This window comes from Carassius gibelio, chromosome B17 (assembly GCF_023724105.1).
Source record: "Carassius gibelio isolate Cgi1373 ecotype wild population from Czech Republic chromosome B17, carGib1.2-hapl.c, whole genome shotgun sequence".
Taxonomy (NCBI): Eukaryota; Metazoa; Chordata; class Actinopteri; order Cypriniformes; family Cyprinidae; genus Carassius; species Carassius gibelio.
In genome coordinates this window covers 12,427,778-12,571,956 of record NC_068412.1, presented here as the reverse complement: position 1 = coordinate 12,571,956, position 144,179 = coordinate 12,427,778, and the positions used below count along the sequence as shown (strand labels likewise).

Sequence of the window (144,179 nt, the reverse complement as noted above, 5' to 3'; positions counted from 1 at the left end):
TTGTATGATGTGATTAGTGGAGTCACTCTCAGGATGCAATGGCATTTGCCAACTTTGTCTTGACACAGTGCTGATAACTTTGTCTCTACTTTAAAACTTATTTTAATGTGTTTACCTTTAAAAATTGCCTATTTGCATATCCTCATTTATCACCAATAGATTTTAATACATTTTATTTACAAAAAAAAGTAATTCTTCCAAAAATATATTGAAATTAATATATTTTATTATTATTATTTTTAAACATAATTTTCTGTTTACCCCATTTATGCTGACATTTTCCCATTTTATGGTCCAGACAAAGGCCTTATACATTATTATACTCATCTTTTTCATCCTTTTCGCCAGCACTTAACCAACTAATACTAGCACTTTTCCTTTTCTTGTCTTTCACATAAAAAAAAAAAAAAAATGCTATGCGTTCGGTACTAGACTAACTGAGACTTGTCATGGCACTTGTATACTGTTGTTGTTCTCTTGTTGACATGACTGCTTCTATTGTTCTCATTTGTAAGTCGCTTTGGATAAAAGCGTCTGCTAAATGATTAAATGTAAATGTAAATGTAATTAGATTAATTCTTTATGGTAGAAATCCATGCAAAGACCATTAAGCCACTATTCCTGTATTATATTATTATTATTATTAGTATTACTATTATTAATATATAATTTTTGTCTTTTTAGTGTAGGCTACTGAATTTTGAAGGTATAGCAGATTTACTACAAACATTTTTTAAAAGAGAAATACAATTTTTGGCAATATAATGATCTTAAATGTTAAATATTATAAAGCACACTGAAACTATATGTTATAAAAAAAATATTATTCATACATAAAAAATGCATATACCTATCTATTCAAAGGTTAATTTCAGTCTTTAATTTCAAAAATACTGAAATTAAAGTGATTCCTGCATTGCTTTCACAATCGGCTCATTTTATATTTATATTTATTTCGGTATACTGTAAAAAGCCCTTTAAAGTAAACCAAAATTAGCCCTTCACAACTGAAATATACCAAAATACTACAATAGAATCCACTTTTGAGACCAAAGGCAGTGTGCAAAGTTAACCGGATACGTTTTCCTGTTTAAGCACACTGTAAAAAAAAAACATGAAAAAAAACGAGCAAATGCATGGCAGCACAGGGTGCCAAACGTTTGCCATTAATGAAAATAACGGTAAAACCTCATGAACTGAAGTAACATGCTTACACAGCAACAGGAAAAAAGAACATTGACCATACAGTACTATAAAATGTTTAAAACGTAATCTGAAATAACATATTTTGTCTGTATAATTGCAAATACATGCATAGACCATTAAATGTAATGGCATTATTTGACTGTAAGTTCACGTAACATGTTTAAACCCTTATTTAATAAAACATGTTTTAACTGTAAATGTAAAAACTTGGTGTAGCAGTTGTTTAACTAAACATGATTTGAATGTAGATATAAATGACATGTTGACAACATTACTTTATAAAGCATGTTTTGACTGTAAACTGAAATCATGTTTTGATCATTATTTAACAGTTTGACTGTAAATTGAAATAACATGTGTTGACCGTTATTTGAAAAAATGAACTGTGATGGACCATAATTTTGAAAGGGATGTACAGCATTTTGATTTTGATTATGGCTCACAGATAATTTTATATGTAGTTCATGAAATGTATGTTATATGTCACAAAAAGTAATTAGAGAAAATAATTTGTATTTTTCCCTCTTTATTTTCTTCTGTTACAGTAGTTTCCATTGTAAATAACAACAATATTAAAAACTTTAAACAGTGCTACAGTACCATCATCTGAACATCGCTTATATGCTTAAAATACAACATTGACAATTCAAATTAATTTCATCATTGCATCTTCCACAAACTACAATTCGAACAGAACAATGGTCTCCAATTCAATCTCCATGTTGATGCCTTTAAAAAATAAGAGAGAAAATGGTTATATATCATACATCACATATCTATATTCATTATCATGTATGATCATGTTACTCTTTTTATATGTTCTTGAGTTTCGTACATAAAAAAAAATATTGTTTTTTTACTTCAAAAATGTTTTTGTTCATTAAATATGTAATGCACATTTTATGATGGTCCATGACACCTTACTTCTTCAGACAGTTTAGTGATGTGACCTCACCCACTGACAAGGCCAAGGGTGCACTGCAACAGCAGAAACAACGTAAATACAGTAACACTTGTTGATTACAATTTTATATTTAAAATTACATGCCAGCATATTTACCCAGTATGATGACCTCACAATGTCGCAGGAAATTTCCCCTTTTGCTTTCTATGGTAGACAATTTTTGGTGTGCGTTTCTGCACCGTTTTGACCTTTCTTGTTAAGTCCCGCCTTACGCACGCCATTGGTCAAACTGCTTCTCAATCATTGGCCTCGGCCCAACGGCATCAGCCAAGAGACAAAGCAGCAGCCTGTTAACTGCAGGTGGCACATCATGGCTCCAAAACAGCGTACAAATACCTCAAGGAAAAAATCTCTGTGTTTTTGTTTTGGTCGGGAAACGTGCTCATTGACATGGCAAATAAGCTAAAACACGGAGCGGAGTTGGGTTCGCTGGAATATTTACAGGCGTCAGTTTGTTTTCAAAAATCGTAAGTGACTTTGTTAAGTAGCTTTGTGAGTAAACGTGACCGTTTAGGCAACATATTCTGCTGTATGCATGCAATATATAACAGAATGTCAACAAAACAATCATGGACCTCGATGTCGAGTGGTGAATGGTAAGTGTTAAAAAAATCTGTTGACGTATTATCCAACGTAATTTAAAAGTTAATTGGCAACAGGTGAATACAATTACAATGGCTAATCACATACGTTTTGAAATCTTATTCTTAATGTTTGACGCAAGTTGCATTAAAAAGTATAAATAGGTTTCAGAATTGTGTTGTTGTTTTAGAACGTTGCTTTCACGATCATTTAAGAGCACTTATATGCATGGACAACGGATTTCATCTTATGAGGTGTGTTACCTTTAACCATATGGATGATGATGTATTTGTGCAAATTTTGTGATTGCTCTCTGAAGACAGTTAAGGGATATGTTAATCATCAAATCGTACACAGACATGAAGCAAATGCTCAGTTTCCATGTTGCTTCCCAGAATGCAAATGTAAATTCTCAAAATACAATGCTCTCAAAGCTCATGTTTATCGCCATCACAAAAGACCACATACTCATTTTGATGATTCGACGGGCACGTTTGTTTGCAACAATACAGACTGTCAACAACAATTTACAGACATGAACAATGTCCTTTCTCATCTCAGGTCACATTTAGCCAAGGGAGAGGTGGTGTGTTGTCCTTTTGAAAAATGTGACAAAAAATTCAGTTTAAGATCAAGTTTCACTGCCCATGTTTCACGAAAGCACAGGACTTCTACATTTGCACAATTACGGATTATAGATACTTTATCTGAGCAACCTTCTTCAGCATTTTTTGATGTTACTGAGGATGAGGTTGATGAAAGTGAATTCACAGACTCCCTGACGAAATGTAACGCAAAGTCATTGTACATGAAAAATCTCTGCCTGTTTTATATGCAGCTACAAGCAAAATACCTGGTGCCATCGTCAACCATTCAGATGATTGTGGAGGAATTCAGTGGTTTAAATTATATCTGTTATCAGTACACACAGAAGATGTTCAGGGAAATACTCAAGTCAAAAACGGCCCTCTCACAATGTGAGATTGAATCTGTGGTGCAGACTTTGCAAGGCCAAGATTTACATTCAGCTTGTAATTCATTACTTTCCACAGAATACCAAAGAAGACAGTATTATCAGAAAAATGTTTCGTACGTGCATCCACAAAGTATGTGTCTTGGTCGTGATGAGAACCGAAACCAACGTTATGCACAGTATATTCCATTGAAGAACACTTTAAAAACCATGTTAATAGACCCAGTGGTGTGGGAGCAGTGTGCCAGACATCAGCATGTACACTCTTCTGTGTTCTCTGACATCTGTGATGGCTCTGTATTCAAATCCAATGACTTGTTTAAGCAGCCTGAGATTACACTCCAACTTATCTTGTACCAGGATGCCTTTGAGATTGTGAATCCCCTTGGGTCAGCTAAAAAAAGACACAAAATGATTGGAGTGTATTTTACACTTGGCAACTTTGAGCCATTTTACAGATCATGCATTGATAACATTCAGTTATCACTTTTGTGTTATGAGAGAGACTTTAACTATTTTGGTCAAACCAAGATTTTTGCTAAGTTGTTGGCAGATGTCAAAGAACTTGAAGAGCATGGATTTGTGACATCTTCAGGTGACATAGTACGTGCAACAATAGTGGCTATTATCGGTGATAATTTGGGGTCCCACTGCATCGGTGGGTACTCACAGAACTTCAGTACTGCCAAGCATTGCTGTAGGTATTGCTTGGTATCTCGCAGTGAACTTCAGAATGTGTGTGTAGACTTTCCCAATCGCACAGTTGAGTCCTATAAGGCGGCAGTGGAAACTCTAAGGACGACCGAAGAAAATGTTGTTAATGGGTTGAAGTTTGACTCCATTTTCAACTCTCTCAAGTATTTTCATGTTGCTCAGCCTGGCCTTCCCCCATGCCTTGGGCACGATTTGTTTGAAGGCGTTGTAGTTATTGATCTTGGCATTTTCTTGGAATACTTTGTAAAACGGAAGTGGTTTTCATATACACAGCTGAACAGGAGACTTGCACAATTCAAATATGTGGGTTCTGATGCTGGTTCTGCCCCCTCCCAGATATGTGAAAAAGGCAGAAAGTTAGGTGGTCAAGCAGCTGAGAACTGGTGTCTCCTCAGATTTCTTCCTGTCATAATTGGAGACCGAGTAGAGTCACAAGACCCTGTATGGCAACTGACTGTTAAGTTGAAAGAACTGGTTGAGCTAGTGTGTGCTCCCAAGATTACCACAGCACAGATTGCATATCTCAATGTCTTAATACCAGAATATCTGGAAACAAGAAAGGAGCTGTTTCCTGGTGAAAATTTGAAACCAAAACATCATTACATGCTTCACTATACATCACTCATTTTAAGTCTTGGACCTTTAATTCGTTTGTGGTCATTGAGATTTGAAAGCAAACATTCCTACTTCAAAAGAAGTGTGAGAAGAACACAGAACTTCAAAAATGTATGCAAGACATTGTCACACAACCATCAACTTCTTCAAGCATATCTTCACTCACGGTCCTTTTTTTCACCAAAGCTTAAAAGTGTTGACTTGGCCACATACTCTCCTCATTTGTACAGTGATGCTGTGTGCAAAGCTGTTGAGACAAGCTTGCTTAATGAACCAGACTTTGTTTCCACACGTGTAGAATACAAGGGTACCCTGTACAGGAAAGGAAACTTAATTTGCCTTAAATGTGAAGAGGAGTATTCTATTTTACAGTTTGGACAGATTGAGCTGATTTTCGTGAAAGATGATGAGGTGACTTTCCTTGTGACTCCCCGCCCCTCAGTGTATTTGCATGATTATGGACTTTATGAGATTTTGTCTGCGACAAAGGAATTAATTTGTGTAAAAGCTGAGGAATGTCTGGATTATTATCCCTTAAATGAGTACAGTTTTATGGGACTGAAGGTCATTACTCTGAAGCACAGCGTTGTTCATCTGTAAAAAGGATAAACCGTCCTCTCCCAACAGAAATGGATGCATTGTTGACTTTTATTGAGAATGTGTTCCCAAACCCTATAACTTCAAAGCTAGCCATAGAGGGTTTGAACAGCCTAGGTGTGGAGACCATAGATGACCTACAGTTTTTGAAAGATGATGATCTAGGTGGCTTTCTGAGACCGATTGAAGCAAGAAAACTAATAGCTCAAATCCCAAGTAAGTTTTCAAATCAATGGTTGTTTTTACATATACACTAGTCAACATTTGAAGCGGATCAAAAAGTTCATTAAGTTCACAAGAACAGGTATTGGTTTTAAGACAACTATTATGAAAGGTTTGATCCACTTGAAATGTTGACTTGTGTACATGCATATAATTAGATGAAACAACACCCCAGTCTCTTTCATTCTGTACTTTGTTAGCTGTACTCTTTACTTGTATTACAGTATGTCAATGTGTTTCTTGTTTCTGCAGTATGGTTTTTAATGCAGTTTTTTGTTTATGCCATGTAGATATTGCCTCCACTCTGCAAAACACTGCCAATGATTTGTCTGCTGAATACAATTCTAATGCATCAGGTTCACCTGCTCCTGGATGCTCAGTTTCACCATCCAGCGGAAGTGGAAGACGTGAGTAAAACGCTGATACAACCCACAAAGCCCCATGCCATCTCTGTTTGTCCGTTATTAAACTTCAATAAATCTGCAGCTTGGGAATAGGCAATTTTGCCAAAAAATTACAGCTGCATGAAAAGTGTTTATCCTGTAACCTGTGGACATTGGCTTATCTTCTAGGTGACAGTAGCTGTGAAACTTCGTTTTATGACCATGACTGGCATTATAGTTTTGATGTTCCATGGCAAAAAATGCCAGCAAGTTTTATGGGAAAGTTGCAAAATGGCGAAAGGCCAAGTTGCTCTGAGAGAAGACAGTTGGTCCGCATTGTTGCTTCTGAGATCCTGGAAGTCAGCAAATGTCCAGCAAAAAAACATGTCTCAGAAATAGCCCGACAAATGGTGATTGCATACCCAAAGTCTTTCAGAGATGAGATTAATTCCCAGGTTGTAGGAAGTGGATATGATTCTCTCCTCAAACAACTGGTGTGTAGAATTGACAATTTGAAAAGAGCAAAAGCTATTAGTATACCACTTTGTGGTACTCTAGAAGTATCAACAAAGAAACGAAAATTGTTATATGGTTGTATAAATTCTGATCCACAACTGCTAGTTGGAGAAACATCCGAATTGCAGCAGGAAAAGAAAGAGAAGTTGGTAGTAATGTTTCAAAATAATGAAAGTGATGTAAAGACAATCTATGACTTAATGACTTCTACATACACCCCTCAAAGAAACAGCATCCAATCTGGAAAGGAAACCAAAGATTTACTTGATGAGTGGCCATATCTTTTTCAGCCAGCAGGAATGAAAGCACACTTTAAAGAGCTCACTGGCATTGACATAAACAACAGCTTTGAAGAATCTGCTTCCAGTAAGTTCAGAAGAATATTGGACTACTTTCAATTTCAGTGCACAGAAAGAGCAAGCAGAGCAGGGAGAATCCTCACAAAGTATAGAGCTGGAGGGGATCATGTTTGTGGGGCCGTGATGTTGCTGCTAACCCATTTCAAAAATGACCAAGACCACTTTCTTGTGATGGTAGAAGACACCTCTGTTCCAAGTGATATATGCTCAGAACAGCTTCCAGCAACACCATGTATAGTAGTGTGTGGTGGGTATTATTTACTATGATCTTGCAACACAATAATTCCTGGTTTTGGGTGATCAGAACTCACATTCTGTTAAATATTATGTCTTACTGATTTTGCGTTTGTTCAAAGGAGAGAACCCACTGACAGCCAGTGTGTACATGGTAGCAGTAGACCAGATGATTGTAAATGACCATCTCTTGAGTTTTACAGAAGCCCTGTATCTGATCTTCTCTCTTTACTATATATTGAACATCAGTTACCCTGTAGAACTGGGAGCCACACTAGAATTCTTGCAAAGGTATTTCATAGACTGCATTCCTTTGGTTAAGAAGCATACAACAATTATTTAAGGATATTGTTTGTGTTGTGTTTTAAAGGTGCATCTTTAGGATAAATCCTCATAAAGGTACCAAGGTGGAAAAGAGAGAGAAAAAGAGAGCGTACTCTGTCAACCCCAGAGTATTGAGTCTGACATCAAAAATTGCTGCATTTGATTGGGGAGAGTAACAGGTATAGAAGCTCTGTTGTCTTGTATAGTAGTGGTAGACTACATCTTCTGTGTTTATCATTCATCGATGATAAAGTGGACCAAAGGACAATCATTTTTAGAATTAACTCCAATAAATGTGATTTAATTGTCTGTGGCCAAAACTGAGAGTATTTGGTTAAGGCTTGTTGCTGTCTCTGCTCTTCTTTTGGTTTGGGTTTTAATTGTAACTGTTTGTGTCCCCACAGATGTGGTCTTTCAGAAGATTGACATTTCGCTGAAGAACAGGACAGACCGACTTTTTGTACTTCAGTGCAGCGCTTTGTTGCTTAAATCATTTTTATTACCTTGTGACGTGATTAGGATTTAGTTTAAATTTATTTATTTATTTGATTGGGACAGTGCATGTTAATGAACAAACATGGAATACATGCATGTAAACATGCTGGATTGTAGCCAAAGGCTAATTTCCATCCGTAGTCCCACGGGCTAAAATCACACTGGTCACAAAACATTACATAATAAAATTTACATCTACAGTTAGTACATCGTTTATCAATAAATTAGCTAAAGCCCCATATACAATATTCACATAATACTTGAAAATTCATTCAACTTCAAAATTATCAGAATCCAGGCCCAGTGTTTTTGTTTCTTTTAAACTGAACACATTTGTGTTCTGAAACCTGCTTTATCCATTTTCTCCATGTGACATGTTCAGGATTATCAGAATTAATGTCGATTTTTTTTTTTTTTTTTTTTTTTTTTTTTTAAATTGAACAAATTTGTTTTCTAAAACATGACTTTTGCTGGGAAGTGTTTTTCCATTGTTTGATCTTGAAGGTTTGCTATATAATAAAAAGCTGAAGTTGTTTACAGCAATACTCTGGCTACCATAATTTATTGTATAACATTTTAGAAAAATTTGTGTTTCAAGAGTATTTTTAATTAGTTTTTAGCATTACTTCTGTCACACAGTATACAAAGATGTCCCTCTACATTTGGTTTAAATAAATAAATGCACTAGAAAAAGATTATGGCATGAAAACATGTAAGCCCAGATTTGCTAACTATTTGTGGCAGTGCACACTTTCTGAATGTGTCAGGGTTTTCAGAAGACATGATAGAAAGGCATGTACAGTGATTATTGCATCTTTATTGGATATGCATTTGTAGGAAATTTCCTTTATGAAAGCGTCCCTTAACCCTTTTTGTGCCTGACCTGGCAGTAATGGTTGCTAATTGCACTTATTTTTTATTTGGTCATTATGGAAGGGAGCTGCTGCAATTCTGTTCTTGCACATTGATAGTTTACTCGTAGAAAACATTCAAATTCATCCTGAAGTTAGTTGTATTTTCTCTGCCAAAAACAATATTAGCACATTTTAAGTTAAGATGCTTGCTATTTACCTTTAATGTGATAAAACTGAAAATCTGTCTTGTACTCTCAGGTTGTATAACTTTCTTTGTGGTTCGCAGAACAAATTAATTTATTTTGACTAATGTACACCGAGGAAGTTTAAGAACCACTGGCTTATAGATTTGGCTTTTTTGTGATAAAAAAAAAAAGCCATTTATTTGCAATGAAAATTTAGAAAATGTTTGAAAAGTGGAAATAAAGTGCTTTATTAAGAGAAGAGTGTTTATTAAAAATAAAGTATTAATTGGGTAGGCTTAGGGGTCGGTGTAGAAGGGCTTTTATTCTCACAACAATGTAGCATCCATTTAACAATTTTAATAAATATAATCATTTGCACTCTGATAATTATTGGATCCTGTTAATCTACAAAAATAGTAAGGTGCAACTATCTGTCGATATAGATAGCATCTACTTACTATTTACACTTACTGCAAATTTGATAATTATATTTATTAAATGAAAATTATTTACACCTAATGTAAATAGCATTACGTAAAAATTAATTGGGTTGTAGCTCGTTGTCTAGGTGACTGTGATTTTAAATAGGTGTCGTTTGTGTTTTAACGTTTAGCTCAAGAATAGGGAAGTTCGAATAGCCTATGTGAATATTACCAACTTCACTAAACTCCTTCTTGAGTTAAGAACTGACCACATTTCTTTATATTTGAGTCCAAGTTCAAACACTATGAAACGCTCCATTAACGTATACGGAGCTCTGAAACACTGCCAGCGGGACATTAAACAGGAAGGGTCTGTCCGAGCTCAAAACAGGTTTTACGTGGGAACGCTAAGTTTCTCGGGGGAAGGCAAAAGATTTGCAAAAAAATGTCCACCACCACGTCCCTTTGAGGGCTCCGTAGTAAATAACATCTACTTCTGGTTATTTCGGATTTTGATATGGAATTCATGACAATTAGCTTACCTTAACAATAAATGGTTTTCCAAAAGTGGTGTAACAAGTGGGTTGGACAGGAGTGTGTGTTTGGATGGGGATACCAATAAGTGAAACGCATACTCGAAATGTGACCTCTTTAACCCATCCCAGTGAGTGGTGAGCACACACAGTGCAGGGAGCAATTAGGATAAATCGCAACACGCTGGCCGTGAGACTCGAACCGGCAACTCTTGGGTTACAAGCCCGACTCTCTAACCACTAAGCTACAACTGACCCCACAGTAATAAAATGCTCTAACAGCCACAAGAGAAAACTGATGCCTTTCACCATTAACCACAGCGGCAAAAACACACTGGTTTTATAAACAACACACGAACATTAACAAACGAACGATATGTATGATATGCATAACAACAATAGTAGGCTAAATGCTGACTATAAATCAAGGAAACAACATCACGAATGGATCACCAATAAAGTTTAGAAAAGATGCGCAATTTAACCTAATGTCTTCAGTGGCACGGGCTCTAATGTGGAAGCCTCGTTTATTTGATGCTTGTTTCAAAGTCCTTGGTTCGAATCTGTATTTTATACCTTTTGGTATCACAAATCACATCGAAAAGGCATTTATTTTCAACAAAAATGAAGTAGAAATAAAGTGTCTAACGAGTGTTTAATAAAACACTTTATACTATTATTGCATCCTGTTAATGTACACAATTACTGAGATGCAAACAGAATCTGCCAAAATATAGAATATAGCATCTAATTACTATTTACACTTATTGCAAACTTTCGTGACATTTACATGATGTAAATAGAATATATAGATATTTGTTTTTAATGTAAATCACAACTGTTGCTTTTTGCACTTAGTGCATAGTCACTGCCTAATTCAACTGGGAAAATGTAGGCTATATTTGGTGTTAATGTATGCATTTTTAGTGGAATTTCACCGTTCTGATGAAAATGAGAAATGACTGTGAAATTCTACTGGGTTTCTCTGTAAAACTAAATTTTTTTCAACTCTGACCAAAACATATACAGGAATGTTTTTTTAAGGACATGTCAGGATAACAATAGACAACAATTACTGTTATTTAAAGGAAAATGTAATTTTTTTGCAGTAACAAATTTAAATAGTTAAAAAACAGGGAAAATGTATGTTAGATGTAAAAGTTAGCATTTTTATGGAATTTCACAGTTCTGGTCAAAATGTCATAATACTGTTAAATTCTACCGTTTTTTTCTGTAAAAATACATTTATTTTTTACAGTGCAGTCTGAATTTGGTTTGTTTGAGGATATGAACATACACAACCATACAAACATACATCCAATTTTAAAGCAATGTTAAATAATTGCAACAATGTCAAACAAGGGCAAATTTCACCTTGGCTGTTTGGAGACATTATTTCCATTTGCTCATGCTGTGCGGAGGTGCAGCACAGATTCATTAGAAACTCAATGTTCTTTATTTCTCCAGTTTATTCCCATCAGCTACCAAGAGCGACACCACACGCTCGCGCACGCCCTCGTCGCGCATCTCCACGGCAACTCGCAGCCAGGTTAAATCAGTTGTGAGTCTCACTGGGAGAACATACATTATCTCAAATAATTCCTCCCAAATAAAAAGCTTTTTTGTTTCACCATGACAGGCACAGAATGGGAGGGAAGCACTCCATTTGCGAGTATCAAATAATGGGAGCAAAATAAAGCTTGATGAACTGATAAATATGGTTTGGCCTCTGGAGAACGGTCTACATTTGGATGCTTCCTGGATTTCTCATGTTTGCATAATGACTTGAAAAATAAAAATTCCATGTAACCTGGCCACAGAGTGTCGGAGCCGGGTTGGTTAAAAGCACAGAGGAAGGAAATGTTAACCCGAAAGGAGGTAGGAAAGAGGCTTCACTTGTCTAGAATACTCAAACACTTGGGCTGTCAAGCTTTCTTGTTTATGTTTGATGGTATCAAAAGACCAAAACGTGCAGAGCGGATGTGTGTCTGCATTCCATGTACCAGAGTAGGAGAATGAGAGAGCGCGAATGTGATAAAACACAGAGGAGAGGAAAAAGAGCCAGGGGGATGCCTTATGGGGTGTGTTTTAAAAAAAAACGAAAACTCTGGTTTTACTTTGAAGCATAATTGGCCACTTCGCTACAGATGCAACAACTGAGGGTCCCTTTGCTGTTCTCTAAGCCTGCAGAAGACTGAAGATCAAAGAAGATGTGATGGACATCCTCCCCATGGAGATGGAGCGTGTGTGTGTGTGTGTGTGTGTGCTGCATGGGTATATATCACCATCTGTAGAATATGAAAACACAGTGCATGTGTGCGAATCTACAGATTAGAGAATTTTTACTGCTAAATCATAAATGGATAAGATGTGAACACATGCTAAATCATCTACAACAATTATAACCATTTGTTTAATTGAAAATTCTCTATTAGATCATTTTAAATTGATTGCTTTTGTTAATGTTTATTTATGGAGACACTAGATAATTTGAAGAACATGTTGGAACAGAATCTGTAAGTTGAGTTCAAATGCTCTTTTTATTTTTGTAAAATGAATTAATGAAAAACAATAAATATATTTATTTATAAATATATACTATACAATTAAAATATTTTTTTTAAGTAGTAGTGTTAATTTAGTAATGAAGCAGCAACATATGATAGATAAGATGGAACGAGAAAGGCTATTAATAATCTTTCATTACGCAAAAGTATTATGATTTGAAAGGCTCATTACAGAGCTGCATAAAGCACTTTATGCACATCCCGTGCGCAGAATGATGCGCTTGAAGCAACAAGGAGCATGCAGCGCTCCACATAGAAAAGTTCAAAGCACATGGGAAGAGATATTGATGCGTAGTGTATTAAATCTTTGTGATAGTTTGGGTTTTAAATTTCAGTTACTGTGCAGGTGAAGAAAAATTCATAATGCCCTCTACTCCAGTGTAAAGATCTAACGGATATCCGGTAGAAAAGTAACATAATTTAGAAACAGCACTAAACTACAGCAAGATAAAGTCATTTTATGAAAAACCATTGATCTTTATCTACAGATCAAGTGTAATAATAGGAACATAGAATCATCTCTGAGAGAGTTTCATCGTCTTGACTGTCATTACCAAATGCAACAAGGATTGAATGCCGAATGGAGGATGACAGACAGCCACAGCGGAGAGAAGATTTTATGTGAACTTGACTTAAATTATCTGTACCTCACATTAAACTATGGAATGTTCTCAGAACACCTCAAATATAGTGCAGAAAAACTGATATCTGAACCGATATCTGATCCGACAGAAGATGCCAGTATTGGAGTGATGCTGATACTGAAAATCCTCTAGTGGCAAACACCCATAAAACATTAGCAACTGCATAGCAATGCCCTAAAACTCTCAACACTGTAGCAATGCCTTGGCAACACCTATCAAAACCATACCAACTGGAGAGCAATGTCTGAAAAAAACTGTGAACACCTTAACAACACCCTAGCAACCACTGAGTAAATTCATTAGCAACACCCTGGCGACCACATAGCAACATGCTAATGCATTTGGAACACCTTTAACGACACCATGTTAACCACATAGCATTGCACTAAAATTTAGAACACCAGAAAACAATCGACAAAACCCCTAGCAACAACACTGTGCTTAAACACTTAGAATACCTTAGCAACGCCTAAGCACCATAGAAACCACATGGCAATGCACTAAAACTAAGAACACCACAGAGATGCCCTTGAAACAATCGACAAAACCTTAACTACAACATAACATGCCTAAAACACTCAAAACGCCTTAGTAACACCCTGGAAACGACACAAAACACCACAGAAACCACATGGCAATGCACTGAAACTTAGAAAACAAACATGCCCTGAAAACAATCAAGCAAAACCCTAGCAGTGACATAGCAACATGCTAAAACATTTAGATCACCATAGCAAAGCCCTGGAAACTGCTTATAACACCCTAGCGACTGCATATAAATGTGCATAAGGTACTAAAACCTCTTAGCAACACCCGGGCAATCACTTATAAGACTGTAACAACTGCATGCTAAGACTAAAAACAGCTTAGCAATGCCCAGCAATGCACTCAAACTAAGAACACTCAGAATACCTTAGCAAGACCCTAGCAACTACTCAGAACATCTTAGAAACCACATACCAATACACTAAAACTCAGAAAACTGTAGCAACACCTTGGCAACAACCATCAAAACCATAGCAACTGCATCGCAAAGTCTGAAAGCCCAGGAACACATATCAACAGCATGCTAAGAACACATTCTGAACATCTTAGCCACACATTGTGGTGAATTATGTGGCAAGCAGCACATTTTCTTCATCTTCTTATCTTTCACCCACTCCCTTTGCTCATCCTTCTCATAAGTCTGAGACTCTCATAACTTGTGTGAGTGAGTGAGTGAGAGGGAGGGAAAGAGAGAGATGACATGTTGAGGGATAATTGGAGTCACACAGAGATACAGTGTTCATAATTACAGTGCTTACCTCAGTACAGCAGGTTGCTCTCACACTTTCTCAGTAATACAATAATAAAGATCAGAGTGGTGTTTTCACAGGCCGAGGCTCATTGTGGGTTATGAGACCTGCACTTGTAACCCAACTATATCTCGTGACCGCACAAGTATATTGCACTTTAAATTGAGGCGCAGCTGTAAATCTGGACATAAGAGCAAGCAATCAGACTAGTGAGGTTAGGTGCTTTTCACAGCTCAGAGATCACAACATGGGTCTTACTCTGATCTACCACTCTGTTCATTTATGTTTTCTCACCCCTCAAGCAGTTCCTGTACCTCACAAGCATTGTTACCAGCTAAGCCTCCTCCTCTTCTCCATCATTTTTTCTCTCAAATTTCAGCCTCCTATTCAGGGTTGTTATAGTTAACTAAATGTAAACCCATTAAAAAAGATAATTATATATATATAATATATATAACTTTAAAGTTAGATAATATATAAAACAAAATAAAAAAACTAAATAGATTTTATTTTAGCTAGTTGTTAAGATAATAATTCTAACTGTCATTTAACTTAAACTTGATGTACTAAAATAACTAAAACTGACATAAAAAATTTATAATAATGATAAATATACGTGTGTGTGTGTGTGTGTGTGTGTGTGTGGAGTACATTTATGTAAAAAAACTTTTACATAAAATGAAAATGAAAACGGGAAACATAAAAACACAAATTAATACAACATATTATTATGATACTCATTTATACTAAAAATAAATGTTTAAATGTTTGTCAGATTAAGCACACATTGAGCTCAACGGGTTTACATGGGTTTCTGATCCCTGTTATAAAGCACTAGATGTTTCTTAAAGATATAGTCCACCCTTAAAAAACAAATTCTGTCATCAATTATTCACTCTCATGTCATTACAAACCTGTATGAATTTCTTTCTTCTATGGAAATATATATATATATATATATTTTTTTTTAAATGTTGGTAGCCAACATTTGGGTTTCACCCATTGACTTCCAAAGTTTGGACACAAAATTCAGAAGTCAATCCGACCTGAATTAGTTTTTGGTATTTTGAACAGAAGGTTGAAGTCAGAACTGTTTGATTACCAACATTCTTCAAAATATCTTCTTTTTGTGTTCAACAGAAGAAGGAAATTCATACTGATTTGGAACGACATTATATAACTGATATATACATACTTAAATGTAGATGCACTAATTTGACATAAAACCATCAGAGATCTGAATTAATCCTAATGGACTTAAGTCATTCAAGGATGGTTAATCATCTCACTTATATCTGGATCTGAATATATATATATATATATATATATATATATATATATATATATATATATATATATATATATATATATATATATATATATATATATATATATATATATATATATATAAAAATTAGGTCATGCAGTTCTTGTTTTATGATTGTGGCACCGTCTCCACTGCTATATGCCAAAATGGTGGCCAAAGCAGAACAAATAAGTGAAGATGTAACCGACTGGCATGAACAGGTATTCTAGAGTCATAACCTTCCAGCGCAACACCTTTCATCAGCTCGCTGCTGCCATCTACTGGCTAATTATATTGCTTATATCAGTGTGGCACTGCAAAACAACGAGCCTGAAGGAGTGTGATGGTGAGCACAGCACAATTCAGTGATGTGTGGACCTTCTGTGTCAACAGTATTTCAGTAAACACATCTTGTCAAGAGAGAGCATGAACGTTTTTATCATTTAAGCCTTCCACATATTAGCATCCATAATTCTGTGAATGTCATGTTACAATGTATTTGTGTATAATGTAAAACCTTTTTATCTGTGGATCATATTTTGTTCTTGTCCCAATAACAAAATGATATTTTCTCAGCACTTCTTCATATAACACCAGTCACCATTTTGCACAGTTGCTTGCCTGATAGTTTTATTTTGTTCTGTTGTGACAAGAGCCACTGTCTAAAAAGACCTCAACACTATGTTATAAAGCCTCAATTAGTCATGATAATAGGATGACAGTTTTGCACTCTGGAAGGGTAATGGCTTGTTTTAATTGTGCATTTGCATGAGTGCGCTCTGCGTGGAGGTGAGGGGTGGGCCTCATATGAGAAACATTTACTCAGCGCTTGATTACAAAGAATAGACACACTTAATTGTTGAGAATTGAATAATGAGCCTTTATTCTATTTACTGGATTATGGAGCCTTTTAGCGGTCCCCTGCTGATAATTTCAGAGGACGCTCAGGTCACACAGTATTGTCTTGTTGGGAGGTGAGGTGAGCAGGTCTTTGGAGATGAGCAATATTAATGAGCTGGATGCCTTCGTAATAAGCAGAAACTGAACCAAGACTAAAAGTTATAGAGTAAAAAAAACAAACAAAACAAAACTAAACCGAAAACACCCAGTGACAGTGAAAACATAAATAACAAGTAAAATAAAAAATCCATACCTATGAATAAAGTAAAGGTTTGAGTAAAACCAGATAAGGTAATGATTCAGAAAATACCATTTAAAATTTTACACAGTGTGATTAGGGTGCTGTTTTTCTTCTTCTTCTTCTTTAATTCTCAAGAAATACAAAACTCAAAAGGAATTTTTGAGTTAAATGCCGGTGGATTGCATGGTGAGGCATTTATCTGAACATTTTCACTGGTTATGTAGTTGCTGTGCATTTTACTTCTGGCTTGATTAAAATTACTATCATTGTGTCAAAGCGTGTACAGTATGAAAATAATGAATTGTTAGTGTGAAGATGTGTGACGACAGCCACCGGCTCCATCCAAAGCCCTTCCCCCCTTTATCTTCTGCTGCTCAGACAAATCAATGCCGAAATGAATTCTGATTAACTTAAAGCTCACTTTTTTGCGGTCAGAGCAATGTCCAGCGATGGATGTTTGTCTCGCTGGCTGTAACTCATTTGAAATCCAATTACAACAAAACCGTAGTGGAAAGACGCTAAGCTGAAACACTCTAAGATGAAAAATGAATCTGTAGAACGTTAGGTCTGCTAGAGCTGTTTGGCGAGGCCGGCCGATACTCGAGCACAATCTCGGTTAGGTCATACTCGCTGGAAATGCACATTACGCTGACATTAGCATAAATGGGTTATCGATTCTCATTGAAGTTAACCTTCAGTTCTGTCCTGTGGAATTAGGGCCGGAGAGCTTGTGTAGGTGTGCGCATGCGAGCGAGGGACAGTAATGAAGATGTGACCTTTCGGGTTGATCCCTCCTGCCCCCGACGACCCTCACCTCTACAAGTGCACCCCTGTGTCACAGTGTCATCCGCTCCATTTCCAGACATGTAGCTTTCTTTCACGAGCTGTCAGCGAACAGCCTTCTCAAGTTCTACACAGGAATTTTTGAAAGCCTGTCTTAAAGGCATGAGTCGATGTCTTTCCCATCATGGAGTGATGGAAGAGGGGAAAAAAGTGAGTGATGGGTTGGGGAGGGGGACATGCAGCGGAGATTGACCAACGAGGAGAGGAGATCAGTAAATAACAGTCACCCCAGGGGCCGTGTCTGGGGTGCCTTCTCATCTGGCCCCCAGTCAATTTAATTTAAATGTAAATTTCAGGGATGCGTGGCGTTAAAAGGCTTATATTAGCAAAAAGGGAAAAGTTAATGAATGTATTTCAATCTCTGTAACCACACAGCCTTGCTCATTTACCTCCCGGAATATATGAGCGGTGCTGCTCGAAATTGGGACCGGGGTAATATATGTGCTCTCCAACAACCCACTTAAACCAGCCTTCACAATCCCCTATCCAGTCCACCATCTCTGGTTATGCAGAGACCGTGTTTGAGTTTTACTGTATTTTAAAGAGATGATGCTATAACAGCGACATTTTTTAAAATTAAACCTTAAAGATATGTCCAGGTCGGAAACCCAAGACCAAAAGATAAAATAATTGAATCTACTATTTGTATAGGATTTGTTTGTTGATTTATTTATTTTAGTGCTGGGCAACAATTAATCATGATTAATCGCATTCAAAATAAAAGTTTTTGTTTATGTAATATGTGTGTACTGTGTATAATGATTATGTGTATACAAATACACAAACATGTATTTATATATGTAAAAAAATATGTTTATATATATATATATATATATATATATTTATATATATAAATGATATGAATATAACATTGTTTATAATATGTTATATACGACTCACATAAGATTTATATGCAGTACCGGTCAAAAATTCATGAAGGATCATGCTGTGAAGACTGGAGCAAATGCTGCTGAAAATTCATCTTTGCCAGCACAAAATATATTAAAATAAAGAAAATAGTTATTTTGAATTGTAATAATATTTCACAATATTACCGTTTTTACTGCATTTTTATGAAATAAATGCAGCCTTGTTTTTTTTATTAAACTGCTTCACATATATTTAAATGATATATATATATATATATATATATATATATATATATATATATATATATATATATATATATATATATATATATACAGTATAAAATATTACAGTAACGAGAATGAGACAATTTCGACATCTGAGCTGTTGAGCTGTTGAACAGTATGGTTATGCTGCTACACCAGCTAAACCAGCACTAACCAGCCCGGACCAGCAAGAAAATTCATGCAAGAGAGGCAGGAGGATGCTGAAAAGACACTGGTGAGGAAGACAGCGAGATTGAGAGGATGGGGGAGGTGAGAGAACAGACTAGCAGAGCAGTCTTAGGAACAGGGTTCACAGGCTAGTGCCTACTTGGAATTCTGGTTGGTTAAAATTCTGCCTGCATACAATATGTGTGAATTGGAGAGCAGTCTCATCTAAGAGTGCTAAGGCTTTCCTCACAGAGTGCCAACAGCAGGAAATGTTCACGTCAGCTGCAGTGAGAGGCCTTCCTGTGTTATTGCAATACACACACATTCAGTAAAGCAGAGGACAGTCAGACATAGACACTGAAAAGATACTGTCAAAGAGTTATGGAGTAATAGCTAAAATCCGTCAAATTCTAATTATTCTGCTCTTCTCTGGCTTGAACTAAAACTCCAATAGTGATGTCAGAGAAAAAAAAGCACCTATATACTGTACTATATACAGTTTTTTTTTTTTTTTTAAGAATAAGATTTAATATTTGTATTATATTTAATTTATTTCAATGTTTTTAATGAAGGTCACTTTAAAACTTTCTTGGAAAACTTTTTCACCCGAACTTTATCAATTACTTTTACTACTTTTAAATGCCTTTTATCTGTAGATTTATTGTTTTATACTGTACTTGTCCCATACTTCCTATCTTTAAAAATTATACAGAAAACTATAACAAGCTTAAATTATGTTAGTTAAACGAATGAAATAATAATAAAAAAACTATCGCAGTATTTATGTGAAACATATTTATATCAGAATTTCTGTATACTGTTATAGATTTTATTCATATTTTGAATACATTTTTATCTTTATATTTTCTGTTTTCATTTTCATTTTGGTTGAAGGTTAATTAATTTAGTTGTGTGTGTCTGTATAGTTTTTATTCATTTTTATTTTCAGTTTTAGTTCTTTTAGAACATCAACATAGACTAAATAAAAATGAGAAAATTAGCCTTGGCAACAAGCTGAAATGTAAAGTTTTTTTCAAATTATTTTATTTTGGTTCATTTTGGTTAAAGTTGGGGTATGTATATTTCCGCCCGGTGGACGGCGACGGCTCCTCCAGTTTTGGGCAGCCGGCAGGAGTCCCCCGTTCCCTGCTCCTCCCCGTTCCGGTGGATGGCAGCAGGCTCCGGCCCCCTGGCAAACGGCGCAGACTCCTCCGTTCCCTCACGGACGGCAGCCGCCCCTCCATGTCCCCGGCAACTCGCTCCATCCCACCGCCTCGAGCGTCCATGGCGGCACACTTCATCGCCAGCTCGAGGGCACAGCGGATTCACCACAGCGGTGAGGGATCTTCAGCAGCGCGTCCCTCCTTCTCCCGGGCTTCGGCACCACTGTAATGATAAAATCTCCATACTCTTCGGGAAGAAGGAGGCGGACAATCCAATAACATTTTAATAATTCAAAATAAACACAAAACAGCGCACCAGCCCCTCACGGACGACTGGTGCGCATAAATAAAAACCAAAACATAAAATATTGCCCAGGCCTGGTCCTCTCTCTCGTCCTTCACTATCGTAGCTCCAGTTTTATATCCTTCCATCTCCTCTGTGGGACTCAAGACCGGTGGTGGGGCGCAGGTGTAGCTCATCTCCAATCACTACACCTGGCCTCACTCCTCCTTCCCACATCTCTCGGCCCCGCCCCACTCGTCACAAATATATGCTGGCTTTTGCTTGAATATGCTCTTGTGCCATGTTTGCTTGTTTGTTCATCTGCAAACGTATTGTTGTTCCCTTCAGCTTTGATAAAGACACATTCATTTCCACACACTATAAACCTGGAGCATCTTAACTTCCTCCACTGTCTATTTCAAGCGTCAGCTCCCAAAGTGTGTCCAAAAAGTAAGACAATATACTTAAAGCTGCAGCTGGTAACTTTTGAGGCTCTAGCGGTCAATAAACAGAACTGCTTGCTTCTTGCGGAAGAACATCGTAGCCGGAACTACTTCTCCCTGTTTAAGTCTATGAAGAATCACAAAGGTACTGGGTTACTCCGCCGCGGTACCTACCCGAAGGAATCTAAAATAATCAGAATATGAACACTTATTATAGGTGCACCCTAGTGATTAAGGACAAGCTATAAACATGGTTTGGAAAATGGATTCATGGTGTACTTGCTTATTATATACATTTTTCTACATTTTGAACACAAACAAAGTTACGGACCGCAGCTCTGATTGGTTGTTTCTTACCGGGAGCGGATGGATTTCTGCAAATGGCAATAGGACCACTGGGAGGAGCCAGAGGAGCTTGATTTTTTTCACAGATTATCTGTCTCATATTCTACTGTCAGGACATAATGACAGGTTTAACAAATATGTAAAAAATATATTTTTACAAAAGTTACCTGCTGCATCTTTAATACAGATACAGTAGACTCCACTATAATAGTTGCCTGGGTTGCATATGTATGTGAGTAACGGAGCTACTAAAAAAGTTTTATATACACAGTTTTAAAACAACCGGAGCTGACCAAAGTGCTTTACAACACTATACCAACAATAGGCAAATTAAAACTTTAAAATTACACATTAAGTATAGCCTACACAGAATATACACAAGCTGAAAAACTGTGTGGCGTTCCTGAGAACAATGTCAAAGACAGTTTGTCATGGGATATCGAACAGCAATGAAAATAAATAGGTCTTTAGAGTGGATTAAAAGCAGACAAGGTTGGGGCAGTTCTGATTTGAGAGTTTTGGGCTGACAACAGAAAAGGCACGGTCAACTCTTGTTTTTAGTCTTGTCCTAGGAACATGCAGCAAGTCAGAATTAGTAGATCTGAGCGATCTTGACAAAGTATGAGGCTGTAAAAACTTGATTGAGTACAGTGGGGCCAGATTGTGAAGAGATTTGGAAACAAATAATAGAATTTCAAAATCAGTTCTGTCCTTGACTGGAAGCCAATGAGGTGAGATTAAAACCGGTGTAATAGTCTCATATTTGCACTTTCCGTTAAGAAACCAAGACTAACTGCAGACGAGAAACTGAGGAACACCAACAGAGAATTATCTATTTTTAATTCCAGAAATGTTTAAATGTCATTTCACTCGGTGTCAGTTTCACCACAAAATGCTACTGAGCACAATTCATTTGAGAGTGTGCAAGCCCCTATACAGCCAATAGTGTTTGCATTTCATTTATATATTTTAGAGATGGAAGGATGGATTGTGATTTCTATGCTGGGTATTTTTGTGCTCTGCCAGCAGAAAACAGCCGCTCATTTTGTTGGGCTTGATCTTGTTGCCAATTAAGAATGCTTAAATAACGACCTGAAGAGAGCTGTTGTCCTCCTAGGAGGCCTGTGCTGACTTGCTGACTTTTCACTCAACTCCAGTAAAGTCTGACGTCCTGCATGGGGTTACATGGTGAGCCCTGATCTAGATTTAGCTGTGCTTGGCTGAAAATCTCTCGATGATCCTTGCAACAGCAGAAAATGGTTACTTCTAATAACACCACAGCAAACATTCATGTCTATTAATGGACAAGACACAAGCTTCCCCACAGCTTTCACTGGTACTGTATTTCCCATAATGCTCTTGTGCACGTTAATAAAGCTGAAGTGCTTCTACCGGAGCTGTGCACCTCAGTGCCGGAACTAAGCTTGTGATTCTGTGATGCAATAAAGTGTGTAATTAATTTCTGATACCGGTACCAACTCCCCCGGATTTGTCCCGCACTGATACTCCAATAATATTATCACTAAACATCAACCCTTAAAGGAATATTCCAGGCTCAGTACTTGTTAATCACAATCCACAGCATTTGTGAAATGAAGTTACCATAAAAGTTGATTTTGTCTTGTGTCTTTTTTTCTCTCTCTGTGCATACAGTGGAAGTAAACTGGGACAGTTTTAGGATTTGAAATATATTTGAAAAATTAAATAAATAATAATAATAATAAAAACACATCCAATTTTTATTAAAAAGCTGGCAGCTGGTTGAAAGAAATTCACTATAAAAATACTGTCACAGCTTATAATCATGTGTTTCATTGAGTGATATAATGTTAATACCTGTACATCTATTACTTGAACTAAAATCTCCCTTTTACCTTGACTTTTTCTTTGACCATTTGCAGTAATGCTGAATATCGCTGAAATTCCTAAATTAATAGGCAGGCTAAATGGGAGACTCATGGTGAAATATGTGAGCTATCACTGAAACTTTCAAAATGCCAAAGGCCACAGAAAAATTTATTCTTTTGTTGTAAATCTTTGCAGCTGGGCATATTGTTGGGATACTTCTTATATTGCCCCTTCAAGCTCAAACAAACTAGAAGAAAAATATATGATAGCACTTTTTCCTACATACTTTACAGCGGACTCATAAAAAATCACCCAAATTATTCTCATTAATAAACCATTTTTATTATATAAATCAGTCAGTTATTTCTATCTTTTGCTCTAGTGTGTCCATAGGAAATATTAGTTTACATTTGTGGCACTGGCAACGTCTCCAAGATGCTTCAGAAAATCATTTTTTAGCTGGTGAAAATACCAGTGTTCTAATCATTTTGGCCACCACTGTAGTTTGAAAAAATAAAATAAAATAAAATTTAATAAGTTATATAATCGGAATAAGATGTGTCTTTTGGTAAATGTGACACATAAATATGATATCATTTTGTTCCCTATGTTAGAATTAAATTATCTGTTGACAATAGTAAAATCTCATGTGTAAACATTAGTTAATGGATTAGTTAATATGAACGAACGAACAAATATTTTATAGCATGTATCAACCGTTAATATTATTTAATAAGACAATACAGTTATTCATTTGTTGTTCATGTTGCATTTACTAAAGTTAACAGTTAGCCTACTGCTTTTAGTTGTGAAAATATTGCCTTATAGTAAATGAACAAATTTTACATTAACTAAGATTAATAAATGTTATAGAAGTATTGATAGTTTATTAACAAATTTACCAAATTTTTAAAACGACTTGTGGGGGGTGATAGAGGATGAAATAGCCTACAATTTTTAGAATTTAAAACTGCACTATATACATTGACAAACACATGAAATAAATAAATACATAATTTTAAATGACACAAATAACATCATCTGAATCTGCTGCTTGTTTAACTGGATTGTAATTTCATGGATTTACACTGCAAACAATTGTAGATAACCACTTATTAGACTCCCAGTTTCCACTGCACATTCATGGAAGAGGAAAACACTTGTTGTAGTGCATCAAAAGCCTGTCATTTCTTGTACATTTAGAGATTTGCAAGTAAACAGTATATTCTTGCCAATGTTGGGAAGGTTACTTTGAAAATGTTATAGGTTACAAGTTTCCCTATTTCAAATTAATAGGTAATGTAACTATTTCAATGAATTTATTATTAAGGCAATGTAACAGAATTCATGTGAATACTTTTTGATTACTTTTCTAAATTTCCAATGTTTTCAAGTCCTAATCATTTTTAAACATGTAAACCAGGCAGGGTTAACCTTACAGTAGCACTAAACACTGATTACTCTCAGACTTAAAATTTTAATCACTTTAATTGATAATAATTTAATTTAAAAGCACAGCCACCACAAAATCAGACTTTAGCACTTCTTTTTCCTTTGAGATCATTCTGAGGTAGGCTACACATTTAATATCATAACGAGAAATAGTTATGATACTTATTTGCATAGTTGACAGGAAACACTGGCATCTAACAATGCCTTGGTGGTAAAACAATTAATCTAAAAAAATAAAGCATATAAATAATCCCAATTAAAACAGTTTTTAAATAAGCATGTGTGTCCTATTGTGTGTCCTAAACCACTGAAACATTGGTGTCTCTTATTGCAATTTATAAAATATTTACACATAACTAGTTATTACCCAAAACCGACCAACATTATTCCCAAGCTTTGTCAAATCTCCAGGGCTTGTGATCAGGGTTCGTTTGCTCTCGCCTGACTCCTCCCCCGAGTTCGATGCGCTCGTCTCTCGGCTCTGCTCAGGCTTGTCAGTGCGGGCGAGAGCGCTGCTAAACATGGCGTCGGACGGGATGATTTTAACCAACCACGACCACCAAATCCGAGTTGGAATATTGACAGGTAAATACGAAATGACAATAGCTCATTTTACACCTTGTCGCTCGTGCTGGTCTGTGCGTTCGTGCTGTCGCCCGCTGCTGTTTGTCGTGCCGGTGGTGATTCCTATCTGAGCGAGTTCTGCCCGTCTATCGCTCGCGTTCCTCGACTCATTCGCAAAAGCTGTGTGTTTATTTATCTGCATGTTCTAATATTCATTTCTACATCTATGCGATAATGTATCCGGCTCTATGAGATCTGCCTTTGGTCTGTCATGCAGCACAGCTCAGTGTCAAGACAACAGTTTGTGTGATGAATTATTCATAGATTGTACGCAAGACATCCACATACCATACAGCAGAACGTTGGAAAACCCTCTTATATCTGTGAATGAACTCTCTGATCGCTGCCATGTGTCTGTTTATTGTTATATTAACCTGTGTGGTGGTTGAATAGTGCTGCTATGTAGATAAGTGTTGGTATCTGGAGTTGGTCACGCAGTGTTTTTTTCTTTTTTTTTTCTCATGGATTTCTGCACAGCAGCATCTCAGCTTCGGGTTTGCATTGAGGCTGTATTTATACACATGCATGCTAATATATTAATATATACAGCGTCTCGTGCAATAGACACATCCACTCAGGAATGCACATTAAACACGACTTTCAGGGTTAGCAATAATGCTTTCACTATGCACGCGATTAAGTGGTGTTCTCGTGCATGCGTTTGAATCGTCTTCATTGATCGCATCCCAATTTTGGCTAAAAACGGGAGTGAAGCAGCCGCCTTCTTGTTAAATATCGCTGCCGTAGCTTCCTCTCGGGAACAGGGGGAATGGGTGATGAATAGCGATGTCCGATTCGTGAACGAGTCAGATCTTTATAATGAATCTGTTCACGACTGGAGGAAGAAACTCTTCGTTTATGAGTCAGATTGGTCGAATGTCAGTCTGAGTGATTCTGACTCATTAACTCATCGATTCGAGAACCGTTTTTCGAACATGTCTCACTCTAAATAATATGCAGAGTTCCATAAAAAGGGTTAACCTAGAACTTAATTATGTGACAGTTGTATCAACAAGCATGAATGTTTGGTCGCATTAGCAACATTATGACAAAATGTGTCAATAGTTTAGCAGTGAGTTGCTCATCGTTGCTAATTTGTTTGACAAAGTTGAACCTGCTTCGAAATGAGTGTAGGGACATTTTTTTTTCGCTAAATTTACTCATTTTCTTGAATTTTGCCCTGGCAAGTTTGATGATTAAAAAATAAATAAATAAAACAGCCTATATAAAAACACGCAACAACTTTTACATTGGTTTTGTAAATGTTAGTGATCATTTATGATCTGAATGATAACTACTACAAATGGAAGCAGGGCACATTAAATTACAATAGTAAACTTTATTAACAAAGTTTACTTTGAAAAGCTTCATAAACCGCATTATGTGCCTTCAACTGGTTTTATTGGAAGGTTTTAGAGCATGTAATATACCACAACCGGATGTCAGGGATCACGTCGTGATGACATAAAAGAATCACTCAATCGTTTTTTTTAATTGGTTCTTTGCTTAAATGTAAATTAATCAGACTTGCCATCACAAGTGATGAAATGCATACACTGACTGAATGCAAATGTCAGTGACTTTGCAGTGTGTCACATATTCATGACATTCCTCTTGGTGTGTTTCCGTGAGCCTATTCCATGAGCACAAGCCTCAGAGATGCTTGTCGCGAGGGGGAATGGCATAAAACATTGTGGGAATCCCCCTCCCCCCACCACACACATACACACCCCTGTATAAGCATGACTGCTGACCAAGGGTGCTGTCCACTGTTTTTGGTTCTGAAAAGCCAACAGACTCATATTTGTGCTTTCCTCAGCTTTGTGGAGCCGTAACGGAAATATATTTGAAGAAAATGAGAGGGAATTTCACGAGGACATTATACACACCCCTCCTTTTTTTTTTCTCTTATACTAACATCAGCTGATCTAGTCCATCATTAGTCGCAGTCACGCCTAGCCCTTCTAGGAGATTGGTTAGCATGCCTGCACTGTGTAGGGGCATTTCGTGGAAGCTCACGCTTATTGATGAGGAACTCTGTGTGTGTTGAAGTGTGTGTGTGTAAAGGTATGACCAAGCACATAGAACTATGGAACGCGCATACTTAATCTTGAGCAAGTGACACATTGTAGTTTCTAGACAGTTGTGCATTGACAAGCAAAAACCTTTTGACCTCTTGTTTATAATGTTGTAAAGTAGTGAAATGGAAACACAGCAGGGGCTATCAAAAGTGGCTTAGTCTAAAAATAGGTCTCTAAAATGTTTAAACTATGCATTAAAATTGCACACAAATAGAATTTAAATTAGAAAGGATTGATTTTGTGCTATTCAAAGTTGATTTGTTTTGGTGTGTATTTTTTGGGTAGCAGGCGAGACTGAGTCTGCATGCTCTGCAGATTTCCGAGTGGTTTCCAGGCAAATGTTATCATTGTTCCAAGTGCTGTCTGGTATTAGAAATGTTTAACACATAACATTTATAGCCTGGGACATTTAGGGGGAAATATTGAATGAGTATAGAAGACAAATACAGAAATCTCTGGAGTCTCAAGGTTGTGGTTGAATGCTGAGCTTAGAGGCTTTAATTTTTGGAAGGGTGTTGATTTAGTTTTTTCATAGAATAGTAAAATATTTATGTATCCTACAAACCACCTCTGGAAGGGGATTGTGATATTGAACTGAATTTGTTGTGCTGTTAGTGCCATATATTTACTTCATTCATCAGGTTTGCTCAACCAAACATTTTTTTTTCCTTCTGAATCCTTGAGCTGTAGTTGCATGCTATGGAGGGTCAGAATCATTTATCGCTAAGTCGTTGGTTCCTCTTTGATATCTGATACATGAAATGACACATAGAGAAAAAGTGCAAGCTTTTAGATCGTTTTCTCTCCAGCTCTCATCTTTCCATTCAAAGGTGCCAGCATCAGAGTTACATTCACGGCTGTGGATGCTGTCAGGGCTTGTCTCTGAGGTGTTCAGAGCAATCCTCCTGGTGGGCAGGGCTCCTCCTTCTGAACAGCTGTCGTGCTTCAATGAATAAACTGAAGTCAGGTACATGATTTACCCAAACGAAAGGAAAAATAATTAAAAAAATTTCACCTCATGTCATGTGCAGGGATTAGGGCTGCACGATAAATCGAAATTAAATCGAAATCATGATTAAAACAGAAGCTGTGATTGTCATGCATATATTTCAGTGAAGCACGACTCTGTGATGAGTAGTACATCTCCGTCCAAAGGCCGTAGGGCGTTCTTGCACTGAAACCCAAAATACACTTTGCAGAAGAAACCTAGGAAATCCCTATAGCAGTTGCTGCATAAACAGAAGGTTTAAATGCTTTTAATTGATCCAGCGTGATTAATAAACAAATGACTACAGCAATATATGGTTTATCTGAGTTCTTATTATTATAATTTTCATTATAATAAAGTATAGTGGTTGACTGATATTGTTTTTTTGACAGCCGATGCTCATGCCGATATCATGGAAAGCACGGGGCCCAAAGCCGATATAATAATTAAAAAAAGTAAAACCAGGCTAACACTCATTTAACATACAGCACACAGTGTACATGACCTGAATATGACAGTGGGCAAATGCATAAAGCGCAGCATTATTTGAAATCAGAAATTTAAAGTTTAAAGCATTCAATTAACATGGACCAACCATCACACAGTGAATACACGTTCATTCATACTGGATACAAATTCACACTTCACAAGATCTCCCAGCTGGATTCTACTAAGTTTGCAAGGTTTGTGGATTAGCCATTCGAAGATTTGTTTAAACTATATAAATGCTTATTTGCTTAATGCTGACGGCAAATGAGAAAGTATTCAAATATTTTCCTTTCTTTTACTAATAATATAAAAGCAATAGTTATAATACTTTGTGTATATATTTTAATTTTGTTAAAATGTTTTATATGATTATTAGTAGGGATGGGTACCGAAACCCGGTATTAAAAAGGGCCCCGGGGCTAAATTATGAAAGACTGTAGTATCAGTAAAATCTGACGGCATCGGTTCTGCTTTCTGTACAGGAGGAGAAAACATTAATGTACTATGTATTTTTGCTTAATAATGTTATTGTGCACATTTTATCTCACCAAACATTTCTAATGTGCGATCATATTAAGATGTTTGTCTGTGAGATCTGCGATATCTCTCATGCACGCAGCCGAGGCTGTCTGTCAGTCACACACACACACACACACCACAACGAGCGCTGCACACGCATAACAGTACTCATAACTCCCGCTTAATAATAAAGAGTGACGATGGCGAAGAGATTTGCTTAATAATGTTATTGTGCACATTCTATCTTACCAAAAATGTATAATTTGCGATATTATTATTAAGACGTTTGTCTGTGAAATCTGTGAGAAATCTCTCATGGGCACCGCGGAGGCTGTCTGTCAGTCACACACACACAACAATAATTTTTGCATGTAAGGGCGGAAACACAAGCAATCTGTCAAAGCATCTTTCAAAAGTACATTATGTGCAGACAGAGAAATGCAAAGTTTTCGACTGCCTAACACAACACAAAGTAACACAACACAAAGTAGCGATAAGAATACCATTAAAGTACCGGACCGTTAAGCAGTACCGGTAAGAGTAGTAATACCGTTAAAACCTTAACGATACCCATCCCTAATTATTAGACAGGCTTCTATCAGTATTAGACAGACCTGTTAACAAAGTGTTAGTGCCACCTTCTCATTATATTAATGGGTATTATATGCTGCATTACTTTGTGAAGGGTTAATCCCTATGCACTCATTCCTTTGAGAAATGAGGTATGTAAAAACTATACCTTATAGCAAATTTTTGTGTCATCTTCCCGAGCCAATTAAGGAGGTGCTATCATTGCACATCTAAACCTCTGCGAAGAATCATGGGAGCAAAGTCTCCATCAGTTGAACCCTTTGACATTATTTTAAAGGAAGCTTTGAAGTGGGCAATTTTGACCACAGGTTTGGAATGACCCTTCAATATGGCGGCCATGATTGTTTTCACTCCAAAGTACACATTCCAAGGGTTTCCATTTGGAACACAGTGATAGAGTGATGCAGGAATTAGTTCCTACAACCAGAAATTCAAGTTTTTGAACTTTCCATTCTGTTATCCCAAAGTTAATGGATTTTTGGTTAAATGGCTGAAATAAGGACATGATTTATTTGAGCTTTTACATGTTTTGAAAAAGCTGGTTGCTGACAATTGGTTACATGGGACTGCAAAGGTTGTCTGGGACATTAAATGACACCATGACAAACCCTGACAAAACTCATCTACTCACTAGTCTGCTTTTACAGCTCTTTACATTTATACTTGTGCTCTTGCAAACTATTCCAACTCTTTAGACTAGTTTTAAATGAAGATTCAAAGAGTTGCCAGAAGCTTAGTGGTAGTGACGTTTAAGTCATATGTCGATTGTGTAGATCTTAATAGCATGATTTTAACGTTTACTACTGCTGATTGCATTTAGGCTTCGAAATTTGTGTTCATTTTTGAAGATTAGCCTATCTTGATCTCATAAACTTCTTATTTTCTACTGTTGTCCATATTCTAATAGAACAAATCCTTTTGGCTTTTGAAGGAACCAAGTTGATGCTAATTTCCAGGTTGGCCTACAAAAATACATCATCGCTGCATTCCAATTTATTATAACAAGCACTCTATCATAGCAATCCATTAAATTCTCTAATCGTTGCATTGAATTTCTACATCCTGGTCACCTGTGAGCTGCTCTGTCCACTTGAGATCCACCTTCAGATGTAGTTGCTCATTGCCATTGTGGTGTCAAAGCATGTTAGCACCCTTGTGAAGGGTATCTTTGTGCTAACACTCAAACAGCTCTCCAAAAGTTTACACTTCAAGTCCCTTTAACACCTCCTGAAACCCTCCAGTGGCGAAGGAGCAGACACTTGAATAGCAATTGGGAACTCATGTGCCAGATTTAAAGGCAATAGAGGACCTTGTATTTGAAAGACATGGGCCTCTGCCAAGATCTAATCTCAGCTGAGCGCAACAGTTGCCATTAATAAGCCTTAATGAAAGATAGTTCAGATGTCAGTCCCCAGGTATCGTTTCGAAGCCATCAGTATTGAATTACAGGGGCATAATTGCACAGGTGTTTGAAATTCAGACAAGATCAGCCCCGGAGAGCGCAGATAACAGAGCATTCTGGTCAGTGTTCTCAGAACGGCTCATGAAATCAAAGCAAAAGGCAAATGTGTGGCTTTTACGTAGTAGTGGTTTATGTGAATACTCTTTCACATGTAGACACAGATGACATTTTTGTGGATTTATTTATGCTCCTTTTTCTGTGACTGTAGTTACCCTTTGAGGATGTAGAATACAAATGACTTCAGCATGATGTATATATACATTTATGTTATTCGAAAGTTCAGCATCCCATAGATTTCACCACAGAAGCATAAGGGTGTATTTGTGCATAGGTTTGAAGGCTACTGTCAAGTTAATGGCTATGTACTATTTAATTCCTGAGGTGTTTTGCTGTAAAAATTGCTATGCTCGTGCACAATGTTTTACGTCAATCCAGTTTCTTTGCCATCATATGGACCAACCATAGAGACCAATCGAAAGCCGTTTTCATTCTGGTAAACGCATTATGCAGAAAGTATTTTCAGTTTAGCAGATTATTAATCTATTCCATCGAGGGATTTCTGTCCAGATGTGGGCGAGATGAAATTGCATGCTCATGATAAATCCACTGCAGTTGTTATCTGCATATGTTTAGAGCTCAGATCTCTCAGCATGGGCACAAGAATTTCTTTTTGAAGCGGATTATCTTTGAAGCATCTTTCTGCCGTTTAGAGAGCCATAGCTCGTACTGAGATATACTTAATGTAAGTCTCGGTTATAATGTAACCCCATGGCAATGATGTATTCTTTGAAATGCCTAAGGGGCCCACTTAGTCCAACTCGAACAGACAGAATTAAAATGGAAGGTTTTTTTCGCAAGTACGACGCAGAGATTTACAGTTAAACACTAGGTAGCTGAGTTTAAAAAAAATGAATCTTTATTATAGCTATTATTTTACATAAAGACATTCTTTCATGCAGAGTTATTTTGGTTATTATTTTACATATACTTGTATGCATAGTTATTCATTATGTTTTGAAAATGTTTTACATAAAAGATTCTGACTTGCTAACTTTTTGTGGCTATTACATTACAAAGATGCTTGTATGATAAATTATTATTATTATTCTTATAATTATGCAAACAAGCATGTTTTTATGACAAAAATGCCTTGGTCAAAATAATACAATTATTATTCTGACTCTTATTTTACATAATACATATTTGATATTTTACTTGCCTAAGTGCCAATTTTTATATTCACATCTGTTTTATGTTATATAAGAGCCTTAAGGTCGTTAAAGATTTAGTTATTTATTGAAATGTGAGTCATGTCTTCTATGTCAATCTGCTATGACTGTTAAACATATTTTACTGGATAGTTTTTAATGTAAAACATTTTTACTCAGAGATATGTTTAACTGATGCATTTAAAAAGTAATGAGCTACAGTTAATTACATGTTTAGTATTATATTAATTGTAAAAGTTTTATGTAGTTTTTTTTTGTGAATTGCATGATTTATGTTATTCTTTTTGTTTTCGCCAAGATACCTTTGATGCTGACATGCATTTAAAAATAATTATATGCAAGATTTACAGTGTATTATTCCCATCTGGTTTTATCATTGTTTAATTACACATTTATTTTGTCAAGAAGGTCACCCAGCTAAGATCTCCCACTCTCCCACTCTCCCACTCTGCTATAGGTGTCCCTGCTGACTGACAGTTCTCTGTCCTCTCGCAGTTTTCCAGCGGGGTTGGCTCCAAGGCCTGCCTCTGTTACCACACCACAAGCTCTATTCATAAATGCATAATGGCTCATGAACGTGTTGGCACTGTGTCTGTGTCTTGCTGGGGATTTGGAGCAGTGGGAAATGTGATCCAGCAGGACGTTTATACCATGCAGTCTAGCCTATGCTTCACTTCCCACTTGTACTCGGAGTGTGTGAAATTATCGGTGTGTTGTGCGTTTTACACAAACAGTGTGTTTGACCTTCCTACAGCCAGACAGAAACCTAAGTTTTATTTGTTTTTCTAAGGAATAGTTCTCCCAAAAATGAACATTTTGGCCATCCAAATGTTTGCTCACCAGTGGGTGACCAATTGGTTCCGTCGGAATGAGAGTCAAAACAGCTGATATAAACATCACAATAATCCCATACTAATCCACATCCAGTCCATCAGTTAATGTCGTGAGAAGTGAAAAGCTGCATGCTTTTGTAGAAACATATCCATCATGAAGGCATTTTAACTTTAAGGTTCACTTCTGGCCAAAATATGAGTCCATGATCCATTATAACACTTTCTGCATTGAAAAAGCCTTTACCCTGTTCTGTTGTCCTCTCACATCAGAATCCACCAACATATGTTTAGAACGTTGGACTCTTTTTGCTTGTAAACACAGAAGAGCAGATTTCTCTCCTGATTCATACGAGATAACATTTTTACTGGAGGAAGTTTTATTATGGATTGTTGACTCATATGTTGGCTAGAAACAATTTGTTTCTTACAGCTTAATTGATGGAGTCATGTGGATTACTTGTGGATTATTGTGATGTCTTTAGCTGATGGCAACCATTAACTGCAGAGGATCCATTGTCCATTAAATAGAGAGAAATCCTAAAAAGTTTTGCTCAAAAAACATAATTTCACTAGGACTGATTCGCGGAAATCAAAACGGGGACGATAATAGTTGATCACCACCCAATAAAATTGTCATTTATGCATTAGCTCCGCCCACTAACGGAGAAAGTGGCCGAACTTAAAAGCTGAAAAAATTCAAAGGAATGTGATTTTGACAGGAAAATATAACAAAGATTATTGTTAACTTGTAGCTGAATAATTCTGCATGTTATTTAAGCCTCTCTCTCTTGCTCGCTCTCTCTCTCTGTCACTTTGCGCTACTGAGAGATAGCGATGGCGAGTTGTGCGCCTTCACACTAGAGTTTACGGTTTGCCAAATTAACACAGGTGCTCTGCGCATCCATTGACATGAACTGAAAAATATCACTGATCGCTTGATGGAGAATGAAACTCTGAAGCACTAAGTAAGAGTTTTTGGCGAGTGAAAATATATCTGTGCTAAACTTATACTCAGCCTCCAACTGGCGAGTAAACTCTAAGGATTTATTAGTCATTGGCTAATATCATTTAGTCGCCCAGAGCGAAGATTTAGTTACATATGCTAGTTATTTACTTGCAGATACATCAGATTTTTTCCAAGTGTCTTCTTGGTATCCAAATGAAAGTCAGCGTGTTTACTTGTTTAGCTGGTTTTGACATGTGTTTTGCACAGACGGGGTTAGTAAGCAATTCCACTCCAGCAGTATCATGTCACCATGTGTACTGTTACGGTTACATTGTTGAAACAGTGCAGTATTTAAATGTGTGCATAGAAACCTACATGTCTCCTAGGCTTCAGTCGCTAGTATGTTTACTGTTAACACATTTCTTGTTTCTTGTTAAGACACTGAGGGGGACAAGTCAGAGTCATTGTCTGTAGTAATCAATGTGATAAACATACACATGCTGAACATAGACGTTAGGCCAGCAACTGTGATTTAAACATTAGTAGCAGAAGTGCTGCAGACATTGATTTATGTCCATGTTGCATGAAGTTTTGGTGTGGCAATTTTTCAATCTTGGTGTGAGTTTTTAATTAAACATAATTATGTTTAATGAAATATAAGCATATCTTTGTACTGAACTTTTCTCCAGGCATGAAACATTTGAGATATATTAGGGATGTATGATATTGGATTTTGCTGATATCCAGTATGCGATATATTTGTTTTGTTCTGTTTTTTTTTTCTTTCTTTCTTTTGATGTTTTATATTGCTTACAGTAGCTCTGATGATGTAATCACTATTTTCATTTATTTACTTTAGTAAAATATTAAGTGGTCCAATTACTGCCTCCTCTCTTTCCCCTTAAAAAACATTTGTAAGTTATTGTTAGTTGCTCCAATATGAGTGCTAAAAATAGATTGTCTTCTATAAACATCTATGTAAATGAGAAACAGATTTTGTTTATTCATAAGAAATTGATATGCTCAAATGCTACTGAGATCCATTCCAGTATGGCAACATATCCGTCTAACAAGATATAATTATATACGATTATGACTCTTATTTCAGAGAACTCGTGCCTTTTTTGCCTCTCTAATTATCAAGAAATGACCTTTGGCCTCCCTTGTCCCATGATGCCCCGAGAGCTGGCCTTGAAATGGTGTATTTTTCACGCTGGCCCCCTGACTGCTGATTAAATGGACTTCTGAAGGGGTTCATGGCTGGTCATAAATTTATCACATGCTCAACCATTAGAGTACACAGAGCAGCACAGATAACAAGATGCGTGCAAATTACACACAGCAGTGTTTTGCATCCTTCAGAATCGAATTGAGAATGCTTTTAAAATTCCAGCTCACTTGCTGAATTTCTAATATTTTAATCAGTGATGTAGAAGCTACATATAAGAATGTGTAAAATGAATGCATACACACAGACACACTAGCGCATTGGCTAAAATGCGGCAGCGTTTGATAGTTAGCAAGCAAGAGCAGAGGCTGAAAATGAGCACGGTAATCCTCATGCAGTTTTAATCTGCCTTTAATCATTACTCTCATTACACCCTCCACTGTCAACGGCACTCAAAACACACATCCGTTCAACGCTAGACACATCCAACTCTGAATACATAGAAGAAGGCCTGTGTGTTTAAGAACATGGTTATGGTTTTTTGATTGGGTGAGCAAATGTAGTATTATAGAATAGCTTTTGTAATTCGTCAGATATGCTGGGTAATATATTTTTATATCAAATATTTGTATTAATCTTTTTTTTTCATGATTGTGAGCATGTCACTGGTGGTGATGTGAACATGTACACGTCACGTGCTGGGATTCAGAGTTGTATTTTCTTGTGGAGCAAGGCCTGTTACAGCTTGTATTGTTTTCTGTTTAATAGCCATAAAAAAGCACATCATTATTTGTATCCTCGTACTTCTAATTCGTGACTGGTGTTTTGTTTTTTGCTCTCCTCTGTATTTCCATGTTCATCACTTCTCAGTGGAGCTTACATTTCACCTGGGGGTGTCGAATTTAATCATTGCATCGATGCATTGCAATGTGTACGTGGACCATTCTGCATTGATGCAGTAATAGACTATAATCGATAAAAGCCTATGACGTAATTTGCATATGCGCTTATCATACAGTATTAAAGGCTGCGTTTACACTTGGCCCATTATCCGATCAGAAGCGCGTTTACACTTGTCTTTTCAATCTGTATGTGACAACATCCGGATACTGGTCGCATGTTAATGCCAAGTGCAAAGCAACAGAGTTTCACAAGTGTGTTTATTTGTTCCTGTCATTCCGGTGACGAAATTCGCCTCCAAGTGATACGGGTCTTGATTCGGAACCATCTGTGTTTTGTTAGCAATCGAGGCGCATGTGCTTATGAATCTTTAGCTCCGCCCACAGCGCACCTCCAGGAGCATGGCTATTTTTTGAAGACTATCTTTCTTTTATAAATATGATCAAACTTATGACTCATTGGAGATAGAAGAATGCAGTACTACTCATTTTAGGTACTCAAGATTAACATGAGATTGAGGGACACTGTGTGTGTTATGTCTCCTTTTCCCTGCCGGAGCCTTGTGTAGTACTTTTTTTTTTTTTTTTATGATGGATGGACACACTTTCTTTTGCTTGAAAATCTTCCAAATCAAACCCTTTCACTGCCATTATAAAGAGCCAGGACATTTTTTAAATATAACTTTGTCTGAAAGAAGAAAGTCATATATACTATTGGATGGCTTGAGGGTGGGTAAATCATGGGGTCATTTTAATTTTTGGGTGAACTATGGTTTTAAGGACCTGGGTTGAGTGTTGGTCTCAGGAAACAAGATATTGTTTCCAGTTAAGACCATCTTTATCATGAGTCACTATTACTACTTTTATTCAAATATTAACTTTTTAAATATTTTGAATTAAATCTATGTTTTTTGTAATATAAAGCACTTTAAAAAACAACAACCTTTTTTTTGCTCTTTAAATGTAAATATAGATACATTTTAAATAAATTTTTTTTTTTTTTATTAATGTAAGTGACAAATTGACTGGACAGGCAAAAAAAAAAAAAAAAAAATCCTTATTGTTGATGCCTGAACAGCTCGGTTATATTCCGGGAACACTTCTCACAGTGAGGTAGAAACTGTATCAGTAACAGTACAAGAGACCCATATGGTGGAAACAGACTGTGTGAGAGAGAGAATCTGCCAAAGTGTCTCAGTAATGATCTCTTCTCTTAAACATGCCTTCCCATCTGAATGTGCCTGCGTTCTGTTGGACCATGTCTGGATGAATAAATTTACTCAGGCCTTATCTGGACACAGTGTGACTGGAGCGTTTTAGATAATAGAATACAGACATTAATCACAGCCCCCCCTCACCCACGGCTAAAGGAACCCCCTTGAATCAAATGGACATGCTGCTCTTTAGGTTTATGTAACCTGTTGGAGTGTGTGTTTCAGAGCGAATGTGATTTGTTAATGTTTTCTTCGCTTGGCATTATTTCATATTTCTGTGAGTGCAACATTTTGGAGGTGGGTAGTGCCCATTCTGAGAAGAGGGTGGTAAGTTTCTCTCTTCATCAAGTAGACATGTCAATTCATTTGATTCAAGAAAGAAGGGTTGTTCTTGCTAAAAAGATAAGGACATGGCTAGGTGTTGGGCAAGCAAGCTTTTCTGTGCCAAACAAGAAGTCATTTAACCAATTCTATTATACAAACAACTAACCAGGTATGATGCAATAACTGCTCTCTCCATGTGAGTTTCAGTTTTTTGTCCCAAGCAGCTGCAACCAGAAAAGTGAGTTTTGTCGAAGACATTATTATTTTTGCACTGACATGCCTGCCCCCATGAAATCTCCAAATTTGTGTTTAACGTAGGGTATGTTAAACATCAAATATTTCCAGTTGGCTATAATAGCTGTGTCACAGAGCCACTGAGATATCCATTAATGTTGTGTCATATATTTTATATTTACACATACATCTAAAAAAATATATATATATTTTGAAATATTAATAATATTTAAATATTTGACATTTCTCATTATTATCAGTGTTGAAAACACTTGCTTGTTGCTTGTTTATTTACTTATGTGGAAAATGATTCAGTTTTTGTTTAAGATTCTTTGATGAATAAATTATAAATGTTTTTACTGTCACTTTTGAATACAAGCCGTTGCTGAATAACTATTAATTTCTTAAATAAATAAATAAATCTTACTGACCTGGTGTATAAGTAATAATAATAATAATAATATAGTAATAGTAATAAAAGTAATAATACTTGTTGTTATTATGATCATTGTGACTTCATGGTAACATACTGTATATCCACATTAAAAATATTTCTTTGCAATCTTGAAAATTTATTTGTGCATTCATACACTATCTCTTGCAAATTGTGTGTTATATATCAGGCTTTTTTTTTTTTCTTTTTTTTTTTTTTTTAGGTATTAAAGGCGAAATAAATCCAATCTGGTGCATCTGTATAACGGGGTGTCTTCAGTTTGCAGAGCAGTGTTAAAATAACTTCTGGCTGCTCTTAAAGAAACCTTGCCAGTCTCAATGAAAAACTATTTATTCTAACCAATTTTTCGAAGCAGTGCTATTTGTTTTGAATAACCCTTTATAATGCTAATTGAAGCACACCACAATTAGGTAATATGAGATAGCCGTAGAGATGTGTTTGGTGAGAGTGACTCGCAGAAATGAGAGACTGGAGGAGTGGAGGTGAGTCCGCAGGCATCTGTCTGGAGAACACTACTTTTGTGAAAAAGACTTCTTGATTCATTCTCTGTGTTTCTCTTCATTTTTTTTTTATGCAATCACTCACACATTCGGTGATTCTCCAAACACACAGATGCACAAAGTGAATGAACAGAGCACCTTAAAATTAGCGTGTTGTGTGAGACCCAGGGAGTCATTCCACAGCAGATTAAGCTTCCGATTCGGATGCAGAGCTGGTTTGTGGGATTACAGCCCAACTGAGTCTTCATCTGCAGTGTCTGTCTAGTGAAGGGCAAGAAACCATTTTCACAAACTGGTATGCAACTTGAAGTTCTCTTGTTTTATGTGCATATTAGAGACATTTGAGAAGAGATAGTTTACCCAAAAATTAAATTTCTTTCCAAATTTATTCAGCATTATTATTTCAAACTTGTCTTTTGTTCGTCTTTAAAACACAAATTAAAGGGAGATGCTGTGATGCTGCTGACGCGTGGATCTCATGAACACGTATTGAAAGAGAGTAAATTGTTGAATAAAGTCGTTATTTTAGTTTTTTTTTTTTTTTAGCACGAAACATATTCTTGTAGCTCTATAACATTACGATTGAACCACTAAAAAAAATTTTTTTTTTTACGATGTCCTAACTACCTTTTTGGTCATTGAAGGGGTTAGTTGTATTGTCTATGCAGGATCAGAAAGCTTAATAAATGGAGGTCTTAATAGGTTTTGGGATGGCATGTGGGTGAGTAATTAATGAAATTATTTTTATTTTGGGGTGAACTATTCCTTTAAGATATTTTTATAAAACCTGAGAGATTTGTCCCTCCATTTAAACTCCATTACATTACATTGCAACATTGACAAAAACATTCAAAACGTTCATAAATGTAACCCAAATTAATTAAGTGGTTTAATCCAAGTCTTCTCAAGATTCTTTTTTTTTTTTTTTTTTTGTGAACAATGCTTTTAATCCAGAAATCTAATAAGGAGTAGGATCATTTTAAACAGAATTGATGAGAAACTTTTTACCACATCACTCTGAGGATAATACGAGGCTAGCGTCTTTATATTTTTGGGCTTTTGCCACTTTTATTTTTAGAGGTTGTCGTAGGGCTTAGAAAGTCATGCGATATCACGAGTTAGCACATCAACATTTCTGGCTGACTTTAATTTCTGTTATATTTATCTGTTTTAAAAGGAAGATGTGTTGGGAGATATTAAAATAGCTTTTAGTTTGTCACAGTCTTACACCATGATTTGCTACCTGCTATTGCTAGTCAAAGTCTGGTGATATCAGCTAAACGTTTTCATTATAGAGTCTATGAGATATTTTGGCATGCCCCATCTACTGTAAGCATTTTTGTTTCGTTGCGCTTGTTTTGTTATTGTGTGGTCTTGGTGTTGTTTTCACGTGTATGTGTGTTCAGTGTTGAGAGATGGGCTACATTTTGCTGACTAAGTAAGTTAGCAGTGGAGCTGCTGTGTATGATGTTTTATTAATATGCTCTGGAAAGAGAGAGAAGACGAGGGCAACTTTCAACTCATGCTTTTTAAAGGGGTCATATGAAGCGATTTCAATTTTGCCTTTCTCTATGGAGTGTTACAAGCTCTTGGTGCATAAAGAAGATCTGTAAAGTTGCAAAGACTAAAGTCTCAAATCCAAAGAGATTTTATTTATCAAATGTTTTGAAACTTTAACCGCATTAACACATTTCATTACACCAAATACACAAAACAATGTTCTTTTTAGCACCATAAAACGACCACTTTAATTCATTTTTCACTTAGGATTAGATCAGGGTATCGCTCTTTAGATTGACTTCAGAGAATATCATGAGAATATGTTTAGAGTGGATTCTGTTGATGCAGAGAGCCAGTGAGATCAGATGGCCTTCGTTTTGAAGTGCATAGTGTTTACAGAACAATTTTGGGAGTGTTTTTATTTATTTCATGAAAAAAGGCTTTACTGATTTAAATTAATTTACTTTTTATGAGGAAATCAGAAATGTTTCTTATTAGAGTACGAAAAGAAATAAAGAAATAAGCTGGCCACATAAAACACCAACAGCTTTAAAACCCAGCAGAAGCTTTTGCCAGTTGGGTGCAACGAAAAATGCAATTGGTGAGTGGTTTATCAGTTACAGATTGGTTACAAATGTCTGGGGAATTTAAAGTTACCTAATCCATATTCATGAGCATGGTTCACAATGTTTTGGGGATAATTTCTATTCTTGTATATGTGGAATAGCAAGTCTGACTGGCTAAAGGTTTTGCAAAAGTCCCAGCCCTGACTGAATTGAGATGTTGCAGCAGTGACCTGAAGCCAGCAGTTATTCAAAACAACCAAAAATACCAGTCACTTGAAGCAGTCCTGTGCAGAAAAATGCCTCCAAGCTGATGTGTTGTAGGGATGGAGTAGTATTAAGGAAATGTTAGGAAGTCATGACTGACTAAATGAAGTGCTACCAAGTACTTCCTGTCATCACTGTATAAATGTGTTTGTGTGTGTCTGTGTGTGTTTGAAGGAAAGATGATGTTGGTATTTTCTCAGTGATTTAATAAGACGCCCTTCATTTCTCTCTAAAACACATCCACTATTCTTTCACATTCCCTTCAGCACCCTGCCCCCTAAACAAATTATTATTCTTTTTCTCCGTTCCCTCCTTTGCCTTTGTGAAACGCTTATCTAGAAGCTGAGCTTTTGCAGACTCTATACGATACATTTGTATAAGGTTGCTTTGAAATGCAGCTCACAGATCTAAGTTCCATTGTGACTTTCTCTCTTCTCTCATTAACATCATCCCCTCACACACACACACACACACAATGCGTCCAGCACTGTTAACTACGTGCCTGGGGATCAGCGTGTTCCTGTCACTGATCTAATGGAGTTCATCTAAAACCTACACAGACCATCTCCCTCTCTTCTTGAAAAACCTTTTCTTTTCAGCCCTTTTTCCTTTTTCTTTCCATATCTCTCATGTTTCCAGAGCAGTCTTGCATAGTCATGAAGGTGGAGGCAGGGGGCAGTATAGACATTTATTGATTAGAACTAGAGAGAGAAGTGAGTAATAAATAAGTTGCTCTTGGGGAGTTCGTCCAGGGGGCTTCTCTGATTGGTCAGCAGGATGTTACGCATGCATGACTCTGACTGGACACATCTGAACACAGAAAAGGGCTCTAAATTATTTTGATACTAGTGCTTGAGAAGGCTGCTATTGCTTATATTTGTAAAAAAGACAAAAACCAACACAGACCTTATGTATTGATCTTTGGCACATAGCTTTTCCTGCATCATTCATACTAAGAACATGAATGATTTCAAATTGTGCTCCTGGTTTGGAGGGTTAAGACTCCAAGGATGATTTGTCCACTTTTGATCAATTTTACCTAAAATTTTACCTAAACCAACATTCAAGGTATTCCTTGGGAAATGAACCCAAGACCTTGGCATTGTTAGCACCACAACTACAGAAACGCAACTAGAATATCATTGAGACGTGGTGGTAGGCTTTTGTCATTTTTAGATTATTTTTTTCTTTAACAATGTGAAATCAAGTGTCACCCAAACTATTTTCTAAATGCATTTTATTGATATTTTATATACCTAAATATACATGGGCAGTTTTTTTTTGTATTTAGTTAGGTTACTGGTTTGTCCGTCAATAAAACACTTAGCCAGTTTTGTTATGAGCTGCCTGTTTCAATTTGCAGACGGTTTTTGATAGACAGCTAGCTATTTGAATAAGACCACCTCCAAGCACTATATGTAGTCCATGGCAGAAACAGGTTTGCGTCAAGTCACACATCTGGGGCAGAGTTCAGAAAACATTCGGCTTAATTAAAGGTTCATGAAGGAATCATGTACCCTTCATTATCCATAATGGAAGACGTTTGAAACAACTAGGACTCTTCCTAGCAGGCCTCCTGGCCAAACTGAGCAACTGATGAAGAAGGGCCTTGTCCCGACTGGTGACCAAGAAGCTGATGGTCACTCTTGTTGAGCTCTATGATCATATATGCAGATGGGAGAAACCTACAGAAGGACAAACATCACTGCAACACTCCACCAATCTAGGCTTTATGTTGGTGTCGAGTGTCGACAGACTCAGTCTTCTCCTTAGTGAAGTCACAAGAAAACCAACTTGGAATTTGCAAAAAAGCACCTAAAGGACCCTTAAACACTGAGAAAAAAGATTCTCTGGTCTGCTGAACCTCAATTCCAACCATAATGTTTGAAGGACACCAGGCACTGCTCATTACCTGCAGAGTACCATCCCAGAAGTAACCTAATGCTGTGGCACTGTTTTTCAGCAAGAGGGACTGAGGGACCCGTCAGAGTCGAAGAAAAGCTTAGTGCACCAAAATATTGAGATAACCTTAATGAAAACTTATTCCAGAGTGTTCAGAACCTTAGACTGGGCAGAAGGTTCACCTTCCAACAGGACCCTAAGCACACAGCAAGAGTGGCTTACAGACAACTCTGTGAATGTCCTCGAGTGGCCCAACCACAGCCTGGGATTGAACCCAATCCAATATTTCTGGAGAAACCTGAAAACGTGTGTTTGCCCCCATCCAATCTGACAGAGCTTGAGAGGTGAATGGGTGACGTGAAGAATGGCAGATAATTGCCAAATGATGATATGCAAAGCTTGTCGCATCATACCATGAATACTGTGCACACAAAAAAAGTATTCTCGTAGCTTTGTAAAATTATGTTTGTGGTGCGGTGTCACATGGACTATTTTACCATTGTCCTTGCTACGTTTCTAGGCCTGGGAACATTGCAGTTATGTTGCTGTCTATGGAGAGTCTGAGAGCTCTCTGATTTAATTACAAATATCTTAATTTGTGTTCCAAAGATAGAACGACATGAGGGTTAGTAAGTAATGACAGAATTTTTGTTTTTGGGTGATCTAACCCTTTAAAGCGGAGGACATGGTCAGTTCGCATCCCGCTGCAGCTTCTCTTTATCTGAGGTGCTGCAGCGATCTTTTACTTCACAAATTAAATCTGAGACTTAATGATTCTTGGAACATAAGAGTTGATATTCTTTCTTAAAAATGAGAATTGATTTAAATCGAGAAATTGATATTTTTTTACTCCTCCCTTCTACCAACAGAGTTTTGAAACGCTCACATTTGCCTCAGAAAATCTAATTTTAGTTAAGTAAGGGTGCTTAAGAGTTTTTAAATAAAAGTTTCAAACTTATTTGCTACTTAGTGTCAGAATAAACCTTGAAAACTGAAAGGGGATGAAACAAGACAGAAAGTAAATTGAACCAACTGGATTAGCTGATCGTCCAATTGGAGACATACTCGTCCTTGTTCAGTGATCTTTAGTACCGAATGTTTTTATATGCAGTCTTTTATAGCAGGAGTTTTCTTTTAAACGGAATGCTGTTCCACTGAGGATTGCGGCTCACAGCTGGGCTTATCTGCTCCCAGGTGTTGGACCTCTGGTGTTTGAGGAACAGAGCAAGGTCCACAGGTCTTCACTGGATGTAGGCAGGGGTTAACTAGACAGGGTTTACACCAGCTCAGCTCATGCAAGTCTAACTCCTACTCACAGCCGCAGGCAACACACACTTGCGCACACACTCACACAGTCTCACACTGAGAGGGAAACTCTCACCTCACAAAAGTGTCCATGCAGACAGACTTTTCCGTCTGCAGAGCTGTGAGTCACAGACATAAGGTAGAAAGAAATAGTGTGTGTGTGTGTGTCTTTGTGTTCGTGTACCTTTGTTAGAGCTCAAAAGATGGCGTTTCTTTTTAAGTTGAGAAATGAAGATTGAGAGTTGGCGACATTCAGTATTTCCTTTACACTAATTTTACTTAATATAACACTATTTGCTTTTAACAACTAAAAATGTAACATGGTAATTTCATGCTCTTTTAGACATGTATCATACTATTTCCATGTTTATTCCTCTGAGTACAATGGTATACCACAAATTAATGTGGTATTACCATTCATTAGTACTGTTCATTAAGAGTACTATAATACTGTGATATTAAAAAAATACTATAATAATAATATATAAATATTTCAAGTACCTTGGAGTACCATATAAATACCATTGTGGACTAATATAGTAGTATTATCCGATACTATCATTGCACCATGGTGAATACCATCACAATACCATGGTGTTACCCTCAGTGTTTTTCGTGAAGTGTTATTATATATCATTATATATTTATATATGATATGTTTTATTATTTACAAGCCTTATTCAACTGGCTGCAAACAGTCAATGGAATGAGCAAATACAAAATGAATACTTCGGGTGTGATGTAATTATATGATAGGCTGTAGTTTGACGCACTACATGTCTGCTGTTAGTTACTGTACTGTATTGAGTTGTGATTCACTGACTGTTAGTGCTGTGCTTGGTTTGAGCTACTTTAATTTGCATTTGGGAATGCAACATTCATTATTAGAAATGTTTATACATCTGTTGTTGTTTACTAAGAAGTTTCAGTGTCACATAATCCTTCAGAAATCATTCTAATATGCTGATTTGCTGCTCAAGAAACATTTCTCTATATTATCAATTTTAAAATTTATTTTTGCTGAATTGAAGTTTTGCTGCTTAATACTTTGTGGAAACAGCGATACCACTCAAACATTTGAATAAGATTTAAAAAAAAGAGAAATTAATAATTTTATTCATCATGCATGAACGTGACAAAAAGTGAGTGAAGACATTTAAAATGAATTCTATTTAATAAATGCGTTAACGTTAATTAATTTTATTTATTTGATAAATGCAAAAAAAAAATGTGTTCATTAAACTTTATCCAAAAATCCTGAAAAAATAAAGTGCATCATTTCAACACAAAATTAAGCAGCAAAAAAATTTTCAACCTTGATAATAATCAGACATGTTTCTTGAGAGTCAAATAAATTGTAAAGATTCCTACAATCATGTGACACTGAAAACTGGAGTAGTGATGAAGAAAATTCTGCTTTACATCACAAGAATGACATTACATTTTAGAATATATAAAAATTGTAAAAAAAAAATGTAATTATATTTCACAATATTTCGTTTTTTATTATTATTATTATTGATTATTATTACAGCCTTGATGAGCAGAAGATTATTTCAAAATCATTAATAACTGTAATGTTTCCAAACTTTTGGCAGGGACTTTAATAATAATAACAATTCTATATACTTTACTATAATATATTATAAAACTTTATTATTATAATTATTATATTGTTGTCATGATTATTAAATGTTGCCTTTAAATTTTTACAGGACAGTGTGTATTTTTACAATATAATATACAGGGTTTACCATACATTCATTAATTTGTGGCGGCCCGCCACAATATCAACGCGGACCGCCACGGATTGATTCAGATTTTTTAAATATTTAATATGGGTACAATTGTATTTTATTGTAGAGCTGCGCGCTGCTTGCTCCCTCCCTCTCACAAACTGACAACGGAGGCACGCGCGACTAGCCCCTCCTCTTCGAACACGATCTGAATCAAAACATAAGCATGCGTTAGTTAGAGGACAGATCACCGGTGCTTAATGCTTATTCACCCAGCGAAGATTCCAGAATCAATCCGGAGTTGAATGGTTGGTAATGAACACTGTTGCTCAACATAACTCTGAGAAGTTAGTCTATGTTAAGCGCTGTCGCGTTTCCATTACAGATTCGCGCAAAAAATTTGTGTTTTTTTTTCTAAATAGCGACAAACAACTATTGCAAAATGACTGCGTTTCCATTAACCAATGTTATGCGACTAAAACTTAATTTTTTTCCTCTCGCGATCAGTCATTCCAAAAATCATGGCAACGGATATATATATATATATAGGTTTATATATATCACAGCCACCAGACTACACATTATATTATTATTATCTCCAGGTTGGTGTGTGTTGGTTTTTGTCCACCTCAATCTCCAGGTCTCTCTGTGTGTGTGTGTGTGTGTGTGTGTGTGTGTGTGTGTGTCAGAGTCTGTGTGTGTCCACCTCCAGGTCCAGTTTGGTGTGTGTCTGAGTCTGTGTGTGTGAGTGTGTGTGTGTGTGAGTCTTTTTGAATGTTTGAGTCTGTGAGCCTGTGTTTGAGTGTGTCAGTAAGTGAGTGAGTTTGAGTGTGTGTGTGTGTGTCCATCTCCAGGTCCAGGTTTGTGTGTATGTGTGAGCAAAATTTGCAACAAGAAGTCTGTGGAGCAGTCATAGCATAGAAAGTGTAGCAATGGCATAGCAATGTAGCAATAGCAATGTCTTTAAAGGGATAGTTCCCCCAAAAATGAAAATTCTATCATCGTTTACTCACCCTCAAGTTGTTCCAAACCTGTATGAGTTTCTTTGTTCTGCTGAACACAAAGGAAGATATTTGGAAGAACGTTTGTAACCAAACAGATCTCGGTCCCCATTGACTACCATAGCATATATTTTTTCCTACTATGGAAGTCAATGGGGACCAAGATCTGTTTGATTCTGTCAATCTTCCAAATATCTACCTTTGTGTTCAACAGAACAAAGAAACTCATACAGGTTTGGAACAACTTGAGGGTGAGTAAACGATGATAGAATTGTCATTTTTGGGTGAACTATCCCTTTAAGATATCTGACACTACATGTAAGTGTTGGCAATGGAAATGTGTACTAGTCAAAAAAATATATGATATATTTAACTTTGTGTTTGAATATATATATATATATATATATATATATATATATATATATATATATATATATATATATATATATATATATATTTTAATGTGATAAAATATATAATTTTTATAATGAGTGCTGGGGGCGTTACTTGTGACTTGGGGGGGAGGGGGGGGTTGCGTGGTCAGAATTTTCTTTCTTTTTTGTCTGTAGCTGATCACAAGCCTGGTAAAGTAATTACCATGTACCATGGTGTTTGAATCAATGTCATCATTGATATCAAAGAACTATGTTATTACCGTCAGTTACTATCAGTGTACCACCACAGTTGTTGTGAGGTTTGACGGGAACAATAACAATGTCTTTGAATATATGTGCTCAACAACAATTTGCTTGGCAGGTGTGGCACTTTATCAGGTCTGAAAAATAGAAAACTCTCATGTCGTGCAGGGCAGAGCTGTAGTGACATTAAAATTCTGATGCCTTAACGTCTCAGATGAATGTACCAACTGCTGCGTCTTTCCCTCTCTCTCCCCCTCTCTCTCTTGCACACACATATACATAGGGTCCTATGAAATCCATGTCATTTTTCTGGATCCATCCATCATATTCTGCTTAACCGGGGCCGGGTCGTGGGGACACCAGTCTAAGCAGAGACGCCCAGACTTCCCTCTCCCGAGACACTTCCTCTGGCTCTTCCGGGAGGATACCGAGGCATTCCCAGGCCAGCCGAGAGACATGGTTCCTCCAGCGTATCCTCTGTCTTCCCCGGGGTGGGATGTGCCTGGAACACCTCCCCAGGAAGGCGTCCAGGAGGCGTCCAGAACAGATGCCTGAGCCACCGCAGCTGGCTTCTCTCGATGTGGAGGAGCAGTGACTGTACTCTGAGCTCCTCCCGAGTGAGCGAGCTCCTCACCCTATCTCTAAGGGAGCGCCCAGCCACCCTATGGAGAAAGCTCATTTTGTATCCTTTTGACAGTAGGAACGTAGATTGACAGACAGGTACACTGACCGCATCACTGCAGGAGCTCCACCTATCCACCTGTCAATCTCCCGCTCCATTCTTCCCTTACAAATGAACGAGATCCCAAGATACTTGAACTCCTCCACTTGAGGCAGGAGCTCTCCACCAACCTGAAAGGGATAAGCCACCCTTTCCCGGCTGAGAACCATGGCTTCAGACTTGGAGGTGCTGATTCTCATCCCGGCCGCTTCACACTTGGCTGCAAACTGTCCCAGCACACACTGAAGGTCCTGGCCTGATGAGGCCAACATGATCTGCAAAAAGCAGAGACAAAATCATGTGGTCCCCAAACCGGACACCCTCAGGACCCTGGCTGCGCCTAGAAATCCTGTCCATGAAAATAATGAACTGGACCGATGATAAAGGGCAGCCCTGCCGGTGTCCAACATGTACTGGGGAACAAGTCTTACTTGCTGCCGGCAATCCAAACCAAGCTCCTTCTCCAGTCGTACAGGGACCGGACAGACCTTAAATGAGGGCCCCGGACATCGTACTCCCTAAGCACCCCCCACAGGAGGCCATGAGGGACACGGTCGAATGCCTTCTCCAAATCCACAAAACACATGTGGATTGGTTGGGCAAACTCCCATGAACCCCATTAGCACTCCGGCGAGGGTATGAAGCTGGTCCAGTGTCCCATGACTGGGACGAAAACCGCATTGTTCCTCCTGAATCCAAGGTTCGACTATCAGCCGAATTCTCCTCTCCAGTACCCTGGCATAGACTTTCCCATTTTTCTGGATTTTGGTTTTAATTTTGTTTTAAGTGTTAAATTAAAATGTATTCTTCAAAAAGCATGTCTAATTAATTGAAATTAAGAAAATAACAGTATTAAACAGCATTTTTTTTTTTTTAAGTTTAACAAAAAATAAATATTTTCTTAGGCCTTATGAAATGTTTTATTTTGTTTTCTAAAATTCAGTTTTATATTTACTAAATTGTTTTTCATAATTTTTTCTGTATTCCATTTGAATGGTTTCATTAAATATTAATAATAATTATGTATTAATAGTAGTAGCACTATCATTACATTTAAGTACTATTTCTTCAAAATAGTATTTCGTCACTGTTCCTTCAAGTTAAACCGAACTTTTATTTTGATCTGTTGCTGTGAAGACCTTTAGGATTCTGTTTGTATTTATGATGATAGTTTTAAAATGGTAAAATGCTTATGAAATGACTCTCAGGGCAGAGATCAGAGATTTTTCATGTGTTCATGTACTCATATATTGAGATGGCAGAGGCTGAAATCACAGCGAGCGTCACGCAAGCTTCAGTATGTCTAGTCAACAGAACCTCGTGACTGCGCCATTTATTCACACAGAGACACGCAGAATATGTTCAGAATAAATTCAGAATAAATTCATATTTAAATGTTTTTTTTTTTCAGCTTAAAATTCACAGACACTAGTCCATACCATGCTTTGATTTAAGCATACTGACCTACTTTTCATGTATCCATCCAAAACTTGCTAAATTCTGTGACATTCCATGTTATACAATAAGCTCTGTTTTTATGGCTGGATAACGTGATTCCTTCCGTGTTTTCCACAGCGTGGAAATCATAGGGTCCTACACACACACACACGGTCACTTGTATACAATACGCATTGGCAGAACAATCCTCCACCTGTTCCTTCATTCATATGCACTCAGAAGTTGCATTTGCGTGCCTGTGACGAAGTTTTTTGCAGCCTCTCTGAGGAGAGCTCACTTCTCCTGCCTCCTGCAGGGAACACCAGCCTATTTATAGATCAAGGGTTAGCAGGGTGGAGAGAGAGAACCGAGAGAGCAAGAGATGAGGAGAAATGAGAGAAGGGTGAGAAAATGCAGCAATTATGAAGCAAGTGTTGCACTGAGCCCTTGTGCGTGATAGGAAATGTGATGGTGAATGGCAGTGCTTCATAATTCATTTACACAGCTCTTCTCTCGTCACAGAAATTGACCTGTTTTGAGTTACACTACTAGACCCTTTTAAAGGGCCATCCTTAGGGAGGTGCAACTGGTGTGTTCACACAGGGCCCCACGTAACACGTTCGTGAATAGACATAGTACACCCCCATAACCCCCACCCATAATTCCCCCCAAAATATGAGTCCTATTTTCTCTTGCATAATTAATATTGCACTTTAATTAAGCAAAAACACATTTTATCCGATTACTCGATTAATCTTTGGAATTTTTGGTAGAATACTCACTTACTAAAATATTCGATAGCTACAGTCCTAAATCAGACATGTATGATTTGTGAAGTGTCATTATTTTATTTCCATGCAATGATGTGCCTTTTTCTTATCTTTTCTCTTCCCTTTTCCATGTCTCACATCCTTTCTCTTTCTCACTCTTCTGTCTGCAGTGAGTGACAGCTGCTTCAGAAACCTTGCTGAGGACCGCAGTGGAATCAACCTCAAAGATCTTGTCCATGACCCGTCCTTGTAAGTGACTCACATGCAATACACTGGCTATTTACAATACTACAGTGCTCATGCATCAGGTCCTGTTAAACATAGAACATTGCCAGACAGTCATTGTGTCCCATTCCTAGTATTTCTGTGTACTGAATGGATGGTTATTCTTCATGGAGATCAAGGCATGAATTTCAAGGCCCTGTTCCAAATCAAGACATTTTTGAAAAGTCCAAAAAAACAAAGGGGAGCAGTGTTCAGTCTTGCTCCGGGAGGGCCAATGTCCTGAAGAGTCCTCTAACCTGCCTCAACACACTTGTCTGGAAGCTTCTAGTAACCCTGAAGCTGGTTCAATTAGGATTGAATTCCTAGCTAAATTCTTCAGGATAATGGCCCTCCAAGAGCCGGATTGGACATCCCTGACATAGCTTAAGCCTCTTTACCATCCATATGTGCCTCTGAATGCTACTGTACCTTAAACCGATCCCACAATGATGTGAGCTACTACCCAATGATCTAGACCAATATGTGGACTTGGTGGAGGACTGCAAGCCTTTAGGTTGGCATTTGGGATATGGCCCAAGAGTCCATCCCTGACAAAGGATAACGGCAACTACAGTTTCTTACTTGGTCTGTGTGCATTGCCTTTCATCCATTGTTGCAAACATTATTGATTCTGTGAAATGACAGAAGAAAAGCTTCTATACAATTTCACATAATGCAGGGCTCTCGTATGGCAAATACTTCTCTTATACTTCAGCAGATACATCTCGTGCTTTGAGAAACCTTTAACTATCTTTCAGCAAGAAGGAAAGCTTATTGTCCTTCCAGCTCTCTATATAAATGCTGGCTTCTCTAGGTATAATGTGAATGTTGGAAGGCCTCAAGGTAAATCCAAATCAAATGTTCACTAACAACCTGTCTAAAAAGATGCACCAATCTGGTTGATTTCTGAAGTGCCTTGGAAGACCTGTTTCCTTGGGAAGAAAGTTAATACAGAAAACGCTACCCACTAAGCTATTGATATTTGAAACTCAGCAATGCATGCTCCATCCTAATAATTGAATTAACTGGGTTTTTTGGTGTTGTTGCATTTATGGTTAAATCAATACTGATTTAAATTTATTTGATGGATTAGGAATTGATGATAAATTGTTCCAAGACTGCATCTGTTTCCACTTTAGTATCAGAAACCAAAGCTTCTTTCAGAGCAATTCTACATATCTGGACCAAGGTCAGAGGGGTGACAGAGACAGCAGGATGTAGGTCTCTGAAAGATGTCAGAGAGGAAGAGAAGCATGGAGCGCAGCCATAAGGTAGAGCGAGTTCAGAGAGTATTGATGGATAAGCTATGTGTGTGTGTCAGTTCAGGTGAATTGATTCATAGGATAAGCTGTCAGTTTTACTAACGAGGTGTGGTAAAAATAGAGTTGAATTAATCATTGTGGGGACACATGGCTCATCGTCCTCTGGATAGAGACTATTCCGATGTCTTTACCTACAGAGAGGTTAACATGCAGACGTTTGAGAGAGGGACAGCTGAGTATTCACCTGAGAAATGGACGTGTTTTCACCCCAGAGCAGAAAAGTGTCACCAAGGTCATGGTTCCTTATGAGAGTGAATTTTATTTGCTGCGGGTCTGCAGACAGTTATTTATTAACCCTCTGAAGTCTAAGGGTATTTTTGGGGCCTGGAGAAGTTTTGTCATGCCCTGACATTTGTGCTTTTTTCAGTTTCTTATACACATCTAAATGGCTAAAGTCTAATCTCACGGTAATCAGCACAAACTGGGCTATAATAATATGTGAGCAGCATGTATGTACATGATTGTGTTTTTGAGAAAAAAAAAGTTATGGGTGGTTAGTGAAAAACTAAAACTTTTGAGACTTTTGAGAGGGCCTAGAATTGTTCTTTCTAAATTATGTGAAAATCATCTTGTTTACTCACTTACAGGAAACAATATATTGATTTACATTTTCTAAGACACTTTTTGTTGGTAAAAATCTAATGCGAGTAGGCGTCAACTATCATGAATATCATTGTGATTTACACCTGAGAAAACAAAGGGCTGCATAATGAGCTGCATATTGAGCCTTTCAGTCAGCAGTGTCACTGAGAGTTGCAAGAAAGAATGTGAGGACAAAATAAATGTATATAATTTCATGTTTGTATTTTATTTAGAATATATTTAATTATCCCACAACATAATTTAATATTCTCTTGCGAGTGCAATTAAACAGTTTATTAGGAACAATCAAAGCTGACTTTCAAAGCTGAATTTTTTGCATCATTACTCCAGTCACACAATCCGCGTTCCCCTACCCCTCCATTTTGGGCGTTCACGTTCACAGTAAAGAGGCTCCTGTAACTAGAAGTATTATCTCCAGCACGTGTGTTCAGATCAGGGTTGCCAGGTTTTCACAACAAATCCTGCCCTGTGCTTCTCAAAACTAGTCCAAAACTAATCGCGATTCCAGGAGGTTCCCAGATAAAAAAAAATTGCTTCCCGGGGTTAAAATATACGTTTTTTTTTTTGGCATGGTTGTCTTGTAAATATTTGCATTTTAGGGGATAAATATCACGTTATTGGTATTGGGGTTGCTTCGAACTGCGGACATGAAAAACTACCGCAGACTTGGCAACATTGGTTCAGGTGGAGCGGCAGTTACTACACAAGAGCCGTGGTCTATCGAAAACTAACACAAAATCACTTTCAAAATCGACAAAGAATCGCCACCGATTTTAAAATCGATTTTGTGTTAATTGTCAGTGAATTACAGCTCTGTGTAGTAAATGCCAACCAATGTGTGACGTGTGACTGCATAGTAGTGGTGTCCCAATCCTTAGGGGAATATTTTCTAGTAGGGGTAGGGGAAGGGGTATAAAATAGAATTGGGATTGGGCCTTAGTGGTAAATGAACAACATGCTGTTTTTATGCACTGAAATACTATATAAAATTTGTGTAACATGGTTAATACATTCTTCCCTATATATTCCAATGCCTTGTCTACTTGGAAGAGCTATTAGTTGTGTCCATGCACTGCACCACAGAGTTTTGAAGTTTTCAACGTCTTTTCAGGTTGAAACCTTTACTAAATCAGTAAACACAGACACGTTAACATACTCGTTTGGGTTTGAGAAAGGCTGTGCAGCCCAACCCACATACACACTCATTAATCAAGCCATAATCGATCACAGATTCAGAAGACTCTCCAGTCAGATTCAGCATTCTTCCTTCACTTTCCTTTGTTCGTGAGTACTCACTTACACAAACAAAATACCCAGGTTGAAATCCCAAACTCATCTCCGTCTTAAAGCACCTCTCCCCAAACCCCCAATCTTCACACACCAGCGGTTTCCCTGGCAACCGGATTAAAGAGCTCTGCATCTTTGTGTTCAGCATATTCTTCTTTTAGTCTCCGCTCTCCATGTCTCTCTCTCCGTCTCTCTTTCTTTCTGGTTCTCTATTTTTTGCTCTTTTGTGGGCATTACACCGTAGTAGTTAGATGGACAGATACATCAGGAGACGATATATCATATAGATAGATCAGTACTTCATGAATAGATGCAGAACATCAATGTAATCAACACTGAATATACAGACAAGCCCCAGAAAATCACACTGAAAAATGGGATTTTGCTAAATCATTTCAGTCTCCTGACATGAGCTTGTCCTTGTTTAAAATCCTCTTTATTTTAACCCATCACGCTATGGTTGGCCTATGTGCTCTGGACACGGCAAAACATGGTGCTCATGCAGGTTCGAGTCTGACTTGCATCATCTCCTGATCCCATTCGTTGTAACAGGCAACTGATTTCCAGAAATGTGCCCACATCTGTCAGAACTGCTATTTATTGCTAGTTGCAGTACTAGAAGCAGCCACTAGTTTGTGCAGCACTTCAGAATTTAAAGGGGGGGTGAAATGCTATTTCATGCATACTGAGTTTTTTACACTGTTAAAGAGTTGGATTCCCATGCTAAACATGGACAAAGTTTCAAAAAATAAGTTGTACGTTTGAAGGAGTGTTCCCAAAATACTCCTTCCGGTGTCACAAGTTTCGGAAAGTTTTTTTTCGAGTATGGCTCTGTGTGACGTTAGATGGAGCGGAATTTCCTTATATGGGTCCTAAGGCACGTCTGCCGGAAGAGCACGCGCTCCCGTATAGCAGAGCAATGAGAGACATTCACTGATCAGAGCGATTCACTGATCAGAGCGAGAGCGTCGCGAAAAGTCCCAAAATAAATGTGTTTTTGGTTGCCAGGGCAAGACAACCTTGCACAGATTACCAAAAAAAAAACAGCATTAAGGGACCAGTGGATGGAGTTTATTTTTACAGAGCATCAATTGAGTTGTACAAGTGTTTGTGTTTGTTCCCTGCATTTCGAAGATGCTTGTTTTACAAACAAGGCCCAGTTTGACGACGGATTTGCGTATCGTTTGTTTCTTAAGGATGATGCAATCCCAACGAAAAAGGGTCACGATCTTGTGTTGGAACCGCAGGCGGTGAGTAAAACTGCTTAAAATATCTCTGCCTCCTTGTTAGTGCGTCCGCCTCCCATCGGAGACCCGGGTTCGAGCCCCGCTCGGAGCGAGTCGTTGCTGCTGCTGCTCTCGTTCAGTTTCAGCCTCGGGATCTGATTCTGGAACATAAATATACGCTGAATCTGACTGTAAGCCATGGTTTGTTTTCGATGATGGTTTTTTCCTCACGGTAATGTCACAGCTTCCACATGCTCTCAACTCAAAAGCCTACTGGCGCTCGTGATTCTTTAGCTCCGCCCACACGTCACGCCTCCAGCCGGTCGTGTTTTTCCGGGAAAAATCGGTACAGACTATCTTTCTCTTATGAATATAATAAAACTAAAGACTTTTTGTAGTTATGAAGGATGCAGTACTACTCTATAGGTACTCAAGATTAACAGGATATTGAGTGAAAACGAGCATTTCACCCCCCCTTTAAATATGGTCTGCTCAAAAGTTTTGTGCATGTCTGTTCAAATCTCCAGAGAATGTACATCATATATTTATGTAGGAAACTGGTACCATTGCGCTAAACCACCTGTTTTGTGGCCTAAAAACAGGGCTGCCAAAGTTGAATCCTCTGTGAGCCGTCACCCCTTTGAATGCAGATGTGAGTACAACAGCAAGAGTTCTGTGAAAGAAGAGAAAATGTCTTCTTTAACTGTCATTCCTGTTGTGGGTGGAGTGTGTGGGGATGTATTTTGACAGCATTTTGGTACCTCTGGCATTGTATTGCTCTTTCTCGTTCCTGCACTCTGTCACATTGTGTTTTTTCCCTCTCACTCCCCATTTCTCCCCTGCTGTTGGGACTGAACATACACTTACGGTTGTTTTCATTTGTGTGTTTCATCCACAGGCTCGGAGGCATAATCTCTGCATACAAAATTGTCCCTGATGAAATTGAGGAGATCAAGGTAACACTTCCTCTCTCACCCTTTCAGTGAGTCTATGTGGCGCAAGCATACACACCTCTGCACACTGCTGCCCCCTGGAGGCCAGTAATTCTGCTGCACTCATAGTCATAACATGCTCTTCTTGAAGTTTATCTGAGCTTACAAATGAAAAAAATTAATAAAGTATCTAAAATGGGTTTGGACACTTGAGCTGCATTTAAAAAGTAGAAATATAATTGTACTAGAAAACACAAGTACACTTTTTTTAACCAAAATATTTAATTAAAAGAATACTGTGAGGTTTTAAAATGATAAAACAAATATTTGTGGATCATGTTCGTAGTTAATGTGATCTTCACCACTTTATCACCTTAAAATCACCTCGGTGGACTAGCTGGTTAAAAGTCTGATGTTGCAATGATGCAGTGACTTTTGGAGCCACTGTATATGATATTTTTTGTTGGTATCAGCAGTTTAAATTTTAATATTTTAATTATCAGGGCAGACAATATGTCCGAAAAAGCTAATGTGATGTTGCACCACTAAATTGAGGGCAACTGCTCATATGGTGCACAAATGCACATACACAAATGTACCTTTGTGCTCTTTACAAAATGACTGCTGAGCATTTTGTGTTGATATACGGTGTGTTTGTGTGCATTAAAGGAGACGCTGGTGGACTGGTGCGATGAGAAGGAGCTCAACTTGATCCTGACCACTGGTGGAACAGGTTTTGCACCCCGTGATGTCACGCCTGAGGTACATGGGAGCCCACCTGTTTGTGTTTGTGTCCATGTGAGTGTGTGTTTCTGCCCCCACCCCAATGTGTCCTTGTTTTTCTGAGTCTGTTTGTGAGTGAGAGGGAGAAATTGTGATGTTTGTGTATTTGTGCACTGTGTTTATGTACAATTTATTTTTCCATTCACATGCATGCTCCTTGGTTGATGATTTCTTGTGAAACAAAAAATTTGACTTTTTAAAGGCTTTTCACTAGGGATGTAACTAGTGTTGTCAAAAGACCCGGTACTTCGGTACCAAGTCGATACTTAAAAAATGAAAATGTGACTGCCAAATGTTAAGCCGCCAAAGTTGGGTTGAAATATGAATCCTGCATGTTCTGAGCATCTCTGTATGAATGAATGAATGGCAGAGACATGCGGGTTTGTTTACTACATAGACTGATGCACGTGACGCTTGCAGTAATTTTAGCATCTGCGTCTCAATGAGGACATAAATACATAAACTACATCACCAGAACTGTTCTGAGTCACTTCACAAGCATTTTACCGTTTCATTTGAGTAAAACCAGTGTCAAAATAAAAGTAGCCTGTCAAAATAAAAGTTAATTTTTACATAAAGGCATTGTGCTAGAAATATTACTATTATTTATTAGAATGTATGTGATACTGCTACTACTGTTACTGTTGACTACTAACTTTATTTTTTAAAGAAATAAATCACACAATATTTCTTCCATGTTTAAATTTTAATAGCAAATCCCCTTTATTTATCTCAACAAAAAAAATATTTACATTTCGTTAATTAAAAGACAAATTAAATTTGGGTGAAACTTGTTTACTGTTTTTCATAATTATATTACTTGTAAATAAGTATAAAGAATGGCATTGGTTTTATTTTTTTGTGATAAAAGCTTTTTTTTTTTATTAGAATATTTTTGTGTTTTGCTTTGGTACCGAAATTGGTACCGAGAACCGTGGATTTTCACTGGTATCGGTACTGAATACTGAAATTTTGGTACTGTGACAACACTAGATGTAACGATTAACCGTGAGCCGGTTGAAAATCTATTAAAATATGTGATGATTCAAATCGGTTGAGATGGTAAACAAATCAAGATCCAAATCAAAATCAAGAAAAAGGAGTTTATATGAATGTATGTCTGAAAAGAACTGTCTTTAGAAAAGTTTTGATGGTATTTTTTCTTTTCATCTTGCCTCTCTATAATGTATATTAAAGTTCATAAGTGCAACGCTGCTTTGTTTACAGCAGAAACCAAGGAAACGCACAAAACTGAAGTCAAATCAGTTTGCTTTTTGCTTCCAATTTTGAAATTATACAATGTAATTTAGATTTTATCAGACACTTTTATCCAAAGCGACTAACAAATGAGGACAATAGAAGCAAACAAAATCAACAAAAGAGCAATAATATGCAAGTGCTATATTAGTATATTAATATATTGTTCTATTTACATTTCACAAAGAAACCTGCAGCATTTTGTCCAGGCAATAATAATAAAAGGACACATTATTTATATATATATATATATATAATATATTGGGGTGTAACGGTACGTGTATCCGTATTGAACCGTTCGAGGCTTTCGGTTCGGTACGCGGTACGCATTATGTACCGAACGGTTCATTGGACTTATTAATTATATTTGAAAAAAAAAAAAAAAAAAAAAGTGAAATATAATGATATGCGTTCAACAAGGTAACAATAACCCAAACGACGTAACAGGCAACGCCCCTGACCCCCCGAAGAAGAAAAAAACACCAACTTATATGTTTATGTTAGGCTACTCAGTCAGGCGCTCACTCACTCAGTACGCGCTGAAGGCTCGTTACAAAATAGCCAATGCGTTTAACAGACCAGAAATAGAAGATCCTTCAATAACCAACAGGTCTGGTGTTTGGGTGCACTTTGGACTCGCTTTAAGCTATAATGGTGATGGCAAGAGAGTGGTGGATAAAAAAACAACGGTATGTCGCATCTGCTACATGACAATAGGGTACACCAGCGGGAATACAAATAAATAAATAAATAAATAAACACCAGCGGTAATACTTGAAACATGTCAACTCATTTACGCCGACATCACCTTATTGTGTCAGTATCTGGAAAAAGACGAAAAAGAGGAGAAACATACACGCAACAAACTATCCCCGCAGCATTTAGACAGACATTTCCAACTGACTTAAACAGGGCAAAAGTCATCACCGCAGCTATTGGTAGGCTACATTTATGTTACATTTACATTATAGCAGCGGATATGAGACCTTACTATTTACCATTCATTCTGTCATCACCATTTTAGCTTACAGGGAATCCAAAGTGCACCCAAACACCAGACCTGTTGGTTATTGGAGGATCTTCTATTTCTGGTCTGTTAAATGCATTAGACATTTTGCAACGAGCCTTCAGCGCGTGCTGAGTGAGCGAGCGCCTTAGGGGCCGTTCACATATCGTGCCTAAAAAAACGCGTGGAAAACGCTAGGCGCGTCTTTCTCCTCCTTTCCAAAGCGCTCGGGCAGAAGCGCCCCTGAGGTGTCTGCCTTTTTTTAAGCAACAATGACGTGCTCTCTCCATGAAGGATAAATGGATTTGCAGCTCTAAAAATCGCTTGCAGTAGGCTAGCTGTGCTACTAAATTTATTTCACAATTGCAATCCATATACAACTATGATCAGCTGTTCCTTCATCTTGGCTGAGCTTTCAATGTTGTAACGGGAAAGGATGAAGCTGATTGGTTAGTTCTTGTCACACGTGGTGCGCTTGCGGCTCTCTGAAAAGTTGAGTTGTTTTTACATTTTGCTGTATCTAAAACGTACCGAACCGTACCGAACGAACCGTGACATCAGTGTATCGTATCGAACCGAACCGTGAATTTTGTGAACCGTTACACCCCTAATATATATATACACCCCTAATATATATATTCTTTTAATTGTGATGATTTTGGGTCACATTTACACATTTGGCTCACATCTCAACAAATTAGGATATGGTGACATGCCAATCAGCTAATCAACTCAAAACACCTGCAAAGGTTTACTGAGCCTTCAAAAAGAAATGAAAAAAAAAATAAAATAATAATAATTCTGTAGCTGTATATTGTCATGCTATTCCCCTAAAAAAAATATCTTACGTATTGGTCATAGACAGTGTTGAAGATATACTGTACGTTATTTTTTTTTTTCAGATTTTATTCTTGTTTGCAGTGTTACTTGACAATATTTTGAAGATATTATTGTTTTTGGTTTTTGCACGGCCTGTTATTGGAGTAGTGTCAAGGAGTTTTAACGTGTATCGACTAAAAAAAAAAAAAAAAAAAAACACTTATTCAGTTGATGCAGAGACATATAGACCAGGGGAATCCGATCTCTCCAAAATAAAATGATACGACTGGCATAAAAACTGTGGTATATTGTAAATATAATAATAAAACATTAATCCACTGTGTATTCGTATAAAACTTTATTTAGCAGTGTCCTTTTAACATCGTGCCAACAACATAACACGAATAACATCCTCTCTGCCCCCTAACCCACTTTTTTCACTGATTATGGTCACTATGGTGACGTTTAAACATGCCTAAAAAATAAGATGCACCACAAAAACGAATATAAAATCCATGAAAATAACACAGAGCATCTGGCCTTTTTCCAAAATAAAAGATCGTTATGGCTCAGCACACTTCTGCCTCCACCTCTGTTATTTGTTTTGCAAAAATCCACCGCTCACGGCTCTTCTGGTCCAGTCAGCGCAAGGCTGTGCCACAGTGTTGTTTTGTGTTGAAAAAAAGTTACCAACTGCAGCTTTAATGTAAATTATTTATTCCTTCTTGTGCGGCCCGGTACCAACTGACTCACGGACCGGTACCGGTCCGCGGCTCGTAGGTTGGGGACCTCTTCTGTAATTGAAGAATTAAACAGTATGTGTGTATCTTTATGAGATTCTGGTGGGGATTGTGCCTGGTGGAGCGACGCTGTGTAGCTATTTTTTTATGTATCCTGCACTCCTTCTTCTTTTTACTAATGTGAGTGTTTGAAGTGTCATTCAATTCAAGGGCACAGTGCGTCACATCGGAGAGAAATTCTCTCCTTCTTTTAGCCCGAGATCCCCTTCCTTTTCGTCTCCTCCCCTCCCTGCTGCGCACTCTTCTTCTGACTTTGCGTGTGTTCTAGAATGTGTTTGTATGAATATGACTGTGTGAGGGTGTGTGTGTTCCACCAGGATGGGATGGCGGAGGTGGAGGGATGTGTGTCCCAGGGGATGCTGGGAAGGGTTCAGTGAACGGGGATTTCAGATCAAAGACCCACCAGAAATGTGTTTGTAATGAAAAATCTCAGCGATGGAGCTGTGCTTATGTCATGAGTATTGTGCTAATGTCACTGCTGTGAAGAACAATTGGCTCTAAATGATGATTTAGCTTAGCCTGTTAGGATGCATGACTGCAAATCATAAAAAAATGATGTTTAGCAGGGCCCTCATGTTTTGTGGCTTTTACATTGTTTTTTTTTTTCATATACTGAACAAAATTGGCACCATTTACCCAGACAAAACTGGAAGGCCACTCACTGTCTAACAGATATTAAAAAGCTCTGCTATATAGGCTATAATTTTTATGTATTCAAGTTTACCTAGAAATTAAAATCATAATGTCTTTCCAAACATGTACAGATGAATTTATTTCCCCCGAGGAACATAGACAACTGAAAGAATTTCTTGTAGGATTTAATTTGTAACAGTTTTCATTCAGAAATTGCAAGTAAATTATTCATGTTTTTAATAAAGACCGAAATAGTATTTCCTAGTAAAACCTACTCCAATAACGGTTTCATGTACATCAAGTGACATCAAGTCAGTACTAAAATTTATTTATAATACTAATTTTAAAGTCAGTTATCCTTTGATTAATATTAATGACTTAATGAACAGGAGGAAGATGTGAGACTCGAGAACTCTATAAATAAATATTCTAAAACAAAAACAAATGAAGCAAAATCCTGCAAGTCAGACAACACTGTACTGTAGAAAGACTGCTTTCCCTCCCTTATTATCGAATTGTACTGGTACCTTTGACATCCCTAAAAGATAAGATTGATGGTTTATGCACCTGCTGTTGTTTATAGATGTGTGTTCTTTCGTCTGCAGGCCACCAGAGAAGTGATCGAGCGTGAAGCTCCGGGGATGGCTCTAGCAATGCTCATGGGCTCCCTAGATGTCACGCCACTCGGCATGCTGTCCAGGTGAATGCACAAGCACAGACATGTCCTCTCATCTCACTCCTTCTCTCATCTCCTCCCTGTCACTCTCAACGCACAAGACTGAAAGATGTGTTTGGAATACTAATTGGATTAAATACTAATCATCTCCTTCCTGTAGACCTGTTTGTGGAATCAGGGGCAAAACCCTCATCATTAATTTACCTGGGAGCAAGAAGGGCTCACAGGTAAGATGTTTATTTGTCTGTGTCTTTCTGTGTGTGTCTGTGTGTGTGTCCGTGTGTCTGTGTGTGTGTGTGAGAAAGACTCTGTATAATGACATGGGTATGACACAGGTATTACTAGGAGAGAGTGACTTATGAGGACATAACCCATCCTATTTCAAAACACTTATAAATCATACAGAATTTTTTTTTTTTGAGAAAGTAAAAATGCACAAAGATTTCTTTTAGGGTTAGGGTTAGGTGTAGGGTCTGTCTGTCTGTATGTGTATATATGTGTGTGTGTGTGTGTGTGTGTGTGTGTGTGTGTGTGTGTGTGTGTGTGTGTATATATATATATATATATATATATATATATATGTATATATATATATATATATATATATATATATATATATGTATATATGTATATGTGTGTGTGTGTATATATATATATATACTGTATAATACATACAGAAAAATAGATTTTTGTTACATATATATTACAGTACAAATACATACTTAAGAACTGCTTTGATAAAAAAAAAATAATAAAAAAAAACCTGTTCCATGGAAAAACACACACACACACATATATATATATGTGTGTGTGTATAAGGATGAACAAACAATGACAAAAAGTTTCAAGTGAGGATACGCCCCTCCACTTCCTTCACCTCTCACATATACGTTTTCCCTTGTTTACCATGTTAACATTGTGGCCAATCCTATTACAACTCCTTCCCATGAAGCTCCGCTGATTGGGCCGTGGTATTAATCTCCATTACCCATCAGCCCCAGCCACGGAGCACTCTGCTGTCACAGCCTCTTTGAAGTCCAGAAGCTGAGCCGATAAGGGGATTCAACTTTGAAGAACCCCTTTATGCCCAGTCCAGCTCAGCTACAGCACTCCCCCTCTCCCCTCCTCCCTCCCCCAGCATCCCTCCATCCCACATCCTTCTCACAGCCCCGGCTCCTCCTCTATGACAACGACTCTCTTCTGGACTCAGTTTGCCCTTCTTGCTTTTAAAAAGGAGACAGACCCAGGCCACAACGCCACAGGTTCAGAAAGACTTTGATCCATAGAGAGATTCTGCAAAACCTTTAGATTGCAGCAAGAGTTTTGATACAGGCAAACTGTTAACATTTAAGTAAACTGAGTGAATACGAAACAGAACCACAGACCTCAGCACATCAGAGAAAATGAGATGTGTGTGTACCCAGTGTTTCAGTTTGCACTCGAATGTCACCTGGAAACACACACACACACAAACACAAATAAAAATCTATCCTAATATAACGAGCTCAAAAAATGTAAAGTGGCATACAACCGTGTGCAAAGAATAAACAGACAATATTCTTTATAGTTATAGTTCTTGGTGTGAACGGGGCTTAAGACGTAATGGTATTTATTCTTCTTCATTTGAGACACTTTGGCTGTTATTATACAGAATATCTGTGGAAGTGTAACTGATTCTGGATCTGATATCACAGATAGTTTATTTATGAATATAAAGTACTTGCTATGGTCCTTGTTTTAAATTATTTTGTTCTGTTGTTGTGCCTCTTTTTGTCATCTTTAGCTGTTGTACAAGGGAGAATTTGGCGGTTGTTTGTGTGGAATTTGTCCCACCCATCCTCCACTGTGATTGGACAGCTGACTTAAAAGTGACAATGATGCATTGTACCCAAAATGTATCATTCTTCAGCTCTCTGTCACAAAAAACAAACAAACAAAGAAATCAAAAAAATGCTGAGCGCACAATACTAGGTGGGAAGAAAATGCTCAGTGCCTAAAAAAAACGCAGCACCCTCATTGAAAACAATTCATTTAAAAATTACGCTTGTTTTCTTTGTTTAGAATGTAATAATCATTCATTTTTTATGTATTTTCTTTCTTTCTTATTTTCTTTCTGTCTTTCTTTCTCTTAATATAATAAGTAATAAATGCATTGTATCAAATTATTAATTTAAATGTAATTATGTAGTAGTTAAGGTCACTATATGGACCTCTTTAATAAAAACTGTCTAAGACGTTTCCAAAAACAGCTTTTATTTTGTTTCTGTGAAAATGTAAAAACCGCTTTAATGTGACAAAAGCCAAAAAGTTGTGTGAAGTTGAAGAAACACCTGTTTTAGATTTGCAGTAGATTTGAACACGCATCAAAGATACCTCTTAAGTTATATTCATTAGCTGCATTGCACTTTGATCTTTCAAACACAACAAAACCGAAACCAAGCAACTGGGGAAAAAAAGTATTTTGCTTTGCTTTGTGAAGTCAAACACCTTTAGGACACAGTGTTGCTGCCCAAGTGATTTGTAAGGCCTTATCTCTGAAAATGGGCTACGTTGTATTCTACCGTTTTCTCGAGGAAACTGGACATGAAATATGTCCATCTGCTTTTACAGTGATGTGGCTTCACATCACACATCCACTATCGGCATGTTCTTGTCTGGTCAGCATGTCTGAGTTGCCCATCATTCTTTCTTTGAGCTCAGGTGCCATTATTTGTACAGAGCAGCACACTCTGTTCTGGAGCACTGTAGCGTCAGCGCACACACATGTGCCTCACCTTGCAAAGGGAAGACAAAAATAGACCATCCCTACATGCACCAAGAGGACATGAAGTAGCCTATGGACTTCTGATGTCTCCACACATTAATCTTCGTTTTAACTCTGAGTCACCAAAACGGAGAGATGCAACCACATCAGACCTGCAGGGGGGAATACTCCACTGCATCAACCCTCCCTGGACCGGTCTCCATCCCTTCTGCCGTTCTTTGCTTTATTATTATTAATGCCTCTTGTCAGAATTACTTAAGAAATGCAGTTTAAGAGCAATCGAGTTTGGCCACCTGTGTTAAGTTCACACAATGTGTCCTTATCGGACTTCAGCCCCTCAGAATGGAGGATGTCCAACTGTATTAGAAATTCCATTAAGTTAGTGTCAATAGGTTGGCCTGTATGTCATCCTATTAGGGGATTCGGATAGATAGTGGCCTGTTACATTGGAGGAGAACAAGAAGGATTTATGCTTTAAAGACCTCACATTACTGCTAAACAGTACACTTGAAGCTTGAGGAGCTAGAGAAAGTTGAACTCTGAGAAGGTTACAGATTAAATTATTATTATTATTATTTTTTTTATTCTACTGTTCAAATCTTGAAGGAATAGCTCAGATTATATATAATTTAAGCACCAGAATGTGTCTAAACAAATGGTGTATAAAATAAATGAAAAGTTTTTTTTTGAAAAAATAAATTTTGAAATAAATGAAAACCACACTATGACGTTTATATAATTTAACAATCTGTAATTTCTTTTTGCCATACACGCAACATGCAAATGTTGTTTTTGTAATTGTTAAAATTATATTTTGTTAATTATACTGAATGTTACACAAAATTATTTTACATGACAATATAATAAAATAATGAGAATTTATTTTCTTTAAAATTAGCCTTTTAATCTTAATTTTATTCATATATATATATATATATATATATATATATATATATATATATATATATATATATATATATATATATAAACATATATATATATATATATATATATATATATATATATATATATATATATATATATGTGTGTTCTGTACTGTTTATCTAAGTGTAAATATTTTTTTATTATTATTAATATATGTTGTTTAATTATTTAGTATTTTTTTTGTTGTGTTTAGTTTTTTTATGTGTACTGCTGTCTTTTTTGTTTTGTTTTGCTTTTTTGTTTTGTGTTGTGTTGTGTTTTGTTGTTTAGTTTATTTTATTTTAAGTTTAGTTTTGTTTCAATTTGGTTCATTTTGTTTTGTTTTGAGTTACTGGCTCTTTTCCAGAAAGCTTCTTACTGCCTAGTAGTAACTGCCATCTAAGGCTGCTTGTTACTATGCTAACAATGTAATACTCATGCTAAATATAAATACAAATTTGATTTTCTCTAAACTTGTCATGATTATGTCTCTGTAGAATAGAGTTTAGAGTTTGAGCATCTAAAATATCTTTTCGCTTTTTCATTCCTTCTCTTGCTTCATCTGCATCTCTGTCTTTTCTCAGGAGTGCTTTCAGTTCATCCTGCCTGCTCTGCCGCATGCCATAGACCTGCTGCGGGATGCCATAGTAAAGGTAAAGGAGGTACATGATGCTCTAGAGGACCTGCCGTCCCCTCCACCGCCCCTCTCCCCTCCACACACCTCCAGCCCCCACAAGCAGACAGAAGACAAGGGTGTGCAGTGTGAGGAAGAGGATGAGGAGAAGAAGGACAGTGGCGTGGCGTCCACAGAGGACAGCGGCTCCTCTCACATCACAGCAGCTGCTATTGCTGCTAAGGTGAGCTCCACTGTTAATAATAATAATAATTATTATTATTATTGTTATGTAATTTCATGATATTTCATGTTTCTCTAACAAAACTGGAATAGGAGAAAGTATTTTGACATTTAAAAGATGACACTCTGCCCCTTTAAGATTCTGTATCATTGTCTTTTGCCCCTGATGTTCCATTGAATCATCTTTCGTGTTTGTGTTTGCACGTGTGAAGTCTCTTGTCATGTTTATGCATGTCATATTCATCATCAGAGCATGAAGTCTCATCCCAGCCATGCTGTTGTCATTGCGAGAGGTGGACAGCCCTTGAGTGGCTTCATCCCGTCCACCTCCATTCCCTCCCATTTCACCTGCTCCTGCAGTGATACGGTAAGCCACACCCACTTTTCCATTCAGATTCCCCTCTCCTGCTATTCTATTGGCCTTTTTGAACATCCTGTTTCAAAGCCAACCAATCAGAGAAAGGAAACGTCATTGCAAGTTACTATTGTTTTATTTGCTCACTACTATTATTGCCTGACAACAAAACAGGAAACCAGTCCATTCGGGGCTGTCACACAGAATGTATTGTTGTGTCTAAAAAACTTGAGATGTATCGTACAGGTTCTAAAACAACCTCAGTGCCGAATGCCTCCTCTTCCATGTTACCATCAAATAAAACAGTTGCTGTGCTAATTTGCTACTGTAAACAAAAGCTTGCAATGCTTGCAAGTCTTTTGATTGGTATACGGTTCTGGAACGGACATTGATGAGTGGCACTACGTGTAAAAGTTTAAATTCGTTTAACTTAACACAATGGGCCCTATCATACACCCGGCGCAATGCGACTCAAGGTGCAGCGCAAGAGTGTTTGCTAGTTTCAGTCCGGCGTTGTTCCCATTTTCCCATCCAGCGCCACGTCATTTAATTAGCAAATGCATTTGTGCTAATTTTTGCGCCCATGGGCGTGCTGGTCTAAAAAAAGTGTGTTCAGAGCTGAAAATAGACTGCGCCATAGACCAACTCAAACCTGGTCTAAAGTCTGGCTCAGTGTTTTGTCTTTGTTATTTAAAGAGCGTACATGCTGATTATTAAACACAAGGATGCACAGCAGCACACAAACATGCCAAATATTTAAAATGAAAGGATTGCAATGCATAAAAAATGTTTTGTCCGTCATTAAAATAGCAAAAGTGGATTTGGACACGCCCTGAGTGCACCTGCGCCGTGCACTTTATATGCGTTTAGATCATTAAAATAGGGCCCGATGTTTTAAAAACTTGATAGTAATGTGTGAGACACTTCAAAACACTCAGGTACAACTGTGTCTTGTGTGTGTTACATAGAAAAACCATGGAAATAACTGCATTGGAATGGAAAAGTGCATTCGGTGTGAACAGCCCCTTAGACTAGCATTTCATATTTAGAGACCAAATACTATAACATAAAACTGACACCTCCAGGTCTAGCTTTTTGACTTTGACTCTAGTTTTATACTACTAATCTACTATACATTGGTTAACTTTTGTGTTAATTCTTTAATATCAACATGTGTATAAAGCTGTACCATCTCTTATAACATTTAATAATAATTTAATGTTCAGCAAACCAGAATGTATCATTCATATAATTTAACATTATATTATTTTGTTATACCATACATTTTGGAATCGGAATCTTTGTTATTCTGAATGTTACACAAGCTGACTATACATTAACGCCATATCTATTGACCAAGACTTGGCAACTCCAGGCCTAGCTTTTGTGACTTTGCCAATAAATAAGACCCTGGCAACCACCCACAACATGGACAAGCATGACTCACTTTCTTTCTTTAGCCTTCTGTTGTGCGTTTTGTCAGTTATACTCTAGCAAGCAATATTTGTCTTGTTGTTCAGCCTTGCCAGGTCTTGTAAAGTTTTTTTTTTTTTTTTTTCTGATAACAGACGATTGAGTATATATCCTGTTTTAGCTGTCTTTATATAGTAATTATAATGGGGTCGTGCAGGTTGGCATTACTGTGTTCTCCACAGGGAGCGCTCGTAGCTCGAGTATCATGGGAAGGCAGAGGTTGAGTCGAGTGCTATTATTAGCGCAAGGTTAGCTTCTGCGCTGGTAATTAAAGCGCTGGTGGAGCTGCTCTTTCCTGTGAGGCCTTGATTTAGCCTCGGTGTTAATTAGTGCTTCGTTAAGCCCCGGCGTTCCTATGGAAGATCCCTGTGCTCTTCGCCCTTCTGCCCATCAGACTCTTGCTTAATCCCAGCACAGTTCTCCCAGACAGCATAGCTGCAGTTTGTTACCTTACGAAGACTCGCCTGCTGGATCAAACGCAATGCGTCTCAGTCTGAATACAGTAACAAATATCACTGTTTAGATAATGGCGTTTCAAATATTTATCTGTAGAGGTTTATTAATACTTTGTCTCAAGATTGTGTGGGCTATATTGCTTCTGTAGTAGTCAAAAGTCAATGTTAGTCAATGTTTCATGTAGTTACATGATTATTTACCACACCGCTCTCTGTTGCTCTTTCTGTATGTACGGTATATATGATGTGTTATGATTGGCTAATGCTTTGCAACATGCCATATACACACGTGTGTGCAAGTGTGTGTGTGTGTCTGATTGAACATTATGAAATGTTATCATATAGAATTATATTTTTAAAAAATAAATCTAGAATTATTATTCTACAATTATATAATTCTAAACAATTACATTTATGATTAGATATGTATGATAGATATATATTTTTATGTTATTTAACTTTTTAACAGCAGTGTATGTCTCTTATGCTCACGTAGGGTGCATTTATTTGATAAAAATGCAAGAAAAACAGCAATATTGTAAAATTTTCAGCAGTCATTACATCAGTCTTCAGTGTCACATGATCCTTCAGAAGTCATTCTAATAAACTAATTTAGTGCTCATGAAATTGTTATTATCAGTGTTGACAGTTGAGCTGCTTAATATTTCTGTGGATACTGTGATACACCTTTAAGGATTCTTTGATGAATACAAAGTAAAAAACAAACAAACAGCATTTATTTGAAATACAAATCTTATGTAAAATTACAAATATATTTACTGTTACCTTCAATGTATTCATGCTCAATAAAAGTATTAATTTCTTAGAAAAAACTCTTACTGACTGATCATTGCCAGCTCTTAACTGAATTTGACTGTCCCTCTCTTGTGTCTACAGATACCTGAGTCCATCATCTCACGAGGCGTGCAGGTTTTGCCGCGGGACACCGGCTCTCTCAGCACCACGCCCTCGGAGTCTCCTTGTGCTCAGCAGTCCCGCCTCTCCACTGCCTCCTGCCCCACCCCCAAAGTAAGACTCCGCCCCTCCTCCCTTGATTCACACCATTCCTTCTCCCCTCAGCTCTCTTTTCCATCATGCACTCCGTATCCTCCATGGCTGGATCCTCATCTGCTGCCACCTCATTGGCTGCTTGACACACTGCTTTGCATTCCAGATGGCAGTGACTCAGTATCTCATTGGGCCGTGTGAGAGGAGAGGCGGGAACTCTTCACTGGCTTAATTTCAAGTTCGGCCAAATTGATTTTCCTCCTCTAGCAGTTAACAGTTTGTTGTTTTAGATCCAACAGTGTGAACCCCTGATGTCCCATGGATTATTTTACCGATGTCCTTGTTACATCAGTGTCCATGTGAGGGCCAGAGAGCTCTCAGATTTCATCAGAAATATCTTAATTTGTGTTCCAAAGATGAGCAGGTTTGGAATGACATGAGGGTGAGTAATTAATGACAGAATATACATTTTGGGGTGAAGTAACTCACATTGTGTTGACTTCCATCTCAGTTTTTGACTCAAAAGTGCTATCAGTGTAGCTGACCAAGTCGTTTACTGAATGGAGTCATTCGTTTGTGCTGTTTATAACAAGTTACATTTTGTTGTGGATTGCGTGATCATAAGATTCTTCAGTTTCAGCTCTTTCTCAGCTGTTTCCTTTTTGTAGAAGTGTCTTGGTATAAATGTGTGCTTTGTGTTGTGGCCCTGATGATGCTGGCCCTGTCAAAAATAGCATTCACTTGACAGAATCCTGTTCAATAGTATGGTTTGAATCACAAAATGATAGACAAGGCACCCTGCACATTTGTGGACACCATTGACAGACAAAAAACATAATCAAAAAACACATTAAGTGCAAAATTCGGTCTGGACCAATCGAGTGTCTGTTTAGTTCATGAGAAGGTCATATGTGTGTGAAAGCTGTCAACAAGCTGTGAATAAGCAATTAATGGCGCTTCACGAGCCTTTTTGTCTCCCTCTAGTGAACACAGTGTGTATTACAACTGTGTTTTCCTTTAGCAGATCAGAGTATTTGTGTGTCTCAGTGTCAGACTTTGGAAAGTTGATAACACCGAGTACTTGAAGTGTATAATGGAAATGTTTAGAGCTCTTTTTATCATTTCTGTTTTAGGATGTATGTGAAATGCCTGTAATAAGCAGAATTCCAGCAAAGTGCTCTAAGCTTCCGCTTTGACCTCAGGCTGGGTCTGAATTCAGCTGACTGCTGTTTTTTTGACAAGTGTCTGGCAGTTTGGCTTTAGTTGCTAAACAAGGGTGTCAGGTGGCCCTTAACAGTGAGAGGCTACATACAATATGTGTGTGTGTGTGTGTGTGTGTGTGTGTGTGTGTTTGTGTGCGCTGTTGAATGGTGCACCTATGATATTAAGCCTCTGGGAATTCCCAGACCTGATAAAATAGTCATTGCATGTTCACACTGGGGGAATTTATGTGCGGTGGGAATATTTGTGTGTGTGTGTGTGTGTCAGAGAGAGAGAGAAAGAGAGAGACTGTGGAGACCACATAAAAAGAGCTAAATGTATATGTTGTTGAAAAATTTCAAAGTTGAAATATAATGAGAACCTGTTTTCTTAATGCATGTTATTGGTCTTATTGTGAATAATTCATTCATGCAAAATTGCAAGTTTTAAAAAAATACATTTAACTTTGTAATAAAAAAAAGGCTTAGAAAAGATCTGTCGCTACATTGTATTAACTAAAACTAAAAAAAAAAACCTAAAAAAAAAAAAAACCTGCCACCTAATTTAAAGTATAATGCATATACTGTACTTTCTACAACTTGACATTTTCCAAGATAGGCACTTGAGGTGCCAATAATGGTTTAGTTAGTTGCTTCACCTGTGAACACCAGAGGAAATGGAAGAAGAGAAAGAGTAAGCACATGAACATAAAGGAGAAATAGGTGACAGTTCTTAAGCTTTGTTGCAATTCATTCTTCTTTTTGTCTGAACAGGAAAGATATAAATAAATCCAAAATCTGAACTGTTAGATTGAATATCAGTTGGATATATATATGTATGTGAGAAAATATTTCTATTTCACATAATTGCTGTTTCCAATGTTCATCAACAAATCCTGAAAAAGACATCTGTTTTCTACATGGATTATAATAAGAAACAAATCAGTTTATTACAGTGATTTCTAAAGAATCATGTGACACTGAATACTGGAGTAAATGAAAACAAATAAATAAATTACATCTTAATATTTAATACAAGAGAACAGCTTTTAAATTGTAATATTATTTTACAATATAACTGTTTTAAGTGTAGTATGATTAAATACTTGCTGCCTTGATGAGAATAAGAGACATAAATAAACATTAAATATTTTTCCAACCACACAATTTTTTTTAATGTTAATATGTGTAATATCTTACATAATATACACAATATTTTCTGGAACTGTGTCTGAATACTGTTCTTTTTGTTGACTCTTTCCTTACATAATAAACTGTGTGGTATTCACTGTTTACTGACCGAATCAGCAGTTCTGGACAAATATATGCATGAATGCATAAAACGGCGTGGTAGACAGCAGAGGCTAAATTCCAGTTTTCCCATCTTCTCTTTCCACGTTGACAGCTTTTTGTACGAGAAAGACTTTTTAAATCCTGCTGACACTAAAATTGATGCTAAACGCTTGAATCTTTACCGTCTGAACAAATGAATCACATTTCATCAAAATAACAATCAGGCCGAAATATCGCATGTGAAACGAAATTGGATTTGTGAGCAGAGAGAAAAGAGCTTGTGATTAAAATCCTTTCCCTAGCGTACATCATCCAAGGCAACACACACACACACACACACACACACACACACACACACACACACACACGCATATATATGCTCACTGCATTCCCTCAGCACAACGTCCAGCTGTTACCTAAGACCCCGTTTGGCTGTGAGCTCTCCGTGCACGCTATACGCAGAGGTAATAATGCATAATAAGTTTTTACACTCTCGCTTTTCCTCTCTGAACCCACTCAGATGCTTCGCCTTAGCCGATCTGATTTCAGAAAAAACACTCTGTACCCGCACACACAGCCGTCAACCCTGTTACGCTGTCTATCCTTCAAATCTGTGGTTGCACTTCCTCCAAATTTAGATCCCAATGGGGATTTTACTCATCCTCCGCTTTGCATGCTGTCTCACTCCACCTCTTCCTCCCCTCCTACACTCTCTCTGGCTTCATGCGTGTTATGTGTGTGTGTGTCTGTGTGTGAGTGCGTGTTAGTGTGTGCACGGGAGACGTGTGGCATTCCTCTGTGTGTCGGGATAAAGCATGGTAAGCGCAGTCTTTCTCCGCTCTGATGTGTCACTCTGTTTTGTTTTACACGTGCCTGTTTTGGATGTGTGTGTGTGTGAGGGGTGTAGGTTGGTAGGGCTCCACATAGACTCCAGGGGGGATCAGTGGGACAGGGGGATTTCAGGGTGCATGATTCTACAGCGAACCGAGCAGCCAGTTGGTTTCATAACAGCTGCAGTGGACTGATGTAGTTATACTGTGGCTTTTCTGAATGGAGGCTAGTGCAAGGTGCTAGTGTTTGGAGATGTGGCTGATGTAGTTTTAGTGCTGGTCCACATCTCCAGGGGCAGGTGCTTACAGAGAGAATCATGTTGTTTTGTTCATGACTTGTGCATTCATATTTGTCTCATTCTGTGGCTTATTTTGCATGTCGCATGTTGTGCAAATGCATGTCTGTGTGGTGATGGTGTTGTTGTCCATAGTGTGTGTTTGTGTTTATGGGGGATCTGTGTTATTTTACACACTTTAAGTGTTTCATTATGGGGATACAGTATTCTTATGAGTTTACAACAGACATTTCATAATTTGGCTTTAAATAATGGTACTACATAATATAATATAATATAATATAATATAATATAATATAATATAATATAATATAATATAATATAATATAATATAATATAATATAATATGTGCTGGGCAACGATTAATCATGATGAATCACATCCAAAATAAATGTGTGTGTGTGTACTTGGTGTATTTATTATGTTGATATAAATACACACACATGCATTTATATAAAAAATGTTTAGACATTTAAATATATTTATATATAATATAAATTCTATGAATATAAATTTTTCAAAATATGTACTCATTAGATGTGTGTGTCTATATACAGTATAAAAATGTAATATGCACAGTATACACACATATATTTTGTAAACAAAAACTTTTTTGAATGCGATTTATCATTGCCCAGCACTAAATATTATATAATATAATGTCATGTCATATAATTCTTATACAATAATACTACTACTGTACTACTACTACTACTAATACTACTACTACTAATATAGTATAATCTAAAATATCTAAAAGGCTTCTCTCTGCCAGACTATTTAGTCTTGTCTAGTCGCTGTAACTATCTAATGTATTTTAGCACAGCTGGATTATATTGACCAATCAGAATTCAGGACAGGAGCTTTGAGATTTATACATTAGATGCTGTGAATGTAATGTTTCAATAATTAATACAGTGATTTCAATATTTCCAACAACGTCGTCTGTGGCATTTCAAATACTTAGTCTCAAACTGTAGCAAAGAGAGCAGCACTAGCGAAAGAGTTAATTTAATTTGACCTAGGGATAAGAATGACTGAATAAGGATGATCGCAAGAGGAACCATATGGTTTGGTATTCCAGATTGTGACTATTTCAGCTAAAAAGACAATGTGGCTGCATTAAATGACTGTACTTGGCTGTGCTCTAGTCTCTTCTATTCTATTCTATTCTATTTTATTCTATGTTATTGTTTACATTTGATGTATTTTGCAACACTTATTGTAGAGTGACTCACAGTGTGTGACATGATAAGAACAGCAGTATATAGTGCTTTGTGACACTGGTATCATGATAGGTTCATTCCACTTGATCACTGGTGATTCCCACCGTGTGTGAGGTATAATATGAGATAACAGAAGTATGAGATATAGACAGAGATTCATACTGAAGCTCACCCTGTGCTTCAGTGGCTGGAGTTGTGTGGGTGCTCGGAGGACAGTGTGTGTGTTGTGTGTTCACTGAGGCAAGTGTGTGGTGTGTTCACTGGTGTGTGCTTGCGGGGTAGGGTTGGCTAAGGGTACCGTCTGAAGCAACGGACAGATATGGAGGAGACAAAAAGAAAAAGAAAAAAGAGACGGTAATTAAGCAGCGGCGTTGTTTATGCTGAATTACAGTCACATCTTTCACCTTGGAAATTATGCTCGAAAAAACTGTCAGTTATTTCTTAAGTGAAAGTAAACAGTTTAGGGGAAAATGGGATGTGTTATATTGGATGCGTTCATCGTCTCTTAAAGTGACCGCGTCTCATTTAGCTGCTGGCTGCTGTAATGTTAATCCAAGAAAATGAAAATGAAAATCACTCATTGCTCTTGACTGAATTACTTTGTAGTTTTTATAGTCAAACCAAAAATTATTCAGACACCAGGTATCATTTTTGATATATATATAGCAAAACTGTAATAATGTGATAAATGTGTCTGAATAAATGTAGGTTTGATTGTATATTTAATTTTTACATTGAAGACTATCCAGTGCTATTTTACATTTAGTTATTGGTTTCTGTACCTTGACACCTACAATCTTGAAAAAAAACTTAAACATTGGTGTGAAACAGGCGTAAGGTTGTTTTCACCTTGTGCAATGTGGAATTAGTTTACAGCTTTTTCAAGCACTTTGTGATGCATTTTGGAAACAGGAGATTAGCCCCTTTTCTAATGCACCACCTAGCTTGATAAACCCTTTCTCAAAGACTTACTGTTTGTCAATTATATTTGGGTAACACACATATTCTGGCAGAATTCGAATGAGCCATTTTAATCTAGATTAATCTAGATTAATTTCAAGATCACAGTGAGATTAATCTCTGACAGTGAAGCATGCTTAAAGAGCAACACATCGTGCCGTGATCTAAAGAAATTCAAGAACATATGAGAAACAGGGTTATACAGCCATTTCTAAAGCCTTGGGACTTCAGCGAACCACGGTCAGAACCATTATCCCCAAATGGAGAAAACTTAAAACAGTGGGGAATAGGAGTGTAACTGTACGCAAAAATCATGGTTCGGTACGTACCTCGGTTTTAAAGTCATAGTTCGGTAAATTTTCGGTACAGTAAGGGAAAGAAATGCAAACATTAAACTGCAGGTTGTTTATTACTAGAAACTTTTTAGACTTTTTTAAAATGCTTTTTAATAAAATATATATAAAATAAAAAAAGAATAGGAAATAAAATACTGCTGCAAAGTTATCCACTATAGGGGGTCGCACACCGGACGAGAAGCGCAGTGCCGCGTCGCGTCGCGCCACGTCTTTAAAATTCGAACACATTATTCTCTATGGGTGTACACACACCGGCGGCGCCATTCGGCGTCTGTCCGTGGCGCCCAGCTATGACTCAGAACGCTGTTCAAATTTCTGCCGTGCCACAGAGCGCCATCCGCATAGTTTTATATTAAAAAAACCCAGATGTTATAAAGTGAAACTGAAATTAAAATACAGTACACTTGTTTCATTCAAATAAAACATTACAAAAAGTGTTTGGTTACGTTTTCAGCTGCACAGTTGCCTAGACAACAGATACAACAAAACAATAACAGACTTATTATAATAACACGGATTCTTTTCATTAATTAACGTTCAAAACTCAGCTTTTATCAATTAAAATCATATATTTAAAATAATAATAATAGATGAAGTTAAAACTCTCCCATCTTGCTGCGAAATTGAGCTCACGCCGATAGAATGTGCGCGTCCAGTGTGCGATACCTTGAGTTGTCCTACATGTGGCACGACGCGGCGCTTCTCGTCCGGTGTGCGACTGCCTTTGATAAAATACTCATATAATAAAATATAATGAAAAATAAAGATAAATAACTATGATTACTGTGCAGCATTACCAATCCCAGCTTGTAGGCCTGCTCATATTTTTAAAGTATATACAACTTTTCCAAAGTGTAAAGTGCAGCATCAACAGTGTCAGTTTTTAGACCTGCTCAGATTTCGTTATTGCGTTGGACTGATCGGAATTAAGAGCAAAAGTCTATTTAAATGCCGATGGGAGCTGCGTTTGAATTACAATCGTTTTTTCCTAGTTGTAGTGATGTTCACACTCGCGTGATGCCTTTTGAAAACCTTAGGCCGGTTACACACTGGCATATTGCACCTGTCAAACATAGTCTATTTTGATGTCAATACTGTTGACGGTGTCCTTTATCAGTAGGCTTTATATTTATGCTCAAAATTTAGTATAGATATTGCTGTCGTGAAGACAAGATCCTGGTCTGTGGGCAGTCTCCCTCTATGTCACCTATAAAAGGAGCAGCGCGCCAGCACCTCGTCAGGCATGATTCTGGTGTGTAAAGACACAGAAAATGCGAAGCAGCCGTCACGCAACTGACAAGCAGCAGAAACGCAGCAGAAACGCCACGCTCACGCCACGCAGCCAGTGTGTCACCGGCCTTAGAATCAGCTGCAGGGTGGGATTTGCGCTGAACGCTGAGACTTCCACCACTTAATATGTTCGTTTGGAAACACGAAAATGTATATTTTCCGCAAACAAAATATTTCATTCGGTCATTCGGTACACATGTGCACCGTACCGAAAGCCCTGTACCGAAAAGGTCCAGTACGAATACACGTACCGTTTCACCCCTAGTGGTGTACCTTCCCAGGATTAGCCAACCTTCCCAAATTACTCCAAGAGCGCAACAACGACTCATCCAGGAGGTCATAAAAGAACTGCAGGCCTCACTTTGCTCAATTAAGGTCAGTGTTCATGATTCAGCAATAAGAAAGAGACTAGGCAAAAATGGCATCCATTAAAGAGTTCCAAGCTAAAGCCATTGCGGCCCAAAAAGAACACAAAGGCTCTGTCTAACATCACATGATGGTGGTAGTGTGATGGTCTGGCCTGCTTTGCAGCTTCAGGACCTGGATGACTCGCCATAATTGATGGAACCATGAATTCTGCACTCCATCAGAAAATCCTGAAGGAGATTTTCCGGCCTTCAGTTTGTGATGTCAAGCGCACTTTGGTTATTCAGCAGGACAGTGATTCCAAACACGGCACCAAGTCCACCTCTGAATGGCTCAAGAAAAACAAAATTAAGGTTTTGGATTGGCCAAGTCAAAGTCTGGACTTAAATCTGATTGAGAAGCTGTGGCATGACCTTAAACAGTCCATTCATGCTCAAACAATGTTTCTGTATTAAAACAAATCTGCAAAGAAGAGTGGGCCAAAATTCCTCCACAGGGATGTGAAAGACTCACTGCCAGTTATTGCAAACATTTAATTGCAGTCGTTGCTGCAAATGGTGGCACAGACAGTTATTAGATTTAAGCTGCAATTGTTTTTTTTTCTTTCTGTTCTGTTTTGCTATCTAGTTAATAATGTTTTATGTTTATTTGTTTAAATTCCCAGATGTTTTTCAGTAAAACAATTGCCATTATTTTGATGTGGAAAAGGTTTGGTGAATATTTATATGCTTTTGTTACTTGCATCATACTAAGTGTAAACGGCAGACCTTCTTTATGAATAATCAGAAAGAAAAAGTGTCTCCAAGAAATGTTTTAATATGCTACCACTGAGATACTGCTGTTACAGAAAGCAAGCACTTAAAGGTATATTCATACTGCAGACTAGGGCTGTGGGCTGTGCGATATGGTAAAAAACACAACATTGATTTCATATCCAAACGTTGTTTCTGAAAATGCTTTTCAGCATTGTAATTCTGTTTTATCACAGTACAGTAATACAGTCTTTCATAGACATATTCACATTTAAACTCAAAAAATGACTAATATTGCCTTGTTTATCTAAAAGTGCATTTTCCTTGTTTTAAATCTAGCCAAAAAGTGATGTTAACTGTTAAACAGTAGTCATTAATTATATGCATTTACTGTGTCATTACTACATTTCCATGTCAATCCAAGTTAATTTTTTATGTGAAACATTTGTTTACACTTTAATTCAGCGTGTGCACTGACTCCGTGCGGAAACGATCGCTGCATGACTGCTGCTGACGCATCGCTCCTGGAGTATAGCGTTATTTTAATCACAAATGTAGAGTGTGCATTATTGTACCGCGAAAGCACATTAATATAATGCGCGAGCATGAATTTCTCCGCTTGCATGCGGATTTCCTTTGCTCTCGCACAAAACCAGACGCACATGCTCAGAAACACGCTGCTCTCGCCTGAAGAGAGTGTGCGTGCACTTAAAACTCTCACTCAAACTGTGTCCTGTGCACTCACAAATCTCTCTATGCTCATGTGCTAGATATTAATTATTTTTGCACCTTTCTATTTCTAACCTGTTCCGTCCACATTTTACACATCGTTTACCACGTGCAGTCTAAATGCTCTGATCTGTTTAAATTGGCTCAGAAAAAATATGTACCACAGACAGAGTGTGTGAACCTGGTGATACATATGGAGCTGCGGAAAATCGTGCTATAAAAGTGATTTAGAAAACACACAAGCTCAAATCGTGATTTTATGACGATTCCGATTAATCGCACAGCCCTACTGCAGACATGTTTAGATAGCATGTGTTGGTTTGAGGGACATACCCAGGCTTACTCTGTCTGGAAGTGTAATAAATGGACATTGACAGTCCAGTGACCCTTTGCCCCTGAGCCCACTCCACCCCTCCCCCTCTTTCTGTTCGATTGATGAATGGAGAGGAGATTGAAGATCAGGTGAAGGGGAGAACAGGCCCTTACGCTTGCTGTGGCGATTACTACACAGCCCTGTCATTGAATCTGACAGCTGTGTGACAGTTGTGGAGGAGATACATATTGTATCTGGCAGTGCCCCTGCATTTAATTTTTTCAATAATGTGTGTGTGTGTGTGTGAGGTTAAAGGATTGTGCAAAAAAGCAAGGACAAATAGTGGTGTATAATGTGTGTTTGTCCAGTTGTATGTTTCCATTTACATGATTTCAGATCTTCATATTCACAGTCCATTCTGTATGGTCATTCTTTAGCTTATGTTAGTATAAACCACGTTTATACACACGTTAAACAGGTTCTGACACGTATAGCTACATTTGCAGTCTATTAAAGCAACCATATTCTAATTTTGTATGTAATCTTACTCTGAAAGTTTACAAGTAAGTTGTAAAAGTGTAAGTGAATGTTTTTACATCAAAAACAATTGAGATTAAACAGGATATTTTTGTTACTGTAATAAATATTAAAAGTTAATTATTTGGCTTGTGTTATGAATAGCTAACTGTATGTGAGAAATACAAGCCTATTTCACACTGTTGTTCATCAGAGAGGGATGAGTTGAAGAATACTGAATGGGCGTTTATATGTAAATTCTGCCAGTCATATGCTAATGTTGTTCATGGTTGTGATGCCATAACCATGGTGATTTCCGAATCACCTTTTTTGTAGTAGTTTAGTTGCTCTAAATGGAGGGAGAAAGCGGTCTATTGAGTAGGATAAACAAGGAAAATCCATTGTTTGTCCTATTTACATTTAGTCATTTAGCAGACACTTTTATCCAAAGCGACTTACAAATGAAAAGTATACAGTAAATGTAGGTGTTAAAGTGATAGTTTCTATATATACAGACTGCATATTCATATTTTTTTACGCACCCATGTTAACGGATTCCAGTATGCACGAAGTTGCGGTCCGTCAGTGCGTTCCAGGAGCAATGCGTCTGCAGCAGTGCAGCGATCGTTCACGTACCGAGTAGCGGACTGCAAACGCGTCCTGTGTGAAACAATGAGTCCGTGCTGCTTCTGCACCACATACGAAACGCACACGGACTGCATACGCACTGCAGAAGGATTATGTGTGAAACAGGCGTGCATCTTATCGAGGTTTCCTTTGGGAAGCTTCTTTAAAAAATAAAAAATCCATGAATCCAACCTCGGCGGCTTCAGCTGCATCCATGTTTGCAGCGCCCGTTTGATGTGGTCATTTCACAGTAGGCGTACATACAGGTTTAAGACCCGTTCTCGCCCCCTACAGATTCGGCTAGGTATACAGCCACGCTAAAATATCAAGGTGAAAGTCATCATAGCTCACGTAGTATAGATCCAGCTCTCAACTCAACTTTGAGAATAGATTAACAGTGATATTTTTTTATCACCCGATAAGAGTCTCACGTTAACGCAGCACGTTAACGCCAATTACCGATGTTTTTTTCTTTCTTGAAAGACCACAAATGGCCTTCAGAGAATTAATGTGGTCTAGTCGTGGAAACAAATTATTAATGCATTGCTATGGTTTCTCTCGCTCTCTCTCTCTCTCTCTCTCTCTCTCTCTCTCTCTCTCTCTCTCTCTCTCTCTCTCTTATTTTTTTGGTCATTTTGTAAATCCACAAACTGCTCATTCTCTTTCATAATATAAGAGTAGCCAACACATTCTTCAACATTTCCCCTTTTGTCTTTCACAGTAGAAAGTTTGGAATGACATGCAGTAGTGTGAAGTTGTCTGCATTTAGATTTTTTGGAGTGAGTGATCACTGTAAATATTTTGGTAAATATTTCTGTTTGTAGAGACTCTGGAGGTCTTGACTAACTTGTATAGTTGTGTCCTGTCACACTGGCAGTGGGGTTGCTGTGTCCTGGTCTCCTGAATGTCTTCTCTTCCTGTTTTTAGCCAACACTTGACCATTATCCACTGTAATGATGGGAATGCTGTTTGTATGTATTTCCCTTGCTTGTGGCTGCTGTGTTAACCCTCCTCTTCCCTGTTCCCTCTCTCCCTGCACCAGGCCCGGCTCACCTCCTGTTCATCCACTTGTAGTGTCACAGAGGTACAGCATGTTTTACACAGCACCGTCCATCACCCTGCGACTAACCACGCCCCTCTCAGAGACTCGGCCAATCATTGCTCACACACCCCACATGTGCACAGCTCATCCATGTACAGCAAGTCTGTCTCATCTGTGCATTTATTTAATCCCAAAAAGCCTTGTAGCTTGTTTTTTGTTTGTGTGTCTTTTAATTCATTAGTTTCTCATAAATTCTGAACTTTTCTGTCCTAAATAAGGATGAAGTGACACAACGTTTAAAGCTGCTGTAAGCAATATTTTGAAATACTCCATCAGCCCAAAATCAACTAGAAATAGTGTGAATAATAATAATATTAATATTAATACATATTTTATCATTAGAAATGATAATGGAAACATTTATTATATTAAAATTAATTAAAACTCCAATATTATGATAAGTTATTATTATTATTTCTTATTCTAAATTGATCTTATTCTAGTTGATTCTCATTATTGTAATAGTCTTTTTTTATTATTCATGAAAAAATTATTTCAGCTAAAAAATGCTATAGTGAATCATAAATACTGTTAATTTTTCAACTTTTATAGATAATAAAATACCATTAAAATGATACTCATAATTCTTCAAATTACAGTACCAAAAACTTATTTTTGTTAAAAATATAATGAATATAATATAATGAATATAATGAATATATATATATATATATATATATATATATATATATATATATATATATATATATATATATATATATATATATATATATATATATATATATATATATATATATATATATATATATATATATATACACACACATATAATTTTTTTCATGGTCTGTTCCTGAAAGGGTTGATCAGATTCTCACTTAGAACGAGTGTTTGAAGGGATGGATGATGGTGGCAGAAGTTAGCATGATGGCTAAATTGCTTACAGCATCTTTAATGACCTCACTTTAGTTCCTCAAGACATTTATTTCTCATAAAATAGGCTTTTTTGCAACACTTCCAATTTCATAAAGTTGGAGGTGTTGTAAAAATGAGCTTTGATACAATCCCAAGTTCTCATTATCCACAGAAGCCTCCTTGGTTCTTTGAAATCAGGTGAAAGGTCAGCGTAACACACAGAGACACGCTGCAGCTGCTTTGCTCCTCTTTGGTTGCGTAGTAGTAGTGGGGTTATGTTGCTGTTATGACTTCGCTTGATTCCCCTTCATATTTTTCATATCAGTGTTAGATGATCCTTAGAGTGTGTGTTTGTGACAGTGTATAATTGTGTATTTGTTGATGGGGAAGGCTGTATCAGGTGAGTTACTGTCCTGTGGCTTCCTCCAGGCCTCACGGAGAGAGTTCAGGGCTCACCTGGATGAGGTCATCACGCTCAAGTCAAGGTACTCTACCTTGGACCAGGTAAACAGATTAATCTTCACATAAATCAACACTCAGTTAATCACACAAACAAACATGCACTAAAGTCTTCCCTCAGAGTGTTGCACGCGGCCCTCTGCCTATTAATGTAGCATCAGGCCAGTTTGTTTTGTGATAGCTTTATCTTTGTGTCTTAAACAATCTCCGTATCTCTCTCTAGCTCTGTTCCAAAACCTTGTCAGCTGCCTTGTTGTCTATAAAGTACTGAAGTGACTATTCTAGCGCTTCGACTCAAATAATTTTTTTTTTGATTAGATAAAAAAAAAGTTCTATACCTTTTGGTATGAAATATATTTAGAATCAAACATTTTCAACAACCATAAATGGATTTTCCCACAAGAATATGTCGCAGTACATTTTGTGTGACGCATTCTTCCTTCTTATAGTTTGGCCAAATTAAGTTATATTAGAAGGCAACATGATTATATATAACTCTTTTATCTAATTTTATATGCAAGTTTAATTCAGTTTTGTGTTTTTTTTTCCTTAAAAACAGTGAACCCATAAAGGTTATATAATCTAACATAATATAATATTTACGTTTTTATTTAGTTTAATGTTTTCTATATATATACACACATATTAACTTGATACTAATATACTACTGTTTTTTTTTTATTAAAACAAGGTTTATTTTACTTTACTTTTAATGCATTCAGTTTTACTGCATTCATAACTTTCCTTGGGAAAAAGGCTCATTGTACAGTGAGGTTAGTGAATTACCTGTGTTAAATAAAGCATGAATATTTAATTAATCTTAATATTTAAAACATCTCATGATATTTTAATATACATTTTAACTTAATAATACAATACATTTCTGATTTAAGCAAGTTGAACATTTTATATTAATAACATTATCACGCAAAAAAATCTAATATCAACTAATATGATTTATAATTATTCACCATACCCTTTGGAACAGCTTTCGTGTTGAAAGTGATTTGGTTTTGGTCACTAGGTTTTGGAAAAGAGCCTCCTTTTCCCCTCTTTCTCACTTTTTCTCTTCATCCCTCTATCTGAGCTAATAAAATGGCTCGCCAGCATTAAAGCTGTTAGTTCCCATACTTTCTTATCAATCATTTCTGATTGGTTAATCACAGAGCGGAGTTCTTCTAATTGGGCCTGACACTCACTTGTTAATAATTCATTCCCCATTGCTGTTCCCCAATTACTCCATTCTCATTTCATTGGTCAGGGATTGACTCTCATCTGCCTGTATGCTGACACATGGTTCCTTATCCCTTGTGTGTGTGAGGACGTGTCTGTTTGTGAGGGTGTGTTTTCAGTCCACTGAGTTCTTTGGTCCGGCTCTGATTTAAAGAGACTTGACGTCTCTGCATTGCTTTCATTGCCTCCGTCCATTCCTGCAACCCCTCCTGTGATCACTGGTTACCTCTCATCTCCACTCTGAGCTTGTTCTGTCTGTTGTATGATGAAAGGAGATTAGATGTACAAATACGAAGAGGGAATGAATAAAAAGTGACAAGGATATACAATTTTCCTTGCCTACTTACAGGACTGGGTAAAAAAAAAAAAAAAATAAGTCTGGTTGACTGGACACTACCAATTTTAGATCTGCGTGTTTGTGTGGTTGTTAAATCTAATGACAATGGTCTATTTTTATTTATTTAGTTTTGGGTTACATGCAATAATAATAATTAGTATGGAAACCCTGATATTTGAATGTTTATCATGTCATTATGGTTTCTTTGTCCTTCATTCATTCATTCATTTACCCATATGTCCATTCCACGTGTGCAGTTCATTCAGTCCCCTCAGACCTTAAATGCAATAATGTAACATACAAACTCTTCCACTGCACACACTGATGTTTTTTTCTGGTGTCTTCTAAAACCTCACTGGAACAGAAGTGCAGTATGTGGCGTCCGATTTTGCTAACTTTGCCGAGTGACATTGTGCCTCGCCGGACTCCTCTTCCTTGCTAACCTTTCCTGACTGGTCGACCGGTAATAATGCCCCCCCCCCCACCCCACCCCACCTCCCCATACATATAGGACTGAATGATGCCCAGTCAGATCTCTCTTCACCTCTCAGTGCTAATTGTTGTCATCTCAGCTTGTCGTGTGTAAACCGAGCGAGCGCGGTCTCAGAAAGCCTTTAAACCTCATTTGGTTTTCTTTTTTGGTCTCCCAAAGCTTCTGTCTGTTGTAAACCCTTTTGTTTCTGTTCATTGCCAAAGCTCCACTCTAGGCTGGAGGGGCTCAAAGATGATCGCAGGAACCATAGGACCTTCGACTCGCGAGTAACTATTCCCAACCCACGCAAAAAAAAAAAAAAAAAAGGAGCTGCTTCCGTCCGCAAACTCTGCTTTGCGTCAGGAGTCCAAACTCCTTGCTTTACACTCTTGTTCTCTCTGCTCGTCTCTGTTTCTTTCCTTCTCTCTCATTATCTTGTCTGTAGACGTCGCTCTTTCTAATGCTCTCTTTGTTTTATTAGCCGTTTGGTGTGTTGGAGTCTCATGTGGACATTGAGTTCTGTTTCTTAGATCTTTTTTTTTTTTTTTCTGTTTTTCTGTTCATTTTACGTTTTACCTCCATTTAGATGCAGTGTTTTATTGCTGTTTGCTGTATGTGAACTGCGCCTCATCGTTTTCTTCCACTTCCTGTCCTTTCCTAACTCTCTGTCTTTCTTTGCTTTGTGTCGATCATTGATTTGTCGTGTTGGTGCTAGTCTGTTGTAACTGGATCGTGAGTAGAAAGGATTTGGAACTTGCTTGTGTGTCTCCCCCTATAGGCCAGGGGCATTGCGTCTCAGCACGAAGGACACATAAAGGGCTGTTTTTAATGCTTTCATGCAGTATATCAAAGACTTAATATCTATAAACTTCTGTCACTATAGCCTCAAGTCAATTTGTATTTTTGCATGGAATTTGATTGCCCTCTCATACCATTACTCTTGGCCTAAGGGAACTCCATACTTTGATACTTTGTATTGGTAGATTCCACAGTTACAGCTGAATGTATAATCAAATTTGCTATTATTATTATTATCTTAAAACATTCATGGCTCATTTGGAAAGAAATTCAGCTTAAAGGGTGTCAAAATTAAACTGGATGGGAGAAGTGCTTGAGTTGTGTTCCATAACATGGAGCTTCTAGCTGTTAAAGTCAACATGAAATCAGAATGGTCAGTATTTAGTCTGTATTTGGTATCTCATAGGGCCTTAAACATGTCTTTTGTGTTAAACCTTTTATAATTTGATGTTTCATGAAAAGTTTTAAGATTTCAAATCCTTAATCCTAGGCAAAACACTGTATATAATACTCCCTTTTCATGATACAGTCAATTCATGATGGATAAAAGCAAGTTTTAAACAAACAAACAAAAAAAGTAGTATTTTTAAAGTTTTCACAAGTTTAATATTATTTTATAAGGAACACTATTTCGATATGAAATGCATTAATTTGTCTTTCTAAATGAATATTCATTCTGAGATACATCACATTGCAGCATTAAAAATGTTCACGTTGACTTTAATGTCTGTTTTATCTGGAATCGGGTTGATTTGGATGCTAGAATAGTACCATGACACAACACTTTCCAGATTGCTACAGCATTTGGTCAAGACCATGATGATAATGATAATAATGGCAGTAGGACTGAAAATGTTGTTTTCAGTTTGTTTGTTTTCAAGCTAGTTTCTTTTGGTTGTTTTGTCTGAATGTGTAGATGATCATCTGGATCTTTATGAATCCTGTCAGTGGAATGCTAACTCTCCAGGATGGAGGATGGGGCTCCTTTTGTGCTCTAACTCATGTCTTTTTGTCTTTCTTTTCCCAATTCCTTTCTCTCTCTCTTCCTCATTCCCTCTCATTCTGTCTCTCTCTCTATATCTGTAGGTGCAGTCACGATGCAGCAGCAAGGAGAACATCCTGAGAGCAAGTGGGTGACCGATTGTGCATTAACGGGATGATTGTGCGTGTGTGTGTCTTAAGAGCGCATATAAATTCTCACTCTTTGTCTCAGGTCACAGTGCAGTGGATATCACCAAGGTAGCTAGGAGACACCGCATGTCCCCATTTCCCCTCACTTCTATGGACAAGGCCTTCATCACTGTGCTGGAGATGACTCCTGTCCTGGGTACAGAAATCATCAACTACAGAGGTAAGGCCCATGCTTGCTCATACCAACCTAAACTAGACCAATGGCCTATTTGCACAAAGGTAAACCACATGAACAGACTAGGGATGTCAAAGGTACTTGATGATAAATGTTAGATATAATCAAAGCAGTTTTAAAAAGCACACAGACTGAAGTAGTTTAAGTCTTTGGTTATTTTAATTGTGATTTAACAAAAACCCACCAATTCACTATGTCAACAAATTAGGATATGGTCACATGCCAGTCATCTAATCAACTCAAAACACCTGCAAAGGTTTACTGAGCCTTCAAAAAGGTCTCTCAGTTTGGTTCACTAGGCTACACAATCATGGAGAAGACTGCTGATCTGACAGTTGTCCAGAAGACAATCATTGACACCCTTCACAAGAAGGGTAAGCCACAAACATTTATTGCCAAAGAAGTTGTCTGTTCAAGAGTGCTGTATCCAAGTATGTTAACAGAAAGTTGAGTTGAAGGCAAAAGTGTGGAAGAAAAAGATGCACAACCAACCGAGAGAACCACAGCCTTATGAAGATTGTTAAGCTAAATCGGTTCAAGAATATGAGTGAATTCCACAAGGAATGGACTGAGGCTGGGGTCAAGGCATTCCTACATGGTAAGACATTTAGCTACCGTTGTCGTATTCCTCTTGTTAAGCCACTCCTGAGCCACAGACAACGTCAGAGGCGTCTTACCTGGGCTAAGCAGAAGAAAAACTGGACTGTTGCCCAGTGGTCCAAAGTCCTCTTTTCAGATGAGAGCAAGTTTTGTATTTCATTTGGAAACCAAAGTCCTAGAGTCTGGAGGAAGGGTGGAGAAGCTCATAGCCCAAGTTGCTTGAAGACCAGTGTTAAGTTTCCACAGTCTGTGAGGATTTGGGGTGCAATGTCATCTGCTGGTGTTGGTCCATTGTGTTTTTTGAAAACCAAAGTCACTGCACCCGTTTACCAATAAATATTCGAGCACTTCATGCTTCCTTCTGCTGACCAGCATTTTGAAGATGCTGATTTCATTTTCCAGCAAGATTTGGCACCTGTCTACACTGCCAAAAGCACCAATAGTTGGTTAAATGACCATGGTGTTGTTGTGCTTGACTGGCCAGCAAACTCACCAGACCTGAACCACATAGAGAATCTATGGCGTATTGTCAAGAGGAATCACCTCCATGCCTCGCCGAATTGAGGCAGTAATTAAAGCAAACGGAGCCCCTACCAAGTATTGAGTACATGTACAGTTAATGAATATACTTTCCAGAATGCCAACAATTCACTAAAACATTTTTTTTATTGGTCTTATGAAGTATTCTAATTTGTTGGCATAGTGAATTGGTGGGTTTTTGTTAAATGTGAGCACAAATCATCACAATTAATAGAACCAAAGACTTAAACTACTTCAGTCTGTGTTTATTGAATTTATTTAATGCACAAGTTTCACAATTTGAGTTGAATTACTGAAATAAATGAACTTTTCCATGACATTCTAATTTATTGAGATACACCTGTATTAACGAGAATCTGTTCATGGCTGAATAACTTTAGTAGCTTTAATGAGTCTTCTGCAATCAAACATGAACGTATTCAGTATTATTGTATTGAATTTAAAAATCATTCTATGAACACTATTTATATTTTTCTCTGAAAAAAGACAGATTGCCTTAAAATTTATACGGCATCCAGTAAAAATGAATAAGTACCAGAATTAAAAAAATGAAAAACTAAAAAATCATAGCAATACAGTATTTGAAAACTCTGAATGGAGGAGTTCAGAGAGTTTAATCATCCATGTTTTTAGGATTAAAAATGGATACTCATTCAGACTTGTGAATGGGCCTTAAAGGGATAATTCACCCCAAAATCAGCATTACTGTCATTTATTCATGCTTATGTTCTTACAAATCTATATAACTTTCTTTCTTCCTTCTCACCGCTCCTTTCCATACCAAAAAAAGAAGAAAAAACATAAAACACCATAAAAATACTCCATGTGACTACTTGTGAAGAACATGGTGAATAATATTTTGATATAGGGACATACAAGACATTCTTTCATGAATAACTTGTTTTGTTATACATGGAAGGAATGTCATATGGGTTTTGAAAGACTTTTTGAAGATTATTATTATTTTTTTTTTTTTTTTGTGAACTATCCTTTTAACATGAAGTAGTCTCCTTCTGATGGTACCAAAATGAGTTTTCATTGGCTGTTGGACTGTGTTATATATAGGCCAGTAAGTGCTGAAGGCATATAGTCACCAAGCTCTTTGCTTTGCTGGCTTTCAGCTTTTGATTTTTTTCATTTTCCATGCCTGTAGCTCCTCATCAGTCACACATCTGTTCGTTGTTTCTTTCACCCCATCGTCTTTCCATCTTTCTAGCTTTAATCTTGTCTCTCATTCCATCTGGCCATCTTCTGTTGTTTTTTAACTCGAGGAGTTCTCTGAAGCTTTGATGCCATTTTGATCATCTGAAGACAGATCCTGTGGTCAGTTTCCAAGTGAATCCAACCTTAAAGGCCTTCTTTTTGAATTCCGGGAAAAGCACCGGAAGATATTCAGTTACTTGTAGTTGCTCAATCCACATGAACATCAGGGGCAGTCCAGTTCCAGGGGCTAGATTACATTCCATAGTCTTTTATTTACTTTATAGTTGGCACTCTGACACAGCCCATGCTATTTTTTTGGTGGCTCTTCTTTGGTTTTTCATGGCCATCACTAACTTAGGGCAGCCACCCTTGCATGTGGATGTGAATTGTGCCACCAAGACGCAGGCTGTGAGTTGGGCGTTAATTTCAGTCCATGTTGTGGGGGATAGCGGGATTGCCCATGTAGTAGTTAAATATGCCCAATACATCTGGCAGGGCCCAATGCAGGTGACTTGGCCCCTCCAGCACGAAAAGGCATCTGGCGCCAGAGTGGCTCAAGTTGGCGGAAACTTCCTCTCTGCACTGGCGCCGAAGCAAAGGCAGAGAGGAGAGCCCTGGCCAGTGCCACCCACACCCCAAAGTATAACACAGGTCAGTGTGCACCATTACCCAGCACCTTCATGTCCAGCGCACATCTTTGAGCATGTCCAATGCTCATTTGGCCCCAGTAATGTGTGGAATACTCATCCATGCCACAGCGCCATTTCATCTCCAGACCAGCAGGGGGCGATTGAGAGTTGCTTGTGTTGGGAACTCAGAAACGAAGACCAGGAGACTCTTGGGTAATCTTCAGCAGGATTCTTTATTTCTTTATTGAAAACACTCTGCGTGGTGCTGCAGTCATCAAAAGTCTAACTTGTCCTTAAGACATTGTAGTTTTTATACATTTTAAGGGGGTGGGATACACAGAGGTGGAGGCAACCTAAACAAAGCGTGCAAATGCAATACAGGGATCAGCCTGATACTGGCCTTTTTCCTATCTTTGATCTTGTCAGCATAACAGTGTCATTTAAATACAGAGGTGCCTGACAGTATCGCTGATACCTTAACATTATCATAGAGACAAAAGGCACAGCTGTGCCTTGAGCTTAAAAAGCCAAATGGCAAGGAAGAGCACAAAGACAAAAGGACATTATCTCAGACACCTGATTTTCCTGATTTACCTCAAAATGCATATCAAAAAGTTTCAGTTCATATGCTATTACATTGGAACCTAGATTTAACATTTTATAAATGTGTAATCCCACGCTTGCAACAATTGACAAAAGGGCGGAAATAGAACCTCATGTTAAGGACTGATATACGTATGGCTGAATCACAGTTTGTGTACTTGTATGCAAAGTCAATTAAGAAAAGGTTTAAAAAAGTAGACGTCGATTGGAGGCGAGTACAAAATTTGGACCAAATTTGCATCTTGATATTGAATTAGTGAACCATTGCAAACAAATCCATTTGCATTGCATTCAATGATCCATCCAATTATATATATATACATATTTACACAACAAACTATCATGGAAAGTATGTCGAATTGGGATTCAGCTTATAATAGAGAAGTGATTCACTGGAATCTTTTGTTTTCCTTGAGCTTGTTCCACTGATTTGAACATGTCATGGTTGTCATTGATAGTCAAAGAACAGAATCATGTTTCATGTTTTGCTGTATCCATGTGGTTTATCTATGGAGAATGGCCTAGTTTGGAAGAGTTTTGTTGACATTTGCCGTTCCAGATCATTTGCCCAGGACTGCTGCTATGAAAGCCAGTAAATTAATCAATCGTGATGCGTGACACAATGGTTAGAGATTTCAGTGACCTACAGTAGCATACAAAAACCAACAAAAACTCCAAACTTAAAGCAAACATTCAATACGCAAGCTTTTCCAGCATCACCTCCTTTCACAAAACTCAGCAGCACCTCAAACATTGTGCCTTTAATCTATCAGTAACCATGTGCAGAGCTTCACTGTTTCCTGACAGATAAAAATGATAGATTTTCAGCTCAGCGCGAGCGCAAGGAGGGCAGGTCCAGATCAGCGTAAATTGAGGAAATATCCTCACCCAGCCAAGTAATGTCACTCATAAATTTTTTAAATGCGTTGTTCATACAACAAGATGGGTGTAAGTTATAAGCAGCTGTCTGTTTTAAAAACCCTTTCTGTCACCTCGGTTAATAAAATGAATTTAAAATGTATAAATGGTCTCAGCCTTGGAGAAGATTGGCTATTTAAAGTATGCTGAGGTGGAACTGTCTGCCCTGCTGAATGTTGATGTACAACTAAGGGCCCTATTTTAACGATCTGAAACGCAAGTGTCAAAGCGCGAAGCGCAAGTAACTTTGTGGGCGGGTCTCGGCGCTGTTGCTATTTTCCCGGCGGGATAAATGGCTCTTGCGCCCGGCGCAAATCTAAAATGGGTTGGTCTGAAGTAGCTTCTTTATTCATAGGTGTGTTTTGTGCGTAACGTGAAATAAACCAATCAGAGCGTCATCCAACATTCCCTTTAAAAGCAGGTGCGCAAGTTCCATTATGGATTGCTATTATTATGGCGTATTTACCAGGCGCACGCCAGGAGCGGTTCACAGCCGAGGAGACTGATGTTCTTGTAAGAGCAGTGAAAGACAGAGAAGTTGTGTTGTATGGGGATGGGAGAATAATTAGCCTGAATAATTTGTGAGCTAGTTTTATGCCTATTTTTTTTCACATCTTCGTGTCACACCACAATGATTTCCGTCATCTCATGTGTTAATATTTTTTTAGTGTAACAATTTATGATTTGCAAAAATAACTGTTGCATCTGTGTAGATTACATGAGCAAAGTGTATGCGCGTTGTGCACGCTATACATTATGGCCAAGCATGCGCCCTTAAAATAGCATAATGAACAACGCGCAACGCGCCACTGACTTTAGACCAGGTTTTTTCTGGTCAGTGGCGCAATTGTGTAATGGAACAGCAAAATAGCACCAGGGATCGTTTGCGCCGGAACACGCCTCCTGTTTTGCGCTGAACCACCCAGGGAGCGCAAGTTCATTCACTAGTTTAGCGACGTGCTTCTGTGGAGGGAAAAGCGCGCTTTGCGCGGGTGCAAAATAGGAATGATACATGCGTCGGTGTACAAAGTCAATTGCGCTGGGTGCAAGATAGGGCCCTAAGAGTTTCTCAGCATTCATTTCATGTGCATTTGGTATGGACTTCAGTCTTACATGTGGTCTCTTTACGGGCCTGTGCTCGGCTCTGTTGAGTAGACCTGAGCTTGTTGTATTGTAGCTGCAGGGAATCATTGCAGTTTCACGGTGACTAGGTTGTCAGCGTTCTGTGATGTGCGTTTGTGTACTCATCTCTGTGTGTAGATAACACCGTACCCATCTGTTTGATCTCCCAATCCAGACACTCGCTATATTTAGAGCCTCGTCAGATGTGTTGTTTTAGAGAAATAAGTATTTTCTAATCACCCTCCAACCGAGGAGAGGCCTCATTAGCATCAGCTTGTTCTCTTTCTCTCATTCTCATGCTGTATCTCTACAAGAGTGCCTTTGCACTCTCTCGTTCTTTTCTTTTTCTGTCTCTCTCGCTTTCCTTCTGGTTCTTCCTTATTCTTTATTCATTCCCCTCTTTCTCTCTCTTCTGTCTGTCATCTCTCTTTTCTATTTTTCTTTTCATGTGTGGGAGGGCGCTTGTTTCTCCCTCAAGAGATCTCAGGCTTTGTGTGTGAGTGTATATGTGTGTTCACATTACACTGTGTGTTTGGTGCTCATATGGCACAGGGCACACTCTTATCCACCTTTCCTACCTCTTTATTTAGACTTTATGCAAATTCCTACATTTTGTTATGAATGTATGAAATGTTTGACCAGTGATGCATGCTCTTTATAAATAATATAAATACATTCCTGGACATACTGCATTGTTCAAAATGGATTGGATCTTCTAGATAAAGAAAATAACTTTTCATAAACAAAACAGACAATCGAAGATATTCTTCTAGATCAAAATTATAAGATCTTTTTTATGGGTTGTCTTTTCGTAGCAGTGGTAGCTACATAACACAAAGCAAATAATTTTGTAGTAACTTGTGCCAATGTGTTAGCAGGTTTGTCAGTTAGTTACTACTTTAAGCAAATTTAGAAGCTTCAAATTAGTTTTCTGCAAAGCCTCTAGTTGTAAAAACAACTACGATTTAAATTCCTAAAGAAATAGGATAGCCTTTGACAAGTGAGAATGTTGTTTTGTGCTTCAATATGACAGGTTTTTAAACTATGCTAACTTTTAAGCGTCTTGTTAGCTAGTGTTGTTGTATTGTGTTATTTTAGCAAAATCGTCTGCTGAAATCTATTGCAGATATAGATATTCATATAGTAGGCCGACATGCATATAACCACGGTTGCAGACAATTACAATATGAAGGACAGCTTACTTTTAGTGGCCTATAGAAACAGATGCTACTGAGGCAGAGCTGGTTAGCGTGCCATGTAGCGCTAATTCCCCAATTGGAGAAAACTGAAAAAAATGCTTCAATTTTTTTTTTTTTTTTAAGGAAAAGGGATGTTTTTTTCACTCTTTAAGAGTGTCAGAATTTGTTATGGGTGATATAATTTTCTATGAATGCAAGGTTAGCAGGCTTGTTAGTTAGCGGTATGCTAATATACCTAACACACATAGAACATGAAATAGCTTTTGATTGTATAATATATATGATTAACGTTTTTTTGTGATATTTTATTAGTTAAGATAATGTATATCTTCACCTGTATCATCTCTTCCATCGCTTTTTTTCTAGTTCTTACATTCCTTTTTTAATGTTGTATGGCTGCATGAGTGCATTTGCTTTGTCATATAGCTTTTGCTAGCACATGACCTCTTTTTGACTTTTACACGGAGGTTAACTTGTTTATTGTATTGATGATTGTGTTTATCAGACCTTTTCCCTGTCCTTTTTTCTGTGTCTGTAGATGGAATGGGTCGAGTTCTGGCTCAGGATGTCTATGCCAAAGACAACCTGCCTCCTTTCCCTGCATCAGTTAAAGATGGCTACGCTGTTCGAGGTGAATACTAATTACTGCAAAATTACCCACTTTGCTTACCACTCGTTTACCACTTGCAATGGTGCAGTTTTCTTGCCGAAACTGTGCCTGGCCTGGCAATTTTGTTCTGAATTTAAGAGCAGAGAAATCACATAACTGATTATATAACAGTATAACTTTCCCATAAACATACATATGCACATTATGGTTTTTGTTTACAAATTTTAAGGCTAGTTCACACTTCTCCAACAAATGCCAATGAACACAAACATTTAGAAAACATCTAACATCAAGTATAATTTAAGTCTAATAAATAAGCTGAATTTTCATGAGATCATTCAGAAATTATTCAAATCATGCTGATTTGCTGGTCAAGAAACATTTCTTATTATCAGTGTTGAAAACAGTTTTGCTGCTTAATATTTCTACACAAACCATGAAACCTTTTTCCAGTATTCTTTGTATGGATAGACAGTTAAAAAGAACAGTGGTAATGGCCAGACTAAGAAAAGCGTTGTAGATCCAAGTGCGAGCTTTTATTAAAACACTCCGTGGTCAAAACAGACAAGGTCCAAACACCAGTAAACAGGAATATCCAAGAGCAAAACAGAATCGTAATCCAGAAACGTGCAATGGTCAGGGTAGGCAGCAACACATTCACAAAACACAAGGCAATGGTCCAAGCTCAAAATCCAAATGGGCAATCCAAAGTAACAAAAAAAGACAAAGAAAGCATGGCAATACTTCGCAAGTTCTGTTTGGCATGGCATGCTTATATGGCTGCCAAACAGGAAGTAACCATAGAGCAAGCAGAATCGTAAACCGTGCAGAGGTGAGGGAGCTGGCTAGACATTACAAACAGCTTTTTTTTAAAATAGAAGTTTGCATTAGTAGCATTGCAAATGTTTTACTCTCACTCTTAATCAATTTAATGCAACCTTTCTGAATAAAAGAGGTCATTAATTAGATTTTTAAATCATTTTAAACAGAAGAAATATTATTTATATTTAATGCTTGCTCATATTGAGCTTAACAAGATACAACAACCTTCTTTTTGACTTTAACTATTGTGATCACATTCATGGAAATTGTAAACCTTTGAAAATGACAAAATTAGATTCTCTTTTTACTGTTTTTCAGCTGCTGATGGTCCTGGTGATCGCTTCATCATTGGAGAGTCTCAGGCTGGGGAGCAGGTCAGTTAAACTCACAAATATTAGAACTGGCCTTCTTTCACTGTTGTGCCTTGAAAACCTGACATGAACATAGTCTCTCCATCACACATACAAGCCAAATGCCTGCTTTTGCACTGGCACCTTGTGTCTGCAGGAGGCTTGTGTGCTCAGATGGCAAGCAATTCAGACTCAGTGAACATGTTTAATGAGTGCATCACACACAGAGAGAGAGAGAGAGAGAAAGAGGGGGAGATTCCCGTGGGCTGTGTGCAGCAGAGTACAGGCCAGCACTCCAGTGCTCATGGCTGACGTCCATACAGTGCTCTGTCTGGAGAGTGTGTTTGCATTCGAGTCATGGCTCATTCTGTTGTTTTCTCAGCTAATGCCATATGACTCTGGTACAAATAATAAGTGTAGTATTGCTTTCACACCACAAAGATCTTTTTCTGTCTGTAGCCCACTCTCACAGTTATGCCTGGCCAAGTGATGAGGGTGACGACAGGTGCTCCTATCCCATGTGGTGCAGATGCCGTAGTGCAAGTAGAAGACACAGAACTGCTACGAGAGTCTGAAGACGTAAGTGTATCTTATTCTTAACTGCAAACTATTTTAATGAAAAAAAAAACCTCAGATTTCTAATAAACAACTTTAACTAACTTGAAATCAACCACATCTCTAAAAGAACAAAATATGTTTTATAAATATTTTTTTTCCTTTGAGGATGCTCCCAATTTTGTTAGTTTTAGCAAGCTTTCCATAAAAATTTTTCATGTATTTTGTCCCAAATGAAAAGAAAAAATAACCAACTATATTTAAAATTTAGAGAACAACACAAGGATTTTTATGAATGCATAATTTCTATGAATTATACAGCAGTATTTTTTGCAATAGTATTTTTGTATGATTCTCATATGGAGGAAAACACCACACAAACTTGCTTCTAAACAGTGTCTAGCAACTTCTCCTCCAGTTTTGTTCATACAGGTTGTTTGTACATGTCTCAGTCTGGTTGGTTATGAATTACAGGGTACAGAGGAGTTGGAGGTGAGGATCCTGGTTCAGGCTCGTCCAGGACAGGATATCAGGTGTGTGGGACTAAAGTTTATTTCCTCAAAAAATGCCATAGACTGACCATGTATTTCATTTTTTATCATTACTGTGTTTTTTTCATCTCAGTATCCATTCTTACAAGTCCATTTCGCCCAAAGTGTTCACATCCACATTTAAAGCAGAATTTTCTTTGAAAAGGATTTTATGGATGATTTTGAACAGTCTCTTATGCTTACCAGGACTGCTTTTTATCTTATCAAAAATACAATTTAGTATTGTGAACATTATTACAATTCAAAATAACTGTTTTCTATTTTAATGTATTTTAAAATGTAATTTATTTATTTGATGGCAAAGCTAAATTGTCACCAGCCATTACTCCAGTCTTCAGTGTCACATGATCCTTCAGAAATCATTCTAATATGCAGATTTAATGCTCAATAAATATTTCTTATTATCATCAATTTTGAAAACATTTTTCAGTGAATTTCAGTGTTTCGTGCTGTCACTTGTATTCAGTTCAATGCATCCTTGCTAAATAAATGTATTCAGTGTACAAAAGTGCATTTACATGTATCATGTCATGATACTTATAGACGGTTTCAACGGCATCAACATAAACAAACGTTAATGCGCGTGAGCGCTTTTGTGAACCTAACTTAACTTCCGGTAGACTCCAAATAGAATCAATAACAACAGCCAAGTCCCTCTAGAGTAGATATTTTTTGATAACAAACAAAATGTTTTTTCTGTGTGGATCAGGCGGACTTAATGAAAATGCTAATTCATTATTTGCCAGCAGGAGATGTTTTAAAGCATAGACATAAAGCGCGAGAAATAGAGGTTTCCCCAGTAACAGCTGTAAACAAAGCAGAGCTGGTACACTCACACGCTGCTTTATCACGCATATAACATGCAAGTCTTCTTTCAGAAATACAGCGATATAAAAACACCCGTGCCTCGTTTTGATATTTAAACATAAATGTAAGGAATTATTATTATTAAACGTGCAGTACGTTACGTAACGTTACGTTACTCATGTTTATTTAACGAAGCCTTTTTGAAAATTTTAAAATTGTGGCGAGTCTCCAAAAATAAATAAATGTATGGGAAACACATCCCGCAGCACAGCCACCTGGGCCCAACTTCAGTCTACTCATCACCTTGGCTTTAACTGCGTTTGTAGATGGCACCGCAGCCAGACCGATATACACAACACAGACCGGAAGTTAACTTAGGTCCAGGCGCGTGCGCCCGATGAAACTGTCTATAGATGTGAACAAGCATTTCACCTTTTTCACAAGGAATTAATCAGTCTCTTTGAGTAATAAAAACTGGTATTTTTATGCACAGGCCTATAGGACATGACATCAAGCGTGGAGAGTGTGTTCTGGCTAAGGGCACTCACATGGGTCCATCTGAGATCGGCCTCCTGGCCACTGTAGGAGTCACAGAGGTGGAGGTGCAGAAGTTCCCAGTTGTAGCAGTCATGTCCACTGGCAATGAGGTAGGACTTGTTTTTGTGTCACTTTGTTACTTTCTTTTGCCCATGGCAATTTAAAAAATTTTTGACCGTGTTTATGTGTGTTTATGTATGCAGTTGTTAAACCCTGAGGATGACCTTCACCCAGGCAAGATCAGGGACAGTAACCGATCCACACTGTTGGCCACCATTCAGGAACACGGCTATCCCACCATCAACCTCGGCATCGTCGGAGACAAGTCAGCATTCCTTCTTTAACCCCCACCACACACACACACAGAGTCAGCTCTGCACATGTCTAAATCTTTCCAACCTCAGCACTCCTCTGAAACACCAGTTCTTATATTAGAATCAATACAAGATCATACAACTACTCAGCAGAATTTACTGAAAGACAGCATTTCCTGCAATCCTCTGAAGTATTTTTCCACCTTAATTTTTTATGTGCATACCTATACTGTAGGGATGTATAAATGTATAATATTTATAAGGGGCATGCATAAAAAGCAAACACAAGTAGGTTAATAATAAGAAGTCAGTGATAAGTAATTAAAAAACAAAATAAATATGTAGTGTTTCTTTTTCTGCATTCAAATAAAATAACTTTAAGGTTTTTCTTGAAGTCAGTAATGCTTTTTTGTGCTGTCCTCAATTTTGTGGATATGAAATATTGAGTAAATAATTTAATACGTTTAGTATTAATATAAAATGTAACAATATATTGTGTATTTTGAAATAATATAATAATATAACATAATATTGCACTCAGAAGTTTAAGGTTGGTAAAAACAATTATGTTTTTAAAATGATGTCTCTAGCACTCATAAAAGCTGGATTTATTTGAATTATTATTGTAATTTAAAATAACCATTTTCTGTTTTAATATATTTAAAAAATGTATGTATTCCTGTGATAGGAAAGCTGAATTTTCAGGCAAACCCCTTTTTTTCCTCAGGAAAAATTGAATGTTTAAAAGAACAAAATTTATTTGAAATATAAATCTTTTATAAAAATGTTAAAGCCTTTACTTTTAATCAATTGAATGTGACACTGATGAAAATTAGATGTCATTAATTTGGCATGATTGTGTTTTGTAACCCCCTGCAGCCCAGACGACCTGCTGAGTGCCCTGAACGAGGGCATTAGTCGTGCTGACGTCATCATCACCTCCGGGGGCGTGTCCATGGGTGAGAAGGTCAGTTGATTGGAGTTGTCTGGAAGTGCTGTAGTCTAATGAAAGGTCACATGCTTGAAATGTCCGAGCTTCTCAATACAGAAATGTGGCCTCACAGATCAGTCTGCTTTATGTCAAGAAGAGGATTCCATTGGTTCACCCAGAGAGCACCAGATCTCAGAGCAAAACTCTTTTTAAGAGCTTATGCCGCAGTTCAATGTATGTTTTACTGCCATCTAGTGTTTCTGCTTGTTTCTTGTCACAAAGCAGCATTTGTTAACCTGACCTTTTATTTTGGGTCTTTGCCCAGGCAGCAGTGCACTGGCCGCCTCTTGCGCTTGATTTTCTGCTCTATTAATTAAAGCTCTTTAATTACCCGATGCTTCACTTCACCAGACGCGGATAGATGTTGTTGTCCTACATGAGTGGAGAAACGAAAACACTCACGTTAACGTCTGTGTGTGTGTGTTTTTTTTTTTTTCAGGACTATCTGAAGCAAGTGCTTGATATAGACCTGCATGCCCAGATCCACTTCGGTCGAGTGTTTATGAAGCCAGGGTGAGTGAGAGAAGCAGTCTTAATCATGCAGAGCCAGACTTGTGTAAAGTCTGGATGGGGCGGCACTGGCGTGAGGGGAGGGCCTTGGTGGTTGAATTGAGGATATCTTGTTTTCTTGTCAACAAACTGCCTTAAAAGTCTTTCACGGATTTAATGCCATGACCTAAAAAATTTTGACAATGCCAAAATATTGATAGGAACCAAGTGCATCCTGACCCCCAAAAGTTGCAAAGTACCAGGACAATCATTTTTCATCAGTTTTTGACTTTTTTGTGTGCAGTATCCATCAGATGGTTTGTGAACACAGGTATCTGATTCAACTAAGACAAAGCAATGTAGACAGAAAAAAAGCTAAATATTATTGTTTCAGCGCTAATTAAGTATAAATTATTTACTACTATAGTATTTATGAATATGAATATATTGTTTTCATTAATTTTAGTCATTTTGTCATTTGCTTTTTTCAGTTTTATATTTATATTTTAGCCTTATTTTTATTTTAATAAAAAAAAAAATTGTACAGCATTTCATCTTATATTGATATTTTATTCCAGCTTTATTTCAATCAACCAAAAATATTTTTAGTTAACGATTACAGCACAGGCTTAAATTAGATACAGTGTTACATTAGTTGTAGCTTTTATTTTGACATGGGAACTCGCTTAAAGAAATATATATATATATATATATATATATATATATATATATATATATATATATATATATATATATATTTTTTATTTCATCATATTTTAATGTAAAAAAGATATTGTGTAATACTGCTTTTGTTTGTTTGTTTGCTTGTTTGTATTTTTATTGTTTTTGCCATGAAAATAGCCTAAGATGCTGACATGGCATTAAAAAATATATATATTACAACTACTTATTTCAACATGGCTCTCTGGAATTCTTGATTCTGATTGGTCAGTTGTGGCATTGATCCGTCATTTTTGAATAATCAATGCTCATTTGGGTAATTAGCTATAAATGACCACTCATACAAGCAACCAATGACTTTATACATCTTGTAATACTCCTGCAACAATATTACAGTATTAAAACTGAAGTCCTTGTATAAAACAAGGGCCCATGAGTCTGCACTGACACAATAGACTTGAAATTGACTTATCCAGATGAGCCGTTTGATATAAAGCCGTGCCCATATGACAGAAAACATTTGGAAACGTCTGACTGCTTAATGCTGTGATTGACCAATCAAGAATCAAGTATTCCAGAGAGCTTTGTAACAATTTGTTGTAACAACTGGCTGACTGTATATTATCACTCACGTATTATTCTGGTTAAGGCATTTGTTAAAACATTACTTTGGTTGTTGCTGGTATATAGAATATTAATGCTTTATTCTGTTTCTATTTTAGTTTGCCTACTACGTTTGCCACCTTAGACACTGACGGTGCCAGAAAGCTGATCTTCGCCCTTCCAGGTACAATATGCTGCGTATTTGACATAGTAAGTGTGTATGTAAACAAAAGGAGAAATGTTGACGGGAAGAGTGTCTCAGAGTTGGAACCAATTTACACAAATGAAATCGCATACATACACAAACCCATGTGACAGAGTTTCCTCTTTTCCCACATACTGTATGTATTATACTACTTACAGTACAACAGCTTCTTTTATTCTTGCTATTTACAGAAACTCACATCTATATATCTATGTAGTACTATCTCCAAACTAAATGGTCCCTTCTCCATAAAACTGAAACAGCCCACGGTTGCCCACCTGTGTACCTTTCTGCCCACCGGTCCGATCAGTTTTCCCAGGCTTGCCCCCATCCCGAGCCAACTGTACTCCCACCTCGTGCCTTCAGAAACCAGGTGGTCGAGGCAGTGGTGACAGTGGCGATTTCTATATTCCCCTTCAAAGGTAATTTCACCTACAGAGACACAGGGGCGACTCTTCTGGAGACTGTGCCCCTGAGCGACAGCGAGGCCAGCAGACTGCCCGTGTCTCCTCCCCCACGAGGAAGTAGGTGCTCTTAATTCAGGAAATAAGCCCTGTCTTCAGTCCGAGCTCAGAAAACGGAAATGGACTTGAAATTTTCACACCAAACCCTAATAAACTGGTTTTCGAAACCATGTAAGACGAAATTTCTTTTTAGCGCACTTGGGCTCATTTGGGACCAGTATGTTATTATTATTACAGATTACGTTACAAGATAAAAACCTGAAAAGGCCTTGTCTAATAATCTTTAGTAACATCCACAATGAAATGAACAATAGAAATAATATATTTGCTCTGATTTTCTAATGTGACGCTTTCTGTTCTGTTTTCTGAGAGAAGCCTTATGTTTTTGCTTTTTTGCATCTGTGGTGCTATTAGTGCTGTTGCAACCTCCCGAAGCCCTTCTGTTTTATGTGCCGTGATGTGGCTTAGTGTCTTGAAACTGCTATTTGTCTGATGTAGTGCTGTCCTCCTTTTGCTTTCAATGCCCTTCTTCCCTTCCTGTTGATGTGGTGGAGGGCACCTCTGCATTTGATACTCTTCTTTCTTAGCTGGTTTTAGTAGTTGGTACACATTTATCTTATCAGAGAGTATTGGGTTGTTTCCACCCTTTATTTTATTGCTTTGGTACGAACCAGAGTTCATTTCCATCCCCTAGTATTATTGGGCTTCGAAACGTACATTTGCATCATCAGTGTGCGTGACACCAACCAGACAAACTGAACTCTGATGTCAAAAAGATTCCTTAAAGGGGCAGTTGACCCAGAAATGAACATTTTGTCACTATTTAATCACCCTTGTGTTGCTACAAACCTTTTCCCTTAAAACACAAAAGAAGAAGCTGAGAACAATGTTAATGCTGCTATTTTTAATGTAATGATAATAAGGTATACAGAAAGAAAGTAATTAGTAGCTTAATTCATCAAGGACACGTTACATTGATCAGAAAGACACTAATAATGTTGCAAAAGATTTCTATTTCAAATAAATGTCTCTATTGAACTTTCTATTCATCAAAGAATCTTTAAATGTATCATGGTTTCCACAAACAGTATTATGCAATACAACTCATTTCATCATAATACAAAAAAGAAGAAATGTTATTTGAATGTTACAAATCAGCACATTGAGGGATCATGTGACACTGAAGACCGGAGTTATTTTAAACTGTAAAAATTATTCACACTATTACTGTTTTTACTGTGTTTTGATCAAATAAATTCAGCTTTAGTGAGCTTAAAAAATTGCAGAGACTAAGATCTGTGGAAGACTTTCAGAAAGTAATAGTTCTGTCAATATAGTTGGTGTCAGTTGCTTGATTTCATTTTGTGTTAATTTTATGGCGTTTTGTTCTTGTAAGTGGATAGCCACTGATCACTGTGAACTTGAATTGTACAGTTTATAAAAGAGCAGCATACACATTCTGCTAAATGTCTTCTTTTGTGTTCTCTGAAACACAAGATCGGACAATTTTGGAACAACATGAGGGTGAACAAGTCACAGAATTGACATTTGGAAGTGAGCTGTTGCTTTACAGAGGCCAGGAAACAAACTGAATTCCTATCTACTACAGATGATCCACAGTTCAGAGAGTTTCTGCCCCAGACCTCCACCCCGAGCCCAAACCGTAAGCCATGGTCTTCACCTCAACACTCGTCTCTTCTTTCTGTCTCAGGTAACCCAGTGTCAGCTGTTGTAACCTGTAACCTCTTTGTTATCCCTGCATTAAGAAAGATGCAGGGGATCCTGGACCCACGGCCCACCATCATCAAAGCCAGGGTAAGTTTGGCCAATAAAGCTCATGTTCTTGCAGTGGTGGATTGTAACTATATGGTATTTTTCTTCAAGTGTCTTTTTGTTTTTGTTGAGTATTTTATTGTGTAAACCTTTCCAAATTTCTTCATTCCTTGTTATTTTGAACTGAAGAAATCATCACCTGCTCTGAAACATGATAGCCATGCCCGATTTGTGAACTAGCTGATTGCTTTCAATGAACCTGTTGAATCGGATCGCATATAGCAAATCATTCACAAATTGGACTGATCTGATAGCAGCTGTTCTCGAGTCAACAACTCACCGATTCAATGATCCAGTCGGAGTGAGTCTTCATGTCTAACTTAAAATGAGCCAAGAACCAGAAGATTCTTTGATCTTGATTCTGTGTGCAACTGACAGTTTGAAAAGGAAGCTACTGATACCAAATTTCAGGAATGATTATTGTAAAAAAAAAAAAAAAAAAATATATATATATATATATATTGGTCATGAACTTCAGTTGTTTGTGAACTATAGCTGCTGTGAGCTGTTTAAGTACATATTATATAATATATTATACAAACGTGTGTGTGTGTGTGTGCACAATACTTGCATTTGATTATGTCATGTATCTGAACCATGTAGGTTTTAGGTAAAAACAAAACATGATATTGAAATAAAATAAAATGAAGCCAATGTATCGTCCCTGCTGCCGTAACAGTTTCAAATTATCTAAAACTATTATGTTGGCATAGCTTTTCAAAGTAACACACTTTGCCCTGTTATGTCTGTTTTTTTACACTGTTTATTACTTGTTTGCACATTTGAATTTGGTATCCTTAACTGATGTATTGATAATGTTTGATGCTGTATGAGACGTTTTGTAAATGAAATGTAAATAACTTTTTCTTACTTACAAATAAATAGCCTGCAATACATCATATAAAATGGAGTATGAAAAAATTGCAAAATAAAAGGAATATACTTTTCCTGAAGTAATGTAATATTATGGTTCTCTATCTGTAGTTTTACTCCATTCCTTGAGCTGTGTACTTCATCCACCACTGCTTTCTTGTGACTTACATTTGCGTTTCTGCTGCGATTTCATCAGTATGTGTCCTTTTCTTGGCAGCTGTCCTGTGATGTAAAGTTGGATCCACGTCCAGAATATCATCGCTGTATACTGACATGGCACCATCAGGAACCACTTCCCTGGGCACAAAGCACAGGTATGCATGATTAGTTATGTGTGTGTGTGTGTGTGTGTGTGTGTGTGTGTGTATATATATATATATATATATATATATATAGCTTACAAATAACTAACTTATTTGGTTGCAATAAAGCAAGTAACACCCTGTTCTGCTTGACAGGAAACCAAATGAGTAGTCGGCTAATGAGCATGCGCAGTGCCAACGGCCTTCTGATGTTGCCTCCAAAAACAGAGCAATACGTGGAGCTGCACAAGGGTGAAGTCGTGGACGTCATGGTCATAGGACGGCTATGATGTCATCTTAAGGGGACAGACCAAGTACAGAGCAAGAAAGTGGTGCATGTCCACATATCATTACTATTCTGTAATATGCAATGGCACAGCTAGGTTTTATTGATTTGGGAGAAGTTGATACAATATAATCAACATTTCGAACGAAGACGAATATGTGAAAGTTCTGAAAATACGACTTCGAAGACATCATAGTATTTCAAAGACAGAAAACATTATATCTTTTAAAGTGAGTATATATATATATGTATGTATGTATGTATGTATGTATATATATATATATATATATATATATATATATATATATATATATATATATATGAGAGATTTATTCTGTAATATATTGTTATAATTATGATTATTAATATAATGATGAATATTATCATATTTAGCAACTCTTTTCTCTTTCATTGCAATTGCTTTGTGTGTTCAATGCTAGAACTTATAGATAGCCGTAGCATTTTAATAGACAGCTGTTGACACCTGTCACACATACATCAGAAAGCTTATTTTCTCATTGGTAGAAAATGTGTCATTGAGGAATGAAAAGCTCTTCAAAATGACAGGAGCTGGATCTTTTCATCTCTCCTCAAAGTGCACCAAGGTGACCCAGCGATCTTTCCCTTTAGTATTATATGCTCCATAAAGATATCATTATGCTTCATAAAGGGTTTACAAAACCGCTTTGCTTGTCGTTTATCTTGTGAGTCGTGTTTATGTGCGCAGTGCCAAAAGCCTGGGCTGTGGGGGAAGCTCTTGTGGTCGCAACGGCGAAAAGCAGCACGCGCCGCCGGGTGGCACAGATTTTGTGCGGAAACGATGACCCGAGGGGGTCTGTGTAAATTCTGTGCTACTTTAGCGCTACAGGCTATACCTCAGTCTGGAAGATACTTCGTAGTAAACTGGCCCTCATAGCTCTGCCCTTATTACTCTCTATTTTACACACTACCCTTAAATTTAAACTTGCCCGGCCCAATCCTTGAAGAGGCTGAGCTCCCTGGAAACTTTTGTTTGTTTAACTTTGAAGATGAAGACACAGCTTATTTAAGTGCTGACTGCCTTTTTAAATGAATTACATAAAAATGTACAGTCCCAAAAAATGCAAGAGTGATATTGTACAGACAAGTGACCAGCACTCCTGAGGAATACTATGGTACTGAAAAGATATTGAAAACCTCTGTACTATAATATCATTTTCTGTAATACTGATCTAATGAGAATTAAAATTCTTGATCATTATGTAAAGACATGATTCAGTTTCATTTTTTTTAATAAACACTGAAAGCTGATTGACTCGAGTTCTCCACATCTGTTTTTCATGCATACATGATCAATGTTTATTATTTAATAATATTCAGTATTCACATTTGCATTAAATCAAACTTAAAAAAAATATATACATTTCCAAGCAATGATTTGTCCACTCAGGTCGTCTTTCTTTCTTTCTTTCTTTCTTTCTTTCTTTCTTTCTTTCTTTCTTTCTTTCTTTGTCCTTGCCTGAACCTAAATTAGGGACTTAAGGATGTTCACACCTTTATTTATTTAATTATTTTTGCATTGATAAAGAGATGCCATTGTCTTCAAATATAAGCTGTTTCCTTTAAGGGTTATTAAAGTTTTCTCTTGTATTTAATGAGACATTCTTTAAAAAATACATATACATTTAACAATGTATATCTGCATTATTCTGTAAAATTTAACATGTAGAAAGCAGTTTGTCAAAGTAATGTCTGAACATACAGACAGCGTTCATTCAAAGTGGACAATTTGCTGAATTTTTTTTTTTTTTTTTGGTTTATTTTAAATTTGTAAAAATATATATACATATATATATATTTATTAACGTTATGGTTCTACAATACAGAAATAGGCTAAAATGTAAAAATTGAACAAGCCTCAAAAACCCAAGCCGAAACTGGCCGGCTTCTCGTCCGCTCGATATTCTCAAGTAAAACCACATCTAATTGGACGATGCAGTTGAATCATGGTCGTCCTGTCCAATCAGAAGCGTCGTCTCATGCAGTTGCCGGAGGCGCTGTTGAGCCGCTCTCCGTCAGTCAGTCCTACGGTACTCCGAGACTGGAGCCGCGGCGAACCGTCACACAATATGACAACAATCTCATGAGCTATTCTGTGAAAAAAAAACTCTTGTTTGGGAGTATTTATACACTAACTGGACTAAAGGGACGGCGTATCTAACTGTAGAGGTAAGCTAAGCCTATCTTTAAATTTGTTTGGCCGCTTAAACGCGGCGTAAGTGTTGTTTGCAACAGGTTGCCTGGGAAAGAAAGCAGCGATGCAATTCGGGAAGTGGCCAGCTAGCAGTGTTAGCAATGCAAATATATTTAACAATACTCTAAAGCACACTCTAATTTATTTGAAATAGAACTCTAGAAACATTAAAGAAACGGTTTATATGATTTATACGTTCTGTGTTTCACTGTTTTTGGAGTTTTAGGCTAACGTATACTGACCAAACACATACAACGCCTGTTTCAAAACCCAATGAGCAGTCTACCTAGGCAGCATTTTTAGGCATCATAGGCGCGTTCATTGCTCAAAAAGTGGCAGCTCACTTGGTCGTAAGACCGTTAGCCTGCTTCTTGAGATTAAGTAAATTTGAATGTTAAGATACAGGCTGAAAATGGCAGAACTGAAGCTCCTCAAACAAGTTGTTGGAAATGCATGGAAGTTTCTTTTATCGATACACGGACTGCCATTGCTCATCTACCTTCATTACAGCCATCAGGACACAAATGTCGCTTTGTTCCCTTCGAGAAGGTTCAGAAATCTGATATCACTGGCTCTCCATATTCTCTCTGGAGTGATTACTGGGATACTATGGATCAAAGCTGACATGGGAAGGGCGTTATCGTTTTATTTTATGACTGAAATGCCTTGGGGAAGTAGAGGACCATTTATTTCACCAGTGGGATATCTAGCGTTTAAAAGTTCACTGATCATTTTTGTGTTATTAGTGAATTAAAGAGCGTGTGTCATTAAACAAATGATATTGGATTCTAGACACACTGGGCTGTGTTTATCAGGCTTGTTAAAAGTGTTTATGTGCTTCTAAATTGAGTGTTAAGTGATATTTTCTCAACCTTCTTTTTGCATGACAGTTTGATGCGCTAGTAAAGGAGAAGAAAATACAGTTTTTCCCTCTTGATCTATTCTTGTGTTACTAGTTCACACTTAGTGAATATATTACATGTAACTTGCGGTCTCCAAAATGTACTTTAAGTTCCATAAAACGTTTAAACTGTGAAGTAATTGTATTTACATGTAATCAAGTCTTGATTAAATGCAGACTAAGCTACGGACAGTATCTTGCTGTTAATTAACACGGTGAATAATTTTGACAACAGAAATATTTCCTCAGTTTCAGTTTTCCCACATCCCTGGCATAATAGCATTTCATCCCCCCTTTAATAGTAAGTGCTTCACTGTCAACATTTTTGGCTTATGATGTTCCCTTTTGTCACCAAGAAGTCCGTTCCCAGCAGGGTCTGGCTGTCATCCATGTCTTCATTCCATTATTAGGAACACAATTGACAATCTTATCACTTCCTCAGATCACAAGCTGCGAGTCAGCTGGCAGCTCTGTGTTGTTTACAGATAAGTCTTCACTGCATGCTGTGATATAATTCAGCTTCGGAGGTAACCTGTTTAGGCACTGTCACAGAGTTAACCTTCCCTGCTCTTTATGCTTGTGTTAAAGTCAAAGATCATTTGATTCATAAAATGATTCAGGGCAGTTGATGAAGATTATGATGATGGTAATGGGTTATTTATGGCAGTTTTGTTTGTTTGCTCCAGGTGTAGAGTTACTGCACAAATAAATTATGCTATAATAGATGATAGAGGGATTTGGCTCTAAATCAGATGGGCTTTCTTTCAAGGAGACGTATCTATTTTCAGAGTAGAGAGAGAGGTGTTAATGCCAGCACGTTCTCGAATCATATTACCTCACCGCAACATTTCTTCAGTGAGTCTGGCCTGTCAGACCGATGAAATCCGATGGCCTGATGGATATATTGTAGGATATAGCACATAGGGTGGTCCCTTAATATTATTAATATTATCTTAATATATTTGTTCATATAAAATTATTACACATAATATAAAAAATAATCTATAAATAATCAAATATAAGACTTTTTGTTTTATTATATTGTTAGTGATTGTGTAAAAAATAAATAAATACATTCTAAAGAACTTGTTAATGTATTTTTTTAAGTTTTTTGTGTAATTTATTTTATGCTTACCAAGGCAGCATGGTATGTAAAAAAAAAAGTGTAAAGTGGTCATATTTTAAAAAATAAATGTAAAATATTATAATAGTGTTGAATATATTGTAAAACAATTCATTATTTAGCAGAGGTGAATTTTCAGCAGCCATCCAGTCTTCAGTGTTGCATCTTTCAGAGAACTAGTAGGAAAAAAAATCTAATATGCTGATTTGTGCTTACGAAACAATTATTATGTTTATAAATGTTAAAAGCAGTTGTGCTGCTTAGACATGTGAAGGTATTCGGTAATGGGATATATCACTGTAATGAACATTTATTTTAAATAATCTTTTGCCATATTAAAATGATTTTACTGTCACATGTTCAAATTAATGAATTGTTACTAAGTATTAGTAAATATAAAAAAAATACTGCCTTCAAACATAAATGATAGTGTATATCTAGCCACCCTTTCTTTAGATAATTTTTCATTGCTTTGCATTGACTAGTGAAATACCTGCCTGTATTTGTCAAGCACTAGTTCATATCCACTGTAGTGACAAACACCAGCATTAAATGTTATCAGCAAGTACTGTAGTTATATGTGTAATTACCAAGAGGGCTGACTGTCTCAAGTGTTTCATCCTCATTCTCAAATGTGTGTGAAGCATTGATGTGGGAATAGAGTTATGAAGGTGTAGACAGGACTTTATTTATCACTTGGGTGGTGGTGCAGGAAGGGACTGGGACCAGTGCCAGCAACGTACAGAACCACTGTAACCCATGAGGAATTCTCAATATGCAGCGGCTCTGCTGTTCTGATGGACCACCACGGCTAGGAATTAACAAGCCACAAACTCTCCTAGAGAGCCCATCCAAAATGCCAGGGGGCTACTGTCTAGACCTGGATTTCCCACTAGTTTTCAGGAGGCCAGTGGAGGTTAATAACAACTTGGCCCCTTAGTGTGCAATCTAACCACCCCGAAAGGATAACATGCGGCTCATGAATCACCAACTTGAAACATTTTCTCATCAGTTGTGTGAAATGTTTCTTATCAATGTTTGTCACTTGGCTAATACTAGCTGAGGAATCCTTATTAATCTCTTGATTCCATTTGGGGTCTGTCAAATCTCTGTCATTGCAGGATGGTTTAGGTGCAGCACCAGTCAAGAGTGGATGAGCCACAGATCACCTTCACTGTCTAATAGGCTTCCAGTGCTATAAATTGCAACACACCAGCACACTTTAAAACATGCAGACATTTTTTAATTCTGCTTTTTTCTATTTTTTTTTTTTTTTTACTGTACTGGTACTTTCATATTCTTATTACTGTGAATTGAAAATTAACGTTTTCAATGCAAGATGGTAGGTTAAGCTTGTCTTTTATAGTGGTTAGGGTTGTTTTTTAAAGTTGCAATGCCATGAAAGTCCTGTGGTTAGTTCTTCCTCAGAAGTGCTCACATTGTATAATTTTGAGAATAAAAAAATAAAATAAAAGTTGCATTCATCCATCCAGCTTTAAAGGAATAGTTCACCCAAAATTGTCATCATTTTCTTACCCTCATGCCATTCCAAACCTGTATGACTAAATTTTTTCTGTGGAACAAAAAATGTTTTAAATAAAGTTAGTAACAATGCAGTTTTTACAGTTCCCCTTGACTTACACTGTATGGAAAAAAATACAGTGGTAGGCAGTGGAAAATGAAACTGTTTGGTCAAAATATTTCTAAATATTTAGTTTCACAGAAAAAAGTGTCATGTAGGTTTATAATGACATGGTGATGGGTAAATGATGACTGAATTTCCATTTTTTGGGGAGGACTATCCTTGTAGACCTGTTCACACAAGGATTCATTTTGGGTTCAATTTTCATTCAGATTTGAGAATGTAAATAAATGTAATGAACAGCTGTTAATTCATCTGTTCAGAATCACACAAACAAGTGCTACAGAACAATTGTTGGCACTTTTGGTCACATGCCCAGAGAAACTGCTTTTAAGTAAAACTATAGCTGTTACAAACATTGTGTAAGCATTTTGCTAAGCATCAGTAAATAGAAAAGTTTTCAGAACTGGAATCTATTTGATGTTTCTGACAAAGAGGTCCTGTAGGCTGGATAGGTGGAGCTTCACAGTGTTGGTTTCACACCTGCCGGTCGCTTGGGTCGTTTATTTTCCAAATATATTTGCATGCATATGACTTTCTGAATGTCTTTTGGAGGTTATAAGTCAAGGGAAAGCAAGTAAAATGGTTTACTTAGTAATAACTTTGAAGGTCATGTGTTGGTTTTATTTTCTGTTCTGCACTCCTAAGGTCAAAAGTGATTCATCTCTGCATGATAGTGTTGTCTATACTATGCTCTTGCCGCGTATTTTCCCTCTGTTTGTCTATTTCCCTTTCTTTTCCACTCTCTCTTCAGCATTGCTCTTCCTCCTGGTACTAGGTGGTACGTGCCCGATTCTTAGGAGCCTGGAATCTGGAATTTTTTTGGTACACAAACACTGGGTGTTGGAATGTTGAGCTGGAGCTTTGGGGAAGATAAGGATCCTGGTCTGTTTCTCCTCTACAGTGACAGCCATGGAAGTGTCGGCCTGTCCAGCTTCCCTCTATCCTGCATGATATCATTCCAGACATTGCTTTTTCTGTTGTCCATTTTCCAGTTCTCTGATGAGAGAGATTCATATCTGTGAGGTGTCAGTGCATAGTGTCTTTTCGACTGTAAAGGTGTGGTAGACCCCAGAGCTTTGATATATTGTCATACGTTACAAAACCTACTGAAGGCTGATGATGGGAAAAGAGCTTCGTTCCCACCCTGTCACAGCATTCAGGTACTGTTTTCCATACTAGCCACTCCTCAGGACGAGCCGTTTCATGTCTGTCAGCGTAACAGGTTCATCCTGTGCAGGGCTGAGGCTGCCAGGCCAAGAAAGAAAACATCCTTCCTGTGAATAATGCGTGTTATTCAGTGTGTTAAGTGGAGTTCTTTGTTCAGGTAACAGGGCATATGAATGTCAATGAGATTATCAAAATTATTGGTTGACTGATTTATGAACATTTATGTACATTACATTTTCAATAATATTTGTTTGGGTCATTTATTTATTTCTGTTACATTGCGAAAAATACTGTGCAGTGCACTGTTAATGGGCCAGTCTTTTATTAATAGTGCTTGATAATCCTAAATTAGCCAGCAGAACTTGTGAAAATAACTATTTATGTGTAAAGTAGAATATGAATATGTTTGGACTTGATCATTTTGACACTTGTTCACTTGTTCAATTTCGTTTGCATTAGCGAAACTACTCTACCACTAAAGCTTGCCAGGAATGTGACCGGTGAGAGTCCACTGTGTGTATTGCGTAGTGTGTGTTCACAGCCGCAGTATCTGTGAGGAACGTTTCCCAGGTGGAATGAAAAACAACAAGGTTGTTGACACCGTGCCCACTATTGCTCACATCCTATTGGCTGACACGGTGAAGACACACCCACAGCCTCTGGGCCAGCCGTGCTGCACCTGCTCTAGAAAACACCTGCATGTACCACAAACATGCAATGCCTAATCTGCCTCATCTCATCCCTGCTTAGTCTTCCACACTGGGAAATATTAGCCTTCCCATTGGCATTTATCATAGATCAGCCTAATTATTTATCTAAGAAAGGCTAAGATTCAGATTTGAGTTGACAGAGCTGATCCTATACCAGTGTAAAGGGACGATTCTATTAGTAATCACCCAGATGTCCCTATTCCTTGTGTAAGAGGCCAGGGGCTTAGTGTGCTGGGCCGAGCTGTAGTTGAGTTGTGGCCAGCCCGCCGCTGAATGGAACAGGAGGTTTTGAAGTAGGCTACTTAAGCTCTTGAGCAGCAGATGGTTCGAGGCTCTATTTATATGTTTTTCAGTCTTGGGGCTCTCCACTGCGTGTTGTGTCATCCAGAAGGGGAAAAGGAGAAATATCCCGAAGACGGTCCATGTTGGTGTGAATACGTTTGTGTTTAAACGTGTGCACATGCTGTAAAATGACATTAACTAAAGCCTTGTTGCACAGCACCAGGGCACAGAATGACCTTATTGGCTGTAATTGCTTGGCAAAAGAATTGCATTTTTATATCCCGATATTTGCTGAGTCTTTTATCATAGCTTAAACAGGTTGAGAGATAAACAAACATTGTTTATTGTGGTGTGTGTTTTAAACATCTTTTAAATAAAGATATTTCAAATAAAATCGAATTAAATTAATACATACTTGTAAGAAGTGTAGTTTGAAGAGGGGCTGGGAAGAACCTGCTTGGATATGTAATTAAAAAGCTATATATGGCTTCCCGTCTAGATTCTAATGGTAATTCTTCTTCTGTAAAACTTGTTGGGAGACATACGATCTGATAATGATCATCAGATTTGATTTTCTTACGTCACCGATGCCAGATTAAATAGCAGAGGTCAGAATACATTTTGCTGTTTAAAACCATGTTGTATTTTCTAAACAAAAATTATGGACAACTTTCCAGTAACTTCATACATTTTCTTGCCATAGACAATTTTAACTTTTAAACTGGCTCTTGTTGAGTATTAATTTTGGACTCTGGAAAGCACTATACCTCACTCATCCATTTGAGCTGCTCTCATGAAAGATAGATGGCTGTTATGTAAATGTAAGGGGCTTTTGGCATCGTCAGTCGGGGGTTGTTTGATTTAGCTCAGTATTGCATATTGTCTCTGGTACGTTGTAGTGGGCGGCTGTAAGATTGTTCTTATCTTCAGCCAACAGGGTGAAAACCACCTTAATAATGACATCAGCATGACTACCTGAATAATGTAGTGTGTGGAGCTCAGATGGATGTTGGCTATGCTCAAGCTACATCTGTGTGTAGGTGTAAAGCTACAATCCTCTTACCTTTTTATAGGAAAGATTAATTGGATTTTGTCCTGTCGATATCTGCACAGCTGCATCCCAAGAAACAACAGTGGCTTAGAGGTCTTAATGAAATAAATCGCTGTGTGTAGGCCTGTTTTATTTTTTTAAGCACTTGTTCCTTTGTCTTAATGTAACCTTGACTTTGGTTTACACTAATAATCAGGTGTTGAGGTTGCATGAGAAAGCGTACACATGTGGGTGCTCACAATAGAGCCCTTATGTTGGTCTGGCCTGCTGAGGAATGTCGTTCCGAGAGTATTTTGCATTCCTGCCTGGTGCATTATGGGACTGTTGCTTCGTCATTGCACTGTCATGAACTCAGAGATTTTATGTGAGTTTTAATGCAGGAAAAGCACTTTAATATATATATATTAAAGTGCTTTTCCTATATATATATATATATATATATATATATATATATATATATATATATATATATATATACACTTTTTATAAATCGGATAAAATGCATATATATATAGAGAGAGAGAGAGAGAGAGAGAGAAGCAAATACTAAATATAAATTACATATATTATCCTTGTACTTTATTCTTGTCTGGGACAAATCAGGACAGATTAGCGTTTACTCTACAAATGCAGTGTGTGTGTGTTTGTTCACCTGCATTTGGTGTCATCCGCTTGTGGTGAGGTGTAAATAAGGTCAAGTTTGTCACCTGCACTCACAATTTCTCTCTCTTTATTTCAGGAGGAGTCAAGAGAAATTTTTAGCATTCAGTGGAAGACAGGAAGCAGACGGGTCAGTACTGACGAGAGAGGAGATCCTGCTACAGTCTGGAGGGCTTATCCTGGGTTGACTGGCTAACTCGGGTGAGGACCCCCGTATAGCTTCTCCCCTGTGTGTGTATGTGTTTTCCCCCTTGTTTGGTTCTCAGGCCTTGGGACCTCCCACCCACACACAAAGCTGTTGTCACAGCAACGGGTTAGGCAGTCGTGCAGCACAGTAATCTCCGAGCAGTCTTAAGGGAGGAGGGGAAACTGATGGAGGGCATGGCAGAAGTGAGGGGAGCAGTGCATTAGTGAGGAGTGAAGCTAGACTAAATGAGGGATAGTGTTAAAGATAAGAGAGGTTCTGTATCAGACAGAAGGCTCCGCTGAGGTCAGACGGAGAGGCAGAGTGAATCAAGAGTTTCCAGGAAACTGCAGTGATTTTCATCTCAGACATCACTTGTGCTGTAACAACTTCTGTAATCAGCGCAGCTTTACTTCCTGACTCCAACAATATGGGTGCTTAGTTGATGCATTTGGGCAGGCTGGACTTTGAAAGGTTATTACATTTCTTTTTCAACAACTTCTGAAATGAGCTTACACCTTTTTTTTATATTCGGGCTCATGTGAGGTGTGTTTAAAAATATTTCAGTTGCGTCTGAAACCATGTGATGGCACTGTGTAAGGAACAGACAGTTTTATTTTATTTTTATTTAAAAATAAAATACATTAAAAATAATTTTATGCACATCTTACAGAATGGAAAATCATGGAATTTCATTTGTCAAAATGATTATTCATTGACTGCACATGCAGTGGTATCAATATGGGTCACTTGAGTTCTGAGATTTCCATACCCTTATAGACGTGTAACTGTCAAGAGGTCAGATTCATTTTGTTATATTTATGATCACATCTTGGGCAGTTTCAGAAGTGAAGTATGAGGAAAGAGGAATGTAGGAGGGTAGATGGGGCAAGGTTTATCCATTATCTTCATTGTGTGGTCACATGTCTTTTCTTTATTCTGTGGGATGCGTTTTCCTGGAAGAAGACACCCATTTGACATGGTATCACTGTCTAATGCATTATTCAGTGGTAGACCGTTGGCATCTCAAGTCTACAGCAAACACAATCTTAAATCCTTTATCTCATTACAAGAGCTTCCTCCAGCGTCACACTCAAACGCACGCCTCATCACCTGACTCACTGAGTGACAGAGCTGTGACTCAGGGCTCTTTGTTACCCAAAACTGTCTGAGAAGATTTAAGGAAATGCTTTTGGGGCCAAGGGTCAGGGCTGCTCACATCTGCAAGGTCTTGTTGTGGGGGTGAGAAAGCGAGTTGGGTTTTCTGAAAGTGTCAGCTGTCAGAAATCGGGATGATAAAGGGGCAGATAACGGTGATCTGGCCTGTCTCTGACAGCTGACACAGCACACACTCACAGGCACAAGGCCACTACAGTGGAGAGGAGCACTGTGTGAAGATGGCTTGTTTGTTTTATCTTTATATTGGGCAGTTTTTGATACGGCGCTTCAAGTAACTGTACACTCATAGAGGAATGAATGCCATAAATATCACTGTAATTAATCAGCAGTGCGGCCTGAGGGTAAAGTTGGTAAAACAACAGTGCTGGGTATCGATTCAAATGTCCCGATTCGATTTTGATTAGGGCTGCACGATATTGGGAAAAAAATTATTTTTCTGCGATATATATTGCGGTATGAAATCTAATTTTTTCTTACAAACAAAAATGGGGTGAGCACACTTACATTCCCATTTTAAATGATTTAAACCGACACCAACGTGTCAATTGATTAATATGCGCGTGGGAGAGAGAACAAGACAGCGCTCGTGTTGTTTGAAGACATTGAGTGTGCGGCCGGGACTCGCTCTCTCTTTCTCTCTCTCTTGCGCGCGCTCTCTCTCTCAGACCGGTGACAGGTGCAATATTTGAAAATCGATAATTATTAATTTATTTTTTAAATTACATTTATATCTGAATATATGTCAACCTATAGACTTTCAAACATCTAAGTGGTCATGAAATATGTATCTGTGTACAAAATGACATGTAAACATATTTTCCCATTCTACCTTGCGTGTCACGTGAAAAATAGGCGTCGGTTCTATTTCTAGCATGCACGCGTTTTCCGCCCGTCTCACGCAGGCAGTCTGCAAGCTCTAACCTGTTAACATGGGAGCCGAATTAAAAACGGACACGCCACGCAGCTGAGACGCTTGCGCCACGCATCTAGTGTGTCGCCGGCTGCGCGCTCGCGCTCTCTCTCTCTCGCGCACGCGCTCTCTCTGGCCCATACAGTTAATAAATAACGGATCAACTACGACAGCCTACATGCACATCCTGCGATGTGACTATCGTGGATTAATACATCGCGATATCGATGCTTAAACAACACACCGTGCAGCCCTAATTTTGATTCTCAAGCTCTCAATCAGATTCTCAATTTTTTATTATTGCATTCAGTGAATGAGTGCTATTTCTAAAAAATAAACAGTAAACCTCAGTTTAGAAATGAATTAAAAAATAAAATAAAAATAAGTCTGTATTTTAAACTTGTTCTTTTTTTCGTATAGGGTCCTATTTTGAACAATAATAGGACCCTGTAAAATGTTCTTATTTTTTTCTGGCAATCAGATGAAGGCATAAAACATTAATTTAATTTATCCTAATCAAATGAAAATTAAAACCTTTTATTTTTTGGCAAACAAAGTGCTGCACAACCGAGGTTTACTGTTATAATACACATGTATTACACAATACTGTTATATTAATAAGAAAATAAATAAAACCGATATGATTATTCCTTTAAAAATAAAGATTTATTAATATGTATTAGCAATAGTAGCATTAAGTCTTAAGACCGCTAAACATTAATATGTTCTGATGTTTCTTTTAACCTTAAACTATACTTTTATTTTGACAGGGTGTTGTGAGGAACTTGCAGCTGCTGTGTATGTGATATGACTGTAGTTTTCTCAAATGAAACAGTAAAATCCTTATGAAGTGAATCTCGGAGCAGCTGGAGATGACATTTGTGTATTCATATCATCATAGTGAGACAGCAGAAACTGAAAACACAGCTAGCATTGTCTGTGCTTTAGTATGTGTGTAAGTTACGTCAGTAAACAAAATGGTGCGCTCCGCCATCCATTTATTGATTGCTGTAATCATGGTGCCTTATACGTGATATCAAATGCTTCTGCAGATTTATAGTATTCCTATAGCATTTCACCTGAGCATTGTGAAACACGCATATGGCTTTGTCCTTGGTTTTTTATCAACAGTATCTCCGTCATGATGAGTGCTGAATGAATGACAGGCTTTCCATTGTAACATCGCGCAAAGTAAATACGGGTGACATCAAACGTTAATGGAGAAGAGAAATTATATGATTCACGTTAATCAGATCTTGTTTTAAATGTGTGCTGAAATAAATACCGAAAAAGATATATTTTGCTCAATGGTCAAATCTGCACTGTCCTATGAGAAACTTTGTCAAAACAACTGGAAATGTGATGGATCGATACATAGGCTAAATATACAGCTTTGCCAATGAAATAAACTGCAAAATATATTATGACAAAAGCAAAAAGTAGTATTTTTACATGTTCTGAAAGAAATGAATTTTGCTTACCTAGGAAAAACCTGTTGCTACGATGCAAATGTGTTATGGGTAATAAGCAGGGCATTCTTATGTGGTTTCTAAGGTGTTAAGTACATTTAGGATGGTTACCGGCCCCTGTCGTCTAAAGAGTGTAACTAGGTCTGCATGATGGAGGTAATGTTTCAAATTTTTCTGATAAGGTTTTATTTTGGTGACTGGGTTTATAAATGCTTTTCATTACAAATCTGATAAAATGGGCTTTGCATGTTCCATTCCCAAATGCACGTATAAGCAACTTAAACCCAGAGGAGATGCAGAGATAGAGTTTGTGTAAAGCAGCATTAACTGTGAACTGCTCGTGAGACACTGAAAATCTCACATTAAGACAAATAATAACAAAAAAAGAGAAAGTTTTATTTAAATTAACCATTTAACTCTAATTCTCTGGTCTCCTTAAAGGGTATATGATTTTTGCCTGTTTCAATGTTTGCCAAAAGAAAATCATAAATCGGGTCCCTTAATAGCCCCTAACTCCTCAAGCCACATGATCTGAGGTGCCATTTGTGTCTGTAGCAGTAGTCAGTCCAAATAAAATCATGAATGAAGTTTAATATTTAAGGTTAGGGTTAGACCACCACGTCTGTGAATAAGTTAGTGTTATGTAGGTGAGATTTTAAATTTCATATGAATGGAAGTATTTTTAAAACGTGTATAAACTTTCCTGGAAAACTCTGCTCTCTCTTTTCCAGGTGTGGCTCTTTGTCTGGAGCTGCTACTGACCTCCGTCCTGCTGTCATGGCCTCAGCCCTCACACCATGCAGAAAGCACCCCTCCTAACCCTCATACCTCACACACACTCACACCACACTTCACCACACACACACACAGCCATGATGACCACCTCCCACATTAACGGATATGTGACCGAGTCAGACGGTGGGGGAGGGAGCGTCGGAGGCACTGACTTTCTGGAGGAGGTGGTGCAGAGGCACAGGGAGATGGCGGTGGACTGCCCCAGTGAACTGGGTGCCCGCACCCTGCCCGTCAGACGCAGCGCTCAGCTGGAAAGGATCCGTCAGCAGCAGGAGGACCGCAGGAGACGGGAGGAAGAAGGCCGCAATCGACAGGAACTCGACCTCACCTCATCCATGCGCCTGAAAAAACTCTCCCAGAATCCCAAAGTGGGCATCGATAACCCCACCTTTGAGCAAATGGAAGGTCCGGGAGGCTCTATAGGTGGTCTGCAAATTCTCACTGCACCACCAGCTCTACTAGGTGGGTGTCATAAACTGCTAATGGGCATTTTTTTCCAATGAGTGCTGCTATAAACCCGCCCCTGACATGTGCAAAGCATGCAGCAGCATTGTGGGTGTCAGTGCCATGGTGTTTAGTGTGTTAAGCCTAAATACTGAATCATAGTGCTCATAGGGCATGCATGAGTTTGAATCTGGCTTGCAACATATTCCCACTTTCTTCTCCACATTGTTTCTGTTCTCAATCCAATAGTGGTAGACTGATAGATCAGATACAATCAGTTTCATTTAAATAAAATATGTTTGACAGAATTCTTTAAAATAACATGAAAATTTTAAACATTAAGTTTAGATAGGTTGAAGTACTAAAAGTAGAATAAAAAAAAAATTAATTAAAGGTTGAAACATAAAAAAACTAATAAAAATTAGAAAAACACAATTACTAAAACTTAAATATAAAAGCTTATTTAAACATCTATAGTCTATAATTAAAGTTTATATAATAAAAATGTATATAATTTTTATATAAATAATCCTAAAATACTAGTGCATGATATGTGACCAGACATTGTTAAAAAAACATAACAATTAATTATTACTTTTCACAATTGTATGACATAAAAATACAATGGCACAAATAGTCATGGAAATGTGAGGTTGAAACTGATTCAGAGGAACCGAAGGGACTTTGACTGCTAAAATCAGCATGCATGAGTGAAGTCATTCTTAGAGGAGGCAAAGAGCCACGTTACTGATGATGACTAATGAGAGTGTTCAAGAGCCAAAGAGCCATTGGACTTGAAACTAAATGAGGACAAAACTTCATTTATATACCCCATTATTTTAATATTTTTAGCAGATTTTTTACCTTCACTTTCCTCACACCACAACCTCTTACTCTTTCTCTTTAGTTACTCTCAACAGGAAGCCTTTCGCTAGAGTTTAATCCATTAGATTGGACAGACACACACATGCTCCGCTCCTCCAGTGAATTCTTGGTTTTGAATAGATCTCCATTCAGGGGAAATCCAGAATGCATGACAAGGATGAACGCACTGAGTTACTGTGCAAATGAGAGGGGCACTTGGAGCTTCTGCTGAAAGTCATGGCCGAGGGATATGTGTGAGAGGAATTCCTCAGGGAGGGAGAAGAGGACCCTCTGAGGGGGAGGTTAATTAAAAAGCCTTTTATGAAACATTCTGACTCAGACCACTCTTGCTGTACTGTTTTCCTCGGTTTTCCTTCATAGTTTGTGTTCCAGTTCATCTCTCCGATTTGTTTGTCACACTCTCCCTATGCTGTTTTTTGACAGTCTAACTCTCTGTGGCACTAAAATGTCCGTAAAATATATCCTATCAAGAACAAAGCAAAGGCAACACTTAAGATATTTGATTTGCCCACTAATACCTCTATTAGCCACCCACTTAGACATTACACAACACACAAGGAAAACACACCCCCATGTCTAACTCCTAATGTGTCTTGTTGTGTAGTTAGATACTATAAAGGAGAATTACAACATAGCTGAAACTTGGTTAGCCAAGGACAGCGCTAGAATAGCTGAGTTACATTTGTGATTAATGCAAACGTTGTGTGATGTGGATAACGAACAACAAAAAATGCTCAGTGGGGGAGTCTTTGTGAGAGGCCATGTCATCAGTTTTCCGGGTGAATGATTCAGAGGTATGTACTGTTGTTCCTCTGTGAAGTTACTGTTTCTTCTGTTTTTACAGGCAGAGTGTTTTTGAGATACACGAGTGATCTGCAAGCATACTTATGGTTTGCGCTTGTGCTTTCAGAGCTGGAGGACCTGTTGATGTCCCTCAAGCAGGTGCAGCATAGTTTGAATGACTCTCAGAGTCAAGAGGACATGGAGCTGGTTCTACAGCTGGTCCAGAAGTCTGACTTCCAGAAAGCCTTCAACATTCATAATGCTGTGGCCCACTATATGAACCGGCCCAGCCCTCCCTACCCCCTGACGGATCACGCACAGAGCCTCGCACAAGAGGTGAGCAGCACTTGTTACATACGTGGATTGAGTGAAAGATGCAGGGGAAATGGGGATATATAAGAAATGCTCTGATACATATGGTATCAAAATAGTCCTATTGATTGTAAAAAGCAATCAGACATTAGGGATAGCTGCTTGAAAAAAAATAAAATAAACAAAAGACTTTGAAAAGGCTTACATCTTCTTTGTCAAACTATTCTTGGTTCAGTTAAGCAGTCTGCAGGTGGCAGCATATGTGCAGAGTCAGGAACTTTTGAAAAAGTGTTTGTGGATTAATTGATTGGTCATCACGAAACCATTTTAATTTGTCACCACTTTATCTGTCAGCTGGAGACATCTTAATGCTTTTGCTTTCATTTTAACTATGAATCCATGTTTAATGAAGGTCTTATGTGTTGACTGCGATGGACTGGCTAGATGAAGAGGTACACCATCATTCAGCAAGATTTTTTTTTTAAGAAATGTTTATCATGTTTATCAAACATGATCAATACATTTAGCACGTTACAAAAAATTGTTCAAAAGATGTTCTTCAACTGGCCGCTTGAGGCTGGCTGCAAAAGGGAGTCAGTCCCATAGACTCCCCACGTTAAAATGGCCAAAAAACATGTTTGCAGCCTGGTGCAAAAAAAGATTTTGATCTAAATAGCTTATTTTGCCCTTTATGACAACTGTGAGGGGTGGTGAATTTTTTTATAACTCTTCCGTTTAAATTATTTTAAGACTTAAAGTTCTGCAAAGTTCTGTCACTTGAGTGACAGGGGGATTGGAGCTGTTGACACTGCCGTCACACTAGGTGGGCGTGGCTTCAGCAACTAGCTCCCGCCTTTTTGCCCATTTTTGAATGTCCGGGAGAGTCGCGCGGCGACGCACTGCCAAGATGGCGACGGCCCGCTCTACACACTTTAGGCTTCAAAAACACACTTCAGGAGTTTATGGGCGATGTCACGGACACTATGTCCATGTTTTTATACAGTCTATGGTTTCCACCAGCGGGCCAGAAGCTCTGCTGTGCTTCACTAAAACACGCCCTTTACACGCCTCTCGGGAATAATGTCATACAACCCCATAATTTCACCAACAAAAAAATTATCAGAAAACTAATAAGATATATGTCATTGGAACTAGACAAAACAAACACGATAAAAGCGGCTGTTTGTTTGCATGCTTTGTTAAGTATTTAAATCCAAAAGCATCTATGTTTTACTATAATAAGTGATACATTGATCATAATGAATTAATTTATCAGGATTGAAAATTAGTCACACTAAAATAAAGCGTTATGAACATAGCCTGCTTATTCAGTCGAGTCTGATTCACAAGTCACAATAGCCTATATACATCAGATTTAAAAAGAATGATAATTTCTATATTTTAATAAAAGTTCCCAAACAAAAACCATTATTATATTTTTTAGGGGTGCTCGGATCACGATCGGCCGATCGTTAATGCGCATCTCGTCAGTAAAGCCGGTTCTCTAATCAGCGGTTAATTCCATCAGGTGCTTGATTTCACATAGAGCAGCTGTTACTACACAGAGCCGTTGTTAATAGAGAAGATGCGCAAATCCACTTCATTTTCAGCGTTTATTGGCGCATCTTCTCAGTTAACAACGGCTCTGTGTAGTAACAGCTGCTCTATGTGAAATCACGCACTTGATGGAATTAACCGCTGATTAGTGAACCGGCTTTACTGACGAGATGCGCATTAACGATCGGCCGATCGTGATCGGAGCACCCCTAATATTTTTATGACATAGGCTACGTGGAGCTAAACTCTTGAGATCAGACTTATGACAGATAAAATATGTTACTAAATAAATACACAATTGTGATAGAGAATAAGAAGCTGACGTCTGATTTCTTCAAGTTATAACATTTAATGCCTAACATGAATAGTCTTTTGCATTGCTTATAAATAATCCTTGTATGGTGATTATAATCCACATCGGATCAAGTTATTTCAAACACTTGCTCCTGACTGAAAGTGAGTTTTGAGCTCAACTTATTTTAAAAAGATTTTAGCTTTCTGAAATGATCCGGGACACTGAAACTCTCCAGACACGGAGATACACCACCTTTGTTCCTAAACACTCCTCTAGACCTGTCTGGCCCGCTTTGGCCCAAGGTTTTCATCGTGGCCAAAAAACCTGAGCCTTTGGCCCAGAGGAGGCACAGAAAAGGCACGATCAACACCGGAAGTGACAGTGGAAACACTACTGGCCCTGACACGCACTAGTACGCCCGCTTTTGGCCCGACATTGGAAACGCAGCTAATCGTCATGTGACTCTGAACACTGAGGTAATGGCTGCTTATAAATTCAGCTTTGCCATCACAGGAATTACTTCATAAAATATACAAATATTTTCATATATTACTGTTTTTATTCTATAGTTTTGATCAAGTTGGAGTTTGGTGAACCTTAAAAAAAGAAAAAAAAAATTAGGAACCCAGTCTCAAGGACATCTGAAGAGTTGTGTGACAGGGACTAACGGTGAAGCACAACAACCTCAGACTTGATTTGATGTTTGTCGCTTGCGCTTACTCTTTTTAGAAGCTCTGTTAGGTGAAGTGAAATGGTGCCATATGTGTCTTATTGACTATTCATTTGTTGATACAGTTATTGCATTGTTTGAATATGTGATTGTGAACCCAGGTAATAAATAGCCTGGAAATCATCAGCAACAAAGAACAATTCAGGACAAGAGGATTCAGAGTATTCAGTGGTTAACAACAACTAAAGGGAAATTAGCAGACTGGCTAATAGGGGAGGATCTGCGTTTGTGCTATTAATGGCACTAATAGCATTGGACTGTTGAAACAGAAAGAGTGTGTTTGAATATGAATAATAATTCATTTTCTTTTAAATAATTCTGTCAACAACACAATTAAATTCAATTCAGTATTATGGTCATACAGCCATTTGACAGTCACAAGCCGTCAGTGCATGTCTGCATGTAGCTGCTTGTCTGTTGTGTGTATCAACAAGTGGTTGGTAAACTTGACATTGCTGAAGTTATTAATTATAGTTAAAATACCCCATCCAGCTCTTCACTTCTGAAGTGCAATGTTACCAACATAACCATTGTCAAGAGTACAAAAATTAAGCGCATTAACTTTTATTTCAGTCTGTTTGTTAAGATATAATCAAATTGTGTCAATGCCATTTGACTAACTACAGGAACATTTAATCTTGACTTGATGGCACCATCAGAGTTTGTTAATAATCCAGAGTAAAGTAAGTTCAGACATCTGACATTTTATAGCGGTCCAAATGATTGGCTAAATAAGTATGTGCACAAATGAAGCTGATATTTGTTGAAAAGACTCTTTGGTTGGAATCAGTGTTGTGTGAAGTGCTAATGAGAGCCTGATAAACTTATGGTTGTTGTTTTTGGTTCTCTCACTCGGTGCAGGACAATACAAGACAGAGAGTTGCTCTGTCCTCCGCATTCATTAAGACACCGATCCACTGACCTGTGCTGTGCTCTCACAGTAATACACTCCCTCATGGGACATGTTACCAGAGCTTGTGTGGACTGTCTGTTCAATGGTGGGCACATCCCATCCAGATCTCTTGTATATTATCCCCTTATTTTCTCATAAGATACTCATATGCACACAAACTGACAGTCACCACTTATAAGCTACTACTAAATATTGTAGACATGTAATTTTCTGTAAAGTTGCTTTGTAATGGTTTGTATCGTAAAAAGCGCTATACAAATAAACTTGAATAAATACTGTATTTCTCAAAGTTCTCAAAAAACCTCCCTTGATGCTGCATGTTCTTCATCTGTAACTGATTTGAACATGGTGGAATCAAACGACTTGTAATTGTAGGATCATTTCCAGAACCTCTCCAAATTCCCCTGTTGCTTTGACCCCTTGATACAAAGCTGTACTTTGTGTTTACAAAAACCTAAAGGAATCTTGCTGAAATATGGAGCCTTACTTTCTGTTACTGTGCTGCTTCACTGTGGTATAATCTGAAAGTAAACAACATCTTTCTCTCTTAGTGTTGTGCCGAAGTCATATGGATCATTTCTCTTTCCTTTGCCACAATGTGATTTTTGTATGACTGTTATCATCCGAAATTAGCACAGTTTAATTTCCGTAACAAGACCTTTCTAAGTAAAACTGAATATATATATATATATATATATATATATTTATTTTATAGACATTTATTTTAATAGTGAGCACCAACAGTTTTAATTTCCTAATATATCTGTGAAATCATAAACATGAACTACTATTCAAAGTTTGGGGTCAGCAAATTTTTATTTATTATTTTTATATATATATATATAGATATATATATATATATATATATATATATATATATATATATATATATATATATATATATATATATATATATATATAAACAAATTAATACTTTTAGTCAGAAGGGATACATTTCATTCATCAGAAGTGTCAGTAAAGATGTGTAATGTTTTACTATTTCAAATAAATGCTGTTCATTTGAACTTTCTATTTACAATCACAGTGTTTACTAAAATATTAAGTAGCAAAACTGTTTTAAACATAAAAGTTTCTTGTGCACCAAATCAGCATATCAGGATCTTGTGACACTGCAAGAAATTCCACTTTGCCATCATATGATGAGCTAACATTTTTAAAATATGATAAAACAGAAAATTACTTATATATATATATATATATATATAATTTATTTTAGTAATAATGTTTCGCAATATTACTGTTTTACTATTTAAATAAATGCCTTGATAAAGACATGTTTCACAAACCTGAAAAAACTTCCTAGTCTTAAATATTTGATTGGTAGTATACAGGTCATGGTCATCTAATTAGAATATCATCAAAAAGTTTATTTTATTTCACTAATTCCATTCAGAAAGTGAAACCTGTATATTATATTCATTCATTACACACATACTGATATATTTCAAATGTTTATTTATTTTATTTTGATGATTATAAATGACAACTAAGGAAAATCCCAAATTCAGTATCTCAGAAAATTAGAATATTGTGACAAGGTTCAATATTGAAGACACCTGATGCCACACTCTAATCAGCTAATTAACTCAAAACACCTGCAAAGGCCTTTAAATGGTCTCCCAGTCTAGTTCTGGAGGCTACACAATCATGGGGAAGACTGCTGACTTCACAGTTGTCCAAAATACCACCATTGACACCTTGCACAAGGAAAAGATGATAAAAAAAAAGTGTACAAGCAATAGGGATTACCGCACCGTGGAGAGGATTGTGAAACAAAACCCATTCAAAAATGTGGGGGAGGTTCACAAAGAGTGGACTGCAGCTGGAGTCAGTGCTTCAAGAACCACTACACACAGACGTATGCAAGACATGGGTTTCAGCTGTCGCAGTCCTTGTGTCAAGCCACTCTTGAACAACAGACAGCGTCAGAAGCATCTTAAGACAAAAAGGACTGGACTGCTGCTGAGTGGTCCAAAGTTATGTTTTCTGATGAAAGTAAATGTTGCATTTCCTTTGGAAAACAGGGTCCCAGAGTCTGGATGTTGCTTGAGGTCCAGTGTAAAGTTTCCAAAGTCAGTGATGGTTTGGGGTGCCATGGCATCTGCTGGTGTTGGTCCAGTGTGTTTTCTGATGTCAAGGTCAACGCAGCTGTATACCAGGATGTTTTAGAGCACGTGCTTCATGCTTCCTGCTGCTGACCAACTATATGGAGATGCAGATTTCATTTTGACCAAGTTGACCAAGATTTCTAAAAATCCTTTCTTTGTATTGGTCTTGATTGATAGTATTGATTTTCTGAGATACTGAATTTGGGATTTTCCTTAGTTGTCTAATTAAAATAATTAAACATTTGAAATATATCAGTGTGTGTAATGAATGAATATAATATACAAGTTTCACTTTTTGAATGGAATTAGTGAAATCAACTTTTTGATGATATTGTAATTATATGACCAGCACCTGTATATCATAAAATGTAAATGCATTTTGTCAAATGTCTACTACAATACTTTAAGGAATGATAAATGTAGCAGTGTTGTATTGCTATAATGACCTGATGTTGTTGAATCTGTCATCACAGGTGGAGGTCATGATGCACAACAGCTCGCAGAAGGAAGGACTTGAGCTAAGCACCCTCCTCAAAACTCCTCACATGCAGGTATGTTAACATTAAATGTACACACATCCCCCAATTCCCCCATGTCTCTATGTTGCTGTGTCGATGCCCACAGCTGTGATCACAATCCCTGTCTCAGAGCCTGAGCTCTTTTGAACTCTATAACATGACGTTGAGGTCAGACTCATGTCTACACTGTAGAACTCTGTAGTGGCTTTCATCCTGAATATAACCCATCATCTCTGGCTTTCTATATCCTCCAGGCGCTAATGATGGCCCATGACAGTGTGGCTGAACAGGAGATGCAGCTGGAGCCTCTAGTTCCTTCTGTCAATCAAAGTGAGACTCTCACCCAGTGGGGCGGGGAGACTGTCAAAATCGTTCGGATTGAGAAAGCAAAGGACATCCCATTGGTGAGGACATTCTTTCATTGCTTTTCTCAAGAATATTTTGCACTTCTTGACATCTGACCTGTATTTTAACTTAATGTGCACATGTATATTTATGCAGGGGGCGACTGTTAGAAACGATATGGATAGCGTGGTCATCAGCCGCATTGTGAAAGGAGGAGCAGCAGAGCACAGTGGCCTTCTGCATGAAGGAGATGAGATCCTGGAGATCAACGGTGTGGAAATCCGTGGCAGAGATGTCAACGAGGTCTTCGACATCCTGGTAATTATTTTTAAAGAAAGATGATAGGAAGTAGTCTGTTAGGTTTTTGATTGTAAAACACTTAAGCTTTTGTAAGTACTGAAGCATCCAAAAATATTCGTAGGCCACTGAACACTGAATGTTGTGGTTTTTTTCATGTTCACAGGCGGACATGCATGGCGTACTGACTTTTGTTCTCATTCCCAGCGCGCAGATCAAACCACCTCCTATTAAAGAGACTGTGGTGAGGCCTTCAGTCTGAACTAAATTAATTGCTCCTTGAGTAAAACAATACATAAAAGTAATCAACGATTAAACCAATATTTTTGTATTCACCCAGATGCATGTCAAAGCACATTTTGACTACGACCCTTCAGATGACCCATATGTTCCGTGTCGAGAACTCGGCCTGTGCTTTCAGAAGGGAGATATCCTCCACATAATCAGTCAAGATGACCCTAACTGGTGGCAGGCCTACAGAGATGGGGATGAAGACAACCAGCCACTTGCTGGCCTGGTCCCTGGTACTGTATCTCACGTGCTGTTCTGTGGATCCAGATGTGTGTTGTTGTTGTTTTTTACATTGACTTACATGTCTTTTTTTACTGATTATCCAGGCAAAAGTTTCCAGCAGCAGAGAGAGGCAATGAAGCAAACCATAGAGGAGGATAAAGAGCCTGAGAAATCAGGTTAGGCTTGCAGAACTCCTGAACACTCTGAAGTGCATACATGCACAGTTCTTAGTTCTCATTTACACTTATCTTATTTTGACAGGAAAACTTTGGTGTGCTAAAAAGAACAAGAAGAAGCGAAAGAAGATGCAATACAATGCTAATAAAAACGATGGTGAGTCTCTACAGACTAACACTGGAAGGAAAATGTACATGCTGAGGGGTCTCTACACACCTGTGGGAACTCCGATTCAACTTTTTATCATGTGCTTCATGAAGTGTTTCATCTTGCTCTGCAGACTTTGATAATGAGGAGGTTCTCACATATGAAGAAATGGCTCTATACCACCAGCCAGCCAATCGCAAGCGGCCCATTGCTCTCATCGGCCCACCAAACTGTGGTCAAAATGAGCTCCGACAAAGACTCCTCTCCAGTGAGCCAGACCGGTTTGCTGGTGCTGTTCCTCGTAAGTATCAGAAACGTACTGTTTATCAGCCTGTGTTTCTCAGTAATGTCCTAAGCAACAAACTCTCTTCTCACAGACACCACACGAAGCCGTCGCGATATTGAGGTGAATGGCCGCGATTATCACTTCGTTTCCCGTCAGGCATTTGAGATGGACACTGCGGCAGGGAAGTTCATAGAGTCTGGAGAGTTTGAAAAGAACCTCTATGGCACCAGCACAGACTCAGTCCGACAAGTCATCAACACTGGCAAAATCTGCCTCCTCTGTGTACACACTCAGGTGAGATGGACCACTTTACTGCAGAGTTTAGCTTCAACATACCTGCCTGGAAGCTTTTAGTGATCTTTGATTATCTGGATCAGGTGTGTTTAATTAGGTTTGGAGCTAAATTCTGCTAGAAGGCTGCCCTACAGGAGCAGAATTGGACACCATTTTAAAAAAGAAGTACCACATGCTTGTTGGATTGTTTTAATTGACTATGTATTCTACCTTTTTAGTCTTTGAAGGTTTTGCGGAGCTCAGACCTCAAGCCCTACATTATCTTCATTGCTCCTCCATCCCAGGAGCGATTGAGAGCCCTCTTAGCTAAAGACAACAAAAACCCAAAGGTAAACATCGGCCCTGAAAGATCAACTCTCAGGAGCCACTCACAAAGAATGTTTTCACATTCCACTGTGCTTATTTCCATTGTTTTTCTATGTAAACATTATGGCTACGATGATAAATCAAGGCAGAATTGATTTGTGGAGATGTACTGAATGCATCCCGATTCTGAGCTTAGATTTTAACAGAAGATGGAACACTAATCTAGTTTTTGTCTGCACACTCAAATGCTCGTGAAGAAATGTGCCTGTGCATACGGAGTCCTGAGACCTCAGCTCAGAATGCTTTTATGACATGAGATTTAATGTAAACACAGCCCATTGTGAACTCTCTCTTGTAATTCACTTCAACCATATCGAATTTAATGAATAATTATTTTAGGTTCAAGTGTGTGTAAGGATTTGGAAACAAGCAGAGTACGGCTGTTTCTAAAGCATGCAGTGCCATCTGCTGTTCAAAACTGAGCTCAGAATTGACTCGAGAAAGAATCGCTACGCGTTCGGAAAATCTCAGAAACGATGCCGAATCATTTCTTGATTCGCGATGCATTGATTTATTTCCCCAGCCCTAGTAAGCATGCAATAGACAGATGTCCTAAGCCTGTGCATGAAATGGCACTGTAACTTTTAACCCTTGTGCTGTACTGAAAATCCATTAAATAATTTTAGTTTCAGGTCCAAAAAGGCCAGCCTTTTTAAAATTTTGGAATCTGTTGTGGACGAAGGCCTCATTGATATGAGCTTACTCACCTCAGTTTTTGAGTAAAAAAAGCGTTGTTTTTTTGGACAATATTCACTCAGAAATGAGATGCATATGCTCATCCTATGAATAATCATAATTTTTTAGTCCACTACAATAAGATTTAACTAGCATTTTAGGAAAAAAGAAAATCATCTCTGGGTCAAAATGACCAGAACAACAACATGAGGATTAAAGAATGCATCATTTCATTCCTCTGTCTTCTATCTCTGTGTGAACCAGCCCTTTGGACTACTACTCCCATTCTCATGGTTTCACACCCCCTTTTGTTTTTTGTTTTCTGTTTTTTTTTTTCAGCCCGAGGAGCTGAGAGACATCATTGAGAAGGCCCGTGAGATGGAGCAGAACTTCGGCCACTTGTTTGACGCCGCCATCGTGAACACCGACCTGGACAAGGCCTACCAGGAGCTGCTGCGTCTCATCAATAAACTAGACACTGAACCTCAGTGGGTCCCCTCATCCTGGCTGCGCTGAGATGAAGCCCACTCACAGCGACCCCTCCACAGACGTGTGTAAACGCAGAGCAGACTGTTTGAGAATCGGGTTCCACAGAGTCGACTGAAAGCCGCCGTTTTTACACTACAGGATTCAACACTAGATAAGGACACTAGGCCCCCTCAGACCTCTCCAGAAGTGTCTGTCTGCACTGTGCTGTCAGCAGGCTGAGGGAATGAGCGTTTTTATGTCAGAATTCATTTGATCATGGTGTGTTTTTGAGTCTGGGCGGTTACCCACATTCCAGTGAGAGTTACCAGCATTTGGTGCAGCAGTAGAATAAGAGCTTCTATACTGCCTTTGAAAACTATTTATGATTGTAAATATTCTATATGTATTTTTAAAGAAGTTTTTGGACAAATGTGGAGGGTTTAAATAGTGTGGGAAAGCAACTGTACTAAAAGTCACTGTTTTAAAAGTCCAATGAGATATTCAGACTTCAGAATAGTTTGGGCTCCCTGACATTATTAGTGGACAAAGACATTCGTTCATCAGTTCTCTCCTCTTTCACCCTGAATCTCTGATGTACAATGCTACATGAACATCAAGCAGTGAGTCCAGTGCCCATCTGAACAACTCTTTCAAGCTTACAAGACACTAAAAGGGATAAATGTCAAAGCGACTGATGCCTTCTATCCCTGTGGCTCTGCCTCAGTGTTCCTATGGCAAGCAACACTGTGATTATGACAGAGGTTAAAAGTACACTTCAGGTTTTTTTGAGAGTTTGCAAGGCCACATGTGAACACCGCTGCAAGATGAAAGTGGCTAAATGTAAGTCTATGCTCTCTGTCTCAGTATTCACATGCACTTCCAGCACTCAGAAGTGTAAACAGTATTTGACAGCAATATAGTCAGAGGTTCACCATCTGAGCGTCAGCACGGCCTAGTCTTAGTCAATGCTTCTGCACAATTTAAAATGTTTCGTTTGTGATCTGTTTTGATTGGATTTGAAGGTTCTGTGTTGTTTTTACCCATTTCAACATGAGCAAAGGGCTGGTGTTTTAACTTGTGGTAATGCTCTACATTATTAGGATCTCATGAAACCTGCCAAGAACATGTCCTGGTCTTATTTCGCCCAAAATCAGAAAGAAAAATATACATTTTGTGTGCGTTGTGTTCTTAAAATTACAGTATGCAATATGAATAAAAATTAGCATCATCAAATATTTGACCTTAATTTGCACATCATATAATGTACAGGTCGTATTATTATAATGAAGTCAAAATGCTTTTTAAACATTAAAATCTAATTTGAATCACTTTTGAAAATAAAAACAAAAATACAATAAAAAGATAAGAAATGCTGCATTTTTGTGAAAAAATGTGGTCCAAACACAGGCTTCATTTTCTTTGTGCAACATGTGTATGTTTTTCTGTTTGGTTTCGGGCTGTAATCTTACCTGGACATGTTTCATGAGATCTCACTGGTTTGAAACGTCAGCTCCATGTTGAGGTGAGATGTGTGTGCTGAGAGTATGCTTATGAACGCATGATTTTTTGGGGGAATGTTTAGCCCATGAGTGCAAATGCTGGAAGTGAGGAACACTTGATCTTGATGGACAGAAAAACTGTGTGTGTGTGTGAGAGAGAGAGAGAGAGAGAGCGTGTGAATCTGTGTGTGTGCACATGATTGGTAACAACTCTTTTAAAAGAAGGACTGTCAGTTTTTGCAGGCAAGTATCATCTCCATAGCTGATTCAAGCACACACTAGAAACAGCTTTACGGAGATTTGTTCAGCAGAACTGTTTTGTTTTGTTTTCATTAAGATGATCAATGTATATTTAGAATGCAACCTAAATGTTTTGTTTTTATGTACAGAATAGCTCAGCCACTAGAATCACACCGCTGAGGTTTTTACGCTTGTGCACTACACTTTGGTTTGTGTTGTGAGTGTGGACAGAGCCAGTAACCCGCTGTGCAACACCTCACTCTCATGTTGATCTAGTTATATGCCAGACAACTGGAAGTAGAATTAATGAATGTAAAAGAAGAATCACCTTTCCTTCTCGACTGTTTTTGTATGAATTATACAAGTGAATTAAAGCCCAGATTAATCATTTAATGTTTGTCCTTTTTCTTTATAGATGATCTGGTAATTTTATGCTGTGTTATATGCCATAGCTGTGCACAAGGATTGTTGCTAGATTGGATGGAAGGTTTCCATACAAAAACAACAACAACAAAAAAACTTTACCTGTCAAATTAATGTGATATAAATGCGGTATTTGTGACCTTCATTCAGCAAAACAATTAAGCAGCACAAATGTTTTCAATATCTATGATAAGAAATATTTATTTAGCACCAAATCAACATATTAGAATTATTTCTGAAGGATAATTTGATACTGAAGAAAATTCAGTTTTGTCATCACATTAATACATTAAATATTAAAAATAGAAAATTTTATTTAAATATTTATTGTGGGAATTTTAAAGAAAAAAAGACGCACGAACAAATATTTTGTGACTCATTGGCATGTTGCCTTCATTCGCAAATGCGCCTCCGCTTCACTAGATGGCGATACAGAGCATCTTAACACGCCACTAACGGAAGAATAACTTCCTCTTCCGCCGGATTTTCAACCGATGAAATAGCAGAGAAACCGCTCTTCAGTTTTCCTTACTTTTATTTTTAATCTATGCACTTGGATTCTCATCATCAGATTTAAAGGACATTAAGTAAACTATAGTTCACATATCTTTTAACGTTATATATCGGTAAGTTAAGTGATAGTGGGTTTAGTTCGAATGGCAAAAAGTGCTGTGGCTTGTGTTGAATTGTTGAACTGTATCCGATTTGTTTATCAATTAACGTATAGTTTACCGTGTGTTTAAAGGACCGCTTTTGTGTCTCCATTCTTAACACTTTTGCCGAAGTTTTCTATAAAAAATAGCTGTTTAACGTTACGTTACAAGCTTATCTCATTGTAGCGTTACACGTTTTCTTTGGCTGTCTGGAGCCCTTGTGTCGTTTGTACACAGACAGCTGGACTCACATCAGACTGTTTCTCTCTGCCAGGATCAAGATGCCAGTACTCGGCTGTAGATTCTACCAGCACAGGTTTCCCGAGGTGGAGGATGTGGTGATGGTCAATGTCAGGTCGATAGCAGAGATGGGCGCCTATGTGAGTCTGCTGGAGTACAACAACATCGAGGGCATGATCCTGCTCAGCGAGCTCTCCAGACGACGAATCCGATCCATCAACAAACTCATCCGGATCGGCCGCAACGAGTGTGTGGTGGTCATCCGTGTGGATAAAGAGAAAGGCAGGCTTCGGTTTCAATCTCGTCTTGCTTTTTTCTTCTCTCTCTCTCTCTCGATTCGTTCTTCTTTTTAAGCTGTGATATCCACATTTCCACAGGCTACATCGATTTATCCAAAAGAAGAGTGTCACCTGAAGAGGCCGTTAAATGTGAAGACAAGTTCACAAAATCTAAAACGGTGCGTATGACTTTTCTGTTTAATGGTGAATACACTTGGATCAGCTGTTCAATCTCAAAATCCATACAATTCAGCTTGACTTCAGTTGTCGAAAACTATGTAAGAGTAAGTGGCTAAACTTTTAATATTTGACTGCTGTGTTGCGACAGAAATGTTAAACGACTGACGGTAATGTCATTTCCATCATATTAGGCATATGTTTAAGAATAAACGTGTGCATATTGTTCATGAGTTTAGTGAACTTTGTTACAACTTCCTGATAATCTTTTAGTAAATTATCATCAGACCTACACTAGAACATGGTAAAACGTGGACCTGAGCTAATATAAACTTGTAGTTGTATTATTTTGTATTAGCAATTGTTCTTTTTCTTAACTAATGTTAACTAACAGATGTATTGCTCATTATTAGTTTATGCTCTTGCTAATTTTAACTAATGGGACCTTATTAAATGGCATTACTAAAGTTTCATTTCATTCATTTCATTTCATTCTAAACCCAAATGCTATTTTTCACTGACAGAGATGAAAATGAAGTCAGACACTGTTTTAAAGCCATTGCTTTGCCCTTCAGTCAATCCCAGTTAGCAAGCGGAGTTCAGCCTCTCTTTTTCTAAAACCTATGGTCTCATAGATGTTGTGTGTATGTGTGTATTTTTATAGGTTTACAGCATTTTGAGGCATGTGGCAGAAGTCTTAGAGTACACCAAAGATGAGCAGCTAGAGAGTCTGTACCAGCGAACCGCCTGGGTGTTCGATGAGAAGTACAAGCGGCCTGGATACGGTGCTTATGACATCTTTAAGCAGGTTGTGTCGTAAGTATGCATTCATGAATCAAGCATTGACTTTGAAATGACTCGTGACTAAAATGACTTGTGACTAAAATGTTTGTATATCCTTGTGTAAATTGTGTTCTGGGCAGAGACCCGTCTATTTTAGATGATCTGGATTTGACGGAGGAGGAAAGGACCGTTCTGATCGATAACATCAACAGACGACTCACTCCCCAGGCTGTTAAAATCAGAGCCGACATTGAGGTGGCCTGCTATGGCTATGAGGGCATCGATGCAGTGAAAGAAGCTTTGAGGGCTGGACTGAAGTGTTCAACAGAGTGTATGCCAATCAAGGTAAGAAGCCCATTTTTTTTTTGCTCTGGTTATGTAAATTCACTCAAAATGCGTTAAAAATGCAATTCATACAGTAACTTAAATACACTTTGATAAATGTGGTGGTGTTGTTTTTTCTGAATTAAAAGCATCATTAAAATAATCAAATTCCTGAAAAGAAAACAGTAAGTGGCATACAATTATTTATTTAATTTTTAATTATGTTGTTAGTAATTGAAAATTTTTGTCAGTCATGTGGTCAAGGTTAAAAATCTAATAATTTGACAACTTTTGAAATGCAGGTTAGTTCAAATTAAAAAATGTCATGTGCAACTCCCCAAAAATGTACTGAGATAATTATGAATGAATTGTACAATTTGTCAAGTATTTAAAAGGCATTAAAATGATTGAAATTCAAATCAAACTATATCAAATATTAGGGAATCTGTTTTATTAGAGTTTTACAATATATATTCTTTAAAAAAATGTACCTTTTAAGATGAAGAACTAAACCTTAAATGTTTATTTAAAATCAAAACATTAAGATGTGTATGCTTGCATGTCTTAAAGATGGAAGGAAGAATGCACTTCTCACTTGTTACACCACACAACATTTTTAGAGCTATTCAACATAAACTTGTGTGAAAGATGAAACCATCCAGATTTTCTCACTATTTCATTGCTTTTGTTGCAGATCAACCTGATTGCCCCTCCGCGCTATGTTATGACCACAACCACGCTGGAGCGCACAGAGGGGCTTTCTGTGCTCAATCAGGCCATGGCTGTCATTAAAGAGAAGATTGAAGAGAAGAGAGGCGTCTTCAACATTCAGATGGAGGTCAGAAAAATCATGATTTCCCAGTTTTCTGGCATGGTGACATTGCTGACTGAAATTTTATATGAGTATGCTGCTATAAATCTCCTTTCGATATCCCTGCAGCCAAAAGTGGTAACGGACACAGATGAGACAGAACTGGCTCGACAGTTAGAGCGGCTGGAGAGAGAGAATGCTGAGGTGGATGGAGACGATGATGCGGAGGAGATGGAGGCCAAGACTGATGACTAGCTTAAACACAATAACAAGCATTGCCATAATCCTTCAGGAGACTTGAGTTACAGTCAATAGTTTATCATACCACACAGACTGAAAAAGCACTGCTTCAATAATACCAAGCAGATTACAGGTGAATTGTGGCAGGCAGTGAAAGTGAAACATGTGAGTTGTGGGAGAAATGCCTTCCATGAACACTAGAGTTTGGCTTGGGGATACCATTTCAATAGTGTGGTAATTTAAGTGACCTTCTGTCTCCAGCCTCATTCAAGAAAGATACAGTTTTTAGTGAAAATACGTTTCTTTATCAGAATTTACTTCTCTTTATCAAAGTCCACTGTGGATGCATAACTAATAAAAACGAGGATTTTTTTTGCCCCAAAGCATTTGTTGTGTATTTTTTGTATTTTTAATATTATTTCTTCATTTTTTGGTGTTAAAGACTCTGTGTGTAAATCAGTCTTCTATACAAAGATGTCGCTGTTGTTTCAGTTTTGTCTGTAGGCTCAAACTAAAATGCTCATTTGTAAAGTCACGCACCATTTTATTTAGGTCTTTAGCATTATTATTCAGCATTTTGCTTGTGTGTTGTGAGGATGTTGTCAGACACTGTACCACCACACGGCTGCAAGTGTAAAAGATTTCCACGTTTTTGAGTTATTTTTTTATCATTAGGACTGCCTATGCATAGGGCCCGGGATCTTGTTCAGTGCCCCTGGGTGTGAAGTATATATTTTTGATGTGCTTTATATGTGAGCTTTTTATTTTAAAAACTTTTGAAAGCACATTAATTCATCATTTTAAGAATAAGAGGATCTAAAGGCTTTAATATAATGAAAAACATGAATTCAGTCAAATGTGTCTACACTTTGATTGCTACTATAGGCCTATTATTTTCATCAGACTTATTTGGTATATAGTACATTGGGAAAATTAAGTTGAAAGAAATGAACAGGACTTCTAATTAATAAGATGGTTTTAAGTGCGAGTTCTCTCATATTATTTCATATTTTTATCTGGCTTAATGACCAAATTTACTATGCCATTGCAGAACCATGAACTCTCACGTCTGCATTTCTATTGTCCCTGGAAGTGGTATTATGTCATGTGTCTGAAGAAGTCTTGGAAAGAACTTTGACTTAAAAGGTATAAGTAACAGCATAATTATATTAACTACACCATTAATAAAAATTGGGCATTTATAATGTTACAAAAGATTTCTGTTTTAAATAAAAGCTATTTAGTAAAGAATCATGAAACAAGTATCCTGATTTCCACAAAAAAAAAAAAAACCTTAGGCAGCACAAATGCTTTCAATGTTTATAATAATATGAAATGTTAATGAGTGATTTCTGAAGGATCACGTGACACTGAAAAAAATGGAGTAGCCCAATCATGCTAAAATTCAGATTTTTCATCACAAAAATTAATTGCATCCTAAAATATTTCAAAAAGCAAACATTTACTTTAAATTCTAATAATGTTTCACAATTCCTATGAGTTTTATGAGAACAGATCACCTTCAGTTATCTTAAATTTTTGTGTCTGCCTCGTGCTAAACTCTGATGAAAACCTAAAAGTGAAACTTTACACTCGCATCCTATTTGTTCACATTTTCATTTTTAGAAAATGTGAAAAGAATGAAGACGTGGCTATTTAATGAAGTCTGATTGAAATAAACTTCAGAGATTGTTACGAACTCCTAATCTTGAAACTCTACATGCGTCGCACCTGTTCATTTAATTGTAAGAAATCAATCTCTTGCTGCAAAATCGAGTTAGCTCCCCATCACTGCACACTCAGTCAGGTTAACATGATGAACGCTAATGAGGGGTTATTTCTGTCACTGCTGCGTCAAAGGCTGCGTAAAGTGAGGGGGAGAGAGCATCTGTAATTAAGAGCCATTCGCTTATCATCTTGGAAAAAGAATCTCTTCATAATCACCTTTAATATTAATTAACCATCAGTTTTCCTCTGTTTTAAAAGATTACACACTTCCCATGATAAAACATTGTTTTGGGTAATCTTGTATTTTTTTTTTTCATGTATATTCTGTCTCATGTTATGTTACAGGGTTCCTATTGATTTGACAATTTTTTTCAAGGAGTTATCTTCTTTTAAGATGGCTTTAAAAAACATAAAACATAAATATGACGCAAAGTAATTTTTCCTGTTCATGGGGTGTTTGCATTTCACAAGTCTACCAATTGAGGGAACCAAAGGATCAGTAACCATAATATTCGTTCTTGACATGTCAGAAAGCTTCAAGCAGTTTCAGAAGGGTTTCTGCTACAAAATAAGCTCTTGATATGAAACCTGGTTGCCATCCGTGTGTTTGACCATCATAATTTGTGAAGAAAATAATAATAATAATAATAATAACATAAACAAAGAAAGTTTTAGTTTTTATCGGTCAGATAATTTGTATGAAAAGGACTACATCTAGTTACATTTCAGTTCTTGGTTTAAGTTAATATTTTATAGTAATCATTTGTGGATAAAAAACTAAATTACATTTTAAATATTACCAATGCATTTCTGCCGTGTTGCCAGAGCTAAGAGTTAATTTCCACTTGTTTGCTTTATCTTTACCATGATATCTGTGTTGAAAGTTTGTCAAGTTTGTCACAAGAGCCTAACGTTCTTCAGTTTTGTGTATAATTTAGTCAATACATCTGATATCTCTCGACTATGTAAGACTGTAGTTCAAAGAAGAACTTTAAGTAAATACTGAAACACGCAGTATATGGTAAATTGTATTCATTTCTGCAGTTGGTCTTTGTTGTGAAAAAAAAAAACAATATATATATATATATATATATATATATATATATATATATATATATATATATATATATATATAATTCTCTCTTTTTAGTAAAATAGGGGTGAAGGAATGAAAAAGTCTAGTTTTAAAGAAGAATGGGCAGGGGTGAAAAAAAGTTTTTTTTTTTTTTTTTTAAGTGAAACTTTATGTAAGTTTATTATTATGAAAAAAATAACTATTTTCAAATATTACATTAAATATATTTTCAAAAACATGTTTTACTTTAAAATTGCAAGAAAATCTAAACCATAAAACTAAACAAGCTGTGTTACAAATATGAGGATGATATTTCAAAAAGTGAGTGTTTTAAGTAAGATTTTGTTTGGGTGCGGTACCAAACGTTTCCGCTAGATGAAATTAATAATTTTATTCAGGACTTTTGAATCTTTTTAGTTATTAAGTGTGTGTGTGTGTTCACATGGCAAGTGCTAATTGCTAAATTATCAAAAAGTGGATAACAAGAACCTTTGTAGATTCACGTTCCCCAGTTGTGCAAACAACCTTTGGCTGCTTCACAGAACCACTTTTATAAATACACTGAACACGACCAATGTCCAGCAAGGCCTCAACAGTCTCTTTGACACCTTCATTCATACCTGTGTGAAACAGAGATTGCTGACGGTTTGTCTATGATTGGATTGATTGGATGAGGGTATGTTGCAGCTGGGATGTCTCCACAGGGAAGTAAGGTTAATTAGGAGAAGATGATGAGATTGATGATGGATTGAGGTCTGTAGTGCAATGTAGATACATTCAGGCCTACAGACGACACAACACATTCCCCTGACCTGCCCAGTCAGCCTTCAGCTAACGCAAGCAAACGTGCTGCCTGCGTTAATGCTGTTGGCCCAATTCAGCAGCACTAAACCACAATCCAGGTTTGAGTCATTGTGCTCATGTTGCTAATGGTCCAGCCTTCCAAATGTAGCTTTCACTCACTTGTTTGTACAAAGCTGCCAACACATCAAGCCCTCTTGTATGTTATCTACAACAGCTGCAGCTAGATTATATTCATTATGAAGAGGAACTGTCACGTCCGTCAACAGTAAAGGTCCACTTCCAGGACCCCGGCACTCACGCGCTGCTGATGCCGGGAGTGTTTCACCTGAGTTTATGAGCTTTCTCAGCTGCGCTCATGATTCAGATTAGAAATGATTCAGGTGTATCCATATAAATCAGTGGACACACCTTGAGACTAGAGCGTAGGTGAGGAATTTATTGCACATGTTATAGTGCTGGATCTTTTCTAAGAAGGAAAATAATCAGTGTGAGCTCGTCTTTATCTTTGAGCCTTCACACTTGTGAACTGAGCCTCAGCTAATAGGCTAGTGACAAATGGTCAAAAAGTGCTTTAGTTTTCGAGATACCCCTACCGGAGGTAGAACTAAACCCAACAATGTTTTTCTTAATCTCTAAGGTCTCCCATATATGAAATGGATTCTTGGCTAAAAATATTTTACTGCTAAGATTGTTAAATTAACAGATATTTTTATACACCACAAAACCAATAAAGGACTAAAATTTAGCCTGTCCGTATGGGAGTTAAGGCATATAAACTAATGCAGATCAATCACACAAGCTCTGAGAGCTTTGAAACTTGACATGTTTGTAGTCAGGAAGTTGATTTAACTACTAGAAAAGACTGGATGTGAATATCTTGATGTATGGAATAAATAGACACATGTAAACACATATCTAAAATAAGCGGACATGCACAAATTCAATATCTATGCAGAATGTTTTCATTTACTTTGTGTTTGCTTTGCCTGGCATTATCATAGAAACACATATGATGGCTTGTTGGAAAGGTGGGGTTGTGCTGAATCCAGCAATACCAAATATGTAAATATATGATAAAAGAGAAGTGTTCTGTCACTCAATGTATGAGGTGTCCAAAATGAATGAAAATGGAACACTGACATAATTGAGTCCAAACCCATTCATTATCAGTGGTGAGAAGAATGTTGAGGAATTCAAATATAAGAGACATCAAAAAATATTAAATATGGCACCTTGTACTATATGGAAACAAAGATTGAAATCGAAAGATAACACCTTACCATAGCACAAACAGGAGACCAGGAGTTTTAACTTAATTAACTTTTTAATAAAACTATAACTTAACTTCACACAATACAACTTAAATTATTAATATGTAAATATATAATAAAAGAGAAGTGTTCTGTCACTTAATGTATGAGGTGTCCAAAATGAAAGAACGATGGACAAAATAGCCTCAAGTCCAAATCACATTAACAGTGGTGAGAGAAATGTTGACAAATTCATGGTTACTGCAAAGTAACTTACATTAGGTAAGTGCTGATCTATATTTATGATACATTTAATAATGATACATTTCATAAGGCACAGTATACTATACAATTCATATGAACCACAGATCCAATTGAATCAGGTTAACATTGGAATGGAACACCTTTATTAAAATATCGTCACTGACGGGCAGAATCCTCGCATGTCCAAATTTTGTCTATTTCATATTATTTCACAATTCAACGCTATTGGTCAAACCCCACGTGGTAAACAATCTAAAGTGTTGAAAATAGATTGAGAGCAAATCTCTTAACTCCATTGGGCACTTCAACTGTCTGAGAATCCTCGTAACGCCACCTCTTCTTCACTCCACGGCAGGAGCTTCCACGCCATTTTGTGTCCTCAGGATTTAAAGTCGCAACGATTGAGAAATCCTCATCGAGCAACACATAAAGCAAGCCTTAACTCTGATTTTATCTATTTTAAACTATGATATCAGTTATTGATGTATTTTAAATGTCTACTTATTACTAGGCAAGGCAAGGCAAGTTTAATTATATAGCACATTTCATACACAATGGTAATTCAAAGTGCTTTACATAAAATAAAGTAAAATAATCATGAAGAAAAATAATTAAAAATAAAGACAAGCAATTTTAAAACTTTTAAAATTATGAAAAACACTTCTTAACTAAAATGAATTTAAAAACAGTTAGAAAATGATTTTACATAAAAAAAGTGAAAATATAGTGCAATCAGTTCGGACATTGCACAGTGCTCATTTAATAAATGCACAGCTAAACAATGAGTTTTGAGTCTAGATTTAAATGTTACTAGTGTTTT

At 37.5% G+C, this 144,179-nt stretch overlaps 4 protein-coding genes across 22 annotated transcripts; all 4 read left to right on the top strand.

Moving 5' to 3' along the window:
* The first annotated feature begins 2,386 nt into the window (after positions 1–2,386).
* On the top strand, positions 2,387–8,727 carry LOC127975880 (uncharacterized). 6 transcript variants are annotated; one of them, XM_052579907.1, is made up of 5 exons: positions 2,387–2,637; positions 6,164–7,378; positions 7,488–7,656; positions 7,736–7,868; positions 8,094–8,727. In XM_052579907.1, the coding sequence occupies exons 2-4, from the start codon at positions 6,517–6,519 to the stop codon at positions 7,863–7,865; spliced, it is 1,161 nt and encodes a 386-aa protein (XP_052435867.1). In that variant the 5' UTR covers positions 2,387–2,637; positions 6,164–6,516; the 3' UTR covers positions 7,866–7,868; positions 8,094–8,727. The 6 variants fall into 6 exon arrangements, 3 of the variants coding, with proteins under 3 accessions (XP_052435867.1, XP_052435866.1, XP_052435868.1); XM_052579906.1 differs by having other exon boundaries at positions 2,387–2,766; XR_008157647.1 differs by lacking the exon at positions 2,387–2,637 and adding an exon at positions 2,803–5,867.
* A 16,511-nt stretch (positions 8,728–25,238) lies between these two features.
* On the top strand, positions 25,239–106,367 carry LOC127976368 (gephyrin). 13 transcript variants are annotated; one of them, XR_008157771.1, is made up of 26 exons: positions 25,239–25,394; positions 51,375–51,453; positions 56,805–56,862; positions 57,508–57,600; positions 62,742–62,836; positions 62,973–63,039; positions 67,085–67,357; positions 67,607–67,723; positions 70,537–70,668; positions 82,443–82,484; positions 83,766–83,879; positions 86,101–86,163; positions 87,761–87,803; positions 87,888–88,025; positions 95,393–95,485; positions 96,605–96,660; positions 97,096–97,215; positions 97,666–97,724; positions 99,043–99,196; positions 99,290–99,411; positions 100,280–100,367; positions 100,831–100,904; positions 102,284–102,348; positions 104,331–104,496; positions 104,600–104,648; positions 105,757–105,851. XR_008157771.1 is itself a non-coding variant. In XM_052580737.1 (26 exons), exons 1-26 carry the CDS (start codon positions 25,331–25,333, stop codon positions 106,129–106,131), a joined length of 2,505 nt encoding a protein of 834 aa, XP_052436697.1. In that variant the 5' UTR covers positions 25,239–25,330; the 3' UTR covers positions 106,132–106,367. The 13 variants fall into 13 exon arrangements, 12 of the variants coding, with proteins under 12 accessions (XP_052436697.1, XP_052436696.1, XP_052436703.1 ...); XM_052580737.1 differs by lacking the exon at positions 104,331–104,496 and adding an exon at positions 105,998–106,367 and having other exon boundaries at positions 83,805–83,879; positions 104,545–104,648; positions 105,757–105,853; XM_052580736.1 differs by lacking the exon at positions 104,331–104,496 and adding an exon at positions 105,998–106,367 and having other exon boundaries at positions 104,545–104,648; positions 105,757–105,853.
* A 1,814-nt stretch (positions 106,368–108,181) lies between these two features.
* LOC127976339 (protein PALS1) lies at positions 108,182–134,702 on the top strand. 2 transcript variants are annotated; one of them, XM_052580699.1, is made up of 15 exons: positions 108,182–108,335; positions 115,979–116,100; positions 120,373–120,898; positions 122,676–122,884; positions 128,958–129,035; positions 129,257–129,406; positions 129,504–129,665; positions 129,811–129,888; positions 129,985–130,168; positions 130,262–130,333; positions 130,419–130,490; positions 130,615–130,782; positions 130,859–131,061; positions 131,280–131,390; positions 132,442–134,702. In XM_052580699.1, the coding sequence occupies exons 3-15, from the start codon at positions 120,439–120,441 to the stop codon at positions 132,616–132,618; spliced, it is 2,124 nt and encodes a 707-aa protein (XP_052436659.1). In that variant the 5' UTR covers positions 108,182–108,335; positions 115,979–116,100; positions 120,373–120,438; the 3' UTR covers positions 132,619–134,702. The 2 variants fall into 2 exon arrangements, with proteins under 2 accessions (XP_052436659.1, XP_052436660.1); XM_052580700.1 differs by lacking the exon at positions 115,979–116,100 and having other exon boundaries at positions 108,191–108,335.
* A 484-nt stretch (positions 134,703–135,186) lies between these two features.
* On the top strand, positions 135,187–138,621 carry LOC127976622 (eukaryotic translation initiation factor 2 subunit 1). Its single transcript, XM_052581182.1, has 7 exons — positions 135,187–135,358; positions 135,660–135,907; positions 136,003–136,082; positions 136,745–136,896; positions 137,004–137,208; positions 137,882–138,025; positions 138,128–138,621. Exons 2-7 carry the CDS (start codon positions 135,667–135,669, stop codon positions 138,251–138,253), a joined length of 948 nt encoding a protein of 315 aa, XP_052437142.1. The 5' UTR covers positions 135,187–135,358; positions 135,660–135,666; the 3' UTR covers positions 138,254–138,621.
* Positions 138,622–144,179: the final 5,558 nt, after the last annotated feature.

Bases quoted from the DNA above. Each gene is read 5' to 3' on its own strand.
- LOC127976622 (XM_052581182.1), top strand. From the start codon at position 135,667: ATGCCAGTACTCGGCTGTAGATTCTACCAGCACAGGTTTCCCGAGGTG. The intron at 135,908-136,002 runs GCAGGCTTCGGT...ACATTTCCACAG, and splicing joins CCGTGTGGATAAAGAGAAAG to GCTACATCGATTTATCCAAA. The intron at 138,026-138,127 runs GTCAGAAAAATC...ATATCCCTGCAG, and splicing joins TCTTCAACATTCAGATGGAG to CCAAAAGTGGTAACGGACAC.
- LOC127976339 (XM_052580699.1), top strand. From the start codon at position 120,439: ATGCAGAAAGCACCCCTCCTAACCCTCATACCTCACACACACTCACAC. The intron at 120,899-122,675 runs GTGGGTGTCATA...TTGTGCTTTCAG, and splicing joins TGCACCACCAGCTCTACTAG to AGCTGGAGGACCTGTTGATG. The intron at 129,666-129,810 runs GTAATTATTTTT...TCATGTTCACAG, and splicing joins ACGAGGTCTTCGACATCCTG to GCGGACATGCATGGCGTACT.
- LOC127975880 (XM_052579907.1), top strand. From the start codon at position 6,517: ATGCCAGCAAGTTTTATGGGAAAGTTGCAAAATGGCGAAAGGCCAAGT. The intron at 7,379-7,487 runs GTGGGTATTATT...GTTTGTTCAAAG, and splicing joins ACCATGTATAGTAGTGTGTG to GAGAGAACCCACTGACAGCC. The intron at 7,657-7,735 runs GTATTTCATAGA...TGTGTTTTAAAG, and splicing joins ACACTAGAATTCTTGCAAAG to GTGCATCTTTAGGATAAATC.
- LOC127976368 (XM_052580736.1), top strand. From the start codon at position 25,331: ATGGCGTCGGACGGGATGATTTTAACCAACCACGACCACCAAATCCGA. The intron at 51,454-56,804 runs GTAAGTGACTCA...TTTCATCCACAG, and splicing joins CTTGTCCATGACCCGTCCTT to GCTCGGAGGCATAATCTCTG. The intron at 87,804-87,887 runs GTGGGTGACCGA...TCTTTGTCTCAG, and splicing joins GGAGAACATCCTGAGAGCAA to GTCACAGTGCAGTGGATATC.